This window comes from Sarcophilus harrisii, chromosome 3, assembly GCF_902635505.1.
Source record: "Sarcophilus harrisii chromosome 3, mSarHar1.11, whole genome shotgun sequence".
Taxonomy (NCBI): Eukaryota; Metazoa; Chordata; class Mammalia; order Dasyuromorphia; family Dasyuridae; genus Sarcophilus; species Sarcophilus harrisii.
Window position 1 is genome coordinate 606,519,112 of NC_045428.1, and position 134,626 is coordinate 606,653,737.

Below are 134,626 nucleotides of genomic sequence, written 5' to 3' on the forward strand. Positions count from 1 at the left end.
AATGGAAAAAATGTAAAGGAGATTTAGCAATACCAGACCTTAAATTATATCATGTGGCAGTAACTATCAAAATTATCTGGTACTCCCTAAGAAACAGAAAGGTGGATCAGTAGAACAGAGAAATACAAAACATAGTAGTCTTGTGTCTGAGAAATATAATGATTTAAGCTTTGGAGAAAAGCATAACTTAAGTAAATATTGTTGGGAAAGCTAGAATGTACTCTGACAGAAACTGGGTGTAGTGAATACACATCATTTACTAAGATAAGGTAGAACTGGATACATGATTTAGATGTATAAATGAATGAAAACCTAAAACATAATATTGGTCAGACTTATGGATAAAATTCATGAATAAAAAAGAGAAAGCATTATGAGGTACTAAAATGGGTAATTTTGAGTACATTAAATTTAAAAGGTTTTGTACAAAGAAAATGAATGAAGCCAAGATTATGAGAAAAGCAGAAAATTGGCAAAAAAATACGAAATTTCTTAGATATACATGTCATATTATATATATATGGAACTGTCAAATTTTTAAGAATATGAGTCATTGCTTAGTAGATTAATGGCAAAAAGATACAAATAGGTAGTTTTTCATGAAAAAAAAAGTTGTAAATGATTAATGATTACAGAAACAACTTTGAGGTTTCTCACACCTATCACATTGGCAAAGGTAGACAGTAAAGGACAATGATAAATATTAGAGGGCATTTGGAAAAATTGAGGTGTTAATTTACTACTGGAGGAACTGTGAACTGAACCAACCATTCTGGAGAGCAATCTGGAACTATGACCCAAAAGTTCTAAAATTGTCCTTACCCTTTGACCCAACAATAATCGTATAAGGTCTCCTCCCAAGGCTATCAGGGGAAAAGAAAAAGAAACTAATAAAAAGTTCTAAAAGAAAAGTTTGTCTAAAAATATTGACAGCAGTTCTCTTTGTGGTGGCAAAGAACTGGGTTGGGGTCATGACAGAACAAGTTGTTTTATATAATGGTGATGGAAGACTACTGTACTGTAAGGGAGGGTGAGCTGTCTTAGTTTAGAAAAACCTGGAAAGACTTGCAGGAAATAATGAACAGTGAAGAAAGAACCCAGAGAACATTGTATGCAAAGAGCAGCTGTGAACAACCAAGTGACTCCGTTATCAAACACACTCAAATCAACTGCAAAGAACCCTTGAAGGAAGATGATCTCCAGAGATTCGAAAAACAGAATTATATACTGTATGGTTTTACAGATGTTTATAAATCTTGCCAACTATTGACCTCCCCTAGGGAGGGGGGTGGAAGGGAGGAAGGGAGACAATTCAAACTTAGAGTTAAATGAAATCAATGCAACAGCTTTTTCTTAATCATCTTCCTTTCTGAACTCTCTACAGGCACTGACATGCTCCATCATGCTCTTCTCCTAGATGAGTCTCCTCTAGCTTCTCTGAGACACCCCCCTCTTTAATTTGTTTCTACTATGTCTGAAGGACACTTCTAGTTTCTCTTGCCAAATCTTCATCCAGGTCAATGCCAGTAGGCATTATGCAACTTGATCCTAGGCCCTCTGCTAAGAGCCTCAGGGAAGCCAGGGTTGATGGATCGATGGAGAAATGATTACTAAATACCCAATTATTGGGGAGATTTTTCCTTCCCTGTTTCCTGCTTTGAATCCCAGTCTCTCAAGTGCATTGTGGATAGATGAGGTTGCCAGGGGTAGGGGTGGTCTGGATAGCAGAGTCTCCTCAATGTTGGACCATATCCAACTGAGAAATCTTACTTCCAATTTAAAAATAATCACATCTAAGTGATTTGGGGTCCATTGTGTGCCCCTCCCAGGCTGGGAGTGGAGGTGAACTGCCCTGGGTGGGCGGAGCAGAGAAAAGTCTCTGGATCCAAGAGTGAGGTGCCATTTTCAGCCCTTCCTTAGAATAAGCTTATTGTATAATAATAGTCATTCTCTCATTACTAGTTAATGAATTAGAATTCATTTGGGCCTGTTGGGACTGCCCGCACTCCCAGGGAATTTAGACTCTTCTCTGCTTTACCATTTTATTAATTAATTGGCAGCCATCGCTATTGAGATTGTCAATTACGGAGAAACCATGTCTCTTGAACTTTTTGTTTGTCCCACCGCCATGAAGATCCAGCCAAGAAGACCGATGAAGGTCCAGAGAGGAGGGGCCCCCAATACTGGTGGGAAGAGGCGGTGAGAGAGGTGAGCGCCAACAGCCCGAGGAACATCAGACCGCTGCTGGAGGAGAACTCCGGAGAGAACAGGAGGGTGGGAAGCACACCCTGCCTAAGGCCCTAGCCAGGTCACCCACAGAGGAGTGGACAGGGCAAGGGAACCTTGCCAGGCAGGGCAGTTCTCGGGGTGCTCTGCCGCAGAGAGCGTGGTACAAAGAACTGAGTTCAAATCCTGCCTCAGACATTCACTGGCTATGGGAGCCTGGCTACACCACTTCAGCCAGCAGGTCTGTTCCTTCCTCTATCAAATGAGCTGGAGAAGGAAATGACAGGCTCCTGCATGTGCCCAGAAACCCCCAAATGGGGTCACAGAGAGTCAGTCACAACTACAACTCGCCCCCACCCCACAAAGCTGTTTACTGGGAAGGGGCTCAGAGCCTGACAGACAAGATGGAGCATCAGCTGGAGAAGGAGGCGGACTTGGCAAGGGGGAGAGCCCCTCGCTGTGAGGCAGCCCACAGGGCCTGAGCAAAGCCATGGCCCATGTCATGGGAAGAGAGAACGGATGCGAGAGGGAGTGGCTCTGTGGAGGAGCAGAAGTTCCCCACTGAGATAACTGGGAAAGATGGCAGAGCAGGAATGGGCCCCGGAGGAGAGGCTGCTGGGGAATGGAGGCAGGAGGGGAGTCTGAGGTGCAAATGGGCCTCAAGCTGGTGCTGGGAGCCAGATCGGCCACACCCGCATCCCACCGCTGCCTCCTGACCAGGCCAGTGGCGGCCACTTCTCCCACTGGTGCCGTCTGAATGTCTGCGCTGGGGAAAGGCCCGGGCCAACAGCCCCTCACTGGCCACTTCCCCTTTGCCTCTTCAAGTGTTCTCTACCCCCAGCCCACCCGCACCTCGGGAGGTGGGCTACTTCAGGTTGGAGACTATTCCTTTGTGCTGGCAGCAGATGCATCCCTGGGGCTGAGCACTGTGACTGGCACACAGCAAGCACTTAATAAATGCTCAGAGACTGATGGTCTGAGTCACTGCCATCTGCCCTCCCCCAGGAGTCCGGTTCCCTTAGAAAGTGGCAGAAATGTACAGAGCTATATTTTTCTGGGCAAGTCCAGAGGACGTCATGCAGAGGCCTCCCTCCTGCTCCCATACTGCCCTGGGGTTCTGGGGCCCTCCTCCCCCACCAGCCTCTTCATCCAAATGGCCCAAGGTCTCCCCCAGCTGCCCAGGGCCCCCTCCCCGGGCTTCTCCCCAGGAGTGTCCCTGAGACAAAGGCAGCTCTGGGCTCCTCTAGGTGTGCACACGCCGGTCTGCCGGCACACGCGTGACATGTCTGGGAGCCGGCACACGTGTGATACGCGTCTGCACACACATGGTGCACGCATCTGCCGGCACACGGTGTCACATGTTCAGGAGCCAGCACGTGTTACACGTCTGGGAGCCGGCACACGTGTGATACGCGTCTGCACACACATGGTGCATGCATCTGCCGGCACACGGTGTCACATGTTCAGGAGCCAGTACGTGTTACACGTCTGGGAGCCGGCACACGTGTGATACGTGTCTGCACACACATGGTGCACGCATCTGCCGGCACACGGTGTCACATGTTCAGGAGCCAGCACGTGTGTTACACGTCTGGGAGCCGGCACACGTGTGATACGCGTCTGCACACATGCATGTCTGCCGGCACACGGTGTCACGGGTTTAGGAGCGCCCATCCCCACAGCGCCCGTGCATGTCCGCCGGCACACGTGTGCTACATGTCTGGAAGCCGGCCCAGTGCAGTGGGAAGCAGAGGCACTGCCCACAGAAGGCTGAGTCCGGGGCTGGGTCCCGCTGGCCCCACTTCTGGCCCCTGTCACTGGAGCCCAGGCTCCTTCCCTGGCCGGACCTCAGCGGGGGACAGAGGTGGGGATGGGGAGGAAGGTCCTCCAGGCCCCCCAGCGCTGGGCATTAAAGTCTCCTGCCCGCTTTGGGGGGTCAGCCTGGGGGCATGAACCCCATGAACCACTTGGCCTTCATCCAGGTCCCGGAAGGCTGGCGCGACCCTGGCCAAGCTCCTTTATCCCTGCTTGCCTCAGTTTCCCCATCTGTAAGGTGCGGCCCCACCTCCCAAGGCTGCGGGAGAAGCGGCTACTCAAAGGCCCCAAGAACGTGGGGACAGAAAGAAGTCAAGGAGAAGGGAGAGCAGCCCCTCCCCCTCCTGCCAGGGTCCCTTCTCACCTCCACCTAAATGGGGATTGGGGCAAAGTTGACATTAAGGGCTGCATTTAGCGAGTGCTTGCTGTTTACCCAGAGCTTAGCGCTTTACAGAAGTGACGTCATCGAGGGGGAGGGGAGGACTGCTCTCACCCCCTTTCTACACGAGAGAAAATTGAGGCAAATGGTCACGCTCCGGCGTCCTCGCCCCTCCCCCAAGTGTGCCCGGGATCCCCGGAGTCCCGTAGGAGGCCCAGGAACAACCGGGGGCTCCGTGGGGACAGAGCCCCTCCCCCATCGTCCGCAGGTGCACAAGCAGCGGCCCCGCCCCGTCCCGGGCACATCTCCCGCGCCCGCGCGCACGCGCACTCCCGCACCTCAAACGGGGTCTCTGCCCCGCGAACTGCGCCCAACTGGCGCGCCGCGCGTGGGGGAGGGGGAGAAGGCCCACGGAAGGAGGGTTCCCACGCGGCGTGGGGAGCGGGCCGCGGCTGCGCACTGGCGCCCTTCTCCCCTCCCCCACTCACCCGGCGCCCGACAACAAAGGGCAAAGCGCCCAAGGGTCCCCGGGAAGCTGCGCCTGCGCAGTGGGAGACTCCCACAGGCCGAGGCTTAGCCCCTACCACGGCAGGGCCGGGGCGGGGCGTGACGTCACTGCGAGGCGTTTGGGGGCGGGGCCGGGCCACCCGCTGGCGGAGTTTCCTTGGGGGAGGGGTCGGGATGTCATTCTTTCGGGTTAGGGCCTTCGTCCCCTCCCCCCACCCCCTTTTCGCTTCCGGCGCTGGGTGCCCTTTAGAGGGTCCGCTGTGGGAGGGCAGGGGCAGGGCCCGCCCGATGTTCGGGGTTCAGGGCCAGGCGCTCAGTAGCATCTAACGAGCGCCCACAGCGCCCCTGCTGCTCCGCGTCTCGCGCGGCTGTTCTCAGCCCGTTCCGCGCCCCACCGTCCTTTGAGGGCGCGGGGCGCCCCCCCTCAGGGAGGGAAACGTGTCCCCGGCCAGGGGCGCGGCGGGACCGGGGACGCAAGGCTGGGCCTGCAGCAGCAGGTTCCGAGCCCCGCGTGGTTCCCTGCCAGAACCGCCCCCTCCCCACCTGCCTCAGTTTCCCCATCTGGAGCGGCCCCGTCTCCCCAAACCCTCCGGAATCCGCCAGAAAGATCAACAAGCATTTCGCATTTTATCCACATGTATTAACACACACCCGTGGAAACGTGAACACTACCACACATAAAACCTCTGAAACTTTAGAGCCCAAGGGTCCGAGTGATAGATAGGCCCGGATTAGTCTCTGGCGGGACCCTGCGCTCCCTTACTCTGGGGTCCCCGGCAAGGACCCTGGCGATTCTCACAACGAGGTTAAAGGGGGTCCTATTTCCAGGGCTCCGGGCTCATGGCGGACGCCACAGAACCAGCGCCAAAGCTGGGCCAGTTTTCTCCCACCTTCTTCCCCTCCTCTTCCTGGACCAGGGACACTGGGCCCTGGCTGGGCCTTGACCAGTTCCCTCCATCCCATAATTGGCATGCAGGGCCTTCTCTCACAGAGTATCTCCCTCCTCCTCCTCCCTCACCTCCTGCCCTCCTCCTCATCTCAGCTAAAGTTTTATCTCCTGAAAACAAGCTTTTCCTGGCCCCCAAAATGCCTCCAGTCTACACAGCAGAGCTTGTTTGGACCCGGTTGTAGGGTGTCTCCCCCATTCGATGGAGAGCTCCTTAAGGGCAGGAGCCGGTTCCTTTTGCGAGCTGTTTCCTTTGTTCCTCAGGTGGACAGTTTGTGTCACAGGATGAGCCTGACCCGGGAGCCCCATTCTCAGTGCTCCTTCATGGGACCTGAGACCTGGCAAAGGAGAGAGACTGAGAGCCCAGGGAGCCGCCGTGTGGCCGGAGGGGGCAGGGAATGGGCAGTGCCAGGAGGACGATTCCTGCCCTGCTGCCAGCCCTGCCAGGGCCCCCTCCCTCTGACAGGAGGAAGCTTCCTGGGCTCTCTTGTGTTGTGTCAGTTTTCTTTTACTGCTCTGACTCAGTTTCCCTAATTGTCCTGACTCAGTTTCCCTAAATTGTCTTGCCTTGTTTTGTTTGTCTCAGTTGTAATTGTTCTGGTCAATACTGCAACATCACCCCTCCCTCCTAATCATAATGATCCAGATAAGGAGAAAGACCTTCTATCTTAGACATCATCAGAATGTTGGGTGCCTCCCCCCATTCTGTAATCTTCATTTATCAGATGTCCCCCATGCCTCCCCCACCCTGTCAGAACCAGATCCATAGTCCTCTTCCCGCTCTCAGCACCCTGACTCCGCCCCTGCCTCGGTCTACCCCTGTATCCAGGCCATGGATATATATGTCGTTGAGACCTCACATTGGCGGCTGGATTCTGGGAGACGAGAGTCTCATTCAGCCCTGGGACCAAACCCTGGATCCATTTGGTCCCAGGAAATGTGTCCCTTTCAAATAAAATATCAAATACTCTCTAAGCTCTATCTTGCCTTTGTTTCTCGGCCATTACACTTGGACTGGCCCTGGGCTGCTGCTGCTCAGCTCTGGGGAGGGATGCGCTCACCTGCCACGAGGGGCTCTGGCTGCCGGGGGCCATCTCTCTGGGTCCTAGAGCCTTTGGTCGGAGCTGGAGAGGGAGGAGAATGGAGGGAGACACTCTTCACTTTCCCTTTCTAGGCTGGATGGTGACTTGTCCAGAATGAGAGGGCTCTCAGAGCAGGTACCATGACCCTGCCCTCAGGGGAGGGGCTGCACCCCAGGAGGGCAGCAGGGAGGGGCAGGCCTGGAAGTGACCTGGATCTGAACAGGAAGAGGACTTGTCTCTTGTCCCTTGGTCTCATGTCCCCCCCACCCCCAGCCTCCTTCAGAGGCCAGGAGGCAGAAGGGGCTTTGGGATCCCAGGTGGGCTGAGAGCAGAGTCCTGACTCAGCTCTCCCTCCATCTGCTGTCATAGGTGAGGTGTGGAGTTTGGGCATCTGAAACCCCAAGGTAAAGGTGGGGATGGCACCCCAGGAACTCTGGCCCTCCAACTTTGTGATGAGGGCACAGGCAAAGTAACAGGGGCAGGAAGCAGCGCCGGGAGCCAGGCTCGGGTGGGAGTCTGCTCCTGGCACACCTGGGTCCCCTCTGGAAGAGGACAGATGGGGAATCTGAGGTCGGGGAAAAGGCGGTCCGGACGGATGGTCCCTGCTCAGACCTACCTCAGACCTGCCCGGGCAAAGCTGGTTCCCAAAAGGCAGAGAGATCTCAGCTCCAGGGGGAGAAGGCAGGGAAATCTCTGATGTAAGGGAAGAACGAAAAGCAATCTGACCGTAAATAGCCAGCCCTCTCCCGGAGGGTCCCCCTACTCATCCAAGCCCCCCTGCCCAGCCCCGGAGGCCTCCAGCAGGGCCCCTTTCCTCCAGTCACACTCAGGACCAGCACTTCAGGCCCCGCCCGCATCCCCAAGCCCTGCCTTCATTATGTGAACTATCTTGGTCACTTCAATGGTCCCCTTTCCCCTCTTCCTTTTCCAGACTGCACCCCAAGGCTCCAATTCCACCTGAGCCACACCCACTGGGGTGGGCATCCCTCCTCCCCCCCTTCTCTAGCAATCAGCCCCTCCCCAGCAGAACTCAGGCTCTTCCAACTCTCCCCTTCTATGTTCCCCTTTCCCCCCTTTTTCCCCCTCTCCCCCTTTTCCTCTTCTCCCCCCTCCTCCCCTTCCCCCTTCCATCCCTTCTCACCCTCAGGCTTGAGTTCCTGTCCCCCCTTTTAATCTAAACGTTATTAGATCACAAATGTACCCGTTAGACAATATTACTGTTACCTATTTAATATATTTTAGATTAGAAAATAAAAACAATGAGGTTTTGTGGATCAAAGAATAGCCACATCCTTTAAGAACATCTGGGCTGGGAGGTTTCTCTTCAGTCTGAGTCATATGATCTAATCACCCCTTTTGACAGTAACTTGGGAAATTCTAGAGTCCGAGTCCCGGGTCAGAGTTGAGAAATTTACAAGGGAAAGAAAGCAAGATCGTGTGGAAAATCATGATATTGTATCATTGGTCAGGAGGTAGCGAAGCGACATTTTTGCTACTTAGTAAGAGCTGAGAAATAACAGTAACGGCCCTAAACTATAATTAGTGAAATGTTGCTGTTTGAGGCAGTTTCTTGGGTCTTCCGTCGGCCTCTCTTGTAAGTTTTCAGTTCAGGTACGTGTCTGATCTCTTTCATAAGAGCTCACTAGTCCACTCCTCAAGGGAAATGCCGTGTGCTCCTGCTGTCCGAGGACTGTGATAAATGGATGAGACTCTGGGAAAGATGAGGAAACGGCCTTGCCAAAGGACAGGTATAAGGCTTGACTTAGTTTCCCCACTTAGCATTTTCCCCCACATATATATTATTGAGTTTGGCTGTGATATCTGGGGGTTCCTGGTAAGCTTTTCTCCGTGATTTTATATATATATATATATATATATATATATATATATATATATATATATATATAAAAATCAAACAGAACTAAAGAACAATCTTGAGGCTGCCATGTCCCTCTCTTTTTCCTCACACAGCAAATTCCATTGATAAGGGCAAGTGTATATAATACTGCCTCATTTCTTCAGTGCAATAAACATTAGGAGCCTCAGACATTTCCTGGTTGTGTGATCCTGGGCAAGTCACTTAACCCCAATCGCCTACAAAAACAAAATGAAGAAATAAATCTCACCGGTGACTTTTAAGTGAATAATATATGCTGGTATAGTACTAGTGTAGGGAAGAAGCATTTAAAATTGTTCGAATTCTATTGATTAGAGAAATACAAATTAAGACAACTCTAAGGTACCACTACATACCTCTCAGATTGGCTAAGATGACAGGAAAAGATAATGTTAAATGTTGAAGAGGATGTGGAAAATTAGGACACTGACACATTGTTGGTGGAGTTGTGAACTGATCCTACCATTCTGGAAAGCAATTTGGAGCTATGCCCAAAGGGCTATCAAAATGTGCATATCTTTTGATCCAGCCAACAGATCATATAAAAGGAGAAAGAACCCTCATGTGCAAAAGTGTTTGTGGCAGCTCTTTCTGTAGTGGCAAGGAACTGGATGCCCTTCAGATGGAGAATGAGTGAATAAATTATGGTATATAAATGTTATGGAATATGATTGTTCTATAAGAAACCATCAGCAGGATGATTTCAGAGAGGCCTGGAGAGACTTACATGAACTGATGCTGAGTGAAATGAGAAAGACCAGATTATTGTTCACAGTAATAGCAAGATTATGTAATGATCAACTCTGATGGACATGGCTCTTTTCAATAATGAGACAATCCCGACCAATTCCATAATAGAGATTGAGGCCTTACACTTGATAGGATGTTGAATTTATAGGTGATGAATATTAAACACCCTTTCATTTTTTTAATATGACCATAATATCCTTGAAAGATTGCAATCGGATTTAGTTGCGGTTACAGTGTTTTAGAGTCATGCCCTGCTCTTGATGACCCCACTTGGGTTTTCTTGGCAAAGATACTGGAGTCATTTGCCTTTTCCTTTGAGACAAACAGTTAAGTGACTTGTCTAGGTTCATGTAGCTAGAAAATATCTGTGGCAGGATTTGAATTCAGAAAGATGTCTTAATTAGAGGCCTGGCATTCTATCCACTGTGCCATCTACTTGCAGATTTAGATAAAGATAGAGAAAAATGAATGAAGATGAATGTAATTTTTTTGAGGTTAAAGGGAATACAATTTTGTTTGATGTTTTAGGAATTGGTGACATTCAAGGAAGCGGCTAATGCCATCATCTGGGAAGAGTAGAAGCTGCCGGACCTTGGCCAGAGGACCATGTATAGAAATGTGATTATGGAGAATTATAGAAACCTGCTCTCCATAAGTAAGGACAGCTCTTTCCTTTAAGGTCCATAGGTTTTTATCAATTTTTTTATTTTTAAAATTATTTTGATTTCCCTTTGCATCTTTTCTTTTCATTTTCCAGATCTATTCCTTTTAATAATTTTTTAAAAGAAAAAGAAAAAAATGGCAAAATTGATCAACGCCTTCAGAAAAATAGAATTTTTCTCTGAAGCATCCGCACCTATGGATCCCAGTCTCTACTAAAGGGGTCTTCTCATGCCTCTTCTTTGGGGTCAAGTTTGTTGTTTATATTGTATACTGTGTGTGCGTGTTCCTAATGTGGAATTTATTTTGTTTAACTATACATGATTTTTGTAACGGAGAATTGTTTCTCTTAACTTTTCAATGTGAGTGATGAAAGGGGTGGGGGAGGGAATGGAAAGGAATATAGGAAGAAGAGGAGGATCTGCTTTTGAAAAAATGAATTTAATTGAAAATTAAAGAAAGACGTCAGGTGGCATCTGAGGTGCTGTGTGTACAGCTCTGTGTTTAAAAGAGTTCAGCCAGGTGTCAAAGGCCTGAGCCGAGGACGCAAATCCTTTTCTTCTAAGTCTTGCACCTTCCCTCTGGTAATTATTTCCAACTTTTTCTGTCTGTATGAATCTCTTTGTGTCCATGTTGTGTCCTCCATCAGATGGATCTTTTGCCTTTCAGCACTCAGCAGAGTGCTAGCCCATAGCAGATGTCTAATAGTCGTCTATTGGCTGACTGATCCATACACCCAAATCAGTAACTTTCCTCATATCTCCTTCTGGTCTCATTGTTGTCTTTTGTTCTTGTTACTTTCCTACCAAGAAGGATCCCTAGACTGCCCTGTACTTTATTCCCCACTGAAACAAGATTGAGTTGGTTTTTTATTTTAAAGCTTTTTATTTTCAAAACACATGCCTAGATAATTTTCAACATTCACCCTTGCAAAACCTTGCATTCCAATTTTTTTCTCCCTCCCTTTTCCCCATTCCCTCTCTAGATGACAAATCAGCAAATATATGTTAAACATGTGCAATTCTTCTGTACATATTTCCACAAGTAGCATGCTACATAAGAAAAATCAGATCAAAAAGAAAAAAAATGATAAAGAAAACAAAATTCAAACAAACAACTAAAAGAGTGAAAATACTATATTGTGATCTACACTCGGTCCTCTTTCTGGGTGCAGATAGTTCTCTCCATCACAAGAACTGGCCTGCAGATTGATTTATTGTAAAAATATATGAATAGACTGCATCCACTGATAAGAGAATACAAAAAAACTTGGGATAAATCTGCTTCAGTCTGTTCCATAGAGGGCAAATCTTTGATTGGTGAGTGCTGGCTCCTGTGAAGACTGAGTTAGCACCGTGGCTACTTTAGAATCAGCTGGAGTTAGGATAAGCAAAAATCCCTGGTCTTCATTCTTGGTCAAAGTGAGAGGAATGGACGCAGGAATCTCCATGACCTCTTCTCTTTGTCTCCTGCCCAAGAATAACTGTGGCTTGTCTTATTCCACCCTCTCATCCCTCCTACAATTCCCTGTATACACCAACAGATAGAGCCAGCACAGAATAGTGGGAAGGGCCATTTTCCAAGCATATGCTAATAGAATATTGTCCAAAAGTAATTAGCCTTAAGTGCTCGGTTGTCCAAGTGCATCTGCTCAGAATTTCGGCCCTTTACAGACTCCCTCCTTTTTCAGCATGGAGGTGATGAGCACCCTCCCCCAGGGGCAGCCTGGACATTGAAGGACCACAGCCAGTAGCCTGCTGATGGGTTAAGAATCCCTCTAAGAATGCTCAGAGAGATGAATGGCAGGGGGAAGCAAAGTATTGTAGGAAATATCCAGTATGTTTATTTAACAGCAAATATAGCATCAAATGAAGCCAGACATGTTCTCCAAACATGCACTTTCTACACCTATTATGGCCCTACTACTGTGTCAAATTAGTCAGCGATGTAGCGCATGTTTTAACCTTCTGGGCCTGCAGTAATGGCAAGACATCAAGATGGCCAGAGAGCAGCAGCTGGGGGATCTGTCTTTGGTTGGGGGTAGAGAACTCTCTTTGGTCAGGAGAACAGAGCCTCTGGGTGGGAGCTAGAGAACTGGGTCTGAGTCAGGAGAAAGGCCATGGAGGTGGCTTTTAACTCTTAAAAGACCAGTTGTCTGCCTGTGTGACCATGAGCAAGTTACTTAACCGCAATTATCTCAGCAAAAAAATATAAAAATCAGTTTTCATCTAGCCTGTGTGCCAACCTGGCTCTGACCTACTTGGTACCTGCAAGCACGGTGATATGTTCCTAGGATACAATGATCTGAGGTAAATCCTTTCCAGGTGATAGGAGGATGAGTCCATGACTGAGCTTCTTAGAAAAGTTGGACACATAGGAAGTAGAAGAGGGACACCTCAATGGACCCAGCCTTTCCTGGAAGGCTCTGCCCAACTCTGGCCTCCCGCAACAGCAAATTTTATGAACAGGAAACACTACTGGATCTAAGAAAGGGAAGTGGTCAAGTGGGGGAAAAATCTTGTATAAGATTCCTCTGAAAAATGTTTGGTAACCAAGTTAAATGGGCAATATGCAAGCAGGGGGAATGAGATTTGCAGCAGAACAAGGGCCTCTGGTGTCAGGGCTTACTGAGCCCCTTCCAAGGGTGCTCATCCACATTTGGTTTGGTTCACCTGACTTTCCCCTATGGCTCTGAGAAGCTGTCGTGTGCACACTGGCCACACACAGGAAGGCTGTTGGTCTAAATCAGATTGATGGTGAATTATGGGGATGGCCATACCAAGCATGTGAAAACTGCTGCTGGAATGGGCAGATAACAATTTGTTCCTATGTCCCTGAAAGTGGCTAAAGGGGCACTGGGAAGTGCTTTGCGCTTGATGGGCACAAGATTCTAGGTCATCCACTGCATCCAGGGCCATCTCAGTCCTCCCTACTTTTGTCGTGCCACTGGGCTTCCATGACTTTGGAAGAGAGATTGAGAACTACTAAGCCTCAATTAAATCCAATTGACCCACAAGTTAAGCTATCACCTAGTGGTCCTCTTCAAAAATGGATAAACAACTACTATATGTATATATGTACATATTTATAAACATATATATACATACACACATATATATTTACTTTTTTCACTTCATTTTCATCCCCAAAGTTGCCCTCTCTCCAATCAAAATCTAATTCCCCTCTGCTCTAGTACCTGGATGAGTACCAATGTGTGTCCTAAGGCTCCACTGCCCAGTCAAATCCCCTTCCCTGCCCTTTGTGAGATAAGCTCCAGAAGGATGGATACGTCTTTACCAACATAGTGAAGGAGTTTCCTCAGTGTTAGGGGTGACATGTGTCTCAAGAATGGAGACAGGTCAAAACTAGAAGACAGTTAAGTTGGAGTGGACAAGTCTAGGGTTCAGGGTATAAGAGGTCAGAGACGAAATCCTGAGGGCATCAAGTGGCCATGGGGGAAGGGGATAATGCCTGGGAGAAACAGGAAGGATGTAGAGTGGGCATGTCCCTATGAGGGAAAAGGTGAGGGGGGCAGGGCCCAACTAGAAGAAGGCCAGACAATTTTTCTGACAATCTGAGACCGGAGCAGAGTAAGGGATTGAGGGATAAGGAAGGAGCCTGAAGAGACTTGTGGATGTGGCCCAGCTGGAATTCTATTCCTGAATGGAATATGGAAGTTTGGCAGGAGGCCCATGGGGGAGAAAAGGGTTCAGTCCAATGGTCAAAGCTTTCCCCTAAGTGGAGGAGAATCAGGGAGGAACGTGGCCCTAAGGATGGTTGGTAGAAATGCCCCAATCTGGGGCTCTCTAGAGCTAAACTAGATGAAGCTGCTTGAAAACAGGAATTAGGAGCTGGGATTGTATTGGCTTCTCTCGGCCTTCTTTCTTTGGGGTGAAGCTCTGTCTTCCGGAAGGCAGCTGTGCACCTGTAGATTCCAGGTAGGTCTGAGGGAGAGACCGATCCATCCTGCAGCCCTTTCCACTACCCTGCCCTTATCTTACCAGTCTGACCTCCTGATGTCTGTTAGACATGTCAAGAGCAGGCCTCTCTCCTAGTCCTGACTCTGGGGCTGCTCCCTGCCCCTGTGATTAACTTGTCCAGGCTCCCCAGCACATAGAAAGTTCTTTACCTTTGAGTCACCATTACCTGATTCACACATCTCATAGTATCAAATGAGGGAGAGCTCCACGTCAGGGGTTATTAGGCTCAGCCTGCTCTCATCCCATCTGGGATTTCAAGCCCCTTCTGGCGCGAGGCCATAGAGGGGTTAGAGGGGGTTCAAATCCTCTTTTCAGACCCCCTTTTCCCAGACTGTTATCCTCTCTGGTAGTGGAATCTCTCCCCAAGGGAGGATCAAGGAAAGGCTTTAAGACGTCACCCTCTAATTCTGGATGGGCCAGAATCCAACTGAGGAAGAGAAGGCAAAGACAAAGTCTCCTCCTCCTCTGCCAATTTGACATCCTTATCCTCCCCCACCCCCAAGTCAGCCTGTACAGTAGAAAGACCTACAGCTAGGTTGCTTGGAGGCAGAGGGATGGCTCTTGGTAGTCAGAGAACCTCGTTCCAGGTGCGTGCAGTCCATCCACAAAGCTGAGCAGCATCGGCCCAGGGGGAGTCCAAGAGAGCTCAGGAAGGTCATGTGTGTGCAGCACAGGGGTGTGTGCATGTGTCTATTATTTCCCCTTGAACTCCCTGACCCAGAAAGAACATAGAGGAATTTTGGGTAACAGGAAGCAGGGCCCTTGGGTAAGAAAAGGAAGTGACAATTTTTCTTTTTCTCTTTGAAAGAGAATGCACCCCCTGTTTAAATACCTTTTGCAGGTATACTGGTTGGAGCAAGCTCTGGATTCAAGATCTGAGTTCAAATTCAGCCTCCGACACTTAATATCTTTGTGACCCAGGAAGGTCAGTTAAATTTTTTTTTGTGCCTCAGCTATAGAAACCATTCCCATAGTTTTTTTTTTTTTTTTTTCCCCCCCAGGAAAACCCCGAATGGCATCAGGAAGGGTCAGTCAGGACTGAAAAGACTGAACAACAAGCAGAGCAGCCCTTGATCAGGGAGGTCATTGATTAGCCTAAATGGCCCAGGAAGGGAAGGGGTGGGGCAGGAGCTCCCAGGCTTTTCTTGGAAGGTGGGATTGGGGGCACCACAAATTGGGGTCATTGGGTCTCCCCAGCTCACAAGGCACCATCTTCACAGCCTTAGATGAGGAGTATCTATTCCTAATCTTGGAGTGCTGGGGAGGAAACTGAGGCAAAGGGGGGGAATGGGGAGAGACCGATCTAGTGTCACACATTATCCAGGTGGGGAAACAGGCATGGGGGAGAAGGGGACTGTTCCAGGGTCACACATCTCCCCGGGGTCTGAGGTCAGGTCTGCATTTAGAGCTGCAGGGTCATTCTGCCCGTCACCCACGGTTCTAACTCCTGGAGGGGGCCCTCCTGTGTCCCTAAAGCTAAGAGACATCTGAGCACTTCCAGGAGGACTCTGAGCACAAGTTGGAAGTCAGCCTCTGCAGTCTGAAAAATGGGCTGAGGGCCCTCTCATGGGGCCTGCACACTCATTAGCCGCCTGCTGTGTGCTTGGCACAGGCCTGAACACTGTGGAGGGTCGGAAAGGGGTGGACCCTGCCCCTGCCCCTGCCCCTGCCCCTGCCCCTGCCCCTCAGCTTACACTCTAAAGGGAGGTGGAAGTGGGAAAGGGGATGGGGGCAAAGAATGACATCCCAACCGCTCCCTCCGCCTATTCCCCAGCCAGGGAGCCCTGAGCAGGTGGCCATCACGTGTCCCTCCGAGTGCCTCGCTGTGACGTCCAGCCTCCTGCGGCTTCTGAAGCCCGGGGCACGTTGGGAGTCTGGCGGGGGACGGGCACAGTTTCCTCTGGGACCCGGGCGGAGGAGGTGGGGCCTGGGCTCTCCAGAGCCTGGGGAGGGTCGCCAGGCGCGGCCGTCTCCCCGCAGCTGGGGGGGGGCTGTGTGTTCGCTGGTGCCCGCCGCCCGCGCGGGCCGGTGCGAGGGTGCTGGGGGCCCAGGGGTGTGGGGGGAGCTGGTGAGTGCCCACGTGCGGGGCGTGTGGTCGTGGCGGGCAGCAGGGAGGGGCTGCCTGTGAGTCGGCAGGCCCCGGAGCCCAGCCCAGCCCGGAGTGGTGACCCCGGGCCGTCCTTTCCAGTCCCCCCCCTCCCGAACACATCTGCCCCCGTAGTTCCCGGTTCCGCTTTTCTCTTTCTGGACCAACCCTGAGGCTGCCCGTCGGCTCCTGAGGCTGCCCGTCGGCTCCAATGGCTGCCTGCCCCCAGGAGGAGATGCACTGGCCCCTGAATCCAGTTCTCCCGCTCAGACCAGTTCAGTCCCTGATTCCCACGAGGTTGCCACTGACTCCGCATCTCCTGCTGGCCCCATCCTGCTCCCTCGGGGCTCCCGGCTCTCGGGTTCCGGGCTCCCGAGCATCTTCCCGGCCGGACTCTGCTTTCCTCTCCGGACGCATCCGCAGCCGAACTTCCCTTCAGCTCCTGCCCGGCTGCTTTAGCCTCTCTGGAGTCCCTGTCCTCGCCCCCTGCCCTTCCCCAGTTGCATGCTGGGTACCTTCTGGCCCTAGATCCTCTGTTAGCATTCTGATGCTGTCCTTGGATTTTCTTGGCAGACATTGGAGTACTTTGCCATTTTCTTCCTAGTGGATGCCCTTTTGGGGAACTCTCTGTCCATCCTGGGTAACCCTGCAGGGTCTCGGTCCTCGTCTCCTTGAGCTACACAAGCCCCATCAAAGCAATAATCCAGGAGGGGATCCTTAGTAGGCACTTAATCCATGTTTGTGTGCTTGTTTCCTAGAAACCAAACATCTCCGAGGCGAACTCCAGAAACTCAGAGAAGGGGACCATCAAAGGCTTCTTTTTTCTTTTCTTTCTTTCTTTCTTTTTTTTTTTTTTCTTATTATAGTCATTTTTTTATTGCCAGAACCCATGCCAGGGTAATTTTTTTTTACAACATTATCCCTTGCACTCACTTCTGTTCCGTTTTTTTCCCGCCCACCCTCCACCCCCTCCCCTAGATGGCAAGCAAATCAAAGGTTTCTGATAGAAGGTGGAACCCAGTGAAACCGGGAGGCAGAGACAAGGGGGACGGGGCAAAGAGCCGGGAAGGAGGAGGGGCAGGAACCAGGGAAAAGGCAGAGTCACCTGTGAGGTACAGTAGGAGGTCAGTGTCACAGATCCTGACAACTTGGAGGGGAATGAGCAGGGAAGGAGGAACTAGAAGTGGGGGAGGGATGGGGGAGGGGAGCTTCCAGGGAAGACCAGGCTGGGGCAGTATCCCGGGTGGATTGGAATTTGGAAGGCTGGGAGGAGTCTGGGACAGAAGAGGGGTGGGAGATGATGGAGATCAGGGCTGCTCTCTCCCCAAGTTCTTCCTGCTGCCTGGCTTTCCTATGAAAGGATGTGATAGGAAGCTGGCTCTTTCCCTTGCTGCTCCCGAGGTCACCTCTTTCCTAGTTTAGATAGCTTCAGGTCAAAAGTCGATCCAGAATTAGAGAACTTCAGATTCAGAGTCTTATATTTTATATTTAATCCAATTTCTACCTGGGGCTGAATTTTGTCTGAAAAATCTCTGAAAACTGCTCATACAGCTTTTCTTTGAAAATGGCCAGTGAAGAGAATTCTAGCTTCCAAAGTAGCCCCTTCTTTGGGACAGATCTAGAATTTAGAAAGGTCTTCTTGTTAATAAGTGTAAATTGGTGCCTCCTTGTTCTGCCTACTGTTGTCTGTGAACTGAGGTACTTCTCTGAGCAAGATAACATTTATTAACAGGGGCATGCTGCCTACTAGTAAAGGGGGCCATGGCCCTGCCTCTGGCCAGAGATCCAGAGCAGAGAGATAGCTTCTCATTTACATGTTTTGGTAATGTTTTGTGCCATTTTACAACTGAGAAAACAATCAGGCAGAGGTTGTAACTTGCCCAGGCTGCTAGCAAGTATCTGAGCTGGAATTTAAACTCAATTCTTTCTGTTAAGTCCAATTTTCCATTCGATGTGCCATTAGTTATCTTTTTAGTTTTGATTGAAGACAATGAAAATATTCCCTTATACATAGAAGAGGTAGAAAACAGGGGAGAATTTTACAAGCTTTCTTACAGAGAGATGGAAATTAATATTTTTTCAATAGTATTTTATTTTTCCAATTACATGTAAAGATAATTTTCAATATTCACTTTTGTATGATTTTGAGTTCCAAATTTTTTTTTCTCCCTCTCCTACCTTCTCCTTCCCCAAAACAGCAATCTGCTACAGACATTGCATGTACAATCAACAAAATGAATGACCTGTTACTATATAAAAAATGAATTTTTTTCTGTTGACTAATGGTAAATAGTATATTAAAGTGATAAAACAACTTTTGTAAGAAAAGACCTCTTCACACTTAACTATTCTTTCTACCACTGGCACAGTCTCTCAGAATCTGTGGAATGACTGGCCCGTGCTATCTAACAGCTTCCTTAAAACTCCAAGAGATAGAAAAATATCAATATGAACAGAAAATAAGTTCAAATCAAAAAGTGACCTTAACATTGCAATGAGAAGCAATGTAATGTCTGTTTTTGTGGAATATGTGTGATGCTTTATGATGGTTCCAAGATATTTTCAAGGAACCTGCCATCTACACTGGAAGAACACAAACATTTATAACATCTTGATGTAGTAACTATAGTGCTCAGGAGATAAATTACAAGGTAACCTTGGAATAAGGAAAGTACTCCGGTATAGTATACAGAAACCAAATGAAGACCTGTGTATTTTTCTATGATCATTCACGGACAATTGATTTGCACTTGTATGTCAAACCTTTCTATTAGTTTGGAAACAATTTGATGTCAGGTTGAGAAACTGAAAGAATTTTTTGTACTTTTATCAGAAGGGTAACAGTGTGATATAACTATTGCATGAATGCCCAAACCATTGTAGGCCTCATCATAACATTTTGGAATCAATGAAGATAAATTTTAGAAAATACAATGGATAATGACCATCCTAAAGAAATGAAGTGCCAAAATAGATTGTGTTTTAATTCAGGAGAATTAAAACTTCTTTTTAAAATGGTTCATAGTCTTGTGGTACCATAAAAGGAAACAGAAACAATTACTTTACAGGGTTCACTAGGTAAATCATGCTTAATAATTTAATAAATAACAAAATATTATGGATGTTTATTATATGTGCAGCAAATAGAAAAATAACTATTGTTCTTTTTTTTCTTTATTAAAGTTTGTTATTTTTCAAAACATAAGTGTGGACAATTCTTCAACATTAGCCCTTGGGAAACCTTGTATTCCAATTTTCCCTCTCTTCCCCCAATACCCTCTCCTAGATGGCAAGTAGTCCAATATATGTTAAACATTGTAGAAATATATGTTCCAATATATGCATACATATTTATAAAATTATTGTGCTGCACAAGAAAAACAAAATCAAACTAGTAAAAAAAAAAAAAAAAGAGAAAAGCAAAATAAAGTGCAAGCAAACAACAACCAAAAGAGTGAAAATGCTATGCTGTGAACTACATTCGGTTCCCACAGTCCCTTCTCTCGTGTAGATGGCTCTTCATCACTAAACAATTGGAAGTGGTTTGAATCATCTCATTGTTGAAGAAAACCACATCCATCAGAATTGATCGTCATATAATGTTGTTGCTGTATATAATAATCTCCTTGTTCTGATAGCTATTATTCTTAATGGAATGTAAGAAAAGTTAGATGTAACATCAAATATTATTACATGAGAATTAAAAAGAAGAAACTTATTTCTCAACAGTGTATGAAATTTATAAAAAATGATCATGTAAAATATATTAAGACTGAGCAGTACAAAAAACCAAGACAACTATCTGAAATTGAATAAATAATAAATAAAAGAGAAGGTATTTAAAGATGCAATGAAGAAAAGCCATCTAGTGCTGTGGAAGGAATAGAAATAATCACAGAATTTTGACTTCTATTCTCAGGTGCAGGGATATGAGTCACATCACTCAACCATTGGCTTGAGATGTTAAGTCAGGACATGTAGGTCATGATGACCTCAGAAACTTTTGAAGGGATCTGGTGATGGCTGTAGGGAAGATAAGGGATTTCCTCCTACTATCTTCAAATGATTTCATTCAATCATCCAAAGCTCATAGTCTGAGTTGTGAAATGTAATGAGAATCCTACTCTGCCTGTGTCCTAGGTCTGTTGTGAAGCTCTTTGTAAATTAAATCATATGATGATTTAGCATTTTCAAAGATTGATTCTGCCTCATTAAGTTTGAAAATTCTTTTTGACTGGGGAAATAGAATTATTGACTGGGGAACCTGATTTATAAATCAGGGTTTTTCCTGCCATTGGAAAGAAGATGATATATTTATTAGTATGTGTGTTTATATAATATGTTTATTTGTTTCTTCAGATGCAATCTGAAGTTTGAAGTCAAGGGGACTACATAAACCTGAGCAATCCAACCCGTTATGATCTATGAATAAAGTCCCTATGACTTTAATTTGAAAAACATGTGATTCTGATATCAGGTTAATTAAAGATCTAAAGAATCCCTGTAAATTTAATGAAATTGGAAAGAGCTTCACACAATATTTAATCTGAAATCACTGTAAGAAAATGACCCCAAGCAATGATTTTTCAGAAAAGTAAATATAGGAAATGATCTATTGATGAAGTGGAGTTTATTCGTATGCATGAGAAGCCTTCTGAAAGACAAATGAATCAAGATAATCAAAATAATAAAATGGCCTTCAGCTTGAATTCAGACACAATAGCTGTCATAAAAATTATATTGGTAAAAAGCTTTGCATGTGTAATGATAGAAGAAAGACCAGAGAAGATCATAAAATCTTGGTATATTTGCTCTTCTTTGTGGTTTCTTTAATTTATTTGAAGTGATCTTCCACATTTAAGTCATGAATCATTAAAAGTTAATCTTGGTCTATAATGTAAGATCTTGGTATATTTGCTGAGGCAATTGGGGTTAAGTGACTCGATAAAGCACATTCATATGTTTCTACAGCATTTTCCAATATTCTAGGAAGGAGGTCTTGCAGCATTAAATCTGAAAGTATACTAGCAGTAGTCCAGTCATCCAAACTTTTTCATCCTACTTAAAAATAACAATCTAGAAAAATGGCAGAGATCAGGTGTGTAACATACAAAAGAAAATGAGTATAGTAGCCACTTGTTCAATCAATCCAAAGATCTCCACTACGGAGCCAAGACTTATCACTACAAAGCTGAAAACACTCGAAAGTCAGCTGGCAGAAAATATAGTCCAAAGGGCAGCTAGGTGGTGCAGTGGCTAGAGCACCAGCCCTGAAGTCAGGAGGACCTAAATTCAAATCTAATCTCAGACACTTAACTCTTCCTAGCTGTGTGACCTTTATCAAGTCACTTAACCCCAATTGCCTCAGCAAATATACCAAGATCTTACATCGTAGACCAAGATTAACTTTTAATGATTCATGACTTAAATATGGAAGATCACTTCAAATAAATTAAAGAAACCACAAAGAAGAGACATTTCTGAGTAATAGAAGAGTTCATCACCAAACAGGGGACAGAGAGAATCACAAAAAAGAAAATGTCATTTTTTTGTCACAAAACACCCCAAAGTATCTAAAACTTAAAAGGGAAGTGGTTAACTGGGGAAAGACTTGTAGCAAGTTTCTCTAATAAAGGCCTCATGTCCATTGTGTGTCCATTTCAAAATTTAAAAAAAAATTGATGATTCCTTTTTTACCAGTTCTGAAAGTATACCAAGAAAAGACAACATTATCTTTTTTTTTTTTTTAAATAGCTTTTTATTTAGAAGTCCTATGCATGGGTAATTTTATAGCATTGACAATTGCCAAACCTTTTGTTCCAATTTTTTCCCTCCTTCCCCCCACCCCATCCCCCAGATGGCAGGTTGACCAATACATGTTAAATATGTTAAAGTATAAATTAAATTCAAAATAAGTATGCATGTCCAAACCGTTATTTTGCTGTACAAAAAGAATCAGACTCTGAAATATTGTACCATTAGCCTGTGAAGGAAATCAAAAAATGCAGATGGACAAAAATAGAGGAACTGGGAATTCTATGTAATGGTTCTTAGTCATCTCTCAAGTTCTTTCGTTGGGTGTAGCTGGTTCAATTCATTCCTGCTCCATTGGAACTGATTTAGTTCATCTCATTGCTGAGGATGGCCAGGTCCATCAGAATTGATCATCATATAGTCTTGTTGTTGAAGTATATAATGATCTCCTGGTCCTGCTCATTTCACTCAGCATCAGTTCATGTAAGTCTCTCCAGGCCTTTCTGAAATCATCCCACTGGTCATTTCTTACCAAACAATAATATTCCATAATATTCATATACCACAATTTATTCAGCCATTTTCCAATTGATGGGCATACACTCAGTGTCCAGTTTCTAGCCACTACAAAGAGGGCTCCCACAAACATTTGTGCACATACAGATCCCTTTCCCTCCTTTAAAATCTCTTTGGGATAGAAGCCCAGTAGTAACACAAGGCAATATTATCTTAATATGACTATCTTTTCAACATTTGGAACATGTTTCCATGTGTCAGGACCTTGGAAAACTTTCTATCCTTTTAGCTTGCATCCTTTGGTGAAGGCTCCTGATACACAAATAACTTTTCTTTATCATTTTCCAGATAATATTCTTCACTCTACTATTTCTCTTCTAATTTGATCTTTGTTTCACTTCAGATTTTGCTGTTGTTAACTCTCTGACCCACTTGGGATGTTCTTGGCAGAGATCCTGGAGTGGCTTGTCATTTTCTTCTCCAGCTCATTTGACAAATGAGAAAACTGAGGCCAGTTGGTCAAAGTGCCTTGGTCAGGGTCATTCAGCTGAGTCTTTGAGGTTGGGGTCAGTTCCTTCAGCTCTGTCCTTTATAAAAGCACTTTAGTGCTTCAGCAGAGCCTGGAGGAGCCCACTTTACCACCCATGCCAGCCATCCCCACCACTGCTCACATGGCCACACTACATGTCGAAGTGACTGGGACCTTTAAGTTGGAAGGATTTGGGCCTCCCTCTTATTTGGCCATGGCTGCAGCCCACCTATCCAGCCCAATAGCCTGCATCTTTCCTGTCCCCTCAACCTGCAGGCGGCCCCTGGGCAGGCTCTCCCCACGACTCACTCACTGGCACTATGTCACAGCCTCCTCCCTCCTGCTTTTGAATCTGGATGGAATATATGTATGCTCCAATTCATGACACCTCCTTGCTTTTCTTAAAAAGAATTAGGGGACTGGATTGTGCAGGAAACAGGCCAGGAGTGGTGAGTAACTGCTGAAAAAAAAAAAATCGATGTGCCACCCACCATGCAGAAATCATAGATGTGAAAATCTTATGAAATCATCGGTGTTAAAATCTGATCTAAATCTTATGAATGTGCTGAAACATAGCTTCAGGCCTCAGAGAAGACTATGACAAAGCTTTTTAGTGACACAACTCCATGAGATTGGTAGAGAAATCCTTCATTTAAATATTTCAATCTTGTACATTCCCCGTAGGCCATAAAATTTCAAGAAAACATAGATCAGTAATCCCATCCTTCCTTCAATTTCATAAAAGATGAACAAATTTAATTAAACAGATTCATAATCTCCTAAATTCCTTAAGGAAACAAATTAGCTCAAACTCTATAGGTAAAATGAATCCATTTGCAAATTATGTTGCAGTTAGTTAATAAGCTGATTGAGAAGGAGGATTTCCAAGGAGTCAAGGACAACTGAGACTCTTCCACTGATTTCTTTTCTAAGAAATGCTTAAGGCTCTCAGTAAATGTTCCCATTTAATGGGGCAGATTTGGTCAGGTGAGGTTAATATTAACCAAAAGTTGCAAGGAGAATAAAAGATTATTTTTAAATTCCCAAAATGTTAATAATAACCAACATTTAAAGAGTACCTATGATCCAGGCACAGTGCTAAGGGCTTTACAATTATCATTTCATTTGCTCCTCAAAATAACCTTGGAAGGTGGGTGATATTATCCCCATTTTACAGCTAAGGAAATTGAGGCAAACAGGTGAAGTGACTTGCCCAGAGTCACTGAAGTCAGATTAGAATGTAGGTCTTGCTGACTCCATGCCCAGCACTCTCTCCACTCTTCCACCTAGATATCTCTAAATAGCTGAAAAGGCAGATGATGTGGGAATCCTTCCAGAACTTAGACTACATTGTAAACACTAGTCATCAGAAGTATCTGGAAATCGTCAAAAACACAGAAGTAAATGGAAAAGAATAATCCAAAGAGATTCATTCGATAAGAAAGGAGATTTCCTAAAGGAAAACTCCAGATGTGATTAAAATCTGCTGGGAAAACGGGTCTATTCCCAAGTAGGCTTAGACCAGCACCTTTTACCACACTCCACAATGCCTTTAAAATGGATCTGCAACCTTAATATGAAAAGTCATGCTATAAAAAAGTAGATGAGAAACAGATCCCAAACCTCTGCCAGCTCTGGGAAAGATTCGTGATCTTAACCAAACCAGAGATGGGCAATTATGGAGGATAAAAGGATCCGCAGGATTACCTAAAATTAAAGGCTTCTGAACAGAGCATTGGGGATGCTAAGAAAAAGGGACGTGGTCAAATGGGGAAATGCTCTGTAGCCAAATCTCTCAGAAAAAAGTTTGGAATCCAAGATGTGGAGACCATTTAGGTGCATTATGTTTATGTACATGTATATGTGAATATTTGCACATACATACATATGCATATACACACGTCTACTCAGTCTTTTGCTTGTATTTGTATCTCCAAACATTCCCTCTCCTCTCCAACTCAGCTAACCAGAACCGAGAGGAAATCCTGCTCTGCTCTTGTACCTCTCTGGCTGTGCCAGTCTATGCCCTTAGGTTGCCCTCCCCAGCCCTGTAATCTGCAAGTCCCTGTCAACCACTGTTTTTTTCGGATAAGGTGAAAAGGAAAAGTGAAAAGAAAGAAAAGGGGAGCAGCTAGGCAGACAGTGGATAGAGCATCAGCTCTGAAGTCAGAAGGACCTGAGTTCAAGTTTGGTCTCAGACACAACACTTCCTAGCGGTGTGATCCTGAGCAAGTCACTTCAACCCCAATTGCCTCAGCAAAAAAAAAAAAAAAAAAAAAAAAAAAAGGAAGAAAGAGAGAGAAAGAGAGAGAGGAAGAGAGAGAGGAAGAGAGGAAGAGAGAGAGGAAGGAAGGAAGGAAGGAAGGAAGGAAGGAAGGTTGGTTCTTTAAGGCTCTCCATGGGGTTTGAGCTCCCTGCACTCTCAACAGCAATTGTCCCTGACCTCCATCCAGGCTCCAGGACAGGACACCCAGCTTTCGGCATCTCTCCCCTTCCCATTAGTTTGGGGTTTGGAGGGGTCGAGCGGGAGCTAGCGACACGGACACGGACCGCCCTTGGAGGAGGACGTGAAGATTTGTGTAAATGAAAAGGCGAGAAGCTTTATAACCCGCGGTGTCCTGTGCCTGGGGCCCAGGTGTCCCGACTTCCTGGCCTTAGTGGCCCTGGAGGATCCAGCTGTGCTCCAGCGGAGGAAGGAGATAAAGAAGCCTCTTACTGAGGGGTTGGGCGGTGGCGGGGCGGGAATGGCCACAGGCAGGGGCTGGGAAAGTGAAGTTGGGAGGCCCAAGGCTGAGTTCCAGGGGGGGCAGCGGAGGCAGGGAGGCCTGAGGGCGGGCGGGGAATGGGAGGAGAGGGGAATGGCTAGAGGAGTGGAAGGGGAAACGTCCTGGCGAGGAAGGGGAGGAGAGTGGGGGAGGAGAAAGTAGGGGAGGAGAGCTGGAAGAGTCGGAGCTTCTGCTGGGGAGGGGCTGAGTCCCAGAGCAAGGGGACGGAGGGAGAGCTGGAACTAGGAAGCGGGAGGGATGGGGGAGGGGAGCGCTCAGAGATGACCGGCCCGGTGGGTGGGGCCCAGGTGGAATCGGAGCCTTGGGGTGGAGTCTGGAGGCCTGGGAGGAGGAGGGGGGAGGAGGGGCCATCGCAGTGGCCGAGGCGTGCCACGTGACGGAGGCGGGGCTTGGGGAGGAGAAGCGGGCGGGGGCCTGAGGACCCGGTCCTGGGTGTGATTGGAGGAAAGGGGCCGTGCTGGGGGCCTCCGGGGCGGGGCGGGTGGGGCGGGTGGGGCTTCGGGGACCAGAAGGACCCTCCCAGCAGGGGCTGGCTGAAAACAGGAACTTGAAACTGAGCTCTCTCGGTCTCTTCCCCTTGGAGCCGAAATCTTTCGGTTTTCTTCCTCAGAACTGGGATCCCTGTGCCGTCCCCGGACTTGGGGTCTCTCCGTCTCCTCCCATCAGCTGAGATCTCTCCGCTTGTTCCCCTCGGAGCTGAGATCTCTCTCCCATCTTCTCTCGCAGCAGAGATCTCTCTTCATTAGGAGCTGAGACCCCTCTGCTTCTTAAGCTCCGCTCTGCCCGGGCAGGTGGCAGGTAGGTGTGAGGGGAGACTCCTCCTCTGCGGGCGCCCCCTCCGTTCTCGGGAGGGGGACAGCTCCGCCAGGGCAGGACTTCTCTCCCAGGGCTGACTCCGGGAGCTGCTGCCGCCCCCGCTTCCAGTCGAGGCTCCTTCCTCTCTCTCTCCGAGGTCCCGGGGGCCAGCCCCAGTTTTACCGTCGGGCAGCTGCCCCAGCATCACATCTCACCCTTACCATATGGTGGAGGGAGAATTCTGGGTCTCGGGTCTCATCCCATCTGGGATCTCAAAGCCCCTTCTGCCTCCTGGATCTCTGGGGAAGGGCGGGGGAGGAGTTGGGGAGGGAGGCAAGTCCTGTTCCTGCTCAGACCAAGCTCCCTTCCAAGCCTGGCCCTCCCGCTGCCCCCTCCCGCGGTGAAGCCTCGCTCCTGCCTGGAGGGCCACCAACTCCTCCGACACCTCTCCTTCTATTCCAGGGGGGCCCGCGGCCAGCCTCGGAAGAGAAGGCAACGACAAAGTCACCGCCCTCCGCCTTCCTTGCCCCTCCCCAGCTTGGTCTGCCGAGGGCCAAAGCCGGGAATCAGGGGGAATGGCCCCTGGGAGCCAGAGACCTTCGTCCCAGGTGAGTGCGGTCCCTCCGCGGAGCTGAGCAGCATCAGCCCAGGGGGAGTCCGAGGGAGCCCAAGAAGCTTCCTCCTGTCAGAGGGAGGGGGGCGCTGGCAGAGCAGGCAGCAGGGCAGGAGTCACCCTCCTGCCCATTTCCTTCTGCCCCCAGTCATGCATTGCTCCCAGGGCTCTCTGAACCCCTCGCCTTTGCTGGTTCTTAAGTCAAAAAGCGTTTCGAAAATGGTTACACAGTGTCAGGTGGTGTTCTTCCGTGGGTACAAAGTATCCAGTCGAGAAATCAAAGAAACTCAACTTTCCCCAAAGGAAAGAAAACTCAGTTCCTGCCCTCAAAGAACTCCCAGTCTAAACACCTACGTTACGTCCACACAAGCGCCTGACACTCTCAGAGGGAGACTCTGGAAGTTCTGGGGACCAGGAAAAGCTGGTTTTCAGGAGGTGAGATTTTAGCTGAGATGTGACAGCAGCCACGAGGGGTGGCAGAAAGAAGGAGGCCATTCTGATTGTGAGAGAAGCCATCGGGATGGAGGATCTTGGTCAAGGATCAGCCAGGAGCCCCGTGTCCCTGGGTCAGAGAGAGCAGGTGGAGGGGAGGAAGGGGTGAGAAGATGAGAAAGGGGCTTGGTTATATAGTGTCCGCTACATGTCAGGATCCTTAGAATGATTAAATCATTTGAGTCTGTTGGGAAAATTAAAACAGCCAGGAAATGACAGTACCTGATGCAGTTACATGTACATGACAGCTTTGTGATCCATTCAAGAGTGAGAGACATTTTGATTAAATATTATGGATCTATGGATGAATCTATGTGTTCATATATATCTGTATCTCTATCCTTCTTCCTCAGCTCCTTGATCTAGGGCACTTAGGCAAGGAAAGGAATAGGAAAAGGGAAAGGAAGGAAGGAAAGAAGGGAAGAAGGAAGGAAGGAAAGGAGAGAGAGGCTGCTTCTATTGTTCAAAGGCCTTTAGCAGTGAGGTGGTCCAGTAGATACACTGCCCAGCCTGAAGTCAGGAATATCTCACTTTAAATTCAGCCTGTGTGATCCTGGGCAAGTTACTTAACCCTGTTTGCCTCAATTTCCTGAGTCAGAAAATATGCTGGAGGAGGAAGTGCCAAACTACTCCAGTATCTTTGCCAAGAACATCCCAAATGGGATGGATAAGATTCAAAATTGTGAACCTCAACAACAAAGGAAACAGTAGCTTCTTTAATAATCATCTGGTCCAATTGTCGTTGTTAAGATGCTGTTCCTTTGCTAGCTAAAGGGAAGGAGGAGGGTGGTTCTGGAACTCTTCCTATCTTGAGAGATTTCTTTTGGAATGTGGGGCTGGGGAAGGTTCTGAAGGAGACCTTCAGTAAATTTTCAAGAGGTATCAGGTTTTAAGGTCAAGAATTATCACGTCACAAAATAGAGTCAGTTTGTTTTCCCCACAATCCACTATGGACACTCTTCCCAACAAAACTGGGAGGTGGATGTGCTTATTATCTTTTTTTTTTTTAAGTATTTTATTTTTTTTTCAGTTCCTTGTAAAAAATGTTAAACATTAGTTTTAAAAATTTTTAAGTTTTAAATTTTCTTCCTTTCTTTCTACTCATCATCCCTTAGTGAGAAGGCATTCAATATGATCCATTATAGGTGTATAGTTATGTACAACATATTTCCATATTAGTTACATTGTAAAAGAAAGCATAGACCAAAAAACTCAAGAAAAAGAGAGTTAAGATATGCTTTACACTGTAGTGAGACACAATTAGTTCTTTCTTTGGGGATAGATAGCATTTTTCATACTAAGTCCTTTAGAGTTCTCTTGTATCTCTGTTTCTGATAAGAGCTAAGTCATTCATAGTTGTCCATCTTATGTTATTGCCATTACTTTGTGCACAGGACACGTTACTCAGCTCCTCGAATTCTTTACAGTTTTTTCTGAGAACACTCTGCCCATCATTTCTCATAGCATAATAATATTCCATTACAATCATATACCACAATTTCTTTAGCCATCTCCTAATTAACAAGTATCCCATTAATTTCCAATTCTTTGCCAGCAGAAAATAGCTTCTAGAAGTATTTTTGTTCATTTAAATCCTTTTTCTTTTTGTTTTTTATCTCTTTTGGGAAACAGACTTAGTAGTGATCTTGCTAGGTCAAAGAGTATGCATTTTATAACCCTTTGGGTATAGTTTCAAATTGCTGTAGAATTAGTTCAGTCACTTCACAATTCAACTTATAGTGCATTCATGCTTCATTTTCTCCACACCTCCTCCAACTTTTGTCATCCTTCTTTTTGTCCTGTTAGATAATCTAATAGGTATGAAGTAATACCTTAGAGTGGTTTTAAATTGCATTTCTCCCATCAAGAATGAGTTAGAGCATTTTTTTCATATGTATATATTTCAAAAATCTATGATAGATTTGATTACTTCATCTGGAAACTTCATATATTTTGATCATTTATCAATTGGGGAATGGCTCTTATTTTTTTATAACTTTGACTCAGTTCTCTATATGTTTGAGAAATGAAGCTTTTATTAGAGAACTTGCTTCAAAAATTTTTTTCACAGTTATGATTCCTGACTGTATTTCCCTTTATTTTATTTCTCCCTCTGTTTATTCTGTTCTCTCTCTCCCTTCACTCTGTCTTTCCTTAAAAGTATTTTACTTCTGACTACTGCCTTTCCTAAAGTACCCTCCCTTCTATTATCCCGAATCTTTTTTCTTGTAAGATAGATTTCTATATCTAATTGACTTTGTCCCTTTCCTTTTCTCCCAGTTAATTCCTCTTTTACTCCTTAATTTTTTTTTTAGATGTTATCTCTTCATATTCAACTGATACCTTTGCCTTCTGTCTTTGTATGCTCCTTCTAATTGCTCTAATAATGAGAAAGTTCTTATAAGTTACATGTATCTTCTTTGCAGGTAGGAATGTAAATAGCTTAACTTTATAAAGTCCTTCATTATTTCTCTTTCCTGTTTTACCATTTTATACTTCTCTTCAGTCTTGTGTTTGAAAGTCAGATTTTCTAGTTAGCTCTGGTCTTTTCAACAAAAAAGTATGAAAATCCTTTATTTCATTTAATATCCATTTTTTCCCCTGAAGGATTATACTCTATTTTGCTGAATAGGTGAGTCTTGGTTGTAATTCTAATTCCCTTGCTCTCTAGAATATCATACGTTAACCCATCTGATCCTTTAATGTAGAAGCTGCTTAATCTTGTGTTATTGTTACTATGGATAGAGTGGGATAGTAAAATGGTAGGTCTGGTAGTTTGGCTCTTTACTGTATCCCCTAAATGGAGGATCCCTTGGAGTGAAGAACAGCTTGAAGCAGAATGACCCACTAGCAAGCTGTTATAGAGTCCAAGGGTGTGGTGATAAGGACCTACACCAAGCTGACTGTGGAGAAGGGGATGAATTGGGGAGGTAGTGTAAAAGTGACTTGGACAGTGTTGGCAGTAGATTGGGGGGGGGGGATCGGAATCAAGGCTGACACCTGGGCTAAGAGTTTGAAGGACCTGGAGGATGGTATTGTCCTTTACAGTAAATGAGGGAGTTTTAGGGGAGGCTTTAAAGGGAAAGATAATGAGTTCTGTTTGGATACCTTGAATTTGAGATATCAATTAGACATCCATTCTAGATGTCTGAAAGGGAGTTGGCAGGAGAGGTAGCTCAGTTTAAATACTCAATTTTCAAAGCAAAAGAAGAGACAAGATGCTTAGATGAGAGTGTTTGGGTAGTCAATGATTAATCCACACTTATTAAGCAGCAACTGTGTACCAGGTACTGTCCTGAATACTGGGGAGTCAAATAGAGAAGAAAAACAATCCTTGCCCCCAGTAGTTTACACTCCAAGGGAGGGACACAACACAGAGAAGGAAGCTGGAAAGGAGGTAAAAAGAATTCCCTGGGAATCAAGAAGTGAAGAATTCCATCACAAATCCCCATTTAATGCTCTGATCCCAGGCAGAGGAGGGACCGGGCAGGGACATGGCCATTTCCCAGAATACCTGTGGTATGACCTCATGTGCTCTCTTGGCCATACCCCAGGATTATTTCTAGAAGATCTTTTAGGTTTTTTTTTTTTTTTTTTTTTTTTTTTTTTTTTTTTTAACTGATCAGTTGTAGCTTCTTCTACATCAGTGGCTGGAACATAGTTTTGCTCCATTCCTCCTAAGAGATGCATGTTCACGGTAGTGGATGGGTGATCACCTGAATCCACTTCTCCCATTCTTGTCCATTTCAGTTCACTGACTTCCAAGAGATTGACATTGACTCTGCATCTCCTGTTTGCCCACATGCAGCTTACGTGGGTTCATAAATCTCAAGTTCTGGGCTCTTGTGTCCCATGGATCTTTACAGCATCAGACTCTGCTTTCCTCTCCAGACACATCCACAGTTGAGTTTCTGTTCAGCTTTGGCCCCACTGTTTCATGCTTTCTGGAACTACCCTGTACTTGTCCTTTGCTCTTCCCCAAGGACATGTTGGGCACTTTCTGACCTGGGAAGCTCATCTTCCAATGTCCTCTCTTTTAGCATTTTAATACCGTCTTTGGGTTTCCTTGGCTGTCACTGGAGTGCTTTGCCTTTTCCTTCCCTAGTGGATTATAACTCTGTCCATCTTGAGTAGCCCTGCATGGCTTAGGTCCTAGTTTCATTGATCTACACAAAGCCCTGTGTTACAGCAAGGCAGTAATCCAGAAGGGGAACTCATAGTAGGCACTTAATCCATGTTTGTTTCCTTGTTTCCCATATACAAAATGTATCCAAGGTGATATTTTAGAAGATGAAATTTTATACAAGATGTGAAGGAACCCACTGGAAACCAGGATGCAGAGACAAGGGGAGACAGTAGGCAAAGCATGGGGAAAGAGGGGAAGGTGTCAGTGAAAATACAGTCATGGGATGTACAGTCACCTGTGAGGAACAACATGAACCCAGTATCATGGATCCTGAGAACATTGACGGGGAGAAGGAGGGAAGGAATAACTAGAAGTGAAGAAGAGATGGGGGAGGGGAGCTATCAGGGATGATCAGCCTTGTTGGCAGTGTCCCAGGTGGAATTAAAGCCCTGGATGTAATTTGGCATTTCACTGGGGCAGAAGGATCATTCCAGGGATGATGATATTCCCGATGATGGAGGTCAGATCTTGCTGGAGAAAGGTGGGCAGGGTCCTGAAATTATGCCATTGAAAGAAAGTTCTCATTTGGGGGCCTTACAGGCAGTGTAGGGCTCTTATAACTAGGAGGCCCTACTCAAAACCAAGGCTCTTGGCACTGAGATCCCTTTGCCTTCTTTCCTCAGGAGATTACTTTACCTCCTTTTTTTGGAGCTGAGAATTCTTTATTTTCTTCCCTCTGATCTCTCTCTGCCTCCTTCTCTGAGCTGTGGTCTCTCTCCCTCTTTCTCTAAGCTGAGATCTCTCTGCCTTTTTTCCCCAGAATTGAGCCTTCTTGCCTTGAAGCTGAGATGTACCTAGATATTTGGATGTGATGGATTCTGATGGGAATGCACTGAGCTGAAGTTGATTGTAGAGATCTGGCAGTGACCTGCTGGGATGATAATTAATTCATTCCAAGAGGGAGAAGAGCAGGGGGCCCAGGACAGAATCTTGGGGAATATTCACAGTACTGGTTGTGATGTGATTTTTGGGCTATCAAAGGAGACTGAAAAATCATGGTCAGACCTATAGGAGATGAGGCAGGAGAGAAACCTCCTAAGGAATGAGTGTGAAAGAAAGGGTGGTCAACAGAGTTGTCTGAAGAAGAAAGGTTGATGACTGGGAAAATATCATTAGATTTGTCAAATAAGCATTCAATCCAGTTTTGGAGAAAACACTTTTAGGAGAAGAAGGAAGAAAACCAGCTTGTAAGGGAGTAAGGAGTTAGTGAGAGGAAAATAGAGAGTTCAGACTGATTTTTCTTTTTAAAAAATCTGTAACTGCAAATTTAAAATTTTTTTTTCTTTTTAAAAGTCTTAGTAGCTTTTTATTTTCCCAAATATATGCAAGGATAGTTTCAGACAGATTTTTTAAAGGAGATTGGCCAAGAAAAAGAAGTGAGATGGAATGGTAGCTCATGGGGTGGAGAAGGTTTAGTGAAGGAAATTTTCCTTATGAATGGTGGAGATGGATATGATTAAAGTCAGTAGGAAAGGAAGCAGCTGATAGAGACAAGTTGAAAATTTGAGAGAAGGCTTGGAGTGAAGGGTGCAGACCACTGGAGAAGACGGCAGGGGGTGGGGGCATCCGATGTCCTCGTAGATGGTTGACCTTTGCAAAGACAAGGGCTTCCACTTTCTTTTTATTATTACTATTAATATTATTATAGCTTTTTATTGACAAAACAGATTCATGGGTAATTTTTCAACACTGACCCTTGCAAAAACTTCTGTCCTTCTTTAATATCTCTTTGGGATATAGGGCTTCCACTCTCTTAGAGAATGAATGATAGAAGCCAGCGAAGAGGTTTTGCAATGGAGTGAATGCAAGCAGTGATTCAGTAGCCATTTATTAATTTTTTACTGTCTGCCAGACACTGAGTTTATCAGTAAATAACAGTGTGTGCCCTCAAAAAACTCACAGTGTCACAGGGAGACAATGCACTCACAAATATGTACCCACAAGCTATAGCCTGGGAAATGGGACATAATTAAAAGAACAAAGGTACCAGAAGGAAAATATGCTGGGAAAGACTTCCTGTAGAAGATGGGATTTTGCTTGAAACTTGAAGGAAGTAGAGGCAGAGAATTCCAGCCAATTTGGAAAGCCAGAGAAAATGCCCAGAGCTCAGAGATGGAGAATCTTCTTCCTGGCATATTAAGAATCCCAATGTTACTGGATGAAAGAGTAAATGGAAGTAAGGTGTAAGAAAACTCCAAAAGTAGGTGATGAGGTGATTGTGGGCTTGTGGATAGTCAATAAACATTTATTAATCATCTTTTACATGCCAAGTATGGTACTAAGGCTTGGGGATTCAAATACAAAAGAAAAAAAGATGATTCCTGTCCTCAAAGATTTTATTCTTTTATGGGGGGAAAAGAAAACATAAACATGAAGAAACCTAAAGAAAAGGAAAAGTTTGTAAATTCTCGAGAATCTCAAAAAGTAAGGGAAAAGCCAATAACGTCTTTGATTTTTCAGAAATTTAGTGATAGTAAAGAAAGGAAGTTAAAGGTAAAATAAGGATTGTAATTACAGTACAGTCAGATTAAAAAATGTATTTATTTAAAACTTAAATAGAAAATAGAAAAAAAGAAAAAAAGACAGAAAGAAAAAAAACATTATCATGTGCATAGCAGAAGATGAGAGGATTCAAAATGTGCAACAATAAATTTGCATTTTAAGAAAGTATATATCATAATGGAAGACATTGTATTCAGAACTGTCCATCTTTTTTTTTTTTTGCTTCTTTGTAGATTTTCTTTTCTTTTCTTTTTTAATAGCTTTTTATTTACAAGATATATGCATGGGTAATTTTTCAGCATTGACCCTTGCAAAACCTTCTGTTTCAACTTTTCCCCTCCTTCCCCCCAGCCCCTCCTGTAGATGGCAGGTAGACCAATACATGTTAAATATATGTAAAAGTATATGTTAAATGCAATATATGTATACATATCCATACAGTTATTTTGCTGTACAAGAAAAATTGGACTTAGAAATGAGGTAAAACAAACCTGAGAAAGAAATCAAAAATGCAAGTGGACAAAAACAGAGGGATGGAAATGCTATGTTGTGGTTCACACTCATTTCCCAGAGTTCTTTCACTGGGTGTAGCTGGTTCTCTTCATTACTGAACAAATGGAACTGATTTGGTTCATCTCACTGTTGAAGAGAGCCACGTCCATCAGAATTGATCATCATATAGTATTGTTGTTGAAGTATATAATGATCTCCTGGTCCTGCTCATTTCACTTAGCATCAGTTCATGTAAGTCTCTCCAGGCCTTTCTGAAATCATCCTACTGGTCATTTCTTACAGAACAATGATATTCCATAACATTCAAATACCACAATTTATTTAGCCATTCTCCAATTGATGGGCATCCTTTCAATTTCCAGTTTTTAGTCATTATAAAAAGGGCTGCCACAAACATTTTTGCACATCATTGTAGATTTTCTTTTGTTCTTTGCTGTGCACTTTTTATTTCACTCTTTTTCCCTCCCAGTCCCCTTACATCTCCCAAGAAGACTACAATTAAGCATGGAGATATTTAAGTACACACACAAATACATACATACACACACCTCTAAAATACACATACATCTAAAAATATTAAGATAACTGACATGATGTAGATTTTTCTCTTTTTATGAAAATTTTTTAACTTTGACTTTATCTGAGACCACTAATTACTACTCCTACTTTTACTTTTCTTTCCCTAATAAAGTCTACTCCTAATCATTGTTATTATGTCTATACATATCTCTTGCTTCCTGTCTGTGCTATCTCTCCTATTTTACTTTTTCCAGGTAGCTTGCTTTGCTATTACCCACCCCATGGATCCTTCCAGTATCCTCTCTCCCATCCTTTCCCTCTCTCTTAATCCCATTCCTGTTAATCTACATATATTCCCTCTTATTTCTTTTTTTTTAAATTATAACTTTTTATTGACATAACATATGCATGGGTAATTTTTTATAACATTATCCCTTGCACTCACTTCTGTTCCAACTTTTCCCTTTCCTCCCTCTACCCCCTCCCCTATAGATAGCAGGCAATCTTATACATGTTAAATATGTTATAGTCTATCCTAGATACAATATATGTATGCAGGACCATACAGTTCTCTTGTTGCACAAGAAGAATTGGATTCAGAAGGTAAAAATAACCTGGGAAGAAAAACAAAAATGTAAACAGTTCACACTCATTTCCCAGTGTTCCTCAAATCCCAGTAACTGATTCTGTCCATCATTGATCAATTGGAATTGAATTAGATCTCTTTGTTGAAGAAATCCATTTTCATCAGAATACATCTTCATACAGTATTGGTTGTTGAAGTGTATAATGATCTCCTGGTTCTGCTCACTTAGCTTCAGTTCATGTAAGTCTCTCCAAGCCTCTCTGTATTCATCCTGCTGGTCATTTCTTATAGAACAATAATACTTCATAACGTTCATATACTACAATTTGCCCAACCATTCTCCAGTTGATGGGCATCTATTTATTTTCCAGTTTCTAGCTACTACAAAAAGGGCTGCCACAAATATTTTGGCACATACAAGTCCCTTTTCCTTCTTTAGTATATCTTTGGGATATAAGCCCAGTAGTAGCACTGTTGGATCAAAGGGTATGCACAGTTTGATAACTTTTTGGGCATAATTCCAGAATATTCTCCAGAATGGTTGGATTCGTTCACAACTCCACCAACAATGCACCAGTGTCCCAATTTTCCTGTATCCCCTTCAACATTCATCATTATTTTTTCCTGTCATCTTAGCCAATCTGACAGGTGTGTAATGATATCTCAGAGTTGTCTTAATTTGCGTTTCTCTGATCAATAGTGATTTGGAACACTCTTTCATATGAGTAGAAATAGTTTCAATTTCATCATCTGAAAATTGTCTGTTCATATCCTTTGACCATTTACCAATTGGAGAATGGCTTGATTTCTTATAAATTAGAGTCAATTCTCTATATATTTTGGAAATGAGGCCTTCATCAGAACCTTTAACTGTGAAAATGTTTTCCTAGTTTGTTGCTTCCCTTCTAATCTTGTTTGCATTAGTTTTGTTTGTACAAAGGCTTTTTAATTTGATATAATCAAAATTTTCTATTTCTTTATCACAAAATAGATCTCTAGTTCTTCTTTGGTCACAAATTCCTTCCTTCTCCACAAGTCTGAGAGGTAGATTATCCTATGTTCCTCTAATTTATTTATAATCTCGGTCTTTATGCCTAAATCATGGACCCATTTTGATCTTATCTTGGTATACGGTGTTAAGTGTGGGTCCATGCCTAATTTCTGCCATACTAATTTCCAGTTTTCCCAGCAGTTTTTGTCAAATAATGAATTCTTATCCCAAAAGTTGGGATCTTTGTGTTTATCAAACACTAGATTGCTCTAGTTATTGACTATTTTGTCCTATGAACCTAGCCAATTCCACTGATCAACTAATCTATTTCTTAGCCAATGCCAAATGGTTTTGGTGACTGCTGCTTTATAATATAGTTTTAGATCAGGTATAGCTAGGCCACCTTCATTTGATTTTTTTTCCCCATTAATTCCCTTGAAATTCTTGACTTTGGTTCTTCCATATGAATTTTGTTGTTATTTTTTCTAGGTCATTAAAATAGTTTCTTGGGAGTCTGATTGGTATAGCACTAAATAAATAGATTAGTTTAGCAAGTATTGTAATCTTTATTATATTCGCTCGGCCTATTCAAGAGCACTTAATATTTTTCACATTATTTAAATCTGATTTTATTTGTGTGGAAAGTGTTTTGTAATTTTGCTCATATAATTCCTGACTTTCCTTTGGTAGATGGATTCCCAAATATTTTATGCTATCGACAGTTATTTTGAATGGAATTTCTCTTTGTGACTCTTGCTGTTGGATTTTGTTGGTGTAAAAAATGCTGATGATTTATGTGGATTTATTTTGTATCCTGCAACTTTGCCAAGGTTATGAATTATTTCTAATAGCCTTTTAGTAGAATCTCGGGGGTTCTCTAAGTATGCCATCATATCATCTGCAATGAGTGATAATTTGGTTTCCTCATTACCTATTCTAATTCCTTTCATCTCTTTCTCAATTCTTATTGCCAAGGCTAGTATTTCTAATACAATATTGAATAATAATGATGATAGTGGGCAACCTTGTTTCATTCCTGATATTATTGGGAATGGTTCCAGTTTACCCCCATTACATATGATGCTTACTGACAGTTTTAAATATATGCTCCTGACTATTTTAAGGAAAAGTCAATTAATTCCTATACTCTCAAGTGTTGTTATTAGGAATGGATGTTGGATTTTATCAAATGCTTTTTCTGCATCTATTGAGGTGATCATATGTTTTTGTTAATTTGGTTATTGATATAGTCAATTATGCTAATAGTTTTCCTAATGTTGACCCAGCCCTGCATTCCTGGTATAAATCCTACTTGGTCATAGTGTATTATCTTGGGGATGATTTTCTGTAATCTTTTTCCTAATATTTTATTTAAGATTTTAGCATCAATATTCATTAGGGAGATTGGTCTATAATTTTCTTTCTCTGTTTTCAGGTTTTACCTCTGTTTAGGTATCAGTACCATGTCTGTGTCATAAAAGGAATTTGGTAGGACTTCTTCCATCTCTATTTTTTCAAATAATTTATGTAGCATTGGAGTTAATTGTTCTTTACATGTTTGATAGAATTCACATGTAAATCCATCTGGTCCTGGGGATTTTTTCTTAGGGAGTTGATTAACAGCTTGTTCTATTTCTTTTTCTAAAATGGGACTGTTTAACCAATTTACTTCTTCCTCTGTTAATCTGGGCAAGCTATAATTTTGAAGGTATTCTTCCATTTCATTTAAATTATCAAATGTATTAGTATAAAGTTGGGCAAAGTAACTCCTAATTATTGCTCTAATTTCCTCTTCATTAGTGGCAAGTTCTCTCTTTTCATTTTTAAAACTAACAATTTGATTTTCCTCTTTCCTTTTTAAAATCAGATTTACTAAGGTTTTATCTATTTTGGTGGTTTTTTCATAGAACCAACTCTTAGTTTTATTAATTAATTCAATAGTATTTTTACTTTCCATTTTATTAATCTCTCCTTTTATTTTTAGAATTTCAAGTTTATGACTTGGGGTTTGACTGGGGTTTTTTAATTTGTTCCTTTTCTAGCATTTTTTAGTTGCAAGCCCAATTCATTGACCTTCTCTTTCTCTATTTTATGCAAGTAGGCCTCTAGAGATATAAAATTTCCCCTTATTACCATTTTAGTTGCATCCCACACATTTTGGTATGATGTCTCATTATTGTCATTTTCTTGGGTGAAGTTATTAATTGTGTCTATGATTTGCTGTTTCACCCAATCATTCTTTAGTATGAGATTATTTAGTTTCCAATTATTTTTTTGGTCTATTTTCCCCTGGCCTTTTATTGAGTGTAATTTTCATTGCATCGTGATCTGAAAAGGATGCATTTACTATTTCTGCCTTACTGCATTTGAATTTGAGGTTTTTATGTTCTAACATATGGTCAGTTTTTGTATAGGTTCCATGAACTGCTGAGAAGAAAGTGTATTCCTTTCTGTCTCCATTTAGTCTTCTCCAAAGATCTATCATATCTAACTTTTCCAGTATTCTATTTACCTCTTTGACTTCTTTCTTATTTATTTTGTGGTTTGATATATCTAATTCTGAGAGTAGTGCAAGGTTGAGATTTCCCACTATTATAGTTTTGCTGTCTATTTCTTCTTGCAGCCCTCTTAATTTCTCTTTTAAGAATTTAGATGCTATACCACTTGATACATATATGTTTAATATTGATATTGCTTCATTATCTATGCTACCCTTTAGCAAGATATAGTGTCCTTCCTTATGTCTTTTAATTAGATCAATTTTTGCTTTTGCTTGATCTCAGATGAGGATGGCTATCCCTGAAGCATATTAGATTCTGCTTCAATTTTTTACCTTTATTCTGTATGTATCGCCCTGCTTCAGGTGTAAACAACATATTGTAGGATTCTGGCTTTTAATCCAGTCTGCTAACCACTTCTTCTTTAAGGGGGTGCTTACCCCATTCACATTTATGCTTAAAATTACTAATTCTGTATTACTTGCCATCTTATTAACCCTAGATTATGCTTTTCTCTTTCCTCTCTCCCTATAGCCTCCTCCCAAGTATTAAATTTGTGAGCACCACTTGCTTCTCACAGCCCTCCCCTTTTAGTATCCCTCCCCCCCATCTTAGAGTTCCTCCCCCTATCTTGCTCCTTTTCCTCACAATTTTTGTATTCCGTTCTGCTTAGCTTACTCTTTCCCTTTTTTTTCCTTGTAGGATCTCTTTCAGGTGGTGATTGGCAGATTTTTTCTATTTCTTTTTTCCCCTCTTTTTCTAACATTTCAGGACAATTTTCTTATTTATTTCTTGTATTATTGTATTCACATTTTTAAAATTATAACTATTTTTAAAATTATAACTTTTAGGTAGCCCAATTATTCTTGTGTTTTCTTTTCTTGATCTGTTTTCTTTCTTTCTTTCTTTTTTTTAAATAGCTTTTTATTTACAAGTTATATGCATGGATAATTTTACAGCACTGACAATTGCCAAACCTTTTGTTCCAATTTCCCACCCCTTTCCTCCCACCCCCTCCCCTAGATGGCAGGTTGACCAATACATGTTAAATATGTTAAAGTATAAATTAAATACAAAATAGGTATACATGTCCAAACCGTTATTTTGCTGTACAAAAAGAATCGGACTCTGAAATAGTGTACAATTAGCCTGTGAAGGAAATCCAAAATGCAGGCGGACAAAAATATAGGGATTGGGAATTCTCTTTATCTGTTTTCCAAGTCTATTATTATTCTTATGAGATGTTTCACATTCTCTTCTATTTTTTCATTCTTTCTTTTTTGTTTTATTATTTCTTAGTCTATTATAAATTAACTGACTTCCCCTTGCCCCATTTTGAATTTCAAAGAGTTATTTTCTTCCTTAAGACTCTTGACAGATTTTCTTTTCATAATCTTGTTTTTCTTGGATTGTTCTGAAATTTTTTTTAGGTTTTCTTCAGTCGCTCTCCTTTGATTTTTAAAGTCTCTTCTGAATTCTTTTTGTGCAGGTAATCATTTGATTACTCATTGGAGTAGGAGATAACCTCCTCTGAAGATGAATCCTGTATTCCCTATTTCCGTAGTAACTTTCTATGGTTGGGTTCTTTCTCCTTTTCCTGTTTATTTTTATTGAGATGAGAGCTTGTTAGTGTAATCACCTGTTGCCCTGTAGTGGTGGTGGAGAAGAGGTTGCCTCTGGCCTCAAATCCTTCTTCATTTCTCCCCTCTGGCCTGGACACTAAAATTGAGAACTCTACCCTCCTGCAAGTACCCCAGTCAATAGCATCCCTGCCCCACTGTTCTACACTTACTGGGCATGTGGTGGCTCCTTTTCATCCAGGGTAGTATTTCAGCAGCAGAGCTGGACCTGCTGCTTCTTATCAGCAGATTCCCTCAATCTTCCGAGACTCAGACTCCCAATTGTCAAGGGCTGAGATTACCTCCCAATCCAATTTGTCCCAAGGTTTGCCACTTGCTGGAACTAGTTTGGACGTGTTTACACTTCAGAGGGGCCTAACATCTTCCTGATATCTTTTTAAGGATCTTCTCAGCTTGTTTTGAGGGATCACTGTTCTGTTTCAACTCATTTGTTTTTAGCCACTCGATGTTTGCCCTGAGGTGCAGTTTTGTCCGTTTGTGGGAGAAATCTGAAAAACTTGGAATTTTCTGGCCCACTGTGTCATCTTGACAGAATCCTTTTAATCAAATGTCTTAAAGAAGAAAACCAAGAAATGAAAAGATGAAAATACAATTTTATCCATGTGATAGAGAATATTACTAACAGAACTAAATAACAAAATTATTAGATAAGGGGGATGAGATATAGGAAAGGAGTCAAGAATGATACCCTAGTTGTAAGTTTGAGATACTCCAAAATAATAGAACATTTGAAAAAAGTGAATCATATCATTCTACTAGAAATGGATGAAAAGGAAATGGAAGAGCATCAAAGACCATGTACAATGGCTAATCACAAGGTCTCCAAGTAGCATACTGAAAAATTGATGACCCCTCACAAATAACAAAGAATTTGTAGATGTGATGACCTTGTGGCCATAAATCTACCTTTTAACTCATTTCATTTACTCTTGATTTCCTATGTTCTGGAGTTCTTGGTGTCTATTGAAATAATTTATTCCTCATAAGTATTCTGTCATTGTCTTTCTTGGGCTAACTACAGTGAGCTAATTCCTATCATGGTTGCTCATTTTTGTGTAACTAATAATGAAGAGTAAGTCATGGGTGCCATCAACAAGAGAAGGGAATCTTAAAACAAAGATAGAAGCTTTTTTGGCTTCGACACATCATACCAGATGTTCCTTTAAGCCCTCAATAAAACAATAGATAGCTCTTCTTTACTTGACTGGAAACATTCCCACATCACTCAGTTCAGAGTGTAAGTACTGTCTCTTAAGAATCCTCTTTAGCTTTCAACTTATTGAGACTTTATTTAGGAAATTAACTAGATAATATCCTTTCTTTGCTCTCTCTTCATGATCACAAGTAACACATTCTCCAAAATATATGGTATTTGTCAGTTTCTACCAAACTCTTTATAGAATTTTCTTAATCTGTCACTTATAACACTTCTGATGAGGAGGAATTTCATGTCACCTTTCTTTCTCCTCTACAGATTCTCTTTCCTCACTGGGAGAACACATACCTTCTCCCTCATTCCATAGGGAGAAGCAGTTCATATTAAGACATCTGTCCAACTTTTATTTTTCTGTCATGATTTTTACTTCAAATAGAAAATGCTTTTCTCAACATTCCATTGTGCTTTCAATAACTATGGTTTTAAGTGTTGGCTCTGGTTCACTTAAAGGTTATGAATTTTGGGCGAATCCCTTTTCTGTTTTAATTTCCTCCTTGAAATTGATGAGAATTGAGTCAGATGAATTTTGAATTGTCTTTCTGTTCTAAACTGTGTGATTTTTGGTGACTTAGGAATCAGTGACATTCAAAGATGTGGCTGTGGACTTCACCCAGGAGGAGTGGTGCCTCTTGGACCATTCTCAGAAAGAGCTGTACAAGGAAGTCATGCTGGAGAATGTCCAGAATCTTCTCAGCCTGGGTAAGGACTCTTTCCTCTGATAACTCTGAATCTGCCATCAAAGCAATGTCTTCATTTTCTACTTAGTGGGTAGGGTTTGAGCCTTTATCAATTATTTGAACAATAAAGTGCTGCTCTCTCCATAGGTCCCACTGGCTGCCTGACTTTCCTAGGATAGATCTTTGAATTGTGTGATGAGAAGCTGGCAATTTCCCTTGTTGCTCCTGAAGTTGCCTCTGCTATCTAAAATAGAAGAGGATATCTATTTTAGATAGCTTCAGGTCAGAAGTCAATCCAGGATTAGAGATTCAGAGCTAAGTTTAAAGATTGTGTCTAGTGTAACTTCTAATTGGAGCAGAATTTTGTCTGCAAAATCTCTGAAAATTGTTCATACAGTTTTCCTTGAAGATGGCCAGTAAAGGAATCACTATCTGTCAAAGCAATCTCTTCCTCTTTGGGATGGGTCTAGACTTTAGAAAGGTCTTCTTGTTAAGAAGTTTCAATTTTATAATTTATTTTCATTTTTCCTAATACTGCCTAATGTTGTATTTGAAATTAAACAGTAAGGCAATTTGAGGTAATTCTCTGAGCAAGATTACCTTTATTAACAGGGGCATCCTACCTATCAATAAAAAGATCCATGGCATGGCAATACCTTTGACCAAAGATCCCAAGTAGTTAGAAAGTTCCTCTTTTATAGGTTTTAGAGAATGAAGACTCAAGACCAGAACAGGGAGATGGCATCATGGGATTGAGAACAACATAACTGGTTACAGAATGGAGGCACAGGAAACAATGTGATTGTTTGGAAGTTTGCTAATGAGGGGCTACCGACAAAACCTTCTTCCTTGTGACTAAGAATTGGTTAGTGTTTTAGAACACCTTTGATGTCTTAGAGATAACAGACCAAACTTTTTTGGACAACAGACCAGCTCTCTTTTGAAGGATAGCTCGGTGTTCTGAAGATATTAAACCCAACTGTTCACACACATCCTTCAAAGACAGCTAAATTCCTTGAATCGAATGGATTAGTGATTAGTAGGAGAGCTGGATTTTAAAAATTAAATCATTACATACCAGCTGAATTCTGAATTAAGTTCAAAGAAAGAACCATGACAATTAATTAAAGGACAAAATTAATTATTTGTAGATGGGATCAATATAATGATACTCAATCAGTTTAATCATCTCGGTAATATAACAAGTTTATTTTTATTCTCTTTTATTGTTCCCCCTAAATCTTGCACATGTGATGGAAAAAGAAGGAAAGGCAGTAAGCATGTGTATATACCAACTAAATGTCAGGCACTGTACAAAGTAATTTATCAATATTTCTTATTTGAGCCTTACAACATTTCTGTAAGCTTGGTATAATCATTGTCCTTGGCTTATAGTTGGGAAATGGAGGTAAACATAAGTGAAGTAATTTGCACAGAAGCATCCAGCTACTAAGTGTCTGAGGCTGAATTTGGAATCAAACCTTCTTGCCTCCAGATCCAGGTCTCTTAACACTATGCTTCCAGCTGTTTCTAATTTCTAAGAGTGGAATATTTCCATCTTTCTATCAAAGAATTGAACAAAGATGACATTTTCCGATTTTCTACCTGATCCCATGATCTTCCCTCCAAAGAGTCTAACTATCAATACCATGGAAACCATTCTTGAAGAGTCTTGGAATCATCTCATTGTTTTTGCTTACGTATCCTTTTGCTTCAAGAGGACCAAATTATGAATTTCTCTTCATTCTCATCCTCTCTGTATTCCCCATGCCTAGGATTTCCAATTGGCAAAGAAGATTTGATCTCCTATTTTCAGAAAGCAGGAACACCATGGATTCTGAGGGGGAAATGCCCAAGGAACTTTTGTCCAGGTGAGTGAGATGAAAGCAAGTATTTGAGGGAGGTTTACAAAGGATTTGTGTTTTGTAATGAAGGGAGTGTTAGTCTTGGAGACTGGAAGTCTGACTTGGAGTCCCCCACCCCTTTTTCTTTTTTGATACTTTTAAAGAAAGTGATCCTGGTAAGTCATTGAACTGCTGAACCTCAGTTTCCTCAAGTGTAAAATGAGATAGTTAGACTCTATGGGTTTTATTCCCTTCTAATGATAAACATGCAATCTTATAAAGTCATTGTTTGGAATTTTGAACATAGACTCTCTTGAAAGGCTCCAAAGAGGGTGGCTGTACACTATAAGCACTTTCCTATATTGTCTTTTTAAAAAAAATTGTTTTGATTTTTAATTTTTATTGAAATTCTTAATTTGCTTATCTAGCTTAACGCCTTTTAAGTATAAGTAAGGTCCCTCTCATCTGCACAAGGGGATTAAATACTAGTTTGAGATTTACTCTTCAAGTTGATAGGCTAAATATAAATATAAGAAAAATAGGAAGGCATCCTTTTTCAGATGAATTTTTATTTGTACATTCTGTGTTACTGTGGAGAAATACTAACACAAATTGTAGAAATATATAAATAAAATCACTCAGTGGATGCCATCACTTCTTATTTGACACAATTAGGAAAGAAGCAGATTCAAATAATTTCTTTTAGTCCTTTTCTTCTTTTACACACTAAAATATTTTCATGTTGTTGGAGAAGGAAGGCCCACAGTACTAAGTAGTGCTCCATGTTAGTAACTTTCAGCCAATTGTGTTGGTCATTTTCCTTATCCCAAATGTAAAATGCCAAATGAACCAAAATGTAGTATGGATGCTTGGCCTTAGAGAGGAACTGGGATGGGTTGTAGCATCAGTCTTAAGGCCAGTGCCATCTTGGTCTACTTTAGATTTTCTTTAAATCAACAAACATTTATTAAACACCTATTACATCCCAGTCCCTTTGTTAAGCACCAGAAATGTGCTTAATGTGTAGAGAAAGGCAGGGGTTAAGTTCTGTTCTTAAGGACTTCACACTCTAGGGAGGAAGACAACATGTATATCACTATTTAAAAACCTACCACATCAAGGATAAATTGCAGTTAACCAAGAGAGGGGAGGCAGTAAGGCTATTGGAGAAGACTTATTGTAGAATGAGAACTTTTGAGTGGGACTTCAGGGAAGACAGTGTGAATGAGGGGCAGGAGGGGCAGCCAGAGCAAACATGGAATTGGAAGATGGAGTGTACCAGTCAAGGAGCAAAGAGAAAGTCTTTACCACTGGTTACTACACATATGGAGGGGGAGGTAGGAGAAGGGGAGATGACTTTATGCTTTAACAGCCAAGTACTTGATTGTACTTGATTCTAGTGATACAAAGCAAGATGAGTTAGTGATAGGAAGAGAAGTTCATTTTAGGAAGATGAATTTGACAGCTCAGTGGAGGATTGAGTGGATGGAGAAGAAAACTGATACAATGAAGCCAATCAAAAGACTCTTGCAATAATATTTCAGGTGAGAGGTGATTGGGTGAGATGATTGAAACCAAGAAAGCTGGAAGACAAGGGTATGCATGTGAGAGATGTTACAAAGGCAACATCAATAGGACTTTCAATAAGGTTTACTTGAGGGTGTGAAGTGTGAGAATGTGAGAGATGATGAGAAGTAGATGATACCTAGGTTATGAAGCCAGACAATTAGGAGGATGGTACTTGGGATAGTAATAGGAAAATAAAAAAAGATGAAGATTAGGAGAAATATAATAAATTTAGTCTTGGATATCCTAGGAGAATCAGGAGAAAGTATTGTCACCAAAATCTAGAGAGGAGAGAGTATCAAGGAAAAGAGGGTGATCAGCTGTGTCATAGGCAGTAGAGAAGTAAAAAAGGATGAAGATTAAGGAAAAAAATTAGATGTAGCAATTAGGAGATTGTTGAAAGCAGGTCGAGATGAACAATGAAGTGGAAACTTGAAGTGCAGAGTTTGGAAGACAGGAAAAGGAAAGGAATTGGAAACATCATTTGTAGATGACCCTTTCTAGGCATCTAGCAATGAATGGAAGGAAAGACAGAAGGCTATAGCTAGTAGGAAGGAGTGGATCACATGAGGCTTTTTTTCATGACTGAGGAGACATTTTTTTTAATGCAGTAGGGAAGGAACCAGTAAACAAGAAGAGATTGAAAAATAGAGAAAAATGAGGATGACACAAGAGAAAAAACCTGGGAGGAGATGAGATGGGCTGGGATCAGTTATGCATGTAAGGGGTTTCCATTGGCAACCTCTATGTAAGACAAGAGAAAGGAAGAAAAGAAAGCATCAGTTTTTTTGTGAGCTGAGGAGATGAGAAAGCTCTTGATAAGTGTCCAGTCTTCTTTTAGAAAAAGATTAGGTCAAATGTTCAGACGTGTGACTGGGGGGAAGCAAATTAAATGAGCGTTAGAGAGAAATGAAAAAAAATCTTGAAAAACTGCTGTGGTAAATGGGATAGAAAATCAGTCAGGAAGATATCAAATTCTTTCCTTCTCAAATCATTCTTAAATTGAGGCCCCAACTGAGTTCATATTCCCTAAATTAGTAGTGGGCTCACTTAGCTCATTTTCATGATTTTCTCTATCCCCATAGAGCACCATGTGGATAGCAGTGGAAGCCACTGTCTTCCTGGAAGTAGTAATCCAAAGCTGAGACCTGTACAAGGCATTAGCCTAAGGCCCTGCTCCTCATCTTTCTGACTTGTTTTTTAAAAAAATTGTTGACCATATTCTTGAAGATGATCTCCCTGGGTGGTTGAGAGCTAGAAACTCCCAGGCCTCCCATAGATCGAGACTCTTTGGAAGCCTAGAAGCCTTTGTGATCATCAAGTTTGGTCTGGTCAGATGTCATTGGAGTTGGAATTAGATAAAGGTAACTCCTTGTCATTGATAAGGTATAAGAAGAGACAGAAGTGGGTCTGACATCCAAACTTGCATTTGAACAGGAGAGAGACCAGCATCCAGGGAGTGAGTTAGTGGTTTAGACCTGATCTCAGCCCTGAGCTCAGGGTCAGTCAATAACCATTGATAAATGCTTACTGTACTCTAGGTTTTCTATAAGCCTGGGGAATCAAAGGAAGGTAAAAGATAGTACATCTGTTTATCCAGGCTATAAATGTTGAGATGGTCTGGGAAGACACAACAGATCATGAGCCTCACTCTTAGCTGAGTCACATAAAAAAGAGGGTTTTGCCCAGAAAATTCATCAAATTCAAGGGGAAACAAATGAATAGAAGCAGTTTAAGAAGAATAAAGTTGGTGAAGAAATAGCCAAATCACAATTACAGTAACTAACATTCAAATATTGCCTTCCATGTTCCAAGCAAATTACAAATATATAAATGATCCTCCCAACACCTGGGAGGTGGATGCTCCTCAATTTCCAATTCTTTGCTACCACAAAAAAACCTACTATAAATATTTTTGTACAAATAGGTTCTTTCCCCTTTTTATTTTTTTAATCTCTTTGAGATACAGATATAGTGGTGGTATTGTTGAATCAAAGGGTATGCACTATTTTATAGTCCTTTGGGCATAGTTACATTGGTTGCTAGAATGAATGGATCAGTTCACAACTCCACCCCCAGTGCAATAGTGTCTCAATTTTCCCTATCCTCCCCAACAATTATCATTCCCCTTTTCCTGTCATATTAGCCAATAGGTGTGAAGTAATAGCTCAGAGTTGTTTTAATTTGCATTTCTCTGATGGAATAGATTTAGAGCATTTTTTTATATGACCATACATAGTTTTTATTTCTTCTGAAAATTGCTTGTTCATATCTTTTGATCTTTTTCAATTAGGGAAATGAATTCGTATAAATTTGACTCAGTTATCTACATATTTGAGATACTTGTAAAAAAGCTTTCTGCTTTCCTTCTAATTTTGGTTGCATTTAATCTAATTTTTAAGTTTAATCTACTCAATATCATCAGTTTTACATCTCATACTTCTCTTTATCTCATTTGGTTATAAATTCTTCTCCATAGATCTGACAAGTGAACTCTTAATTGCTCTTTTAATTTGCTTATGGTATTTCCTTTTATGTTCAGATCATGTACCCGTTTTGACCTTATCTTTGTATACAAGATTTTGGTTTGTATCTAGTTTCTGCTATACTGTTTTTCAGTTTTTCCAGTAGATTTTTTTTTTCAAATTGTGAGTTTTTAATCCCCCAAATCTTTAATCTTTGTGTTTATTAAACACTAATTTACTATTATTAAAGGGTTCAATGAAGTTATAATTTTTATATCCCTCCATGGGAAGATGATTTTTTATAACTCTTAAGAACTCTATGACTATTAGGGCAGTTAGAGGGAACATGCATAAACAGAGAGTGTTTGTATTAGTTGACTGATGGGTTGATATTAAAAGAAACAAAACAAAATTAAGGGGTGACAAAGAATAATGCATTGAAAAAAGAAAGAAGAGGGAGAGGAAACAATAAATTTTCTCACATAAAGAGGTGGGAAAAATGGGGAATGGAGATCTCTTAACACTTATGTTATTCCCTCTTTGAGCCAGTTTCAATGCAAGGAAGGTTTCAGTTGGGTATAGAAATCTATCTTATCATTTAGGAAAATAGAAGGAATAATGGACTGATAGAAAGGAGGGAAAATTAAGGAATGTGGTGGTCAGAAAAAATACTGCTGAGAAAGAACAGGGCAAAAAGAGAAAGAGAAAAACAAACAGAGGAAAACACAGATAGTAATTATAATTGTGATGTGAATGGGATAAACTCATCCATTAAATGGAAGAGATGGCAGAATGGATTAAAGACCAGGATCCAATCATATGTTATTTACAAGAAACACATCTAAAACAGAGAGATGTATACAGAGTAAAAGCAAAAACTGGAACAGAATCTGTTATGCTTCAACTGCAGTTAAAAACAAAAAAATGGGTAGCAACAAAGTAAAAGCAAAAATAAATCTCATTAAAAGAGATAAGGAAGGAAGCTTCATCTTGTTAAGAAGTACCCCAGAAGATGAAGTAATTTCAGTACTAAATATATGTGTAACAAATGGCATAGCATCTAGAGTTTTAAAGGAGATGTTAGAGTTACAGGAGGAAAGAGACAGCAAAATGATACTAGTGGGGAACTTCAACTTTCCCCTCTCAGGACTAAATAAATATATTCATAAAATAAATAAGAAAGAATTTAAGGAACTTGCATGTTAGAAACATTGGATATAATAGACTTCTGAAGACTATTAAATGGGAATAGAAAGGAATATACCTTTTTCCTCAGATCTATACAGAAGCTACAGGAAAACTGATTTTGTATTAGGTATAAATACCTCATAACCAAATGCAGAATCATTTTCAGATCATGATGTAAAAAAATTTAATTTACTAAAGAGTCATGGGAAGAGATTTAAAATTAACTGAAGACTAATACTAAAGAATAAGTAGATCAAAGAACAAATCATAGAAACAATTTTGTTGTAGAGAATGACAATTAAATTTATAAAAAAGAAACAAGAGCAGTTCCCCAAATTATAATGATCAAAAGATATGATCTATGCCCAAAGGGTTATAAAATCATGTATATCCTTTGACCCAACAGTGCCACTACTAGACATGAATCCCAAAAAAGATTTATACACACACACACACACACACACACACACACCACACACACACACACACACACACACACACACACACACACATATATCAGCTCTTTTCTCAAGGCAAATAATTGGAAATTGAGAGGATGCTCATCAACTGGGGAATGGCTGAATAAATTGTGGTATGTGATTATATGAAGGAATATTATTGTTCTATAAGAAATAATGAACAGGTTCCTAACCCCAAAATTTGGAAATCCTCCATGAGTTCAAACAAAGTGAAATGTACTGTATACATAGTAATAGCAAAGTTGTGGGATGATTAGCTGTGAATGACTTTGCTGTTCTCAGCTTTTGCTGAGCGTGATCCAAGATTACTCTGAAAAAGTTATGATGAAAAATGCTATCCATACCAGAGAAAGAACTGAATGTATCTGGATACATACTGAAGTACACTTTTAAAACTTTCTTTTTTTTTTTTTCTTGAAGTTTTTTTTTGTTGTTGTTGTTGGGGATGGAGTCTATATTTGTTTGTTTGTTTTTTTGCAACATGACTTTTATGGGAATGATTTGCCCAGCTTCACATGGACCTTTGCAATGGGAGATTGTGTGTGGAGTGAAAAGGGAAAAATCTGGAAATCAAAAATTTAAAAATAAATGTAAAAAAAGTGTTTACATGTAACTTGGGAAAATAAAAATATTAAATATTAAGGAGAATGATAATAATAAGACAACACATCAAAATTTTAGGGGCACAAGCAAAGCAAATTTATATCTCTGTAAGGACATTTTCCTCTATGAGGAAAATTTATATCTCTAAACACTAATATCAATAAAGTAGAAAAAGAACAGATAAAAGAATTGGGCATGCAACTAAAAATATAAGAAAAAGACCAAATTAAAGTCACCAATTAAACACCAAATTGGAAATTCTGAAAATCAAAGAAAAGAGTAATCAAATTGAAAGTAAGAAAACCACAAACCGATAAAAAAAAACCCTAAATGCTGGTTTTATGAAGAAACCAAAATGATAAACCACAGATTAATTTAGTTAAAAAAAACCCAAAACCAAATTATTTGAGACTACAGAATATGAGCAAATGGTATATCAGATCATTGATTCTGCCCATTTAGGTTTGAAAATTAATTTTTTTGTCTGGGGAAATGGAATAATTTTTAGTTTCTTTTCTGTCAGTAGAGGGAAAATCATATTTGCATATATTTATATACACATTTACATAAATTTACATTTTTATTTATTTGTTTCTTCAGATACAGTGATGAAGATTAAAATGAATGAGACCACTACAAATCTGAGGATTTCTTTGGATGAATCTGGCCAGCTAAGATTCATCAGTGATGGTCCTTGTGACTTCAATGGGAGAGAAATCTGTGACTCTCATATCAAGGTAGATAAAAATCTGCAGAATCCTTGTGAATCTGATGAAGCTAGAAAGAGCTTTGCACAATATTCAGACCTAAATCACTGTAAGACACTTACTCCAAGGAATGATTACTTTCAATACAGAAAATATAGGGAATGCTTTACTGAACAGGGAGATCTCATTCAGTCCCTTGAGAAGCCTCCTGAAATGCAGATATATCAAGGTAATCAACAGAAAATGCCCTTCAGCTTGAGTTCAAATCTCACTGAACATCAGAAAAATTACACTGGCAAAAAGCTTTATATATGCAAGGAAGGAAAAAAGGCCTTCAGCCAGAACTCTAAGGGAGTTACTCATCAGAAAATTCATATCAGAAAGGAGCCTTATAAATATAATGAATGTGAAACCACCTTATCACATCATCCATCTCTTCCTCATCCTGGATTTCATACTGGAATGAAAATCCATGCATGTAAACATTGTGGGAAGGCCTTTCATTTGAACTCAGATCTTGTTAGGCATGAGAAGATTCATACTGGAGAGAAACCTTATAAATGTAGTGAATGTGGGAAGGCCTTTGGTTATAAATCACGCCTTATTGGCCATCAAAGAATTCACACTGGAGAGAAACCTTATGAATGTAATGAATGTGGGAAGGCCTTCTGCTACAAATCAGTCCTTATTGGTCATCAAAGAATTCATACAGGAGAGAAACCTTATGAATGTAAACAGTGTGGAAATTCTTTCCGATGGAGCATCAGTCTTGCTATACATGAGAGAATTCACACAGGAGAGAAACCTTATGAATGTGATCAGTGTGGAAAAACTTTCCATCAGAACTGTAATCTAGCTGTGCACCAGAGAATCCACACTGGCAAGAAACCTTATGAATGTAACCAATGTGGAAAGGCCTTCTGCTCCAGATCAAGCTTTTTGCACCACCAGAGAATTCACACTGGTGAGAAGCCTTATGAATGTAGTCAGTGTGGAAAGACTTTCCAACAGAACTGCAGTCTTACTGCCCACCAGAGAATCCATACTGGGGAGAAACCTTACAAATGTAATCAATGTGAGAAGGCTTTCTGCTCCAGATCAAGCTTTTTGCACCATCAGAAAATTCACACTGGTGAGAAACCTTTCGAATGTAATAAATGTGGGAAGGCTTTTCAGCGTAATTCTGATCTTGCTGCACATCAGAGAATTCACACTGGAGAGAAACCTTATGAATGTAATCAGTGTGGAAAGGCTTTCAGATATCTCTCCAGTCTTGCTAAACATAAAAGAATCCATACTGGAGAGAAACTTTATGAATGCAATCAATGTGAAATGGCTTTCACAAACCACTCCAGTCTTTCTACACATCAGAGAACTCATACTGCAGAGAAACCTTATGAATGTAATCAATGTGGAAAGACGTTCCGACAGAGCTCTAACCTTATTGCACATCAGAGAACTCACACTGGAAAGAAACCTTATAAATGTATTCAGTGTGGAAAGACTTTCCGAAAGAACTCCCATCTTGCTGCCCACCAGACAATTCACACCGGGGAGAAACCTTTTGAATGTAATCAATGTGGAAAGGCTTTCACAAGGAGGTCCAGTCTCATTACACATCAGAGGACACATACTGGAGAGAAACCTTATGAATGTAATCAATGTGGAAAAGCTTTCACTCAGCGCTCCAATCTTTCTGTACATCAGAGAATCCACAAAAAAGAGAATTCTTATGAACATGATCAATGTCAAAAAGCTTCCCAATGGGACGTCAATATTTCTGGTTATCAGAGAGTTCATAATGAAAAGAAACCTTATGAATGTAATCAATGTGGAAAGGCTTTTACAAGGAAGTCGAGTCTTGCTTCACATCAGAGAATCCACACTGGAGAGAAACCTTATGAATGTAACCATTGTGGAAAAGCTTTCACTCAAAGCTCCAATCTTTCTGTACATCAGAGAATCCACATAAAAGAGAATTCTTATGAACATAGTCAATGTGAAAAGCTTTCCTGTGGAACTCCAATCTTACTGCATGTCAATCAGAGAATCCACACTGGAGAGAACCCACATGAACCTAATCAATGTTGAAAGTTTTGTGATTTAATTATAATCATGCCAAACATCAGAGAATTCACACTGCTGAGAAATCTTCCAAATGTAAGCAGTGTGGAAAGGCTTCAGTCTTTCTGGATGTGTGAGAATTGACATTACAGAGACACTTCAGGAATATCATGAATGTGATAGAGCCTTTAGTTAACCACTCTAAATTTATTGAACATGATAGAATCCACACCGGAAAGAAACCTGAGGGATATAAGCAATGTGGTAAAGCTTTTAGGAAACATTCATTTCCCCCTTCCACTCTTCTTTTTTCTTCCACCAGAGAGTTCATACTCAATAGAAATCTTATCATTGTAATATATGAGGAAAGGCACTAAAATGAAGTACAGAGTTTGTTTAATATCAGAAAAATCATTCTGAAGAGAAGCTCTATATAGATTCAGTGTTAAAAGGCCTTCAGCCAGAGATTATCTCTTACTTTACATCAGAGGACTCACTATGGAGAGAAGACATGAATGTTCTCAAAAAAAACCCAAAACATTTTTGAGAAAGAGGGAGGTCAGTAGACAACAATATTCCTATGGAAACGAAGGCTTTTAGAAGCATTATGTGTGGGAAGAGCATCCTTCACCTAGAATACCTGACTGTCCATGGAGAATTCAAAATAGAGATAGAATTTTGGGGTTTGATTAACAGGAGGTCTTTTGTTACAGGACAGATTTCATTAGCTCTCCCAATATGGAGACCTTGGTAGAGATCCTAAATTTTATACTGTGCAGAAGCTCTTTTAAATGTAATGATTTTTTCTCTGAAACCATAATGTTTGTCATTACTCTTTATGACTTCATGGCATTCATGTATTGTACTTTCTTCAGGCGTTTCCCAATTAGTTGCTACTCACTTTGCATCCTGTTGCTTTCTGGCACAAAAAATTCTCATATACATATTTGGGCATCTGTTGGACATCTATTTCTATCATGCTTTCTTAGCTCAATAGATAGAATGTTGTGCTTGGAACCATGAAACCTGAGTTCTAATTGGGCTCTGAAACTTACTAGCTATAGTACCTTGGGCAATCATTTAATCTAGATTCTCTCAGGAGAACAAGAGTACCTACCTTCCAGAATTAACATGAGCATCAAAAGACACAGTATCTCTAAAACACTCTCCTAGACTCAAATCATTATGGAAATGCTAGCTTTTTAAAAGATTATTATTCCTTGGGTCATAATTGTCCCAGTGAAGTTAGTAGGGTTCAAGATCTGGACACTTCACTCACTTTTCTTTTAATTCAAATTGCTATTCAGAACAGTGTAGAGGAAGGCATTAGTTATAAAAGATAGAAATTTGGATTTGGAATCAGGAAATATTGGCTTTGAATCCTGACTCATGTTCTTTCTAGCTCTTTAACTCTGGCCCAGGAACAACCTCTCTGTGCCTTACTTTACTCATCTCTAAAATGAGATTGACCTTAAGATTCTATATTCCCTTCCAATTCTTAACATGTGTATTCATCCGAAGTACATTCATGTTTCTACAGCCTCTTCTGATTTTCTAGGAAGGAGGCCCCACAGGACTAAATCTGAAACCATACTAGAAAGCAGTAGTCATCCAAACTATTTCATCCTATTTAAAATTAAAGATCTGGAGAAACTGAGATTAGTGTTTAATATACAGAGGAAAATTAGTATAGTAACTACTTGTTCAGTCCATCCAAAGACCTCCACTATGGAGTCAAGACTGACTAACCATTACAAACACCTGGAAATACTGGAAAGTTGTCTGGCAGAAAATAGATACAGACCAACATCTTATACTGTAGATTAGCATCTAATGAATTCTTGGCTTAGATGTGAAAGGTCACTTCAAAAAATTAAAGGAATCACAAGTAAGAGACATTTCTGAATAATGGAAAAGTTCATCACCAAAAAAGGGACACATAGGATCACAAAAAGATAATGGCCAGTTTTTGTGACACAAAAACTCCTCAAAGCATCTAAAATTTAAAGGGAGGTAATTAACTGGGAAAAGATTTGCTGCAAGTTTCTCTCATAAAGGCCTGTCCAAAGTATATAAAGAGGAAATCCTAATTATATGTAGCTATGCAGAGAATGGCTGAGTAAATTTTGGCTATAGTACCTTGGGCAATCATTGAGGAGGAACATAAAGTCATGGGAAAATAAAACACATACATCTTTCGGTAAATACCTTGGTAAAATATTGTAATCTGTAGACTACAGGGAGTATTGATGATAATCACAACATTGTGAAGGTCAACAGCTTTGAGAGATATCACACTCTTGATTATTGTGATAATCAACCACTATAGCAGGGGAGTTACAAAGATCTGTGCAGTCTACCTCCTCTTCCAGAGGTGATGGATATGAGATGTACATTAAAAACTACATTTTGAGAAATGGACTATGTGGGAATTGATTGGGCTTGCTTGTGCTTTCATTACCATTCTCTCACACCCCCCCTCCCCAATTTGGGGCATGAGAAAATGGTAGTGTGAGGGGGACTATTAATAGTCTTCTCACAGTCTCGATCCAACAAAAAATAATAAAGGAAATTGATGGCCTTTAGTCATACATGAATTCAGAAGGAATGAAAATAGCTTTGAAGAGGACATATGGAATTTTTTAATCACTGGAAAGAAAAATGAAGCTATGCATTTTACAACTTGTTTCATGTGCAATCTTCTTTGTTTTATGATATATATGAAATATTCATTTTATTTTATGTTTATGAATTTCAAAATAAAAAATTTAAATATTGATGGTTTCCTCTTTCGCCAATTTTGGAGGCATGAGAAGAAATGGCAAAATTTTATTTTAATATGACTTTGTCTTTTGATCAGTGCTTTGAAATATGTTTTCATTTGTCACGACAGTGGAAAACTTCCTGTCCTTTTAGCTCCCATCTCTTGGTAATGGTTCCCGGGTACGCAAATGTTGGTTTTCTCCATATCTTGGATGTAAATGACTTTTCTTGATAATTTTTCAGGTAATATTTGATAGATTGTCCATTCTACAATTTCTCTTCCAATTTAATCTTCATTTATTTTTTGTTTTTGTCACTATTTGGTCATTTCAGTTGTAACACACTTTTTTTGGTTATTTGGCATTTTTTTGGTGAGGAGGGATACTAGAGTAGTTTGCCAATTCCTTTTCAAGCTCGTTTTTAAAATAAGTAACTGAGGCAAACAGGGTTAAACCCAGGATCATATGCCCATTAAATGCATAAGGCTGGATTTGAACTCATGGAGACGAGTTTTCATGATTCCAAGCCCAGTGCTCTATCCAATGCACCATCTAGCTGCCTCTATTGTTTGTTCTTAATAAACACAAATTCCCCAAACTCATCCTACCTACCTGAAATAGAGAAAGGAAAATAAAATCCATGTTACAAACATGGACAATCAAGAACAGCAGTCCTGTGTTGTCCATGTTCAAATAAATATGTCTTATTCTGCACTCTGAGTTCTTCATCTTTTAGGAGGAGGTGGGAGTCTAGTTCATCGTATAGTCTCTGAAGTGGTGATTTAACATTGCATTAATCAGAGTTGTTTAAGATATTTTAACAATACTTTTCCTATATGAATTGTTCTGCTGGTTCTGCTCACTGTATTTTGTATTAGTTCACACTAATGGCATGCCCACATCCAAGAAGGCACTGCTTTATAAGCAAAGCAGATCCATTGTACCTTGACTCCAACATAATGGTGTCATTTTGATTCTCTTCAAGAATGAAGGACAAGAGCCAATCAAGTATGTAGCATAAAGCCATCTACTAAGAAGGAGCCACTAGATAGGATGAGACTGAAGATTTAGTGACAAGGGAATAAAAGATGGGGAAATTTACTGGAGAAAACAGAATAGAGTAGGATTATTTGTGCATGTAAATATGTTTGCCTCAGCAAGGGGAAAAGTTACTTCTTCCTGTGAAGGAGATCACCTAATGTGGGAGAAAGTATGAGCCTCTGTGTCCATACAAGCTCTCTGAAGTATGTATGGGAGGCACTCTGAGGGGGAAGGCTCCAGCAGTTTCAGAGATTAGGAAAGGCTTGTTTTTAGGAGATGAAATTTAAGGAAGCCAGGGGGCCAAGGTGAGAAAGACATTCCAAACATGAAAAAAGCCATGGGAAAGGCAGAATTATGGAATGGAAGGTTTTGGTCAGGGATTATCCAGGAGGCCCAGGTGAGGAGGAAGGACATTCCAAACATAAGAGAAGTCATTGGAAAGGCAAGAGTTTTGGGCTGGAGGGTCTTAGTCAAGATTCAGCCTGAAGGCTAGTCCCCCCTGGTCAGAGAGTAGAAGAAGAGGACTAAGGTGTGAGAAGACTGCAAAGGGTTAGAGGTTGGTTATGTGGTATCTGCCATGTTACAGGAGTGATATAAATATGTTCTCATTTGATCTTGTGAAAACTGTCAGGTCCTTATTAGGAACAGCCAGAGCAAGGGACTGCAGAGTACAGATAGACAGATACAGAGTGTTTTTATCCACTCAAGAGTGTGACCAACATCATCAGGGGATGGACACTTGGATCTTTCATTTCAAAGATCATGTAAGTATGGGTGTGTGTGTGTGTGTGTGTGTGTGTGTTCATGTATTTATGCAGGTTTATGTCTTTCTTCTGAGCCCCTTGACCCAAAGAGGATACAGAAGAGTTTAGGGTAACATCAGTTAGGGCCCTTACACAAGAAAACCAATAGGAAAAGGATATCTTTAGAAAGGAGAAAAAAAGGAAGAGACCAAAGGAGATGATTCCATTGTTTTATTGTTTTTATTTAGTCATTCAGCTGTGTCCATCTCTTCCTGACCCCATAGACCACAGCATTGCAGGCCCTTTTATCCTTCGCTATCTCTCAAAAGTCTGTCCCACTATGTGGGAATTGATTGGGCTTGCTTGTGCTTTCATTACCATTTTCTCACACCCCCCCTCCCCAATTTGGGGCATGAGAAAATGGTAGTGTGAGGGGGACTATTAATAGTCTTCCCACAGTCTCGATCCAACAAAAAATAATAAAGGAAATTGATGGCCTTTAGTCATACATGAAGTCATGTTCATTGTTTGCATGACATACTCTGTCCATCTCATCCCCTTTTCTTTTTGCTTTTACTCTTTCCCAAAATCAGGGTCTTTTCCAATAAGTCCTGTCTCCTCATTATATGGCCAAAGTATTTAGACTTCAGCTTCAGCATTTGACTTTCAGTGAATTTCCAGAATCAATTTCTTTAAATATTGTCTAATTTGATCTCCTTGCTATTCAAAAGACTTTCAAAATTCTTCTCCAGGATCATAATTCAAAAGCATCAATTCTGCAGCACTCACCTTTTCTCAGAGTCCAAAACTCACAGACTTCCATTGTTTCTTGAAAAACCATAGCTTTAAATATATGGATTTTTTTAGTCATAAAAAATATATTTATATATATATATATATATATATATATATATATATTTTTTTTTTTTTTTTTTGCTAAGGCATTTCGGGTTAAGTGACTTGCCCAAGGTCACACAGCCAGGAAGTTAAGTGTCTGAAATCAAATTTGAACTCAGGTCCTCCTGACTTTAGGGTTGGTGCTCTATCCACCGAGCCACCTAGTTGCCCCTTTGGTCATAAAATATTAACCAAACTTTTATTTATATCACTTAGAAGTGGCATATTTTATTTAATAACATATAATAACTTTGTATTTAATAAATAAATAAATGGATCTTTGTTGACAACATGATATCTTTGCTTTTTAGTGTGCTGTCCAGATTTATTAGAGCTTTCCTTCTAAGGAGCAGCTTCTTTTTGTTTTTTGACTGTAGTCACTTCAGGCAGTGATCTTTGAGTCCAAGTATATAAAATATGACACTGTTCCTATTTTTTCTCCTATTTGCCAGGAATTGTTGAAACCAGTTGCCATGATCTTAGTTTTTTTTTTTTTCTTTACATTAAGCTTCAAACCAGTTGTTTTACCCTCATCAATAGGCTTCTTAATTCCTTCTTAAGTCATGACAAATCATTCTATCCACCCAAATAGGCATTCTAGTGATGATATGAGGAGGGGTAACCACTGTTATGCTAGATGGTCAGAGGATGATTGTTGGTATCCTAGTGTCAACTCAACTTGAACAAGGTGAAAATACTATGCTTCAATCTACATTTAGTCTCCATAGTTCTCTCTCTGGATGCAGATGGCATTTTCTGTCCCAAGTTAAGTACTTCATCTTTAATTCAGTTTTATTTTATTTTCAGTCTTGAATTCTCTATATCTCCCCCTTTCTTTTGATTTAAAGATCTGTCCCATCTTAGCTGAAATTCCACTTTAACTCTTTTAACAAAATTTCTTTGTTGTACTGTTGTCAACTGATGATAATCCTATTTGCCATAAGAAGTTTTATATATGACATTTAAAACATAATTTGGGTTTTCAATCACCAGAGGAAATGCAGGGAGCAAGATCATTTGTAGGATAGTATGGCTAGGGACCCTATCCATGGCTTGATAATGGAGAAGCCCAAAGTTTAGTCCTGGGACAGACCTCAGAAAACAACAAATATAACAAAAAAAAAATAATAATTAGAAAAATAACAACATAAGGCTTGGGGCATCTTTCCCCATACCTTGGGAATAGAACTTAATCACATCAATTGCTGCTTAAAAACAAAATCAAAATGAGTAAGCAAAGAAGAAAGAGCCCAACCATAGACGGTTACTTTGGAGATAAGAAAATCTGGATTCATAGTCAGAGGAAGACGATGGCCCCAGAAAAGTCACTCCTTTTTCAATGAAAAACATCAAATGGTCCCAAGCACAAAAAGAGTTTTTGGAAGAACTTAAAAAAGACTCGAAATCAACAAGAAAGCCCAAGGAAAAAAGTTGAAAAAAAAAATAAGAACATTCCAAGAAAATAAAGAAAATTGTAAAGAGAAAGTCAACCAACTTGAAATAGCAAATCAAAAATTTAAGGAAGATTTTTTCCATTTTTCCTTTTACATTGTCTCCCCTAAGTCCCAAGAAACCCTTGATGAAGTGTTTGTCTTTGATTTAAAAGAGATGGCCAAATGACCATTCTTCTTCTTCTTCTTTTTTTTAAATTAATAGCCTTTTATTTACAGGTTATATGCATGGGTAACTTTACAGCATTAACAATTGCCAAACCTCTTGTTCCAATTTTTCACCTCTTACCCCCCCACCCCCTCCCCCAGATGGCAGGATGACCAGTAGATGTTAAATACATTAAAATATAAATTAGATACACAATAACTATACATGACCAAAATGTTATTTTGCTGTACAAAAAGAATCAGACTTTGAAATATTGTACAATTAGCTTGTGAAGGAAATCAAAAATGCAGGTGGGCATAGATATAGGGATTGGGAATTCAATGTAATGGTTTTTAGTCATCTCCCAGAGTTCTTTCTCTGGGCGTAGCTGATGACCATTCTTCTTAATAACCTTTTGGCTATATTAACAAAATGATCAAATTGTCCCCCCCCCAAAATTCTCTTCCCTTATGTCTTGTATGGATCAAGGTTCTGGGCAGGAATAAACTTGTATTCACTCCTTTTGTGCCTTTTAAATGAGAATTCTGAACTTAGATTAACCATACATAAGTATAATTAAACCAATAAACAAAATAATGATTGAGAGAATTGTTTCTTCATGTACATATGAACATCAAGGTGAAAACACACATTTTAAAAAGATATAATGGAAGAAATACACTAATCTTATCTTCCAGAAAAATCTAGGTTTTTTTGTGGAACTAAATTATAGAATGTGAGGAGGCATACACAGGAAGAAAAGAAAGTCATGGAGAGAAAATATGTGAGGTACCTTAATCAAGTCAAAGGCTAACAAGGAAAGAAAATGCAATCTTGTAGACTTCTGGAATAAGAGAACTTATAGGCAAATGGATAAAAAGAAAATGGGAAAGATAGAAAATAGGAGAAAGAAAAGTGGGAGCTCTTGTTACAGTGTTTGGAAGAAGTACCACTGATTAATTCAACTCTTGAATGAGGAATATATTGTGTCTTTCTTTTAAATAGTATTTCATTTTTCCAAATAGTAACTGGGGAATCATGAAAGGCCTCTTTCTAGAAGATACATCTAAGCAGAGCATAGAAGAGAATTAGTGATACTGAGAGACATAAAGATTTACTGTTACTAAAAGGGAAGAATAAGTAGGAGGATAGAGTGGTTGGGGCAGAAGTCTAGAAACAAAAACTGATGAAGGCTGCTGGGATCCAACAGGGAGATTATGATTTTTTTCTCATGGCTTCCAGGAGCTGAGGCACAAGGGGATGGGTTGGGTCTAGAAGGAGAAAAGACAGACAGAACCAATGGTCATGATAGAGATTGAAGAAGCATCAAGAATGAGGAATTCAACCAGTCTTTGGGACAATTCTCCCCAAATGGCATTAGGCTCTTTTTTGAGCAAAATCTTCACATGACTAGATCTTTGGAGGAAAATTCTGGTGCTGCTGAAGAAGGAAACTGGGAGAACAAGGATCAGAAAATAGAATTTCTTCCATGATGATACTACTGGCCAGCCCCACCTCCTTCCCTTTGGGATCTTTCTTACTTCACACATTTCTTTGACTTCAGTTACTTTTTTCTCCCAGAGGCAATTGGAGTTAAGTGACTTGCCTAGGGTCACACAGCCAGGAAGCATTAAGTGTCTGAGATCATATTTGAACTCAGGTCCTCCTGGTGCTCTATCCACTGCTCCATCTAGCTGCTCCAGACCTCCATTACTTTTGACTTCTTGTTTCTCTGGTCCTATTTGGCTTCCCGTCTCTCTGGTTCTATTTGGCTGGATCATCAACAATCTCCAGTTTCCTGATTAGATCCCCAAATCTTTTGGAGGACTTCCGTTCTTCTCCTTCTACATGTTCTCAATTATCTCATCTGATTTTATGGATTCAATAATGCCTTTGATGTAGATGACTTCCAAGCTAAATGGAAAGCTCCTGATTCCTTCCTAAGTTTCAGCTCCATATCACCAACTGTCCACTGGAAAGCATGAAGTGGATGACCCTTAAGGAGCACAGAGGCAACATATACAAAATAGAATGCAATATCTTATTTCACAGGTCTGCTCCCTTGTCTAATCTTCCTTTTTCTATTAAGATCACCTTCTAGTTACTTAGCTACCTATCTTTTGAAAGATCATTCAATTATAGAGCAATCATTTTTTTTTGCACATTACAATGGTTTTGTCTAGTTCTATTTTCTATTTCATTTATTCCTATTTTTAACTTAATTTTAAATATTTTTTTAAAAAAATCATCTATTTTTAATAATACTCTTTAACTATATATGTGTGTGGATATAGAGACAGAGACAGGAAGAGAGAGACACAGAGAGACAGACAGACAAAGAGAGATAGAGAGAGAAAGACACAGAGAGACAGAGAGAGAAAAACAAGTTTAGTTGTTTAGTTCTTATAAATCCTGTTAGGTGAAGAAGTTTGTATGAGATTCTGTGCAGGCTAACAGGAAGTTGGCTCCAGGCAATCTGGCCCGTAGTTGACTTCATTTTGTACACAGTTCCACTGAAGTCTAGCTAACAGGCTAAGTTCCTCATTTCTTTTCTTTCCTTTTTTTTTTTAATTCAATAGTATTTTATTTTTCCTACTACATGCAAAGATAGCTTTCAACATTTATCCCTGTAAGATTTTTGAATTCCAAATTCTTTTCTCTCCCTCCATTACCTCCTTCCCCAAAACAACAAGCAATCCATCAGTCTATACAATAATTTTAAGCATTTTTTTTGACATTAGTCAAGTTGTGAAAGAAAAAATCAGAACAAAAAGGAAAAATCATAAGAAAAAGCAAACAAAAAAGGTGAAATGATATACTTCTGAACATTTAGTCTCCATATTTCTCTCTCTGAATGCAGATGGCATTTTATATACCAAATCTATTGGAATTGTCTTGAATCAACATATAGTTGAGAAGAACTAAGTCTATCATAACGGATTATCATATAATCTCACTGTTACTATGCACAATGTTATTTATATCCACACTGTGGACATTTATGTGGATCAAGAAACCAATAGATGATGCTGAAAAGACATGAAATTTCCTGAAGTCCTGACAACAATACCTCACATCTGAAAAATGTTACCAAATCCTGATAATAAAAGAAAATCATGAAAATAATTTTGTCATTTCTTGTCATGCTTTCAGGATTGCTGAAAATGGCAAACAGGAGTCTTATGAAATTCCTCCTATGCCACAGATATGGTGGTAAAACCTTAAACTAAGAAGGTCCAAAACAGGGAAAGAAAATGACCAATTTCCCTAATGAATTCTGATGCAAAAATCTTAAATAAAAATATTAGCAAGAAGATTACAGCAACTAATTACTAGGCCAATACACTATGGCCAATCAGGATTTATGCCAGCAAAGAAGGGCTTGTTCAATATCAGGAAAATGATTAGTATAAGCCATCATATCAATTACCAAACTAACAAATCATATGCTTATATCAATAAATGCAAAAATAGCATTAACAAAATACAAGGCCCATTGCTTATAAAAACACAAGATCATAGAAATAAATGGGGTTTTCCTTAGATAAGTAGCATCTATCTAAAATCATCAGCAAGTATTATATGTAACAGGGATAAGTTAGAAGCATTTCCAATAAGATCAAGAGTGAAACAAGGTTGCCCATTATCACAACTATTATTTGACATTGTACTAGAAATGTTAGCTTTAGCAATAAGAAAAGAAAAAGAAATTAAAGGAATTATAGTAGGTAATGAGAAAGCAAATAATATATGGTATATTTAGAGAATCCTAAACAATGAATTAAAAATTCTTAGAAACAATTAACAACTTTAGCAGAGCTGCAGGATATAAAAATAAACTCACATAAATCAGAACTTCTATATGTTACCAACAAAGCTCAGCAGCAAGAGATAGAAAGAAAAATTCCATTTAAAATAACTGTAGACAATATAAAATATTTGGAAATCTATCTGCCAAGAGAAAGCCAGGAAATATATGAACATAATTACAAAACACTTTTTGCACAGAGTTACATCTAAACAATTGGGAAACTATCAATTGCTCATGGGTAAATTGAGCTAATATAATAAAAATGACAAATTTTCCTAAACTAATCTACTTATTCAGTACCATACCAATGAAGTTGCCAAAAAATTAATTAATAGAAAAAATAATAACAAAATTAATCTGGAAAAACAAAGAGTCAAAGAATATCAAGAGAATTAATGAAAAAAATTCAAAAGCAGAGGTCAACAAAACCATTTTGGTACTAGAGTAATTGAGCAGTGGAATAGGTCAGGTATACAAGAAACAACAGTCAAAAACTATAGTAATCTAGTATTTGATAAACACTAAGACTCCAGCTTCTGGGATAAGAACTGAGTATTTTGACAAAAATTGCTGGGAAAATTGCAAAATAGTATGGCAGAAACTAAGCATTGACCCATATGTAACACCCTATGCCAATATAAGGTCTAAATGGGTTAGTGATTTAGACATAAAAGGTGATAATATGAGCAAGTTAGAGTACTAGGGATAGTCAAACTCTAGTGGAGAAGGGAGGAATTTATGGCCAAAGAATTAGAGAACATTATGAAATGCAAATTGGATAATTTTGATTGCATTAAATTAAAAAGAGTTTGCACAAACAAGTTAATGCAGCCAAGATTAGGAGGGAATCAGAAAGGTGGGGAAAATTTTTTACAGCCAGTTCCTGATAAAGGACAAGCTATTTCTCAATTGATGAATGGTGAAAAGATATGAAGAGACAATTCTGAAATGAAGAAATTAAAGCCATTTCTGATCATATGAAAAAATGCTTTAGATGACTATTGACTAAAGAAATGCAAATTAAAGCAATCCTGAGGTACCACCTCATACCTATCATATTGACTAAGATGACAGGAAAAGAGAATGATAAATGTGGAAGGGGATGTGGGAAAACTGGGACACTAATGCATTGTTGGTTGAGTTGTGAACTGATCTAGTTGTTCTGGAGAATAATTTTGAACCATACCTAAATGGCTACAAAACTGGGCATACCCTTTGATCCAGAAGTCTTACTACTGGGTCTGTATACCAAAGAGATCATACAAAAGGACCTACGAGTACAAAAATGTTTGTAGCAGCACTTTTTAAATTGGCAAAGAATTGGAACTTGAATGTATGCTCATCATTTGGAGAATGGATTAAAAAACTATGCTATATGAAGGTAATGGAATGTTGTTGTTCTACAAAATTGATGACCAGGCTGATTTCAGAAAAGCCTGGAAAGATGTACATGAATTTATGATGAGAGAAGTGAGCAGAGCCAAGAGAACATTGTACACAGTAACAACAAGATGATGTGGTGATCAATTGTAATGGTGTAGGCTCTTCTCAAGACTGCAATGATTCAAGGCCATTTTAATAGATTTGGGATGGAAAATGTCAGTCATATCCAGAGAGAGAAAAATGAAGATTGAATGTAAATCAAAGCATAGAGTTTTCACCTTTTTGTTTGTTTGTTTCTCATGTTTTTTTCCCCTTTTGGTATGATTTTCCTTGTGCAACATGACAAATATGGAAATATGTTTAAAATGATCACAAATATTAAACTATATCAGATTGTTTTCCAACTTGAAGAGAGTGAAGATAAGGAAAAAAATTTAGAACAAAAAGTTTTACAAAAATGAATGTTAAAAACTCTCTTTACATGTATTTGGAAAAATAAAATTATGTTAAAAAAGAAAATGAAAAACAGGAACTATCAATGTTTGATTTTTAAAAATTTTTGAAATTTACAAAAGCTAAATAAAATGAACATTGTATATGTAGCATAAAACAGAAAAAGAGAATTTTACATGAAACCAATGTATATGGATTGGCTTTATTTTTAAGTAATATTGAATTTAAAATCACATTTTCAAAGCTTTCCCAGCTCTTCTGGACTTCCTTCTGTTGTACCTTATGTATAATTTCAATATCCCAATTTCCTTCTTTATTATTTTGGTGTGTGAAGTTCAGGATCAGGACAATATTATTGTTAGAACCTCTCCTATTGCTGTCCTTTCTTATCCAAAACTGAAAAAAAAAATTAACCAGCAAAACATTTGTAATGAAAATAAATTGTCAAGGAGACCCAAATCCTCTACTTTCCATTTCCCAAAATTACTTTTCCTTCTACATCTTGTACCATTATTTCTTGGTAAGAAGGCAGTTAATACAGATCCTCATCAATCCACGGGATTCTGGTTAATGATGACAACAAAAGGTGGGATGTTTTGCCAAGTTGTTGACCCTTCCAATGTTGTTATTATCAATTGCTACCTGTAATCTATATCAGTCCATACAACTGTACAAGGTTTCACAGAAATTGCCTGTATTTCATCCCATATTATTGTTCCATCACATTCACATATCAAAATTTGTTCAGTTGTGGTCTTATTTATAGTAGGATATCACATATTTCTTTCTAGTTCTTTGACATAATAAAAGGAGCTGATTTCAATATTTTTTATACTTGGCTCTTTTTCCTTTCTTGAAAGATAGATGACTTCTCATGGTATCACTGAATTTAAGGTTTTGTGACTTGGGGGGAACTTTATGATTCCACCAACAGTTTTCCCAGAACCCTTCCAACCTTTTATTGACTTGGACCATTTTTCATTACATTTGTTTTGTTTCATTCTATATATTTTCTCTTTCATTGATTTTCCCTCTGCAAGATGCAAAAGAAAAGAGAACTCAAAATTCTCTCATCAAGTACACATTTAAGGAAATAATTCTCTACAATGTTTGTGATGCTCATTTTGTTACCATCTTTTGAATTATTAGTTATTTGAATTAGTGATTATCAATATATTTGCTTTTCCCCTTTATAATCACTGATAATTGGCATTTCTTCTTTGATAATAGTTTTGGCTCTTTCTTCTATATATTGTATAAAACCAGTATCTGTTTTTTATAGACTTTGGACATGAAGGAAACCTGCTGCAAATGTATTTTCCAATCAATTGCTTCCTTTTAAATTTTAGATTCATTATAGGGTTTTTGTTCGATGAAAATTGCCCATTTAAGTTTTTGAGATCTTTTCTATCCCCTGTTTAGAGATGAGTTCTACTAATCGTAAATATATTTCCTCAAATTACTTTGAGATGTCCTTTCTAAGTCATGTGTTTACAACAGGAGTTAATCTGGGTCTATATTGTAATCCATATCTTGAGTGGCCCATATCTATTTTCTGCCAGACTGCTTTGCAGTGTTTCCAACAATCTGTAGCGCTTGGCACAAGTATAGACATTGTTATGGAGATCTTTGAATTAAGTACAAGGTTACTGGATTCCTCTTTTTTTTTAAATCACATACCTGACCTCTTCAGTTTTTAAGATCTTTATTTCTAAGAAGTCTGGTATTACTGCAGGTTTAGCACTGCTTGACCTCCTTCCTGGAACATAGGAAGAGGCTATGGGAAAAAAGACATAATGAATGTAGTTTAGAAGAGAACATATATTTATGTCATGGGAAGTCACTGAGTCCCATCTTCCCATTTTACAGATGAGTAAAGTGAGGAACGGAGAGATTGTTCCTTGCCCAGACATACAGAACTAGGGAGCACCTGAGGCAGAATTTGAACTCAAATTTTGCTTAATTCTAAACCCAGTGGAGTTTTACCCTATCTAGTCAAGTAAGTCCTCTGTTCTGGATATAATTGGAATGAAAAGAATAGTGACTCAAATGTCCATATATTTTAGCCAACTGACTTTATGTGAGACCAATGATCCAAGGAATATTAATCATAAACAGTCACTATGTCCATATTGATTTAATGTTTGTAATTTTACAAATATCGTTACATTGAATCCTCACCTTATAGTGCTTTTATTATTCCTATTCCACAGAGGGGGAAACTCAGCTAGGATTAGGTCATGATTTTCCCAGGGAAATATAGCTAGGGAGTACCTGAAACTGAATTGGAATTCAGACCCTGTAGTTTCAAGAAAGCACTTCGTCCACAGCTCCACCAAGCCGCTTAAAGGAAGCATTACAGAAATGAATGATCAAAACATTATCATATCATTTATCAAAACATTTACAATGAGGGTTTTTTGGTTTTTTTTTTGGTTCCAGCAAACAACAGGAAATGAAGTGAGCATCATAATCGGGGAATGGCTGAAATAATGGCAGTCTATGAATGTCAAGAATTACTGAGAAGTGATGACAAACATTAGGATTGCAGAAAAAATGCATCACATTTATTGGATTTTATACCCAGAATGGAATTTGGGATGTTTCAAGAAGTTGTTTTTGTTAGGAAATTTAATGAAATGTGTGCTGCAGCAGGAGGCCTTCCCTTGTTAATTAGACCCCTAAATGTTGTCTCTGGTGTGAACTTTCCAGTGTACCGTCAGTTTTGAGCGCTGGATGAATTCCTTCTCACAACCATTGCTTTTTTAAAAAGAATATTAAAAAAAATAATTTATCAAATAAAACAAGCATTTTAATGACAATAAAAGATGATTTCACATGAAACCACAAATCTATTATATAAAACTTACTATTCAGTTTAAATATATAACAAAGTTATTGTGTATGTTTTTTCCTTTTTTCTTTCTTCCCTTCAACCTTGCCCTGGAGATGACTACCATTAGACAGAATGTATACATACATATATATATGTAAAATCATCTAAACATACTTCTACTTGTCAATTCTTTGTTTGGATGCACAAAACATCTTCTTTCCTGAGTACTTTGCAGTTCACTTAGCTATTTATAATAGTCAAAATGACTTATTCACTCAAAGTTGTTTTTAAAACAATATTCTGTTACAGAATACAATGTTCTCTTGGTTCTGCTCCTTTTACTTGTCATTATTTCATGCAAGTTAATCCAATTTTTTCTTTTCTTTTCTTTTTTAATATGGTCAGACTTAACAGCCCCAATTGTTAAACACTTGGATCATGTCATAACCAGTTTTATTGCCAAAGGACCCTGTACATATTTATACATACATATACATATATTCTTTTAAAAAAATTAATCCATTTAAAAAAGATAATCAGGTTCATCATTTTTTATAGCAGAGTAGTATTCCATCCCAATTATACATCACAACTTGTTTAGCCATTCCTCAATTGATGGGCATCCTTGTAATTTCCAATCTTTTGCCAGCACAAAGAGCGCTGCTATTTATTTAGCAAGAATTTAGAAAATTCTTTTTCTTTTTCCTAATCATCTTGGGAAATAGATCAAATAACAGAATTGTTTGATCAAAGGGCATAGACAATTTAGTAACTCTTTGAGCATTCTTCCAGATTGCTCTCCAAAATGGTTGAAACAATTCACAATTCTACCAAAAATGAATTAGTGACCCAATTTTTCCATATCCCCTCCAACAACTGTCACTTTCTTCTTCAATTGTTTTAGCCGATCTGATGGGTATAAAATGGTATCTCAAGGTTGCTTTAATTTGCATTTCTCATATTGGTTTAAAGTAGTGCTGGGGAATATCTGGGCTGAGGAATGGGTAGTATAAGACCCATGAAATCATTTCCGAAGGAATCCATACATGAGGTAAGCTGAAAACTAGGTACAATAACCTCCCACTGCTTGAATTCTTTCAGCTGATAATTTTGTATAGCTCACTAATTTTATTATACATATCTAAATGGCTCTTGGCAAAAAAATAAATGTTCCCCACTCCTGATTTAGAGCATTTCTTCAGATGACTATAATTTGGATTTTTTTTCCATTAGAAAGCTGCCCATGGATATCCTTTAACCATTCATCAATTGAGGAATGACTAGTATTGTAACAGATTTTGCAAGGGTTTTTATATATTTAAGACATGAAATCTGTATTGGAGGAAACTGCCTATATGAGTTTTTCCTCCTGTTTTCTGAGATCCTTCTGATTTTGCCTAAATTTCTTTATTTGCACAAACTCTTTAATTTAATGTAAGTTATATTGTCCATTTTATATCTCACACTCTTGTTTATTCATAAATTCTTCACCTATCACAAACCTGAGAATTTTCTATGTTCACCAATTTTTTTTCTATAATGTCTCTCTTTAGATCTAGATGATGTATTTGTTTTGACCTTATCTTGGTGAATGGTCTAAGATACTGACCTTTGCCAATTCTGCCAGACTGTTTTCTAGTTTTCCCAACAATATTCATCAATAACGATTTCTTATTCCCCAAACTCTGGCCTTTACACTTATAAAATATCAGATTACTATGGTAATTTGCTGCTACAAATTGTTTCTCTCCTGTTCCAATGATTTACCTTTCCATTTCTTATCTAGTATCACATAATTCTGACAATTACTGCTTTATAATAAATTTTAAGGTCTGATACTGCCAAACCCCCTTCATGGTTTTTTTTTTAATGTTATTCTTGGCTTTTTGAACTTCTAAATGAATAGTTATTGTTTTTCCCCCTAATTCATCAAAACAAACTTTTGGTCATTAGAGAAGACATTGAATATAGAAATTAGTTTAGGCAAAATTGTCATTTTTGTTATATTAGCCCTACTGTGCAATCGTTGATGTTTAGCAAGATGGCACTTTTTTGTGAAAGCCTTTCCACACTGATTACAATCAAAATGTTTCTCCCCCATGTGGATTATCTGATGTCTAGCAAGATGGCACCTTCGTGTGAAAGTCTTTCCACATTGATTACAATCAAAATGTTGCTCTCCAGTATGGATTTTCTGATGTACAGCTAGACTAGAGCTCTTTGTGAATGTCTTTCCACATTGATTACATTTATAAGGTTTCTCTCCAGAGTGAATTCTCTGATGTTTAGCAAGACTAGATCTTTGTGTAAAGGCCTTTCCACACTGATTACATCCATAAGGCTTTTCTCCAGTGTGAATTCTCTGATGCTGAGCAAGATAGGAGCTCTTTGTGAAAACCTTTCCACAATGTTTACAATCAAAAGGCTTCTCTCCAGTATGGATTCTCTGATGGGTAGCAAGACTTGACCTCATTGTGAAAGCTTTTCCACAGTGATTGCAATCAAAAGGTTTTTCACCAGTGTGGATTCTCAGATGTTCGGCAAGACGGCACCTTTTGGTGAAAGTCTTTCCACACTGATTACAATCAAAAGGTTTCTCTCCAGTATGGATTCTTTGATGTTCAGCAAGACTGTCTTTCTGTGTGAAAGCTTTTCCACACTGATTACAATCAAAAGGTTTCTCTCCAGTGTGGATTCTCTGATGTTTAACAAGACAGGATCTCGTTGTAAAGGCTTTTCCACACTGATTACAATCAAAAGGTTTCTCTCCAGTGTGCATTCTTTGATGTTCAGCAAGATGGGAGCTATATCTGAAAGCCTTTCCACATTGATTACATTTAAAAGGTTTCTCTCCAGTGTGGATTCTCTGATGTTCAGTAAGACTGCCCCTCTGTGTGAAAGCTTTTCCACACTGATTACAAACAAAAGGTTTCTCTCCAGTGTGGATTCTCTGATGTGTAGCTAGAAGGGACCTCTTGGTGAAAGCCTTTCCACATTCTTTACAATCAAAAGGTTTATCTCCATTGTGGATTGTCTGATGCTGAACAGGATTGGAGCTCTTGGTCACAGCCTTCCCAGGTTGATTAAAATCTAACTGTTTCTCTCCAGTGTGGATTCTCTGATGTTCAGCAAGACTAAACCTCTTTGTGTAAGTCTTTCCACACTGATTATATTCAAATGGTTTCTGTTTGGTGTGGATTCTTTGATGGCAAAAAAGGAGTGATTTGTAATAGAAACTCTTCCCACATTCATTACATTTATAAAACTCTCCAGTATGCATCTTCTGAAGTCTATCAACATCTGAGTTCAAACCAAAGGCTTTCTCACACTCACCAAATTCAAGATCAAATTTAGGAGGGTCAACCACAGATGAATAATGAGATGAGATTGCTTCAAATTCATTGTATTTATCAGGTTGCTTTCTAGTGTGAATTTGCTGATGAGTAGTGAGCTTAGAGTTCTTATTCAAGGCCTTCCCAGCTTCTTTACCTACACAAAATATTTCTCCAGTATCACTTTTCTGATATCTAATGAGGTCTGAACTCTTGCTGAAGGCCATTTCTGATTGATTATCTGGATATAGTTGCATTTCAGGAGGGTTCTCCAGGGACTGAAAATCCTTTATCAGTTCAGTAAAATATTTCCTATAGTCACAATCAAGAAGACAGTGATTTAGGAATGAAGGTTGTCTGAATCTCTTTCCAGTTTCATCCAATTCAAAGTCACTCTTTGGATTTTTAACTTTGATTAAACTTTGATCAACTTTGATATTAGATTCATGGATTTCACTCAAAGTGAAGTCAGAGAAAGGATCACTCAAGAATCTTTGTACGTTACTTTCTTCCATCAAAATCCGCAGCTTTCTACTCATCTCATTTACTTCAATCCTGGTCTCTACAACTGAAGAAAATAAACAATTAAACATAAATACACTAAAAGATATACACGCTTAAATAAAAAGAGCATCAGTGGTTATTTAAGATTTACGAGACTCATGACCTTCTCATTACTCACCTGATACAATAGAATCTCACCACTCACCTAAATGTAATAAAACTTCATGGATGTATTGTTGCAGCAAAAATTGACCTTTAGTCATCTATGTCATTGTAAGGAGAAGAGACAGACAGAATATGAAAGTGACTAATGAAATGTGCACTACAGAGTGTTGATGTCACCACACACTTATTCACTCCAAGCTAAATATTTACATTAAACAAAAACAGTCAAAAGGCAAGAAAACTACCAGATGTGATGTCAACGATTTCTGCCATATTGCTTTCAAGTTTTCCCAGCAATTTTTACCAAATAATAAATTCTTTTCCTAAAATCTTGTCTTTATGTTTGTTAAATAAAATATTATTCTGTTTATTTGCTGCTGTAAATTGTGTGCTTACTCTCTTCCATTGATCTATCTTTTTATTTCTTAGTATCAGATATGTTTTGATAATGACTGCTTTATAATTCAATTTAAGAAGTGGTTTTGCTAAACCGCTTTCCTATGCATTTGTTCCTTTCATATCCTTCACCTTTGGCTCTTCCAAATAAATGCAATTATTTTTCTAATTCAGCAAAATGAGTTTTTGGTAATTGGATTGGGATAATCAAATTGGGAAGACAAACTAGTTTAGATAAAATTGTCATTCTTATTATATGGGCCTGGCTTATGCATGAACACTTATTATTTCTCCAGTAACTTAAACCTGATTTTATTTGCAAAAAGGCTTTTTTATTTATTTATGTTCATGTAATACTTGGGCTTGTTAGGTCAGGTATAATTACAGATATTTTATACTGCCTAAAGTTATTTTAAATGGAGCATTTCTTACTCTCTCTTGGAGGGTTTTGTTTTTGATAAAACAGGGATGCAGTTAATTTATGGGGGGAGCTCAAGCTCTCAGAACCAAGATCAGACTGAAAGGCTCTCCAGAAAGCTGCCCAGCCCCAGGAAGGAACAATAAAGGATTTGGACTTTAACACCTGGCTGCATTTGGGGTGATTACTGAACTGAAATGAAGGCTGCCTTCAGAGACCCCAAGAAAACCCCAACAAGAGAATAATACATTTTAGAGAAGAGTATTACAATTTCTCCTTTGATTTCTTCAAAGGCTTTATAAATTTTTCCAAGAATTCTTTTTGGACTAGAGGCCATTTGAAATTTTTATTAGAACTAGGTTTGGCTTTTTAAACTTTATATGTTTTTCCTTTGATAATGAACCCAGATCATCAATTTCCAGTTATCTGACTGATGATAAATTATTCAACTTGACAAGGCTACAAGCTAAGACCAAAGTAAAGGGAAAATTGGTATACACAGTTGACTGTGCACTCTACACAGCTCCAAGGTTGAGATCCACCAGAGAATGGATCCATTCTTTGTCATTTATGCTAATGTTGGCCTGACAATTAATACCAAGAAAAGACAGGAAATGGTCCTTACCCAGAGACAGCAAATTCTGGACATTATCCAACATAACCTCCTTGTAGAGCTCCTTCTGAGAATGGTTCAAGAGCCCCCATTCCTCTTCAGTGAAGTCTACCACTATATCCTTGAATGTCACCAACACCTAAATCATTAAATGTCATATGAGTTAAAGCTGAAAGAGACTCTGGGATTCATCTAATACAACCTTCATGAACACAAAAAAGGAAACTAAAACAGAGGTGGGATTTGTCTTAAAATTATATAACCTTTATGAATGTCAGAATCAACACTTGAAACCAGTCATTAGGAGCTCAATGGAATATTGAGAAAGTTTTTTCTATTTGAAGTGACAATCACTTTGGAAAACTAAGTTTGTAGAAATATCTTACTATATACAATGCTTCTCCCAACAGAATTAGAGAAAAGATCTATGCTCCATCAGTGCAGTATGAGAATGTGCAGAGGAGAGAGAAAGCGATATGAAATTCATTTCCATCAGAAGTGTCATGAGTGACATATTAAGAAAATTCTATGAAGTATTTGGGAGAAGTTGACAAGTACTTTGTATTGTGGGGTGGGGAGACTGAAAATTGAACACTGAGGAAAAAACAAAGAAAAAGGGATGATTTGGTAAATTTCCTTAAAATCTGAAATAATCTAAACTCGATGAAACTAAGACAATAATCCTAGAGAAATTACTCCTAATACGGCCACAACTGAGTAGTGTGGGGCTCCTTTCTGCCAAGAGAAGCAGCATTCTCTATTCTTATACTGAAGGGCTGAGATGACACTAGGTTTGATGGGTCATGGTCAAAACCATTTGCTGTCTTTGCTTAATGATTGCTTTCACTTGTTCATGGAATGTATCCATTCATTTTAATACTGAATTATTGAAAAAGAAGAGTAACTCTGTGGAGAAAGGAGGGTTTCTTTCCTTCATTAAAAAGGTAATATTTAATCAGCAGAGGTTGGATCTTGTGCTAATGCATAAGAAAAAACATTGATCAGTTTATTTCTGAAAAAGAAATTGCTTCAACAATCATGTCAGAACTCTAGAAGATTGGGGATCAGGGATAAAAAGAATGAGTCAAGAGACAGACTCATGGCTCTGATAGAAGAGAGTGTCCATATCTGCAAATCCTTTGATAAACAGGAAGATATCATTATTTTCCAACTTGTGACATGTAGAATCCTTGTATGACAAACATACTTGCCAGTTGTTGCTCTTCCATTTCATTTTCTTCCAATTTCCAACAGAATGATAAGATTCTCTTTTTCAAAAGCTCTTTTTTTGGGGGGGGGGAGGGGAGAAGTAATTCTCTTTCTTGAAAATAAAAATCTCTTCTTTTTTGTCATTTTGATTTTCTTTGAAACATCTGACTTATTTTCTATTTCCAATATAGATTTCATTTTTACCTTCCATTCTATCTATTGTTGAATTTGTGAGTAATCAAAGAGGCATTCTCTTATTTTCTGCATTCCAAAATCTGTAATATCGACTGTGTTCAGTGGAAGGTTCCCATTTTAAATAAAGCCTGAGCTGATTAAGAGTACATGAACTCAAATGTGTAATTAGTACAGATGATCTACCAAGTGGAATTTGAGAATTTTCCTGAACCATTCATTATATTCTTTAGGCAATGACTCAAGGCTGTTAAGATTTTTAAGACCTGATCTTGTCCCAGACCTAGAAAAAAAGTCACCTTTGTTCATTTTCTAACAGAAAGTTGTTATTATTACTATTATTTTTTAAAGCAAAATATACCTAATTTCATACATAAATTTGTAAACATTGTAAGAAATATTCTAATAGTTTCATTCATTTCATAATATCTAGATTAAAAGAAAAGAAAAGAGGATTTACTTTCCAAAAGGTACGAATGGATCAGCCTCAAGGAATTATGTTTCAAATAATTATACAGCAGAATAAAAGAATCATTAGAATCATAATAATATAAATTCCATAAACATTTTGGCAATCAAATAAAATTAATTCAGTTAAAAGAAGTCGATTCATCTCACAAAGAAAAAAAATCCATTTATCAATATGACATTTAAGAATATCTCATTCAGATACCAAGACAAAGTCATTCTGATCCAATGATATTTTGAATTATCTTCATATTGTCTAAACATATTGTCTTAATGCCCAATTTTCAGAGTATTTTTCATTAAAGGATGGTTTACCTATAGAAGGTCAAATATCACAGTATTCTAAGAGAGCAAATGGGACTTTCAATGAGACCACAGAATTTAGTTTAGGACAAACTCAGTTCCATACTGAGGGAGGGTAACTCTTCCAGAATCTCAATTTTCCCAAGAGTCATTTCGACTAGTAGACAAAAGTCTACTGACAAAAGTTTTATTGGGGCCATGAGTGTGAGTGGAGAAAGAGGAGGATCCTGGCCTCAGGATTGTGGCAAAAAGGACTTCTTGGGCCCTTTCAGAAAGGTCTTTGTTCACAGGGGTCAACAGAGCCTCTTCCACATGGTCCACTTTCTAAGCAACCTCTGACTTGGACATCTCTTCCTGGCAGATCACTGGGTGGAAGAAGCAGCCCTTTTCCTTGTTTCCTAGAAATGCAGGACTGTGCTTGCATTCCTCAGGTAGGTCTGAGCCTGGAGGTCAGAGAGGTCAGGTGGCAGATCTGTGCTCTGACTCCCCGTCATAGAATCAGAATTGGTCTTTGGGGCCACCCTCACGCTATAACTCCTGCTTCACTCAGTTCTCAGCCCACCCAGAGGCCCTGCTCTTTTCACTGGGGAGATTTCCCAACTGGAGGAACTCTTATCTTCCTCTCTACCCCCACTACTGTTCTCTGTCCATCTTTATACATATCGTTGTATGTATAATATATATGTCCATGTTCATCACCTGTGAGAAATTTCAAGCCATTGGGCTTGGAAGGGGTGAAATTAAAAGTCTTTAATTATGCCAACTAGCAAAGTGGATGACTATAGAAGAAGCTTAGATACGCTAGAAGTAAGATCAAACCCTTTTATTTTTGTCCCAGCTGCCAAAACCCTGCTCTGTTTCCCCACTGGCAAAGTACTATAGAGTGCACAACCTCCTGGTCTGGCTATTACATATTTGATCCTTGCTATGTCACCCTCTCCCACCACATGTGTTGCGTGTCCATTAAAATGAGCCTTAGCTCTTTCCAAGGCAGAGAAAAGAATATTCATAAACTATTAAGTTTGCTCGGTTAATACAAGCCTTAACCTTTGTCCATTTACGCATTTCCTAAGGTAGGCATAGTTCTTGGGCTTGGAGGAGACACCCACATCCTATTAAGTATGATGCTAATTAAGTATAATATTAAGTATAATAACAATTAAGTATAATGCTGTAATTTCCCCTTTTCAGGGGAACAAAAGGTCTTAATTCTTTCACTCACCTTTCCAATTTCTTTCCTCTTTGAACTTTGGGAAATATAATCATATTATTTGCATTCATAACCTCTAACATTTAACCCTGAGGCTTTCATCTAGCAAGTGGAGGGTTTAAATGGGAATTTTTGAGAAAAAATAACTGACTTCACTTGATTTCTCACTGGTTGCTCTTATATGAATGTACTGTGTCCTCTTCAATACCTCCCTTCCATCAATCCTTTTAAGAAAACTTCTGGATCACTTCCTGTCCTGTTATTGAGTCTAATAAGGGACAAAGGGTTTAGCAAATGTTTATTAACTTCCTGGACTAATCAAGCAGCCACAGTTTTCCTTGGACTGATGTATGAAACTAGGCTAAAACCCTCTGTAACAGACCTTTCCAACTCTAAACCCACAGACACGCATCTTTTTTTCTTTTCTGAATAATTTCTTTCCCTGGGCCCTAACTGGATCTCACCCAAATTTCTTGTTAAATCTGGCTTCTGACCACCACCTCCCTCAAACAGCCTCTCCTCCTTTTCTTTCCCCTGTCCTTTCCTACTTCTCTAAAAGGTTAGAAAAGTTTCTCTAAGAAACTAAATGTCTGATATTCTCTCTTGGAAACAAATCTGATGAGATTAAGGTTCACACAATCAAGATCCAATCTAGCAAAGCTAACGTAGAGGAGCTAAAGTGTATCTCAGGAGGAGGGACTGTGTCTCTGTCACCTGTGGAAGTTATGTCCCTCAGCCACTCATGGAACATGTCACCCTCCTGAGTGGATGAATAAAGCCCAGTTTAGTCTCTGGCTATTCCTAGCAAAGACCCTGATGATTCTCGCAACAGGATCAAATAAGATCAGATTTACATGGCCACTGGTACGTGGCAGACACCACCGAACCAATCCCCAAAGTCTTACCGATTTTCTCCCTTCTTCTTCCCCTCCTCCTCCTGGAGCCAGGGACGCTGGGCTCTCATAACATTGGGATCCAGGGGCTTCTCTCATCCTGGGAATTTCCTCCCTCCTCCTCTGGGACTCCTGGCTTCCTTTGAATCTCAGCTAAAGTCTCACCTTCTGAAAACAAGCTTTCCCTGGTCCTCAAAACTGGTAGAGCCTCCGAGTACCTCCCATCCACATTATAGAGACATTGTTTTGAGATTTTTTTTTTAGTTATTTTAAACTTTTCTTTGCATCCCCAGTAGGTTGGCACAATGCTTGGCACAGAGGTGCCACATTCTCAGTGCTTATTGACTTGATCTAAGAAATGGCAAAGGAGAGGGACACAAAGAGCCCTGGGAGCAGCCATGTGGCCTGAGGGGGCAGGAAATGGGCAGTGCAGGAGGGCGATTCCTGCCCTGCTGCCAGCCCTGCCAGGGCCCCCCTCCCTCTTACAGGAGGAAGCAGCCTGGGCTCCCTTGGACGCCCTCTGGGCCGAGGCTGCTCAGCTCTAAGGAGGGACGCACTCACCTGGGACGAGGGGCTCCGGCTGCCGGGGGCCATGTCTCTGGTTCCGGGCTTGGATCCTCTGCCAGCTGGCCTGAGGAGGGAGAAGGACCTCAGAGAGGGAGGATGGAGTCTCAGCCTTCTGTGCCCAGGCTGGATGCTGACCTGCCCAGAATGAGAGAGAGAGCTCTCAGGGCAGAGACAGTGGGAGAGGCGGCTCCCCAGGAGGGCAGCAGGGAGGGTCAGGCCTGGAAGCGACCAGGGTCTGAGCAGGAAGAGGATTTGTCTCTCTCCCAGTTCCTTTCCTTGGCCATCATGCTCTAGCCCAACCTCCTCCAGAGACCAGGAGGCAGAAGGGGCTTTGGGACTGAGGTGAGATGAGACGGGGCAAAGCCTCAGCTATCCCTGAGCCAGAGCTCTCTTTCATCTCACGTTCTGGGTGCCAAATGAAGATTCCGAGGTTGTGACTTAATGGCAAAGTGGGGGACGGCTCCGCGGGGCCTTTGGCATGGGACAGGGGGGCAGAGCAGGGAGCAGCGGGAGGGGGCTGCCCCAGGAGCCCGGAGGGAGGGAGTCTTCCCCGGGAGAGCCGCCGGACACTGTCCAAGAGCTCAGAGGGGGAGGCGGGGTCTCGATGGAGGCGGGGGCCGGGAGGGTCCTGGCTCAGACCTACCTGGGACTGTCCGTGCAGAGCAGCTGTTCAGAAGGCAGAGAGATCTCGGCTCAGAGAGACAGAGACAGAGAGATCTCGGCTCAGAGACGGAGGCAGAGAGATCTCGGCTCAGAGAGATCTCGGCTCAGAGAGACGGAGGCAGAGAGATCTCAGCTCAGAGAAGGAGGCAGGGAGATCTCGGCTCAGAGAGATCTCGGCTCAGAGACGGAGGCAGAGAGATCTCGGCTCACAGAGATCTCGGCTCAGAGAGACGGAGGCAGAGAGATCTCAGCTCAGAGAAGGAGGCAGGGAGATCTCGGCTCAGAGAGACGGAGGCAGAGAGATCTCAGCTCAGAGAAGGAGGCAGGGAGATCTCGGCTCAGAGAGACGGAGGCAGAGAGATCTCAGCTCAGAGAAGGAGGCAGGGAGATCTCGGCTCAAAAAGGAAGAAAGAGATTGACTGGCAAGGGAAGAAGGTGGCGCGATGGCTGGTTTCAGTTCCTGTTTTCAGCCAGCCCTCTCTAGGAGGGGCCTCCTAGTGGCCCCGAAGAAGGGGCCCCGAAGCTCCACCTGCCCACCCCGGAGGCCCCCAGCACGGCCCCTTTTCTCCAATCACACCCCGGACTAGGACCTCAGGCCCCGCCCACCTCTCCTCCCCAAGCCCTGCCTCCGTCACATAGAACGCCTTGGTCACTGCTATGGCCCCTCCTCCCCCCTCCTCCTCCCAGGCCTCCAGCCTCCACTCCGAGGTTCCGATTCCACCCGGGCCCCACCCACCGGGCCGGTCATCTCTGAGGGCTCTGCTCCCATTCCTCCCCCCTCTGCTTTAGGCCTCAGTTCCTCCCCAGCAGAAGCAGGTTTTCTTCCCACTCCGCCTAACTCCACTTCTTCCTCCCAAGGACGTGCCCCTCCTCCAGCCCCCGCCCCCTCAGGCCGCCCTGTGTCCCTGCCCCCGGAGCCCAGCCTTGCGCATCCCCCCCTCACTCTCCGGGCCCCGCCAGCATTTGCCCCCTCCCCCCCCCCACTGTCTCGCTCCTGCCCTCCCCAAGGAGCTTCCCCTTCACCTCCCTCTTCCCCAGCTGGAGCCCAGAGGGATCCCCCAGGGCAGCCGAGGCCAGGAAGTGGGGACGCCTGGGGCCCAGGGCACCCGCTCCAGCTCCCGTTATAAGCCTCCCTTGTCATTCCCCCGAGCCTTGACATGCCCCTCCGAGAGCAGGGCTCGGCTGCTGCTGATGCGGCAACCGCAGGGCATCTCCTGGGAGGTCCCACTTCTTCCCTCTCCACCCCCCCCCAAACCCGGCTCCCAATGGGGAGGGCAGAGGGGCGGAAAGCTGGGCATCCTGGTCCCGGCGCGCGGGGAGGGCAGGAAGCCGGGGTGGCGGCCAGAGGGGAAGGTTGCCAGAGGGGGTGCAGGGAGCTCAAACCGCGCGGGGAGATCCCTAGTGAACCTTCGTTTGCTTTTTTTCTTTTAACTTTATGTTGCAAAGAACAGTGTCGGGCAGGGACCTGCGGGTGCCAGGGCTGGGGAGGGCAACCTTAGGGCACAGACTGGCCCAGCCCGGAGCGGTACCGGACAGAGCAGGGTTTCCTCTCCCTTCTGCTTAGCCGAGTTGGAGAGAGAGGGAATGTTTGGGATGCAAATAAAGCCCAAAGAACCTCTCCTGTGTATACTCCTGTGTGTCTGTATATGCAGCTTTTACATGTACATATGCAGACACACACTCAGCTCAATGGTCTCCACATCTTGGATTTCCCACTTTTCAGAGAGATTTGGCTACAGAGCGTGTCCCCATTTGACCACTTCCCTTTCTCTTAGGGTCCCCAATACTCTGTTTCAGAAGCCTTTAATTTTAGGGAATCCAGCAGATCCTTTTATCTTTGTAATTGTCTCTGTCTCCAGTTTGGTTGAGATCACATCCTCCCAGAGCTGGCAGAGGCTTGAGATTTGTTTTTCTTCTTCTTTTTTTATGCCATGACCTTTCATACTAAGGTTGTAGATCCATTTTTGGCCAGATAGGCTCTTTTCCCTTTTCTTTGTTCATTCCTGATCTCTTTCAGTACAATCCAAGTGCAGGGTCTGGATTTCCTCCAGCCACTATCCCCATACAAGTCTCCCTGGACTGTTCTCTTTAATATTAGAATAATTGCTATGTATAGTATATATAATGTACAGCATATATAACATATACATAATATATCCTACATGTTCTATATCTATATATGTATTGTACATTTTTCTGTTATATCTGTATATGTGTGTATATGATTTTCAAAGTGTTTTACATGTATCATCCCACTGTGAGTGAGGCCAGTTATTACAGTTTGTGACTAGCTAACAGAGGATTGATGGGGAGAATAAGACCCCAGCAAAAGGGCACATCCCTGCAATCCACCCAGTGTCCAGCTGGGCCCAGGCAGGGCACTGACAGGATCATCTTGACCCTACAATTGCTCTATTCAATCAAGAGACCAAGCTATGGCTGTCAGCCCCTCAGGTTATTTTGTATGACTTTCTGAGGCAAGTCACTAGTATAGTTAACATTCTTTGCTTTGATTCCTTTATAAAAGATCCCCCCTTTCCCCTTGTTAATGGTGAATTCTATTAGGGAACTTTGCCTTATGGAATTATAATAAAGCTATTCCACTGGAATGGAATGGGTTTGTCTGGGTATTTTTGACTTCTTGACCACTTCAGGACTACTTCTGTGCAGGAAAGGCATAGGAAACTGCATATAATTTCAGACACCGGAGTTGCTAATGTGCTTTGAAATTTCTTTGACTTTCTTCCTCTTATTTTATTCTAAATGATAAGGAATGGTTTCCTTGGGGTGATAAGGTGGGAAATGCAGGTGATATCAATATCAAAATATATCAAAATGATTTTTTTAAGAGTAGAGGGAACAAAGGGTCTGTTTGACCCTTTGGGGAGGGGGTGACACTCTTGGGAGCCCAGTTAGGTCCCTTCCTTCAGCCTGGTGCAGCAGGGTTGCTCAGGCTGCACTGAGGATTGGAGTTGGGGTGGCTCTGCCCTTCAAATAGTGAGCAGGGGCAGCACACTCTTCCTGGAGAGCCTGCCTTTCCAGAAGTTCCAGCCTTGGCTCTCTGAATTGGTGTTGGAGAGGAATCCCACCCCCCAGTTGAACCCTATTTGCTCTCCCCATTATCTCTGTAGCACTGAGCCATTCCCATCAGAAAGCGCTGCCACTCGACTCTTTTTTGGCCAAGCCCAGACTGCCATTTTATTGATGTCAAACTCCAAGAACCCTCGCTGGAGCTTCACTTGGAGTCTTGGAGATTTGCCTTGGGCACTAAGACACTGTGACTTTGTTGTGCTCAAAAAGCAATATGTGAGTGGTGGCTCTTGTACCAGGGCTTCCTAGCTGTGAGGCTGGCTGGGTCTCCACAAGGCCCATATGGCATCCTAACTCTCTGGCGCTCTTGAAACCTCTGGGACACAGGGTCGATTGGGCTCCCTGGTGTTCGGGGCCACAACTCTTTTCTCTCATTTCATAAGGCAGCCCACCTATTCTTCAGCCCTGTTTTTGTGCTCTGCTCATAGAAATCAGCTCAACTTCTCTGGGAAGCATTCCACCCTGGGGAGCTTGGAAGCTTCAGGCCAATCTTGTCTTTCCCATGGCTTTTCTTCCTCCTACAGCTCTGCCTTCTCAGAACTCTCCCCTTCCCCAACAAAGGACCCTAAAGGAGGAAGAGGCTGAGGAGGAAGAAATGGCTTCTGGAGTCTTGACCAGTCACAGTGGGAGGCCAAAGGTATGTTGACTTTGACTTTCTCCAGGGGATACAAGTCTTTTATCTCACTAGACTTTCCAGTGGCCACCACAGCAATGAAGTCTCTGAGTGTCATAGGGTCTTTGGAGTTCTTGCCCTAACTGCCCTCCATGCCCTCATCTACTATACAGGGAGTGTGCATCTAAGCTCAGTATCTTCCTGAGGGTCTTTAAGAGGCAGCTAAATGGAGCACTGGGTAGAGCTTTGGGTCAGGAAGCCCTGGGGTCCAATCCAGCTGAAGAGACTTACATGCAGTCTTGGGCAGGTCACTTTATCACTGTCTGTCTCAATTTCTTCATCTACAAGAGGAGGATAATGATAGCCCTACCTCCCAGGGTGGGAGGATTCAAGGAGACATTTGCAAGTGATTTTTTTAGCTTTAAAACTCTTCATTGCTTGCTATTTTTCTCAGTGTTCTTCCTGCCATGAGCCCTGATGGTGTGGTAGGAAGTATTGTCTCCTATTGTCTTTGACTACTTGATTAAAAACCAAGTTTTCTCCTGGCTGTGAGAAGATGTATCACCTCTGCTTTTGCTTGCTGCCTTTCTCTTGGGCCTCTGCTTTCATTTATGGCAAAAAAAATCCAAGTTGATGTAATCGAGTTACAGTCTATCTTTGACTTGCTTCCACTTTTAATGGTTCTTTTCCCTCCAATTTGCTGTCATCAATAAATTTTAAGCAGATATTCCTTTTCAAGGTTAGGAGTCATTTCTCTTTATACAATGACTCCAGCAATGTAACGAAGCAGAGCACAAAATCAATTGAAACTAAACAAAGTAATTAAATATTATAATTAAATAAAACAAGCTCGACAGGGAGGAAGCACTAGGAAATGCACTTCAATCCCTTCCCTATCCTTGTTACAATGGGTTACAGAACACACACACATCATGTCAGATGGGCTTGGCAGATGTATTGCTTAGTTTTGCTGAACTGGCTTTCTTCATTCCTGGTTTTAAGTTAAGTTCTCTGAGTGAGAGATGTTTTTGAAAGGAAAAAAAAAAAACAATCTTTTTAGTCCTGTTCTTTTCAGAACATTTTCCTTCAAGGCTGTCAAATTTTATTGATTTTTTTTCACAATTTGTGAAATATGGCCAAGAGTGGGAAATAGCATTTTATATGTAGCATCCCACATTTATGGATCCCAACTCCTGCAAAGATCTGGGAAGAAGAGGCACTTTCTCATGTCTCTTATTTAGGACCTGCTTGTTATATTTTTAACAACATTTTATTTCATATGTTTTGTCTTGGTCTATCTCTCTAGTTACATTGTTATAGTCATTATGTAGTTATTTCTTGGCTCTGCATCAATTCATTGAAACATTTCCATGCTTTCTTTGTATTCATTGTGATTGTTTCTCTAGGAATGGTGATTTTATGTTACATTCACTTATCACAGTTGGTTTAACCATTCCCTGGACAGCTTCATTGTCTATCTCTTATTATTTTATTGCTTCCTGTGAGGTGTCCGAAGCACATAGACCTCCTGTGGGATGATGAGCAAGAATCAGATATTTATGATGCTTCAAGAATGAGAGACAGGTAGACACTTAACACCTCCTAGCTGAGTGACCCTGGGCAAGTCACTTAACCCCAATTGAATCAGAAAAAAAAAGAAAAAGAAAAAAGAATGAGAGATAGGAAATAAAAAGCTCTTATTTACCTGTACAGAAATCTTGGGACAATCTCCTCTGTGCCCTAGGAGAAGATCTCAATCTTTTAAAATTATCAAAAAATCAAAAAGACCAACCATAGAGAGCTACTATGGAGACAGGCAATAACCAGAACACTTCAAGCCCAGAAGACAACACTAAAGATAAAACACCTCCAAGTGAAACCTCAAAATGGGGACACGAACTGGTCTCAAGCTTAAAAGGTTCTCTTGGGAGAGTTCAAAAAGGATCTTAAAAGAAAATTAGAAGAAAAATGGGGAAGGAAATGAGAGCTTTGTAGAAGTTTGGAAAACAGGACACAGAAATTGACTAAAGAAAACAACTCCTTAAAATACATTTGTTGAAATACAAAATAAATCCACAGAAATCATCAGCCTTTTAATATATTACCAACAATGTCCAGCAGCAAGAGAAATAAAGAGAAATTCCATTTAAAAAAACTGATGATAATGTAAAATATTTGGGAGTCTACTTGTCAAGGCAAAGTCAGGAACTATATGAACACAACTACAAAACACTTTCAGATTTAATCAATTGGAGAAATGTCAAATGCTCATGGGTAGATTGAGTTAATATAATAAAAATGACAATATTACCTAAATTAATCTACTTATTCAGTGCCGTGCCAATTAAACAACCAAGAAATTATTTTACAGATCTAGAAAAAATAATAACAAAGTTCATTTGAAAGAACAAAAGGTCAAGAATCTCAAGGGAATTAATGAAAAAAAAAAGTAAATGAAGGTGACTTGGCTTTATCTGAACTAAAACTATATTATAAAGCCATGGACATCAAAACCATTTGGCACTGGGTAAGTAATAGAGTGGAATAGATCAGTGGAATAGATTAGGTTCCCAGGACAAAATAGTCAATGATTATAGTAATCTAGGGTTTGACAAATGCAAAGACCCCAGCTTTTGGAATAAGAACTCACTATTTGACAAAAACTGCTGGGAAAATTGCAAATCAATGTGGCAAAAAGTAGGTATTGTTCCACACCTAACACTGTATACCAAGATAAGGTCAAAATGGGTTCATGATCTATGTATAAGGAGTGATATTATAAGCAAATTAGAAGAAAAAAGGATAGTTTACCTCTCAGATCTGTGGAGAAGGAAGAAATTTGTGGCCAAAGAAGAACTGGAGTTCATTATTGAACACAATTTTTTTGTTTTGATTATATTAAGTTTATATATATGTATATAATAGTTTATATATTGAATTTTGATTATATAAAGTTAAATTTTTTTTTTGTACAAACAAAACCAATGCAGACAGGATTGGAAGGGAAGCAATAACCTGGGAAAATTTTTTTACGTTCAAGGGTTCTGATAAAGGCCTAATTTCTAAAATATAGAGAATTGATTCAAATTTATAAGAATTCAAGCCATTCTCCTGGTCAAAGGATATGAACACACAGTTTTGAGATGACGAAATTGAAACTATTTTTAGCCATATGAAAAGGTGCTATAAATCACTATTGATCAGAGAAATGCAAATTAAGACAACTCTGATATACCAATACACACCTCTCAGATTGACTAAGGTGACAGGAAAAGATAATGATGAATTTTGGAGGTAAGGAGGGAAAATTGGGACACTAATACACTGCAGAGTTGTGAACTGAGAGCATTCTGGAGAGCAATTTTACTATGCCCAAAGGACTATCAAACTGTGCATACCCTTTGATCTAGCAGTGTTTCTACTAGGTTTATATCCCAAAGAGACCATAAAGGAGGAGAAAAGACCCATTTGTGGCAGCCTTTTTTGTAGTGGCAAGAAACTGGAAACTGAGTGAATGCCCATCAGCTGGAGAATGGCTGAACAAGTTATGGTATATAAATGTTATGGAATATTATTGTTCTATAAGAAACGATCAGCAAGATGATTTCACAGAGGCCTGGAGAGACTTATATGAACTCATGCTAAATGAAAGGAGCAGAAGCAGAATATCATTGTACCAGCAACAACAAGATTATATGATGTTCAATTCCATGGGCATGGCTCTTTTCAACAATGAGATGACTGAGGCCAGTTCCAATGATCTTGTGATGAATAGAGCCATCTACACACAGAGAGAGGACTGTGGGAACTGAATGTGGACCACAACATAGCATTTTCACTCTTTTTGTTGTTTGCATTTTGTTTTCTCTCTCATTTTCCCCCCTTATGATCTGATTTTTCTTGTGTAGCAAGATAATTGTATAAATATATTGGCTTTAACATATTTTAACATGTTTTACATATATTGGATTGCTTGCCATCTAGTGGAGGGGGTGGGCAGGAAGGGAGAAATTTTGAAATACAGTTTTGTAAGAGTTCATGTTGAAAAATTATTTGTAATATTCTTCTCTAAAGTATAATGTTCTCTGGGAGCAGGTTTCTTGAGGGGCTTCTGGAGGCAGCCAGTAATCACCACAAGTGCAGCGAGGTATTAAAAGTCCAAATCCTTTATTGTCTCCTTCCTTGGGCCTGGTTAGCTTTCTTTGAGGCCTATCTCTCTCCTTGGTTCCGAGAGCTTAAGTTGCCTTCTCTGGCTTGTGAATCTCCTCGACTGAATCTTGGCTGAGGCTCAGAGCTTCTAGTGGGCTTGTCTTTTAGTGCATTTGTCCTTTAGTGAGCTTGTCCTTTTAGCACTGAAAGCTTCTTGCTTATATGCTGTACACTGAGTAAATACCAATCATTATATCACTAGGAAACCAGTATTTGTTGTAGAACTAAATCAATGCTAAACTAGATTTAACTACTGTCTCCTCAATTCCACTTACTTAGCACTTGTAAGTATCCTAACAATTATCCAGGCATATATTTTGAAAATAAAAAGCTTTAATAAAAATATATTTGGTAAGATGGAAAAAATATACTGAAAAATAATTTCTTAAAAATAAATAGATTTGGTAAAATGGAAAAGAAAACAACTCCTTGAAAAATAGAATTGACAAAACGGAAAAGAGAACAACTCCTTTTTTTTCCCCCAGTGGGTGACCTTGACCTTTCTTTTCTTTTCTTTTCTTTTTAGAATAACTCCTTAAAAATAGAATTGGTGAAATGGGGAAAAAAATCCAATGAACAAAACCACTCCTTTAAAAGTTAAATTGGTCAAATGCAAAAGGAGATTAAAAAAAAAAGCTAACTGAAGAAAATAATTCATTAAAAATTAAAATTGGACAAATAGAATAACTCAATGAGACATCAAAAATCAATCAAACAAAACCAAATAAATGAAAATAATAAAAGAAAATGTAAAATACCTCATCAGAAAAACAACTGATTTGGAAAATAGATCCAGGAGAGACAATCTAAGAATTACTGGGCTATATGAAAGCCATCATGAAAAAAAGAATTTGGATGACATCTTTCAAGAAATCATCAAAGAAAACTGTCCTGATGTCTTAGAACCAGAGGAGAAAGAGACCACAAAATAAAAACTACAAAGCATATTGTAGCCAATTTCCAGAATTTTCAGATCAGAGAAAATACTGCAAACAATCAGAAAGAAACAATTCAAATATTGAGGAGCTACAATCAGGATTACCAAGGACCTAGCAGTTTCCACATTAAAGGATAGAAGGATCAGGAATATGATATTCTGGAAGTCAAAGGAGTTTGGATTACAATGAAGAATCAAGTACCCAAGCAAAACTGAGCACCATCATTCAGCATTTAACAGCATTTGTCTAAAAATCATCAGAAAGAACTATATTTAATGGGAGAAACTAGGAGCATGTCCAGTAAGATCAGTGATGAAACAAGGATGCCCAATATCACCATTACCCTTCAATATTGCACTAGAAATGTTAGCTTTAGCAATAAGAGAAGAAAAATAAAATGAAGGAATTAGAGTAGATGATGAGGAAACAAAATTATCACTCTTTGCAGATGATATGATGATCTACTTAGAGAATCCTAGAGAATCAATGAAAAAAAACTATTATAAACAAGCAATAACTTTAGCATTATTCTATAAGAAAGGATCAGAATGATATAAAATAAACCCACATACATCATCAGCCTTTCTATGTTACCAAGAAACTCCAGCAGCAAGAGCTAAAAAGAGAAATCCCACTTAAAATAATTGTAAATGGGGCAGCGAGGTGATGCAGTGGATTGAGCACCAGCCCTGAAGTCAGGAGGACCTGAATTCAAATCTGGTCTCAGACACTTAACACTTCCTAACTGTATGACCCTGGGCAAGTCACTTAACCCCAATTGCCTCAGCAAAAAATAAAATAAAATAAATTAGCTGTAGATAATATAAAATCTTTGGGAGTCTTCCTGCCAAGACAAAGTCAGAACCTAAATGAACACAACTATAAAATACTTTTCACACAAAAAAAATAAAATTAAACAATTGAAAGAATATTAAGTGCTCATGGGTAGGCTGAGCTAATATAATAAAAATAACAGTTCCATCTGCATTAATCTACTTATTCAGTGCCATACCAATGAAACTGCCAAGAAATCCTTTATAGAGCTAGAAAATATAACCAAATTTATCCAGAAGAATTTTAAGGGAATTCATGGAAAAAATACTAAGGAAGATGACCTCACTGTACCAGTACTAAAACTATATTATAAAGCAGCAGTCATCAAAACCATTTGGTAATGGCTATGAAATAGAGTAGTCAATCAGTGGAATAGGTTAGGTACAGAAAACACAATAGTTAAGGATGATAGTAATATCCTATATTTGTTTGATAGCCTAAAGACTCCATAAGAACTCACTATTTTACAAAATTGCTGAGAAAACTGGAAAATAGTATGGCAGAAAGTAAGAATTGACCAACACCTAACATACAAGATAAAGTGAAAATGAGTTCATGATTTAGGCATAAAGGGTGATATTGCAAGCAAATTAGGAGAACAAGGGATAGTCTACCTCTCAAATTTGTGGGAAAAGGAGGAATTTATGACCAAAGAAGAAATAGAAAACTTTATGAAATGTAAGTGGATAATTTTGATTATATTAAATTGAAAAGTTTTTGAATAAACAAAACCAATGCAGCCAATATTAGAAGGAAAGCAGAAAACTGGGAGGGAAATTTTTATATTCAGTGTCTTTGATAAAGGCCTCATTTCTAAAATATGTGTAGAATTGACCCAAAATTTTAAGAATACAAGTCATCCCACAATTGATAAAAGGTCAAAGGATATGAACAGACAATTTTGAGTTGATTAAAGCCATTTCTAGTCTTATAAAAAAAGTTCTATTTCACTATTGATTAGATAAATGCAAATTAAGACCACTCTGAGGTACCACTTCCCACCTCTGAAATTGGCTCAGATGACAGGAAAAGAGAATAGTAAATATTGGAGGGATGTGGGAAAATTGGGTTATTAAAACATTGTTGGTGGAATTGTGAACTGATCCAACCATTCTGGAGAGTAATTTGGAATCCAGCCCAAAGGGCTATAAAATTGTGCATACCCTTTGATCCAATAGTATCTGTATCCCAAAGGGATCATAAAAGATGGAAAATGTGCAAAAATGTTTGTAGCGGCTCTTTTGTGGTAGCAAAGAACTGGAAATTGAGTGAATGCCCCTCAGTTGGGGAATGGCTGAATAAGTTATGGTATATGAATGTAATAGAATATTATTATTCTATAAGAAAGGATCAGCAGGATATTTCAGAAAGTCTGGGAAAGACTTACATGAATGGATGCTAAGTGACTAGAACCAAGAAAACATTGTACATGATTACAAGATTATGTGATGACCAACTATGATGAACTTGTCTGTTTTTAACAATAAGATGATTCAAGGCAGTTTCAATAGACTTCTGATGGAAAGAGGCATCTGCAAGCAGAGAAAACTATAGAGACTGAATGTGGATCAAAACATAGTATCTTCACCTTTTTTTTGTTTGTTTGTTTTTCTTTTTCACTTTTCTCTTTTGATCTGATTTTTCTTGGGCAGCATAACATATATGGAAATATGTTTACAAGAACTGCACATGTTGAACCTATATTGGATTACTTGCTGTCTAGGGGAGAGGAAAGAGGGAGAGGGAAGGAGAAAAATTTGGAATATAAGATTTTGTATGGGTAAATGTTATAAACTATCTTTGCATATATTTTGAAAAAGAAAAAGCTATATTAATAGTATATTAATAATACTCAGAGGAAACAAAAGAATGAGAGACAGGCCATATTGTCCATTGTTTAAAGATGAAAAGTCTTAATTAACATTGTACAATTAGAATTTATCATAAGGTGGCCCTTGTGGGACCATCATGAGACCTTATTATTCCCCATGCCATTCATGCTCCCTCAGCATCACAGTGAGGCTTCCAATCAGTCTTTCAGATGTTATTAAGAATACTATACTAGACAAAGTGGGGAGATACCACATTAAGGTAAGCATGGGCTCTGTCTTTGGATTCACAGTATACCTGAGGGATAACTGGAGGAATATTGCAATTTGTCATTTTGATTCTTCTAAGATGATGAATGTTTTTGAATTGATGGGATATTATACAATAAACATGCCTTGGAGTAGTGCAGTGTTTTTTGTGGTCTGAGGGATGGAAGGTTTTGCAGATCAAGAGGAAAGGCTTTTATTATGCTGTTCATGGCAGGCTAAATTCATGTGGGGTTTTAGCAAAGAAAAAGGGATTTAGCAACCAACAAGAGAGAAGACACCATAAGGCAGAAGACACTATTAAAGCAATGAAAGTTTCTAATGAACCCTGAGGGATACAATACAGGTAAAAACATCTGTGTAAAGTGATTGGGTTGGATCTGGGGCAGGAGGTAATAACTGGGGAATCAAGACAGGCCTCTTTCCAGAGCTTTTTTTGCTTATGAGCAAAGCATAAAAGGGAGCCAGAGATTGAGAGACAGAAGGCAGGCAGCAGCTGGGGCACAGTGACAGACTATGTTGTTGTACCAAGCACAAAGATAATGCAGGGGAAGAGTGAGTATACCAGTGTGGCTAGAGCAAAAGCCTAGAAAGAAGAGCTGATAGAGGCTGATGGGGGCCTAATGGGGAGATTATAATTTTTTCCCATGACTTCTAGGAGTTGAAGGCAGAATGGGATGGATTGTATATGGGGGAAGAAGAAACAGAAGAAATTAATGGGCCTTGAAAGATTGGAGAAGCATCAAGATTGAGGAGCTTAAACCTTTTTTGGGACAATTGTCTCAAATGGCACTAGGCTCTTGCTGAGAAAACACTTCATGTAGTTCTAGGTGCTTGGAAGAAAAATTTGGTGATCTATAATTAGATAATCTTTCACAAGATTATAACCTAAGCAATTGGAACAATGAAGGTCCCCTTGATAGAAACATGGAGATTCAGAGAAGGGCAAAGACTTGGGGTAATGATTTCCATTGTATACATGCTGCCTTCAAGCTCCCTAAGGGTCATCCAATTCAGGCTCTCCAGTGGGCAGTTGGTGATGAGGGATTGGAAGACAGGAAGGAGCCAAAAGCTTTATATTTAGCTTGAAGGTCATCTGCATTAAAAAGATCATTGAATCCATAAGATCTGATAAGACCATTGAGAGTGTTTAGAAAGAGAAGAATGGAAGTCTCCAAAATTCTTTAGGAAATTTTTCAATTAGGAAATTGGAAGTGGATGATGATCCAACCAAATAGGACCAGAAAGACAGGAAGCCTGTCAAGAGTAAATAAGCTCAGAGAACCATGGAAAGTAAGAGATTTCAAAATGAAAGAGTTGGGACTGGCTAGTGGTCTCAAAGATGGAAGACATTGTGTTTTCTGATTTATGTTCTCACAGTTTCCTCTATAGGAGACACCAAATTTTTCTTCCAAGCACCTAGAACCTGATCCCTCAGCATAGCCCTTACAAGTCATCTTGAAACCATCATAGAACATGACCCACACTCTAGAAAAACTGACCATCCTGAAAGGAGTTCTAAGAACAAAGGATTTCAGCAGTACTCTGGTAGCATTGCTTTTCATTACGTTCATTACATATTATGCTGTGTTGCTACAGCATAATCTCTTCTGGTTTTCTCTTTTCCTTATATCAGCATAGAAAATTCTTCCCAGGTTTCTCTGAAATTGTACTTTTCATCATTTCTTATGACTCCATCATCTTCCATTACATTTTCAAATCATCATTCATTAAGTCATTTCCCAATATGTGGGTAACATCTTGGTTTACAGATTTTTACAACAAAAAAGCAGGGGATATGATTTTGTGTTGTTTAAATAGATCTTTTTCCTCTTTTCTGTGATTCTTTTATTTCTAAACATGTTGTTGGGTCCTGTTTTCTAAAGCATTTGGCCACCCTCCTCTTTCAATAGGTAGATTCATCCCTATGAAAATATTGTCACCACAAAATATGATATGTGTGAAAGAATTTACACATTGATTACAATCCAAAAGTTTCTTTTCAGTGTGGATTTTCTGATGTTGAGTAAGATTAGAGTTCTGTGTGAAAGCCTTTGCACACTGATTATATTCAAAAGGTTTCTCTCTATTATGTATTCTCTGATGTTCAACTAGTCAGTATCTGTGTGAAAGTCTTTCCACTTTGATTATATTCAAAAGGTTTCTGTTCAGTGTGGATTCCCTGATGGCTAAAAAGGAGGAACTTTCCCAAAATCATTACATTTATAAAATTCTCTAGTATGGATCTTCTGAGATCTTTCAAGATCTGAGTTCCAATCATAGATCTTCCATAATAATGAAATGCAAATCTTTTCAATCCAGAGCAAAATCTAGGATGATAAGGAAGAGAGCTGTAATGGAATGAAATTGCTTTATCTTTATTGTATTCATCAGGCTCCTTTCTAATGTGAACTAGCTGATGAGTAATGACTCATCATTTGAGTTCTGATTCAAGGTCTTCCCACCTGGAGTAATTACACAAAGCATTTCTCCAGTATCACTTTTCTCATATCTAATAAGGTGACTCAAGGGGAACTTTGCAGTTTTACCAACTGTAAATTAATGTGTCTGTATTCCCCAAACCCATCCAATACATTTATTGATTTTGATCATTTTTCCTTAAGGTTTTTAAAAAATTACATATATTTCCTTCCTCATTGATTTCTCCTCTGCAAGATGAAAAAGGGGGAAAAAACTCTCATATCATATACATATTTAAGGAGACAATTCCTACAATGTTTCTGATGCTCATTTTCTTACCATCTTTCCAGATCTGAACACTTTCAAAGCATTAGTGATTTAGATTACTAATTATTTATGTACTTTTTTTTAATATAATCATTGTTAATTAGCATTTCTTCTTTGAAAATGAACTGTGCATAGCTTGGGACCAAGACTATTTTAGCTTTTCTTCATAAACTTGTATAGAACCAGTATGTTTTTTATATACTTTGTACCTGAGACCTTTATGAAGGAAATCTGCTAAAAATGTGCTTTTCAGGTAATTGCTTACCTTTAAATTTTAGATACTTTGTAGGTTTTTTATGTGATGAGAATTGTTCCACAAAAGTTTCTTGGGATCTTCTCTATCCTGCATGTGAAATGTATTCTTCTAATACCCATAAATGTATTTTCCTCAAATTTCTCTGAGGTAACCTTTCTATTTAACTCATGTATTTATCAGGAGTTAATTTTAGTCTACAATATGACCCATATCTATAGTGATTCATATTTATTTTCTGTGAAACTGCTTTGTAGTATTTCCAATATTTTGTAGTGCTTAGTCAATTAATTAATTTTCTATTCCTTATCAAATACCTGACCTCTTCATTTTCTCAAGATCTTTACTCCTAAGTAAACTGTTATAATTGCAGATTTGGTCCTGCTGGGCTTCCTTCCTGGAACATTGGAAGAGGCTGTGGGAAAGACATATATGAATGAACTTTGGATGAGAATACATATTTAGCAGAAATTTAATTGGGGAATGACTGAAGAAATGATAGTTTATAAATACCAAAAACTATTGAGAAATGATGGCAAACATTAGGATAGCAGAGAAAAATATGTTACATTTATCAGATGTTATACACAAAATGGAATTTCAAGAGATATATTTTTTGTTGGGAGGTCTAATGAAGTCTGTGCTGCAGCAGGAGGCCTTCCCTTGTTAATTAAATCTCTAAGCTTTCTCTCTCAGTGTACAGTCAAATATGAGCCCTAGGTAAATTCTTTCCCACAACTATTGCTTTTCTTTTTAAATTTTTATTTGTTTATAATTTATGAGATAAAACAAGCATTTCCATAACTTAATACAATAAAATTTATTTTACATGAAATTGCAAATCTATTCCGTAAAATTTGCTATTGTTTAAATATATGGCAAAGTTATTGTGTATTTTTTTTCTTCCCTCCAACCCTACCCTACAGATGACTATTATTAAATCCAAAAATATATACTTATTCATACATACATACGTACATATATGTAAAATCATTCTAAATATATTTCCATTTATCAATTCTTGTCTGGATGCACAAAGCATTTTCTTTCCTAGATATTTTGTAATTCACTTAGGTATTTGTAGTAGTCAAAATGATTAATTACTCAAAGTAGTTTTTTCTTTGTATTTTTTTATTGAACTAAATCCAAAATAGAAAAAGAAAGACAAAGTTCTTTATGTATTTAAGATATGAGATCTATATCTGAAAAACTGTCTATAAAATTTTCTCCCCTGTTTTCTGCTATCCCTCTGATCCTGGTTAAATTTCTTTATTTGTAGAAAATCTTTTTAATTTAATACAAGTGAAATTACCCATTTTATATCCCACACTCTTGTTTATTCACAAATTCTTCACTTATCCATAAGTCTGATAGATAATGGTCCATGTTAAAAATTTTTTTTGGTAATATTTCTCTTTAGATATCGATGACATATCTATTTTGACCTTATATTGGAGAATGGTCTAAAATACTGGCCTTTGATCAATTTTTGCCAGATAGTTTTCCAGTTTTCCCAACAACATTTTTTAACTAAATAATGAATTCTTATCTGACAAACTCAGGTCTTTACACTTGTAAGACATCAGATTACTCGAGTGATTTGGTGCTGTTACCTGGATTTCTACTCTGTTCTAATTATTTACCTTTTTGTTTCTTATCCAATACCACATAGTTTTAAGTAATTACTGCTTTATAGTAGAATTTAAGATCTGATACTGCCAAATTTCCTTCATATTATCATTTTTAATTAGTTTCTTTGATATTCTTGGCTTTTTGTTTTTTCAAATTAATTGTTATTTTTTTTTAATTCATTAAAATAAACTTTTGGTCATTTGAGAAGACATTGAATATAGAAATCAGTTAGGCAAAAATTGTCATTTTTATTATATTAGCTCTAATGTAGATTCTCTAATGAGGAGCAAGATGGCACCTCCTTGTGAAAGCCTTTCCAGACTGATTACAATCAAAATGTTGCTCTCCATTGTGGATTCTCTGATGTAGAGCTAAACTAGAGCTCTTTGTGAAAGTTTTTCCACATTGATTACATTTATAAGGTTTCTCTTCAGTATGGATTATTTGATGTTTAACAAGATGACACCTCTGTGTGAAAGTCTTTCCACACTGATTGCATTCAAAAGGTTTTTCTCCAGTGTGAATTCTCTGATGTTGAGCAAGATTGGAGCTTCTTGTGAAAACCTTTCCACATTGATTACAACCAAAAGGCTTCTCTCCAGTGTGAATTCTCTTATGTGCAGCAAGACTTGACCTCATTGTGAAAGCTTTTCCACATTTATTACAAGCAAAAGGTTTCTCTCCAGTGTGGATTCTCAGATGTTCAGTAAGATAGGAGTTTCTTGTGAAAACCTTTCCACAGTGATTGCAATCAAAAGGTTTCTCTCCAGTGTGGATTCTCTGATGTTCAGCAAGATTGGAGCTATATCTGAAAGCCTTTCCACATTGATTACAACCAAAAGGTTTTTCTCCAGTGTGGATTCTCTGATGTGCAGCAAAACTTGATCTCTTTGTGAAAGTCTTTTCACATTGATAACATTCAAAAGGTTTCTCTCCAGTGTGGATTCTCTGATGTTCAGTAAGACTGGCCCTGTGTGTGAAAGCCTTTCCACATTGCTTACAATCAAAACATTTCTCTCCACTGTGGATTCTCTGATGTTGAGCAAGATTGGAGTTCTTTGTGAAAACTTTTCCACCTTGATTACAGTCAACAGGTATCTCTCCAGTGTGGATTCTCTGATGTTCAGTAAGACTGGCCCTATATGTGAAAGCCTTTCCACATGCATTACAAGCAAAAGGTTTCTCTCCAGTGTGGATTCGCCGATGTCTAGTTAGATTGGAGCTCTTTGTAAAAGCCTTTCCACATTGATTACATTCAAAAAGTTTCTTCCCAGTGTGGATTCTCTGGTGGCCAAAAAGGAGTGATCTATAAGAGAAATCCTTTCCACATTCATGACATTTATAACATCCTCCAGTATCAATCTTCTGATGTATATCAAGATCTGAATTTTGATCGGTGGCCTTCTCATACTCATGAAATGCATACTTCTTCATTCTAGGGTCAAATCTATGATGGTAAGGAAGAAATGAATGATTCATTGAGGTTGCTTCATATTCATTATATTTATCAACTTGCTTTCTAATGTGAATTTCCTGATGAGTAATGAGCTTAGAGTTCTTATTCAAGGCCTTCCAAACTTGCTTACCGACACAAAACATTTCTTCAGTATCACTTTTCTGATCTGTAATGAGTTCTGAATTACACTTCAAAGCCATTTCACATTGATTATCTGGATAAATATGCATTTCAGGAGGCTTCTCTAGGGACTGAAAATCCTTTATCAGTTTAGTAAAACATTTCCTATAGTCACAATCCAGAAGACAGTTATTTCCTGAGGTCATTTGGTTGCATTGATACAGGAATGAAAGCTGTCTGAATCTCTTTCCAACTTCATCAAATTCATAATTACTCTTTGGATTTTTATCTTCTCTGACTTGAAAGTCATGGATTTCACTCAAAGTGAAGTTACAGAGAGCATCACTCAAGAATCTTTGCAGGTCAGTTTCTTCCATCAAAATCCCCAGTTTTCTAATCATCTCATTTACTTCAAACCTGGTCTCTAAAACTGAAGAAAATAAACAGTCAAACACAAATATACAAAAAGATATACACATTGAAATAAAAGGAACAGCAATGGCTACACAAGATTTATGTGGCTCATAATCTCATCATCAACCTAAATTCAATAAAACTTCATGGATATATTCTTAGAGCAAAAATTGGCATTTAATCAGTTAGGTCATTGTGAAGAGAAGAGACAGACAGAATATGAAAGTGACTAATGTGATGTACAGCAGAGAGTGCCGGTCCTATCATATACTCATTCACTCTAAGCTAAACATTGACATTCAACAAAAACAGTCAAAAGACAATTTAACTACCAGGCTTACTGTTAACAATTTCTGCCATACTTCTTTCCAGTTTTCCCAACAATTTTTATCAGATGAATCCTTATCCTAAAACTTTAAGTCTTTACATTTGTCAAATGAAAGATTACTTTATTTATTTGCTGCTGTGAATTGTATGTCTACTTTTATTTTTGTGCATTGGTCTACTTTATTATTTCTTAGCCATTACCAGATAGTTTTGATAATTAGACAATTTAAAGATCTGGTTCTACTAAATCTCTTTCCTTTGCATAATTTCCCTTAGTTTCTTTCATATTTTTGACCTTTTGCTCTTCCAAGTAAATGATTTTTTTTTTCCTAATTCAGTAAAACAAGTTTTTGGTAATTTGATTGGGACAATCAAATTGGGAAGACAAATTAAGTAAAATTGTCATTCTTATTATATTGGCTCTGCCTATGCATGAGCAATTATTATCTCTCCATTTACTTAAATCTGATTTTATTTATATAAAAGGTTTTTTATGTTTATATTGATGTAGTTCCTGGGCTTGTTTTAGCAGATATATTCATGGACATTTTATACTATCTAGAGTTATTTAAAACGGGTCTCTCTTATTATCTCTTCTTTTAGAGTTTTATTCCTGATATATAGAGATGTTCTGTTTAGTTACATGGGTTTACTTTATATCTGGATACTTTGCTAAAATTATTAATTGCTTTAACTATTTTTTAATCGAGTCTTTGGGATTTTCAATGTATATCTTCATGTCATCAATTAAAAGAGACTTTTAATACCTCATTCCCTATTCTGATAACATCTATTTCTTTTTCTATTCTTATTGCTATTCCAGGACTTTCTGGAGTGGGTTTGCCATTTCCAGGACTAAGAGTTTCAAGATGGAGTTGAATTCTTGAAGATGAGTCTTCCTAACTTCCTAACTCTCCTAACCCAATTTTATTTTTTAGAATCAATCCATCATCTTCAACTCAGTTCAAGTTCTTCTTTCAAACTACCCAAGTAAAGATTTTAAAAAGTACTCACAATGTTTTCACATCTAAAAAATAAATAGCTTGATCTTAGTGAGTCCCTCATAACTCTTGGGCAATCCAACAATTCTTATATTCTCTCTCCTCAATCTATTCTCCATATCATTTCCCCTTAATCATATGCTTCAGATCTTGTCTACTTTTTCAGGCTTTGGGCTTATAGTATTTTTTGGCCAAATCCTTTCCCCCTCTTCTAATAGTATTTTATTTTTCCCAAAACATGTAAAGAGTTTTCAATGTTCATTTTTGTAAGACTTTGTGTTCCAAATTTTACTCTCTCCCTCCCTTACTGACCCTTTTCCCAAGACAGCAAACTATCTGATATAGGTTAAACATGTGCAACCCTTTTAAATATATTTTCATATTTGTCATATTATTCAAGAAAAATCATACCAAAAGGGAAAAAAAAGAACCACAAGAAAAACAAAGAAACAAACAAAAAGTGAAAATATTGTTCCGATTCATATTCAGTCTCCATAGTTCTCTCTGGATATGATTGGCATTTTCCATCCCAAGTCTATTGGAATTGCCTTGAACCACTGCATTGTTGAGAAGAGCCAAATCTAAAACATTCAATCACCACATAATCTTCTTGTTACTATGTACAAGGTTCTTTTGGTTTGCTCACTTCACTCAGCATCAGTTCATGTATGTCTTTCCAGGCTTTTCTAAAATCATTCCTGCTCATCAGTTTTTTTTAAATACAACAACAATATTCCATTATTTTCATATTTCATACCTTATTCAGTTATTTCCCAATAGATGGGCATCCACTCAATTTCCAGGTCCTTGACACTTCAAAAAGGGCTGCTGCAAACATTTTTCACATGTGGGTCCTTTCCCCTCTATTATGATCTCTTTGGCTTACTTGATGCAATTATATGCAGAGTTTTACAGCCCTTTGGGCATAGTTCCAAATTGCTCTCCAGAATGGTTGAATCATTTAATAATTCCACCAACAATACAGTAATGTCCCAGTTTTCCTACATCCTTTCCAACATTTATCATTATCTTTTCCTGTCATCTTAGCCAATCTAACAGATGTGAGATGGTACCTCAGAATTGTTTTAATTTGCATTTCTCTAATAAATAGTGCTAGTTCTTTTTTAAGAAGTTATTTTCTTAAGTTTTTGCATCTATTCTTATTCATTGAATATCTTTTCATGATTTTCTTGAATTCTTTGGATTTTTTTGGAATTCTTTTTGTTCCTAATTTTTCCTTGGTTTCCCCTTTAGTTTTCTGAAAGGCTTTATAAATTCTCCCAAGAACTCTTTTTGGGCTTATGACCAATGAACATTTCTCTTTGAAGTAGATGGGGCTTTTTAAACTCTATGTTCTACCTCTGACAATAAACTCAGATCATTACTCTCTCCAGCTATTTGACTGATGGTAAATTATTCAACTTCAGCAGGTTACAAGCCTTTTCAGGCCAGATAGAGAATTGCACACAGATGATGTGCACTCCATATAGCTCCTAAAGCTGACATCCACTAGAGTACAGATCTATTCTCTGCCACTTGTGCTAATTTTGGCCTGATTATGAAGACCAAGAAAAGACAAGAAGTGGTCCTTACCCAGGGACAGCAGATTCTTGACATTCTCCAACATGACTTCCTTGTACAGCTTCTTCTGAGAAGGATTCAGGAGCCCCCACTCCTCCTCAGTGAAGTCGACCACCACATCCTTGAAGGTCACCTAAATGATCAAAAGTCATATGATTTAGAGCTGCAAGACTCCAGAATGGATCTAATACAATCTTATCAACACTGAGGAGGAAACTGAAGCAGAGATGGGATTTACCTAAAACTCATATAACCTTATGAGTGTCAGAGTCAACACTTGAAACCAGGCATTAGGAGCCCAAAGGAATATTGAGAAAGACCCTTTCCATTTGAAGTGAAAATCATGTTGTAAGTCTAAAAGCTTGTAAAAACGTCATACCACGCAATGCGTCTCCTAGTTAAATTAGGGAAAAGAGCTGTTCTTTATCAGTGAAGTTTGAGAATGTGTAGAGGAGAAGGAGAAGATGATGTGAAATTCCTCCCCATCAGAAGTCTCATAAATGACATGATAAGAAAATTCTATGAAGATTTTGGGAGAAGTTGACTCAAGTACTTTGTATTCTGGGTGGGTGGGTGGGAACTGAAAACTGACCATTGAGGAAAGAACTACAACAAAAAAAGGAATGATTTGGTAAATTCCCTAAAATTGTCTTAACTAGATGAAAGTAAGACAAGAATCCTAGAGAGATATTATTCCAAGTACAGCCACAGTTGAGGGATTACGAGACTGCTTCCAGCCAAGTGAAGGAGCATTCTCTATTCTTACACTCAAGGGCTGAGATGACACCAGGTAGGATGGGTCACAATTAAAAACCATTTGCTGTCTTCACTTAATCATTCATTTTAATGCATTTATTCATTTTAATAGTTAATCATAGTAAAAGAAGAGTAACTCTGTGAGGAAAGGAGGGTTTCCTTTCTTCATTAAAAATGTAATATTTTATCAGTTGGGGTTGGAGATTGAGCTACTGCATAAGAAAGACACGGGCAGTTTATTTCTGAAAAAGAAATTGTTTCAACATCATGCAAGAACTTTAGAACATTGGGGATCAGGAATCAAGAGAATGAGTCAAGGGGCAGACTCGTGGCTCTCATAAAAAAGAATGCTCACATTTGCAAATCCTTTGATATGCTGGAAGATGTCATCTATTTTTCCAGCTTGCTACCCCTAGAACCCCTGCTTGACAAATATACTTGGCAACTGATATTCTTCCATTTCATTTTCTTCCAGTCTCCATCAGAACGATAGGATGTGATTTTTCAAAACTTCTTTTTTGGGGAGCAATTCTTTCTTGCAGAGAAAAATCTCTTCACTTTTTGATTTTCTTTAAAAGATCTCATCTTCTATTTGTAATACAGATTTCTCTTTTGCTTTCCATTCTCTCTTGTTATTGAATTTGTGAGCAAAGAGATATTCTCTTATTTTCTACGTTTCAAGTTCTGTAATATCGGTTGTATGAAGGGAAGGGTTCCATTTTGAATAAAGCCTGGGTTGAATAGAGACTTAATTGGCTCAAACAAGTACATGTCATAGATGATCTACTAGGTGGAATTGGAGAATTTTCCCAAACCACTATATTCATTTCATTCTTTAAGCAATGACTCAAGGCTGTTAAGATTTGTAATATGGCCTTGTCCCAAGATACCCATCTGCTAAAGGCCAAAGAACGTCCTAGGGAAAAAAAAAACAATTTATAGTCACCTTTGTTCATTTCCTAAGAGAAAGCTGTGGGTGATCAAAGTCAGGGTTATCTCCCTTGAAAAGAATGGAAGAATGCTGGCTTCTTAGGGGCAGGAACTGGGTATTTGGAGGGAAGATGATGGCCTGAGATTTGAAAAGAATCTTTTGTTCTTTACCCTCCAGCTTTCCATTGTGGAAGCTCCCCCCAGTGCATTCACATTCTTGGACCACATTTCCTCTTGTGACTTGGGATGGGGGAAGGGGGAGACACCAGTCTCTCTCCCTGTGGAGCAAACATCCTGGAATCATGCTTTGGTCTCTGGGGAAAGTTCCCGCCTAAGCCAGAGGGTCTAGGTGAGCTCGTGGAGAACTGCTCACCTTTGCTCTCCCTGCTGGCCCAGTTTGGTTCCTCACGGAGTGTCTCCTTTCTCATGAGAAAGCATGAGATTCCTTTTTGCCTTTCCTAAGACAAGTCTCGGACTGATTAATTGGAAGTAGTGTGTGTGTGTGTGTGTGTGTGTGTGTGGGGGGGGGTGATAGCTTAAGGAGGGCAGGGACTATGATTTGTTAAACCTTTCTTGTATCCAGAGTAAATTAGCCCAGTGCTTGGGACAGAGGAGCCATATTGGAAATGCTTATGGACTGAGACCTGGCAAAGGAGAGGGATTCAGAGAGAGGGGGGAACATGTGTGTGGCCTGAAGGAGCACAAAATGGGTCCAGAAAGACAATTCCTGTGAGGAACCCCCTCCCTCTGATAGGAGGAAGCTTCCTGGGCTCTCTTGGATGCTCCCTGGGCTGGGGCTGCTCGGCTCTGGGGAGGGACTGCACTCACCTGGGACGAGAGTCTCTGGCTGCCAGGGGCCATGTCTCTGGTTCCGGGCTTTGATCATCTGCAAGCTGACCTGGGGAGGGAGAAGGATCTCAGAGGGAGAAACATGAACTGTACCTTCCCTCCCTAGGCTGGATGCCGACTGGTCCAGAATTAGAGAGAGCTCTTAGAGCAGGTACAATGACCCTGCCCTCAGGGGAGGGGCTGCACCCCAGGAGGACATCAGGGAGCATCAGGCCTGGAAGTGACCTGCGTCTGAGCAGGAAGACCCTCTCCCCCTAATTCTTTCCCTTTGGTCTCATGGCCCTGGCCCAGCCTCCTAGAGACCAGGAGGGGCTTTGGGATCCCAGATGGGAAGAGACCGAGCAGGGCCTCAGTGACCCCAGTCCCAGAGCTCTCCCTCCATCTGCTACTAAGGATGAGATGTTCCAGGTGACTTGTGAAGATTGAGAGACTGTGACCCAATGGAAAAATGGGGATCGGCGGCCCGGGACATTTGGGATGTGACAGGGGCCTGAGCGTGAGGTCGTCCTCTGCGGGAGTGAGTAGTCCCCAGGACAGGCTCGGGAGGGAGCGCTTCCCTGGCAGAGCTGCCGCACTCTCCAAGAGGTCCGATGGGAAGGTTGAGTCTCAAGGGAAAGGGGCAGCCTGCACAAGCGGGGCCGGGAGAGGTCCTGGCTCAGACCTACCTGGGACCTGCACGTGCAGAGGAGCTTTTCAGAAGGCAGAGAGATCTCGGCTCTAAGAAAAGGAAGAGAGATCTCGGCCTCAAAGGGCAAAGGCAGAGAGATCTCTGGGGGAAGAAGACAGAGTTCTCAGTTCTGGGGAAAGAGGCAGAGAGGTTTCAGCTCAGAGGAGGAGAGAGATCTCGGCTGCGGGGGAAGCCGGCAAGAGAGATCTCAGCTCCGAAGGAAGGAGGCAGAGAGAGATCTCAGCTCTGCAGGAAGGAGGCAGAGAAAGCTCAGCTCTGCAGGAAGGAGGCAGAGAGATCTCAGCTCCCGGGAAGAAAGAGACCTTTCCCTGGAAAGCGAGGAAGGCGGAGCAAAGCCAGCACCGAGCCCCAGCTTCGGCCAGCCTCCTCCGGGCGGGGCCTCCCAGTCCCCAAAGCCCCACCTGCCCGGCCCCGCAGAGCCCCCGCCCCCCAGCATTCCCTTTCCTCCAATGACATCAGGACCAGGCCCTCAGGCCCCGCCCACTTCCCAAGCCCCGCCTCCGTCACGTGGAACGCCTTGGCCACTACAATGGCCCTTTCTTCTCTCCCCCTCCTCCCAGGCCTCCTCTCTGCACGCCAAGGTTCCGATTGCACCTGGGCCACACCCAGCGGGCGGGGCCTCTCTGAGCGCTCCCCTCCCCCATCCTTGTGTTCCCCGCCTCCCCTCAGCTGAAGCTCAGCCTCTTCCAGCTCTGCCCCGCTGAGTTCCTCTTCTTCCTCACGTGGTTGCGGGCCTTCGTTCTCAGAGGGGACCCACGTGACGTCATAGCGGGTCCGGCTGTGGCCGCGCAGACCCGCGGGAGCCGGAGTTCTGTCCGCGCTCGGGCCCAGGCAGGCCCTCTGACGATCTGGGTGGATTCTCCGACTGCGTCTGTCGCATCTCTCCCGAGCCTGGCTCCCGGAGCGCGGCTCCGTCTCCCATGAAGCACTTTCTCCACAGTTCTTCGGAGAGACCTTGACCTTGTGCTTGAATCTCTCCTGGCCGCCGGGCAGCACTTCCCTGGGCCAGTTCTCCCTAAAATATTCTTTAAGCAAGCGGCCCTTTGCGGTTCCCCCCTGGCCAGCCCAGCGAGCTGCAGCGGAGCAGGGACAGGGCCCAGGGGCTGGTACCTGCCAGGGGAGCTGCAGAATCTGCCTGAGCCAATTCAGACGGAGGTGATCCGGGCACGGCATGGGGCTGTCCAGGTTTCGGCACACAACACAGACCCCCCAGGGCTCTGCACGGCTTCCCTTTGGTAGTCTCTCTAATTCGTCTCCTCTCCCACGCTTTCCTTTGGAGCCTCCCCCCCAGCGCTAGCTCTGGTTAACAACCTCGGGTCCTCCCTTCTGCTTCTTCCAGCTGTTCCCCTCTCCCAAGACCCTTACCCCCTTAGGCCTCCCTGCCTCCCTAGCCAGACTTCCACATCCCAACTGAACTTTCCTAGACTCCAGCTCCTCACCAAGGGGCCCTTTCTCTCCATCTCCTTCTTCCCCAGCTGGAACACAGCTGGATCCTCCAGGATTGCCAAGGCCGGGAAGTCAGGACACCTGGGGCCATGGAACAGTATTCATCCAATGTCCTAAACCACCTCTCTTCTCACCTGCTCAAACCTTCAAATTTCCCTCCAAGAGCAGGGGCATATAACATATATGTGTGCATGCACATTTATATGTGTACATTCATATAGCATATATACATATAATTTCAGACTTTGGAGGGGCTGATGAGCTTTGAGATTTGTTTGACTTTCTTCCTCGCGCTTTATTCTTAATTATAATGGATGTTTCCCTAGGGGTGATTAGATGGGAAATGCAGGGAATATCAATATCAAAGATAAATATTAAAAAAAAAAAAAAGAAACGAGGGGACAAAGGGTAATTTTCCCCCTAGGGTGGATAGTCTACCTCTTAGATATATGGAGAAGGAAAGAAATCATGACCAAAGGGGAGCTAGAGAACTTTATGAAATGCAAAGTGGATCATTTTGATTTTATTAAATTAAAAAGTTTTTGTATGAACAAAACCAACATAGCCAAATTTAGAAGGGAAGTAGAAAACTGGGGGGTGGGAATCTTTACATTCACAGGTTCTGATAAAGGCTTCATTTCTAAAATATATAGGGAATTTACTTAAATTTATAAGAATGCAAGCTATAATACGATTGATAAAAGGTCAAGGGATATGAACAGACAATTTTGAGTTGAAGAAATTAAAACCATTTCTAGTCATTTGAAAAAATTTTGATTAGAGAAATGCAAATTAAGACAACTCTGAGGTACCACTACATATCTCTCATATTGGCAAAGATGACATGAAAAGGTAATAAATGTTGGAAGAGCTGTGGGAAAACTGGGACACTAATGCATTGTTGATGAAGTTGTGAACTGATCCAACTATTCTGGAGAGCAATTTAGAACTATACCCAAAGGGCTATCAAACTGTGCATGGTTGATCCAGCAGTGTCTCTACTGAGTTTGTATCCCAAAGAGATTGAAAAAAGATAAAAGGACCTACGTGTGCAAAAATGTTTGTAGCAGCCCTTTTTGTAGTGGCAAGGACCTAGAAACTGAATGGATGCCTATAAGTTGGGAAATGACTGAATAAGTCATGGTATATGAATGTTATGGACTATTATTGTTCTTTAAGAAACGACTAGCAGGATGATTTCAGAGAGGCCTGGAGAGATGCTGAATAAAGTGAGGAGAACCAAGAGAACATTGTACACAGCAACAAGATTATGTGATAATCAGCTCTGATGGTCCTGGCTCTTTTCAACAATGAGGTGATTCAGGCCAATTCCAATAGACTTGTGATGGATAGAGCCATCTGCATCCAGAAAGAGGATTGTGGGGACAGAATGTGGAGTACAATATAATATTATTACTTTTGTTATTGTTTGCTTGGTTTTTCTTCTTTCTCATTTTTTCTCCTTTTTGATCTATTTTTTCTTGTGTAGCACGATAAATGTGGAAAATATAGGGGAAATTATTATCATTAAAAAAAAAAAAGAAATTCATAGGTCAGGCAGAATCAAGATGGTGGAGTCAAGGTAGGATCTTGTTTGGGCTTTCCCCCAAACTCCTCTAAATACCTTTAAATAATGACCTTCTGAGGATCATATTTGTAAAGAACATAGATCTCTATCCTCTGCCTGCCCGCCCACCACAACCTCCTCACCACTCTGGCCCATCATCCACACTATTGTCAGAGTCCTTTCCTTTAGCACAGACACGATCATTTATCTCTGCTGCTCATTTATTCTAAAGGCCTCTGGAACCAACATTAGTCTTCACTTCAGCTTTTAAGGTTACATACAACTTGCTCCCTAGCACTCAGCCCCACCTACCCTATATGGCCAACTTCATTGACCGTCTTTGTTTCTAGGCATACTGGTGCCCTGTTTCTTTCCACCTTGCATTCTCTCTCCCCACTTTTTTCCAGTTAATTTTAAAAAATAGTATTTTATTTTTTTCCAATCAAATGACACAATCAATGATGTGTCAAATCAATTTTTATCATTCATCTTTACATGATTTTAAGTTCCAAATTTTTGCCCCCATCTCTCTCTTCCCCATAACTAAAATAGTAGCCAATTTGAGATATCTTATACATGTGCTACCATATAAAACATATTTCCATATATGTATATCTAGATATATATATATATATATATATGTGTGTGTGTGTGAATCTATGGATAGGTATAAATGTATATGTATATATCTCTGTGCATGTATATGGATGTATGTGTGTGTATACATGTATATATGTGTATATCTGTTAAATATATCTATACTTGAAGGAGATGGGGGAAATGAAAGGGGGAAAAAGAATAAAATTTTTTTTAAAGTGCATAACAGGGAACAAAAGAACAACCTACAAGGAAGCAAAGATGGACAATAATTAATATAATTTTTATTACAATTATATATATCCTTCTTTGAATTGGAATTTATTGTTATATGTCTTAAATCCTCCCTTATGTTCTACTGGACAGACAATGTTCTGTTTTGTTTTCTTTTTCTTTACTGTCTTCCTTTTTTCTGTTCTTTTTTCTTTTAGTAAACAGAAACAACAAAAAAAGAGAAATGATTTAAAAATATTTTTAAGCTCTTCAAGAAATTCTTTATGATCCTGAGATTAACTGAAATTGTTCCTTGAAGCTTCACATGTAAGTATTTTGACATTGTTGCCCTCTTCTAAGTTTGTGTTTTGATATTCCTTGTCATCACAGTAACTTTCTGTGGTGATCTTTTTTGTTGTAGTTCATTTTTGCAGCCTATTTTGCGCCTTCTAAGGTTGAGCTCTGCTTCTGCGGTTGAGGGAGCACTATCTCAATCAGGTTTGGTCCCTACCTTGCTGTTTCAGGGTCACAGAGCCTGGCCAGTTGCCTGCTGCACTGATAAGCTGAGGACTCTCAGGTGGCCTCTGGTTTGCTGTATCAAGATATGGGTATCAGTTGCTGATCTATGCTAGGCCTCAAGATATTCCATTGACTTGCTAGCATGTACGGCTGCTGCTGGCTTTCCTGGATATTTCCTGTACTGCACTATGTTCCCCTTTTAACCAAGTAAGACAGACTTTACCTGTTAATCTTTTAAATTGTCTTGGGTTGGAAAATGGTTTTAGTCTATCTTTTTGTTGGTTCTCTCCTTCTCCAGTTTGTTTTTGAGGTGATACTGCATAGCTGTTTAAAGCTGAATGTGGGAAAGTTCAGTTGAGTTCCTGCCACATTGTCTCAAGCCCTACAGCTCCCCCAAAAGCTACATTTCTAGTAGAAGAAAAATGATATTTAAACTGTTTCCAAGACTTTTTAGCAGAGTTCTATCTACCAGTCCAAAGAAAGTGACTTTATCAGTCATGTAGTTTAATCACATTTGTTCATCTCCTCATTCTGCTTTCTTAAACAGAATAAAGAACAATAAGTGAGAACTTAGAACTTTCCAAATCAATGAGTTTTATTTTGTAACTTTTAAGTGATTGGAAGAAGGAAGGAACTGAAAGAGATATTCAGCACATTTATATGATAAAAGTAAATATCACATAAAATGGAGTCAGGTTTTTTTTCTTAAAGTTATACTTATAATAATTATTACCTTCTTGCTTTGTGATAGCCCCAGTGATAAGTGTAGGGGGACATCAGTACAAAAGATATGATTATACTTCCAGAATTAAAGAAGGAAAGAACTCAAGGAAAATATGACATAAAAATGGCCAGAGATCAGCAGTTGAAGAGTCTGAGTTGGGTTAGTCATGGGAAACTTTCTGCAATCAGGAGAGTAGAGCCTCTGGGTAGGATCTAGAAAGCCGAATCTGAGGCAGGACATTAAGTATGAAGATGACTCCAGAGACCACTTCTTGCTTTCAGTGAGATTGCAGGGAATGTCATCTATTGCTCAGCCCTACTGGGCCCTGCAAGCTCAGGACTGGGTTTCTAGGAGACATAAATCTTTTTTAGTCAAGGGATGAGTTTGTGGCACAACTACTTAGGAAAAATGGGTCATACGGGAAGCAGAAGAGGTGGAACGGACCTCAGTGGACTCAGATTTCTTTGGGAGAGTCTTCCCAGCGCCAAGAAGCGCCTTCTGTCTGACTTCTGAGGCCCTAGAATTATCATTATTCTCTAATCAAATCCAGGCCAGACCTCAGGCTCCTCTCCTCTAGGAATCAGACCCTCCTTCTTCTGAGCAGAATGACTGCCATGATAAAACTTGGGCAGTAGACTAAAACCAACTAGTGGGTCCTATAATTTGAAGTTCTAGAAATAAATGGTCCTTGGGAAAATTGGGGATCTGCATGATACCACTTTTAATTGCAAATTCATATTTGATTTCTTATAAACTTCAAATGTGGTCTCACATCTTATGTGGTCTCAGGATAATCATGATATTTGTTTTTCTATAGGCAGATCATGTTTTAATGTTCAATTTACCTAAAATTTTCCTTAAGACAGTATGTCTTTGAGTAACTTCACTAAATCTTATCAGCCTTAGGAAAGGAGATACTGAAAGAAACTTGCCCAATTCTAAAGTGACAAAGTGCTTTACTGAGTAATTAAGACCTCTAACAGCCCAAGTAGGGGTTAGAGGTAAGGTTTTACAAGTTTGTCTATAATATACAAGTTTTTGTGAGAATTTGTCTGGTCATTATTATTGAAAATCATCAAATTCCGGATAAATATGAACGACAGTTATATGTCTGAGCCAGCTTGATTTCAAAGGAGTCCAGACTTGTTTTAAAATGGGATCCCTATTAATGAAAAAAGAAATGCAAATGAAGATGGCTTACCTGTACCAGACCTAAAACTATAAAGCAGCAGTCATCAAAACCATTTGGTACTGACTAAGAAATAGAGCAGTTGATCAATGGAATAAGTTAGATTCATAAGTCTATGACCGTAGCAATCTAGTATTTGATAAGCCCAAATACCCCAGCTACTGGGATAAGAACTCACTATTTGACAAAAATTGCTGGGATAATTGGAAATTAGTATGACAGAAACCAAGCATCGACTCATACCTAACACCCTATACCAACTTAAGGTCAAAATGGGTTCATAATTTAGATATAAAGAATAATAGTATAAGCAAATTAGTAGAGCAAAGGATAGTCTACCTGTCATATCTGTAAAGGAAGGAATTTGTGGCCAAAGAAGAACTAGGGTACATTATGGAATGCAAAATGGATTATTTTGATTATATTAAGTTAAAAAGGTTTTGTATAAACAAAAGCAATGCAGAAAAGATTAGAAGGGAAACAGTAAACTGGAAAAAAAATTTTACATCCAAGGGTTCTGATAAAAGCCTCATTTAAAAATATATTGACTCAAACTCAAAAAGAATACAAGCTCCAATTGATAAATGGTCAAAGGATATGAACAGATAATTTTTAGATGAAGAAATTAAAACCATGTCTAGTTATATGAAAATTTCATAAGAAAGAAAGAAAAAAAGAAAGATAAAGGAAGGAAGGAAAGAAGAAAGAAAGAAAGAATAGAAAGAAAAAGTTTTATAGTTTTTGGACAGAAAATGCCATCTGCATCCAGAAAAAGATCTAAGGAGACTGAATGCAAATCAAAACATGAAGTGAACGTACATTTCTGTTTTCTGGGTTTTTAAAATCTCTCCCATGATTTTTCCCTTTTGCTCTGATTACTCTCTCCCAACATGATTCATGAAACAATATATATTAAAAATAAATAAACTTACTACAAAAAAGAAAAAAAAAATTACATGTAAAATAAATAAATAAATAGAATGGTACCCCTTCCTTGAATATGGTTGATATTGACAGATCTTGTAATGCATAAAATAAAAGAATGGCTCAGAGATCCTCATGATCTGGAGATTCAATCAGGTTCAACTAGCATTTTAAGGAAAATAATTATTTTCTTTTTACATTAACAATCAATTTTATATGTGGAACCCAAAGATCCTCTTTGTGCTTTTTTATTTAAAACACAATCTATTAAGGACATCTGTGGTCTTGCCCCAGAATTTACCCACCTCAGACCTTATTTAAGAAGAATTCCCTTTAAATTTTAGCTACATTATTTTTTGTGTAACAAAAACTGGCCCTTTTCCTTTCTGTGATCCTCTCTGTCCCTTGTTTGATGATGAATTCTTCCACTATTCAGAAATGTCCCTTCTTTTTGGTTCCTTTAATTTATCGGAGGTGACCTTTCACATCTAAGTCAAGAATACATTAAAAGCTAATCTTGGTAGTGTGACATGTTGGACTATATCTATTTTCTATCAGGTTACTTTCCAATGTTTCCAGAAAATTGTACCGGTTTGAATTGATTAAACACATGGTTACTATACTCATTTCCTTTTGCATATTAATGAATCAATTCCGTTTCTCAAAATCTTTATTCTTAAATAGGGTAAAATAATTTGGACAACAACTACATTCTGGAATAGTTTCAGATTTGGTATTGTGAGGTTACCTTTTTAGACTATTGGAAGAGACTATGAAACAGAGATATATGAATGCACTTGTGATGAAAACACATCTTAATGGCTAGAAGAAACGATAGTAATTTTATAGAGATGAGAAAAATAAGGAACAGAGAGGTTCTTCCTTGTTCAGAGTTAACAGAGCTAGAGAGTACTTTAGTAAGGATTTAAAGCCAAAAGTTCTTGATTGGAAACCCAGAATTCTACTCTTCACAAGTAATGCTTTCCTCAACACTGTTCTAGATATCAATTTGAATTTAAAGAAAAGTTAGTGAACTTCTCAGATTTTAAGTCTACTGACTTCACTAGGACACTTATGAAATACTAATTATTTTAAAAAGTGATCATTTCCATAGCCAACATAATTGGCCATGTTAATAACCAAATTAACAAAAACCATATGATCATCTCAATAGATGCAGAAAAAGCATTTGATAAAATCCAACATCCATTCCTATTAAAAAACACTTGAGAGTATAGGAATAAATGGACTTTTCCTTAAAATAATCAGCAGCATCTATTTAAAACCATCAGTAAGCATCATATGTAATGGAGACAAACTGCAACCATTCCCAATAAGATCCGGAGTGAAACAAGGTTGCCCACTATCACCGTTACTATTTAATATTGTATTAGAAACGCTAGCTATAGCAATAAGAGCTGAGAAAGAGATTAAAGGAATAAGAATAGGCAATGAGGAAACCAAATTATCACTCTTTGCCGATGACATGATGGTATACTTAGAGAACCCCAGAGATTCTGCTAAAAAGTTATTAGAAATAATCCACAACTTTAGCAAAGTTGCTGGTTATAAAATAAACCCACATAAGTCATCAGCATTCTTATATATCACTAACAAAATCCAACCGTCAGAGTTACAAAGAGAAATTCCATTTAAAGTAACTACTGATAATATAAAATATTTAGGAATCTATCTGCCAAGGGAAAATCAGAAACTTTATGAGCAAAATTACAGACCACTTTTCACACAAATTAAGTCTGATCTAACCAATTGGAAAAATATTAAATGCTCTTGGATAGGGCGAGCAAATATAATAAAGATGACAATATTACCTAAACTAATCTATTTATTTAGCGCTATACCAATCAGACTCCCAAAAAACTATTTTAATGACCTAGAAAAAATAACAACAAAGTTCATATGGAAAAACAAAAGGTCAAGAATTTCAAGGGAATTAATGAAAAAAAAATCAAATGATGGTGGCTTAGCTGTACCAGATCTAAAATTATATTATAGAGCAGCAGTTACCAAAACTATTTGGTATTGGCTAAGGAATAGATTAGTTGATCAGTGGAATAGATTAGGTTCAAGGGATAAAACAGTCAACAAATATAGCAACCTAGTCTTTGACAAACCCAAAGATCCCAGCTTTTGGGATAAGAACTTACTGTTTGATAAAAATTGCTGGGAAAATTGGAAACTAATATGGCAGAAACTAGGCATTGATCCATACTTAACGCCGTACACCAAGATAAGGTCAAAATGGGTTCATGACCTAGGCATAAAGAATGAAATTATTAATAAATTAGAGGAACATAGGATAGTTTACCTCTCAGACCTGTGGAAGGGGAAGGTCTTTATGACCAAAGCAGAACTAGAGATCATTACTGATCACAAAATAGAAAATTTCGATTATACCAAACTGAAAAGTTTTTGTACAAACAAAACTAATGCAGACAAGATTAGAAGGGAAGCAATAAACTGGGAAAATATTTTTACAGTCAAAGGTTCTGATAAAGGCCTCATTTCCAAAATATATAGAGAATTAACTCTAATTTATAAAAAATCAAGCCATTCTCCAATTGAAAAATGGTCAAAGGATATGAACAGACAATTCTCAGATGAAGAAATTGAAACTATTTCTAGTCATATGAAAAGATGCTCCAAGTCATTATTAATCAGAGAAATGCAAATTAAGACAACTCTAAGATACCACTACACACCTGTCAGATTGGCTAAGATGACAGGAAAAAATAATGATGATTGTTGGAGGGGATGCGGGAAAACTGGGACATTGATGCATTGTTGGTGGAGTTGTGAACGAATCCAACCATTTTGGAGAGTAGTTTGGAACTATGCTCAAAAAGTTATCAAACTGTGCATACCCTTTGATCCAGCAGTGTTACTACTGGGATTATATCCCAAAGAGATTATAAAGAAGGGAAAGGGACCTGTATGTGCACGAATGTTTGTGGCAGCCCTTTTTGTAGTGGCTAAAAACTGGAAACTGAATGGATGTCCATCAGTTGGAGAATGGCTGAATAAATTGTGGTATATGAATATTATGGAATATTACTGTTCTGTAAGAAATGACCAACAGGATGATTTCAGAAAGGCCTGGAGAGACTTACACGAACTGATGCTGAGTGAAATGAGCAGGACCAGGAGATCATTATATACTTCAACAACAATACTATATGATGACCAGTTCTGATGGACCAGGCCATCCTTCAGCAACGAGATCAACCAAATCATTTCCAATGGAGCAGTAATGAACTGAACCAGCTATGCCCAGAAAAAGAACTCTGGGAGATGACTAAAAACCATTACATTGAATTCCCAATCCCTATATTTATGCCCACCTGCATTTTTGATTTCCTTCACAAGCTAATTGTACAATATTTCAGAGTCTGATTCTTTTTGTACAGCAAAATAACGTTTTTGTCAGGTATACTTATTGTGTATCTAATTTATATTTTAATATATTTAACATCTACTGGTCATCCTGCCATCTAGGGGAGGGGGTGGGGGAGTAAGAGGTGAAAAATTGGAACAAGAGGTTTGGCAATTGTTAATGCTGTAAAGTTACCCAGGTATATATCCTGTAAATAAAAGGCTATTAAATAAAAAAAAAATAAAAAAAAATAAATCTTGGAGAGGATTTTAAAACATCATCTCATTCGATGCTCACATGAACCCTAGCAGGTGGGTGCTCTTATTATTCCCATTTTGTACATGGAGAAACTCAGGCAGGAATATTTTAAGTGATTTTCTCAAAATAATAATCGGTTTCTGAGACCAAATTTTTTGGACATGAAAAAATTCAAGTTTTGTGGCTCTTAGGATAGCATTCAATCCATTGGACTACTTAGCTGCTGAAGAAAGCATGGCAGAAATACATCTTGAAACAGATACCAAAATATTTATATGAGGACTTTTTGTGTCAGCAAACAATAGGAAACAAACTGAGTACTAATTAATCGTGGAAAGGCTGAAAAAAAGTATAGGATATGAATACTGTGAAGTAATGGAAAGTAAAGACAAATAGCAAAGAAAAGTTCATTATATTTATAGGACTTTATACACAATATGAAATTTGAGATTTCCATCGAGGTGTCTCAGCCTCGGAAGACAAATGAAGCATCAGTGATAAAACTTTTCCTTGTTAATTAGATCTAAGACTCTTATCTCCAGCATGATTTTTTCAATGTACAGTCAAATATAAGCCGTAGGTAAAGGAAGCTCTTCCCATAAATCTTGCTTTTTTAAGCCTTCATCCCAATATGAATATTCTTATCTACTGATCTCCCTCTTCCAGAGCAAAGCACATCCCCTTTGAGAACATTCTTAAGTCTTTTCTCCACATTGAACCCTCTGATATAAAGTAAAAGATAATTTCTGGCTGAAGCATTTCTGACATTAAATCAATTTAGAGTTCCTTCTCAGAATGATTTTTCTGATATAAACAAGTTTTGTATTTCATTTAATATTCTTTCTCATTCATTACAGTGATGATTTCTATTTAGTCTAAATACTCCAATGGGAATGAAGGGATGATTGTTGACTGTCTGCTTCACAACACTGATTATATTCCTAAAGTTTCTTAGTAGTGTGGATTTGCTGGTGTTTAGCAAGACTGTGCTTGATTCAGAAAGCTGTTCCCCATTGATTACATTCATAAGATTTCTCTCTAGTGTGAATTCTCTGGTGTGCAGCAAGGTCACAGTTACGTTTGAAAGCTTTCCCACACTGATTACATTCATAAGGTTTCTCTCCAGTGTGAATTCTCTGATGTTGCAAAAAGGTTGATCTAGAACAGAAGTCCTTCACACACTGATTACATTTATAAGGCTTCTCTCCAGTGTGAATTCTCTGGTGTTCAGCAAGGCTATACTTCTGTTGGAAAGACTTTCCACACTGATTACATTCATAAGGTTTCTCTCCAGTGTGGGTTCTCTGATGTTTAGCAATACTAGAGTGATATCTGAAAGCTTTTCCACATTGATTACATTCATAAGGTTTCTCCCCAGTGTGAACTCTCTGGTGTGCAGTAAGGTCGGAGTTATGGTGGAAAGATTTACCACATTGATTGCATTCATAAGGTTTCTCTCCAGTGTGGGTAATCCGATGTTTAATCAAACTAGAGAGGTAACTGAAAGCCTTTCCACATTGATTACATTCATAAGGGTTCTGTCCAGTGTGAATTATCTGATGTGCCACAAGGTTGGCATTACGTTGGAAAGCTTTCCCACAGTGGTTACATTCATAAGGTTTCTCTCCGGTGTGAATTCGCTGATGTACAGCAAGATCAGAGTTACGTAGGAAAGCTTTCCCACATTGATGACATTTATAAGGTTTCTCTCCAGTGTGAATTCTCTGATGTGCAGCAAGTCTATACTTCTTCTGGAAAGCCTTTCCACACTGATTACATTCATAAGGTTTTTCTCCTGTGTGATTTCTCTGATGTGTAGCAAGACTATAACTCTGTCTGAAATTTTTCCCACATTGATTACATTCATAAGGTTTCTCTCCACTGTGAATTCTCTGATGAGCAGCAAGCTTGCACTTCCTTGGAAAAGACTTTCCACACTGATTACATTCATAAGGTTTCTCTCCAGTGTGAATTCTCTGGTGTGTAGCAAGGTCGTGGTTACGTAAGAAAGCTTTTCCACATTGCTTACATTTGTAAGGTTTCTCTCCAGTGTGAATTCTCTGATGTTCCAGAAAGCTCGATTTATAGGAGAAGGCTTTTACACAGAGATTACACTTGTAAGGTTGCTCTCCAGTGTGGATTCTCTGATGTTCAATAAACTTAAACTTCTTCTGAAAAGCCTTTCCACATTGATTACATTTATAACGTTTCTCTGCAGTATGGATTCTTTGATGTGCAGCGAGTCTGCATTTCTGCTGGAAAGAGTTTCCACATTGATTACATTCATATGATTTCTCTGCAGTGTAAATTCTCTGATGTGCAGCAAGTCCGTACTTGTGCTGAAAAGACTTTCCACATTGATTACATTTATAAGGCTTCTCTCCAGTGTGGATTCTCTGATGTGTAACAAGGTTAGAGTTCCGCAGGAAAGCTTTCCCACATTGATTACATTTGTAAGGTTTCTCTCCGGTATGAATTCTCTGATGTGTTGCAAGGTTATAGTTCCTTAGAAAAGCTTTCCCACATTGATTACATTTATAAGGTTTCTCTCCACTGTGAATTTTCTGATGTTCCAAAAAGCTCGATCTGTAGGCAAATGTTTTCATACATTGATTACATTTGTAAGGTTGCTCTCCACTGTGAATTTTCTGGTGTTCCAAAAAGCTTGATCTGTAGGCAAAGGCTTTCATACACTGATTACATTTGTAAGGCTGCTCTCCAGTGTGGATTCTCTGATGTGAAGTGAGCCTGTACTTATGCTGAAAAGTCTTGCCACAATGAATACATTCATGAGGCTTCTCTCCAGTGTGGTTTCGTTGATGTTTGACCAAACTGGAATTCTGTTTGAATGTTTTTCCACACTGGTTACATTCATAAGGTTTCTCTCCGGTGTGAATTACATGATGCTTAATAAGGTATGATCTATAGATGAAAGCCTTCCCACATTCATTACATTTATAAAGCTTCTCTCCAGTATGAATCTTCTGATGTGTGAGTAGATTTGATTTTGAACGAAAAGTCTTTCCACATTGATTACATGCATGTGTTTTCATTCCAGTGTGAAATCCAGAATGGTAAGAAAGAGATGAGTGATGGGTTAAGGTTGCTATAGCTTCATTACATTCATACGGCTTCATGCCGGTGCACATTTTTCGATGGGTGATGACCTTAGAATTCCAACCAAAGGCTTTTTTTCCTTGATTGCACGTATAAACCTTTTTGCCAGTGTAACTTTTCAGATGTCGAGTGAGGTCTGAACTCAAGTTGAAGGCCATGTTTTGTTGATTATCTTGATATGTTTGCATTTCAGGAGACTTCTTATGGGACTGAATAAGCTCTACCTGTTCAGTAAAGCAGTCCCTGTGTTTTCTGTACTGAAAACAGTCATTCCTTGGAGTCATTATCTTACAGTGATTTAGGTCTGAATATTGTGTGAAGCTCTTTCCAGTTTCATCAGATTCACAAGGATTCTGCAGATTTTTATCTACCTTGATATGAGAATCACAGATTTCTCTCCCGTTGAAGTCACAAGGATCATCACTGACGAATCTTAGCTGGCCAGATTCTTTCACAGAAATGCCCAGATCTGTAGTGGTCTCATTGACTTTAAATCTTGTCACTGCATCTGAAGAAATAAACAAACGCATATACAGAGAGACATAGAGAGACACATACCCCACATACAACACTATAAATATATCATCTTTGCTTGAATGGTAGATAAGAAACCAATTTCTTTTATGTTTTCCAAGCTAAAAAGAATGAAAAAACCTAAATAGACAGACTCCATCATTTCAAAATGATATTGGCTCATATCCAGTATGATTTAATATTCAAAGAGCGTCTTCATAACACTACTTCATATGACATCTAGAAAACAAGTAGAGTGGGATTCTCACTATATGTCACCACTGATGGCATGACCTCAGAATGACTGATTGATCTGACCCATATTCTTGTAGCTAAGATGAGAACTAAAATCCTGTACTGAGTGAGCTCCTTTCACAGTACTAGATGGCTTTTCTCCATTGCACTTTCAAATGTCTTTTTTTTTTTTTTTTTTTGCTGAGGCAATTGGGATTAAGTGACTTGCCCAGGGTCACACAGCCAGGAAGTGTTAAGTGTCTGAGACCAGATTTGAACTCAGGTCCTTCTGACTTCAGGCCTGGTGCTCTATTCACTGTATCACCTAGCTGCTCCCTCAAATGCTTTTTTTTAAAATTATTTTTCATTTTGTCAATCTCAGGTAATCTTCCCGATTGCTTCTTCCTTAATCATCTCAATGTATCCTAAATAGACAGCTACACTATCTTTTACCTTCCTTTGAATCCCCAGACTTATAGAGAGCTTAGAATGCAGTAAACATTTACTAGTGGTTATTGACTGACTGGGCTCAGGGCTGAGATCAGGTCCACACCACTACCTACCTCCCTGATGGTCTCTGTGCTGTTCAAATGCAGGTTCAGGTCTCAAACTCGCTCTGTCTCTTCTTATACCTTATTAAGGACAAGAAGTTACCTTTGTCGAATTCCCACTCCAGTGAGATCTGACTAAACTAAATCCTGGTGATCACAAAGGCATCTAGAAGATCTGGATCTATGAGATCCCTGGGAGTCTCTAACTGTACTTCCAATCACCCAACTGCAGGGTAATCACTGGCCAGCAATTTTCTGAGAATGGAGAACCAAGACTGAGTCAGAAAGCTAGGGAACAAGGCTTTGGGCTGATCCCTTGTACAAGTCTCAGCTTTGGATTACTATTTCCAGGAAGACAGTGGCCTCCATTGCTACCAACATAGTGTTCCATGGGGACAGAGAAAATCATGAAAATGGGTTGAGTCCACTACTAATTTAGGGATTATGACCTCAGTTGGGACCTCATTTTAAGAAAAAAATCCTTTGCCGTGTTTTTGACTGATTCCCTATCCCATTCCCTAAAACAGCTTTGCCAGATTGTTTCATTCCTCCCCAACTCTCTCATTTGGATTGCTTTCTCTCTAACTGCTAGCTGAGCACTTAAGTCTCCTATTTTACTAAAAATAAATCACATATTTACCAAGAGTTTTCTCATCTCCTCCTCATCCCACATAAATCAGGAGCCTTCATTTCTTTTTAGTCCTGGTCACACATAATGAGGTGCCCTTTTGGGTTGCCAAAGCAATCCCCTTTATATATAAAAATGAACCCAGTCCACCCAAACTTCTCCCACAGCAAATTCCCTCTTGTATCATCCATATTTTTCCCTCTAATTTTCAATCTCTCCTTCTTTGCTGATCTTTGCTGCTACTGTAAGTAAATCTATGTCTCCCAATCATGAAAAAAAGATTTACGGTCCATTTCTCTCTATTAGAAATTGTCTTTTATCATTCCTTCCATTCATGGCCAAATGCCTTAAGAGTATCATTCACAAGTGGTGTTTCCAACTCCTTTCCTCTTCTTTCTTACAAATTCTACACTCCAGGTTCTAAGTCCTTCATTCAGCTCCAAGTGCTTGCTGCAAAGTTACCAATAATCTCGTGACCATTAAGTTCAATGGTTTTTTCTTCACTCTTCACCTTTCTTGGAATTTGTGCAGCCTTTGACCCAGTCAATCACTCTCTTTTCTTTGATATTCTCTTCCTCCAGGTTTTGGTGATAATACTTTCTCCTGGTTCCCTTCCCAGGATGACCAAAATTAAACTCATTGTCTTTTCCCTGATCTTCTCGTCTTCTTATTTTCCTATCACTATTCAGGCTACCGGCCTCCCCATTGTCCCCTCCTAGAAGTTACCTATTCCTCTTTATCCCTCACATTCATGTCCCACATGCCCAATTCCACCTTTTCATTCTGCCTTTGTAACATTTCTTGCCTACATACCCTTGTCTCCCATCTGCTCCTTTCTTGGATCAGACCCTGTCTGCTCACACCTGGCTACTGGTGGCTGTCCTCATTCTCCCCTCCCCTCATCCTTCACCCAGCTGTCAAATTCATCTTAGTAAAATGCACTTCTCTTCATGTCATTGATTATTCAATAAATATCCTCTATCACTGGGATCAAATATAATATCCTCTGCTTGGCTGCTTATTTTCAGCTCCTTTCCCACCTCCCAGTGTTCTTTCACCTTAGTAATAACCAGTGGTACAAGTCTGTTCTTCCCTTTTTCACCAGGACACTCCATCTCCTGACGCTTTCTCTGTTTTTCTCTGTTTTCTCTGACTGTCCTTCATTCTCAGGCTTGCCTGAAATCCCTCTCATTCTACAATAAGTCTTCCCCAGTTCTCCTTAGCCTACGTGCCTTCCCTTTCTTGAGGGATTTATCCCAGATGTGGTGGGTTTCTACACTGTCATCTGCATGTTGTCTTCCCCACTAGACTGTGACGTCCTTGAGAGCGGGCCTTGTCCCCTACCTTTCTTTTTATCCCTGGGTCTGGCACATAGAAATTGCTTAAAAAATATTTATCCCCACCTGCCGACTAGGGGAAGGGAGGGAAAAATTACTACACAGGATTATGTAGGGGTGAATGTCAAAAATCATCTATGTATATATTTTGAAAATAAAAAACTAATAATTTAAAAAATAAAAAAAAATTATCCACTGGAATAAAGCCTAGAAAAGAATTCCCATTGCATACCTTCAACCCCCTTTGGATGCTTTCAAAAGATTTCTATTCCCCAAAGTTCCAAATAATAATTTCTTATAGGTAACTGAAGGCAATAAACTCCAGCCACCTCATTTTTACAGAGGGGGAAACTGAGGTTTAGAGGTTCAGTGACTTGCCCTGGATCACATTCCTAAAAAGCATGAAAAAAGCAATTCCAAGTCGGGTCTTCCTCTCCCCCAAGTTAGCACCTCCTTCCCTGAACTTGTGATATAAGACTTCCAACATGTGCTTCTGTCTCACTCACCTGGACAGAAGTTCCTTCGGCCTTTTGGCTCCAGAATCCATAGTGGTTCTTCCTGCAAATAGGAAATCAAATCTCCTCTGGAAACTGGAAGCCCTAGACATGGGGAATACAGAGAGAATGAGGATGGAGACAAATTTTAAAATTTGGTCCACTTTAGGGACAAGGAGACATATGAGCAAGTACAACAGAATGGATCCCAGGATCCTTCACGAATGGTTTCCATGGTGTTGATTGTTGGGATCTTTGGAAAGGGAACAATGGGACCATGCAATTAATTGGGAATTAGAAAATGTCATCTTTGTTTACTTCTTTCATAAAAGGATGGGCACCTTCATTATTAGAAATTAGAGACAGCTGGTAGTTCAGTGGTAAAAGTCCTGGCTCTGGAAGCAGGAAGACCCAATTCCAAATTTAGCCTCAGACACTTAGCAGCTGGTTGATTATGGACAAATCACTTCACTTATGTGTGCCTCGGTTTTCTCATCTAAAAACTAGGGACAATGAGAATACCAAGTTTGCAGAGAGATTGTGAGGCTCAAATGAGAACATATTGATAAATTACTCAAGAACAGTGCTCGGCACATAGTAGGTATATAAATAAATACCTACTGCCTTTTTTTCTTTTCCTACCATGGGTCTGGTCTGTTATCTCTAAGACCTTTCAGGTGCTCTAAAACAATGATCAATTCTTAGGCACAGGGAAGTAGGAAGGGTTTGTAGCTCCTCACTGCCAAACTTCCAACCAATGATATTGTTCCTTGCAACTCAACATTGTCATCAATGATATTGTTCCTTCAATCCCACGATGTGATGTATCTTGTATTATTTTCTATACTCCACAAGACATGTAAAAGGGGAGCTGCCTCTCTGCTCTGCTCTGGCCAGAGGCAAAGTCAATGGCTTTTTTATTGGTAGGGAACATACCCCTGCTAATAAATGTCATCTTGCTCAAAGAATTGCTTCAGTTTACCTTGCTGTTCAATTTCATACACAAAATTAGGGAGGATTAGGAGCAATGAGCTACCTATTTACACTTGTTAACAAGGCGGCCTTTCAAATTCTATACCTATTCCAAAGAGGAAGGAGTTATCTTGGCAGGTACAGGTTCCTTCATTACCCATCTACAGGAGAAAGCTGCAGGAGCATTTTCAGAGATTCTGCAGTAACAATTCTAATCCAGTTAAAGGTTAGACAAAATAGAACCCCTAAAATGGCGTCAACTCTGAGATTCTCTAATATTGGGTTGATTTTAGAACTGAATCTCCCTAATTTTTTTTAAAGAGACAACTTCAGGAGGCACAAGGGAAAGTCCCGGCATCCCATCATATAATTCAAAGACCTTCAAGAGGAAAGATCTTCTAAAGGAAAGTCTTCTCCAACAGGAGGACCCCATGGAGAGATCACTTTTGCCTTTCAAATAGTAGCAAAAAATGTTCCTGATTTGCACAATACGTAGGGAAAGAAAACACTCCTCTCATGGTAGAATCAAAGGTATCAGAGCAAATGGTCCTTACCCAGGAAAAGCAGGTTCTGGGAGATTTCCAGCATGACCTCCTTGTACAGCTCTTTCTGAGAATGGTCCAAGAGGCGCCACTCCTCCTGGGTGAAGTCCACGGCCACATCCTTAAATGTCACTGACTCCTAAACCATCAAAGATACAAGATATAGAGCTGAAAGGGACTGCAGAATTCAACTGGCTCAATTCTCATTAACTTCAAGGAACTAACTGAAGAAGAGGAGGGATTTGCCCAAATTCAGGACCTTTGAGACTATCATAGCCAACACTTAAAACCACAGACATTAAAAGCCCAATGAAATGTTGAGAAAAGCATTTTATATTTGTTTTCCTTCCTTCCTTCCATTCTCCTTCCTTCCTTCCTTCCTTCCTTCCTTCCTTCCTTCCTTCCTTCCTTCCTTCCTTTCTTTCTTTCTTTCTTTCTTTCTTTCTTTCTTTCTTTTTCTTTCTTTCTTTCTTTCTTTCTTTCTTTCTTTCTTTCTTTCTTTCTTTCTTCTTTCTTTCTTCCTCCTTCCCCCCTCTCCCTCCCTCCCCCTCTCTCTCTTTATCTTCTATCTAGATATTCTTTCTCTCTCTCTGGCAATTGGGGTTAAGTGACTTGCCCAGGATCACACAGAAAAGAAGTGTTAAGTGTCTGAGACCAGATTTGAACTCAGGTTCTCCTGACTCCAGGGCTGGTGCTCTATTCACTGTACCACCTAGCTGCCCCAAGCATTTTATATCTGAAGAGCAAATCATGTTGGATTAATAAAAGCTGGAGAAATGTTTTACTATGAAATGTTTCTCCCTGGTAGGTGTTCTACCAGTGAGGTATGAGTATCTGTGGAGGAGAAAAAAAAGTAATGTGAAATTATTCCCCATCAAGTGTCATATGTAATAGATTAAGAAAACTGTATGGTGAGTTTGTAAGAAGTTGCCAAGTACTGTATGTTCTGGGGAGATGGGAAATGTTAGCTATAATCACTGGAGAGAGAGCAAAAAAAGGGCAATTAGCTAATTATTTTTTGGAAGAATGAAATAAAGTCTTATTTAGAAAAAAAAAAAGCACAAAGAGGATTCTTAAAAGCTAGAAATCCCACTCTGTGCTGAATGAAGTGCTATGGGATTATTACCAACCAAAAGAAGAAAAGTTAGCTATTGTTTGATCAAGGACTTGAGGTGACACTAGATATGATGTGTCATAGCCAAAACAGGTTGTCTTTGCTTTATGATTACTTTCACTTGTTAATAGCAATTATTCCTTAATTTTCCAATTAGTCAAATAGAAATGAGGAATTATGAAAGGGAGATATAATATTTTATTAACTAGAGCTGGAGATTCAGCTAATTCACAACAAAATCTGACAGAATACTTATGAGGAATAGAATTTTTGTCATCCATCCTGAGAACTCTAGTCTCTTGGATTCAATGGCTTTGGCCTCCTGGTTACACCCACAACGATACCTCCCTCCTCTGGGCTCCAGAGCTATTCTGGGGATTTCTAAATGGCTGGAACTCTCTCCCTCCTCATTTCTGCTTCCTGGATGTCACACCTTCCCTAGGAAGCCTTCCTAATCCTTCTTAATTCCCTTCTTTTCTTTCAGTTATTTATTTATCCTGCATATTCATTACTTTGTATTTATTTGTTTACATCTATCTTGTCAGCTCCATTAGAGTGTAAGCTCCTCCAGCACAGGTCTGTCTTCAGCTTTCCTTCATCCCTTTATCCCTCCTCCCTTCCCCCCACCCCCCCAAATCTCCAGGACTTCCTACAGTGCTTAGGATACAGGAGACCCTTAATACTTTTTCTTGATTGAGCCTCAAAACAGCTTTGAAAGGTGGTATTATTATCATCCTCATTCTTACAGAAAAGGAAACTGAGGCAGAGGGTACCAGTTGACCTTTTAATTACAAATGACAATTGCACATATATGATATTCCTTTCTAAGCTCTTTCCGGTCTATGCTTCTTTCTGAAAGTTCTCCTGTTCCCTTCCAGTTTTTTGGAAAAACTGCCCCCCCTTCTTTCCTTTGGGGGGGGGAGAGCAAGGGCACTCCCTGGAGAAGAGGGCATCCTTTCAGAACTTAGGGTATAGGATCCTGGGCTTGCAATCAGGAAGAGAAGAAGACTTCCGATGTGACCTCAGACACTTATTAGTAGGTGATCCTGAGCAAGACACTGTATCCCTGCCTCAACTGTGAAATAATACAGGGTGGTTGGGAAGACAGTCCATAGTGGAGGGTGGTGAAAAGAAACTGATTCCATTTTGATTCATGATAATTTTTTGCCTGAAAGCCTGAGGTCTCTTGAACAAGGACTGAAAAGTCTTCAGAATCTTCCCAAGTCCCACCTTGCAAATGCTATTTCCTGGGACCAGGAAGAGTTCCAAGAGCTCCCCCTTCCCTTTAACTCCCAAATCAGGCAAGAAGCAGTAGCTTAACAAAGGACCAGCTGATACTTAAAGAAGAGATAGTTTCCTCAATTGTTGAGTTTCACACAGTTCAGTTCAATCCAAATCTTTCTTCTCCAGCTCATTTTCCATTTTAGGAAACTAAGGCAAACAGAATTAAGTGACTTCTTCAGGGTCATCCAGTATGTGAGCTGATAACTGAATTTGAATTCAGGTCCAGGCTAGCTCACTTTCCACTGGGCCACCACCTAGCTGCTAAAGGCCTTTGAACAATGGAAGCTTTCTGTCTTTCTATTTTAATATCATTATTTTATATTTTCCCTTGCCTAAGGATCCTGGGTCAAGGAGCTAAGAACATATATGCATGTTGTGATATATCTGTGAACTTGTCTATCTTATTACCTATGTGTATACAAATACACACATATACACAATGGGTAGACCAGCACACGCGCATGTGCACAAACACACACACACACACACACACACACAAATAGGACAGTTCCATATGTAATCTCTGGAACAGAAGTTCCCAAGTGTCATCAACTACAGATGACTGGGTCACACTCTGGAGTGAATTATAAAAAGCAATTACCATGTGCGGTTTGCAGGACCCTGTGCTCCCTTTCTCAGGGTGTCCCCAGCAAGGACCCAGACAATTCTCACAATAGGATCAAACGAGATCCTATTTCCATGGCTCCTGGCCCATGGTTGATGCCACAGAACCAGCGCCCAAAGTCGGGCCAGTCTTTCTTCCCCTCCTCCTCCTGAACCCAGGGACACTGGGCTGTGGCTGAGCCTTAGCCAGGACCCTCCATCCCATAACTCTGGGATCCAGGGGCTTCTCTCACCCTGGGAATGTCCTCCCTCCTCCCTGGGCCTTCCCACCTCCTTCCCATCTCAGCAAAAATCTCACCTTCTGAAAAAAGAGCCTTTCCTGGTGCGCAAATGGTGGAACCTTCCCTCAGTGCTTCCTGTCTACAGAGCTTATGTGGACAGAGGTGCTGAAAGTCTCACCCCTTAATACAGTAAGCTCCTTAAGGGCAGGAACTGATTCCCCCCCCCCCTTTTCCATCCCCAGTAGCTTAGCATAGTGCTCGGCACAGAGGAGCCACATTCTAAAACCTTATTGATTTGACCTGGCAAAGGAGGGAAGTTCAGAGAGACCCGGGAGCAGCGCTGTGACATAAGCCAGAAAGATATAGGCAGCATCAGGAGGGTGACTCCTGTCCTGCTGCCAGTCCTGCGGGGCCCCCTCCCTCTGACAGGAGGAAGCTTCCTGGCCTCCCTTGGACGCCCCCTGGGCTGCTGCTGCTCAGCTCTGGGCAGGGACCGCACTCACCTGGGACGAGGGGCTCCGGCTGCCGGCGGCCATGTCTCTGGTTCCGGGCTTGGGTCCTCTGCCAGCCGGGCTGGGGAGGGAGAAGGTCCTCAGAGAGGGAGAGAGAGAGACGGTGCTTTCTCCGCCCAGGCTGGATGCTGACCTGTCCAGAATGACAGAGCGAGCTCTCAGGGCAGGGGGAGAGGCTGCTCCCCAGGAGGAGGCTGAGAGACCTCAGCTCAGAGAAGGCAGAGAGATCCCCGGACAGGGACAGTGGGGAGAGGCTGCACCGCAGAAGGAGGGTAATAAGGAAGGCCAGGCTTGGAAGTGACCAGAGTCTGAGCAGGAAAAGAAGTTGTGTCTGTCTGTCTGTCTCTCTTTCTCCCTCCTTCCCTCCCTCTTTCTCTCCCTCCCTCCCTCCACGGATCTATGCCATCATACCCACCCCAGCCTCCTGCACAGACCAGGAGGCAGAAGGAGCTTTGGGGATGAGACCAGGCAGAGCCTCAGTGGTCCCTGACCAGAGCTGCCCTTCCACCTAATGCTCTGGTGGCATGAAGATTGGACAGCTGCCCAATGGTAAAGTGGGGGACGGCACTGCTGGGGATGAGACAGGGGGCAGAGGATGGAGCAGCGGGAGGGGGCTGCCCCAGGAGCCCGGCGGGAGGGAGTCTTCCCCGGGAGAGCCGCCGGACACTGTCCAAGAGCTCAGAGGGGGAGGCGGGGTCTCGATGGAGGCGGGGGCCGGGAGGGTCCTGGCTCAGACCTACCTGGGACTGTCCGTGCAGAGCAGCTGTTCAGGAGGCAGAGAGATCTCGGCTCAGAGACGGAGGCAGAGAGATCTCCGCTCCGGGGAGGGCAGAGAAATCTGCTTCAGGATCCAGCTTTCCGGCAGCCCTTTCTGGGAGGGTCCCCCGAGTGCTTGAAGCCCTGCTTGCCCAGCCCCGGAGGCCCCCAGCATGGTCCCTTTCCTCCAATCACGACCAGGGCCTCAGGCCCCGCCCACCTCTCCTCCCCTGCCTCCGTCACGTGGCACGCCTTGGCCACTGCAATGGCTTTCTCCCCCCTCCTCCTCCCAGGCCTCCAGCCTCCACCCCAAAACTCCGATTGCACCTGGGCCCCCCCACCGGCTGGTCCCCCCCCCCCCCCCCCCTTCTTCTTCCTCTCCTCCTCCCCTCCCCCAGCTCTGGGCTCAGCCCCTCCCCATGAAGCTCAGGCTCTTCCAGCTCTCCCCGCTACTTGCCCTTCCTCCAGCCCCCGCCCCCTCAGGCCGCCCTGTGCCCCCTGCCCCGGAGCCCAGCCTTGCGCATCCCACCCTCACTCTCCGGCCCCCAGCATTTGCCGCCCCCCCAGCATTTGCCCCCACTGCACATTTCCCCCGCTGTCTCGCTCCTGCCCTCCCCAAGGAGCTTCCCCTCCATCTCCCTCTTCCCCAGCTGGAGCCCAGCGGGATCCCCCAGGGCAGCCGAGGCCAGGAAGTGGGGACGCCTGGGGCCCAGGGCACCCGCTCCAGCTCCCGTTATAAGCCTCCCTTCTCATTCCCCCGAGCCTTGACATCCCCCTCCGAGAGCAGGGCTCGGCTGCTGCTGATGCGGCAACCGCAGGGCATCTCCTGGGAGGTCTCACTTCTTCCCTCTCCCCCAAACCCGGCTCCCAATGGGGAGGGGAGGGGGCGGAAAGCTGGGCATCCTGGTCCCGGCGCGCGGGGAGGGCAGGAAGCCGGGGTGGCGGCCGGAGGCCAGAGGGGAAGGTTGCCAGAGGGGGTGCAGGGAGCTCAAACCGCGCGGGGAGATCCCTAGTGAACCTTCTTTTGCTTTTTTCTCTTAACTTTATGTTGCAAAGAACAGTGTCGGGCAGGGACCTGCGGGTGCCAGGGCTGGGGAGGGCAACCTTAGGGCACAGACTGGCCCAGCCCGGAGCGGTACCGGACAGAGCAGGGTTTCCTCTCCCTTCTGCTTAGCCGAGTTGGAGAGAGAGGGAATGTTTGGGATGCAAATAAAGCCCAAAGAACCTCTCCTGTGTATACTCCTGTGTGTCTGTATATGCACCTTTTACATGTACATATGCAGACACACACACAGCTCAATGGTCTCCACATCTTGGAGTCCCCACTTTTCAGAGAGATTTGGCTACAGAGCGTGTCCCCATTTGACCACTTCCCTTTCTCTTAGCGTCCCCAATGCTCTGTTCAGAAGCCTTTAATTTTAGGGAATCCAGTGCATCCTTTTATCCTCTGTAACTGTCTCTGTCTCCAATTTGGTTAAGATCACATCCTCCCAGAGCTGGCAGAGGTTCAGGATCCATTTCTCTTCTAATTTTGTTTAGTATTGATGGAAACTTAACTGCTGCCCCAGCCCCAGTAATCCTGTTTCTCTCCTATCTCAGGGCTCAGGTCTCTCTATCTCTCTGTGTTTGTCTGTCTGTCTTTCTCATGGCAACAAAAGGGTCTTTTACCTTTCTCCATGCATATTTATCTGAAATAAATCCAATTAGGGGGCATTTCTAGTGCATTTCCTTACTGAAAATTGCCCAAACTATGCAAAATCCCATCGGAGCTTATCCAAATTTCAGTGCTCTGCCCAGTCCTCCTGTTTTTGCTAATTTTCCTTCTCTATATAACCTGCAGCCTCACTCTGATGGAGTGCCTGTCTTCCTTGAGGAGGAAGTCCATAGGGTAAGTCAACTTTACCCTAGGAGGTCAGTGTTGGATTCCTTCAATTTCTATTTTACCCTCCGGTTCTAGACCATCCGGACAGTTTTCCTTGAGAAGTTCTTGAAGGATGATATTCAGGCTTTTTTTTTTTTTTTTTTTCTAATCATGGCTTTTAGATAGTCTAATAATTCTTAAATTATCTCTCCTGGATCTTTTTCTAGGTTAGTTGTTTTTCCAAAGGACATTTTCTTCTATTTTTTTCATTCTTTTGATCTCTGCGATTGATTCTTGATAAAGTCCTTACATTTGTCCAGTTCTAATTTTTAAGGAGTTGTTTTCTTCGGTTATTTTTGGTACCTCTCTTCCCATTTGACTAGTATTCTTTTACATTGTTTTCTTCAGTGAATTCTTGTACATCTTTTTTCCCCACTCTTTGGGCTAAGCTTACCAAGCTGTTGACTCTTTTTTTCATGGTTCTCTTGTATTACTCATTTCTTTTCCCTATTTTTCTCCTGCCTCTTCTAATTGATTTTAAAAATACTTTTTGAGCTCTTCAAGGAGTTCTTTTAGGGCTTGAGACAAATACACATTTTTCTCTGATATATATGTATGTATGTATGTATGTATGTATATATGGATTTTTGTAATGTTCTTGGTGGTCTTCTGGAGACTGTTTCCAGCCAACTGAAGAAGAGTTATCTGTTGTTTTATTGAGGACATGATGTGTCTTAGCCAAAACAGGTTAAGTCCTTGCTTTATGGTTGCTTTCACTTGTTAATGGTACCTATTCCTTAATTTTCATATTTAGTCATGGAGAAATGAGGAACTTTGAGAGGAATAAGTAATATTTTATTAATTGGGGCTAGAGATGGAGCTAATTCATAAGAAAGTCATTGACAGAATATTTATGAGGAACAAAATATGTAAAAAGACCCTTAAAACTATTGAGAGTCAAGAGAACAAGTTAAGAGGCAGATTTGTGGCCATAGATGATAGTTGGCCATTATTATCTTTATTGTTCAAGTTCAGTCTGAATCTTCCTGCTCTATTTGGGGTGTTCCTGGCAATGGTACTGGAGTAGTTTGCCACTTTCTTCTCCAGCTCATTTTCCATCTTAGGAAATTGAGGCAAACACAGTTAAATGACTTGCCCAGTGTCACACAGCTAGTGTCTGAGATTGTAATTTGAATTCAGGTCTTCCTGACTCCACGATACTCCATCCATTCTGCCACTTGGTTCCTAAAGGACTTTGAACAGTAGAAGCATTCTCTCTTTTTTTTTTTTCTTAAAAAATCCTTTTTCTATTTTTTTTTCCTTGCCTAAAGGCTCTGGGTCAAGGAACTAAGGAAGAAAAAATGTGTGTAGTTTGTGTGTATAGTTATATTATTACATATTGTGAAGCTGAGGCAGTTAATGATTTTACTCTTATTTGCATGAGTTCCCTTCCTATCCAGAGAAGGCTGAATCAGAATCAGCCAATCAGGAGGCAATTTTGAGCACTCCTTGGTCTTGATATAATAGAGATCCTTTATAGCGTTCATTTGCTAAACCTAGAACTTCTAGCTGCCACCGAACTGGCTCAGACTGGCTCATTTTAACTCCCCAACAACTAAAGGGACTTCTAGTCCCATGGGGACTTTCCAGTCCAACCCACTCCTCTGTACCCAGAGGGTGTCTTGTAATCTCTGAGAACAGCCCAGCCCTGTGATCGAACCTGTTTAGATTCCAGTTCGGAGAAACAGTCTAGCCTAGGGGACCAATGGCCCCAGTGATTAGGACACGGTGCGATGGCCTCCCTCCCCCGTTGTGTACAATCCCTGCTATCTAGCCCATCACACGCTTAGCCTGAGCTGCAGCTCTACATGATGCTGACTGCCTTAAACTGTGCACACAGCTAATATGTCTGTCTTAGAATGAACTCTGAAGTTGACTTTTTAATGTATATATGAAGGCATAAAGAGAAATACACTCATACATACACAATACATATATCAACATATACATGTATGCATATGATGTGTGTACACGCTACATTAACACATGCTTACACATACGATGTCTGGAATTGGAGGACCCAAGTGGCATCATCTACTGATGATTGGATTAAAAAAACACCTGCCACTTAGTTGTCTGCCTACAACCTGTGCGTGCTCCCTTACCCTGGCTGTCCCTAGCAAGGAAGTAGATGATTCTCCCAATGGGTTTAAGGGAGACACTGTTCCTCATGCTCCTGGGCCACAGATGACTAGTCTCCAAGTGCTTTCCATTCTTTTGACCCCTAATTCCCCTCCATCTCCTCAGCCTCCCAACAGAGCTTGACCAAGGTCCTCCATCCCCTAACTCTGCCTTTCGAATGGCTTCTGAGATGCTTCCAAACTCCTTCCTCCTCACTTGAGCCTGTGTGGTCTGAGGAGGAAAGAAATGACCAGAATCAGGGCTTTCCTTTCTTGATGCTCTGGGTAACATGGGAAGATTGGAAGACTGTGACCCAATGGTAAGGTGAGGGATGTCCCCCAAGGATCTATGGGATATGACAGAGGGCCTGCACATGAAGCAGCAGAAGGGCAGTCCCAGGAGCCAGGCCCAGGCAGGAGCTCTTCCCCGGGAGAGCCGCCGACACTGTCCAAGGTCAGATGGGGAGGCTGGGTCTCAATGGAAGCGGGGGGCCGGGACGGGTCCTGGCTCAAACCTACCTGCGACCTGTATGTGCAGACATGGTTTTCGTAAAACAGAGAGATCTCAGTTTTAGCAAAAGAAAGAGAAATCTCAGCTCCAAAGGAAGAAGGCAGAGAGATCTCAGCTCCAAGAGAAGAAGGCATATCTCTGCTCCAAGTGAATAAAACAGAGACCTGTCCACTCAGGGAGAAAGATCTCAGCTCCAGGGACAGCAGCAAGATCCCAGCTCCGAGGGGAAAATACAGAAACATTTCAGTCCAAAGGGTAAGGCAGAAGGATCTGTTTCAAGTTCCTGTTTTTAGCCAGTCTCCTCCAGGAGGGGCCACCTAGTCCCCAAGCCCCACCTGCCCAGCCCCAGAGGCCCCCAGTATGGCCCCTTTCCTTCAATCATACCCAGGACCAGGACCTCAGGGCCCGCCCACCTCTCCTTTCCAAGTCCTGTCTCCATCACATGGAACGCCTTGGTCACTGCAAAGGCCCCTTCTCCCCGCTCCTCTCAGGCCTCCAGCCTCCACCCCGAGGCTTCGATTCCACTGGTCCTCTCTGGGCACTACCTGTCCCCATCCCCTCCATCTTGGTTATTTCCCTCTCTCTCTCTCCCCTTGCTCTGGGACTAAATCCTTCCTCTGCTTAAGCTCAGACTCTTCCAACTCCCCCCCCTTTACTCATCTTCCTCCCAAGAACGTCCTCCCCCTCCAGCCCTCCAGCCTTCATCCCCTCAAACCTCCCCGTCTCCCCTGCAGCTTGGAGCATCCATCCTAACTTTCCTAGACCCTGCCCACATTTACTCCCCTGACCTTTCAATCCATTCCTGCCCTGCCATAACCGAAACCCCCAAGAAGGGGCTTTTCCTCTATGTCCATCTTCCCTGAGACATTCCGTCCCTGGAACACAGTTGGATCTTCCAGGGCAACTGAGGCACCTGGAACCCAAGGCACAGAATACAGCGTGTGCTATAAAATCCTGTTCTCATTTACACGAGCCGGCACATGCTCCTCCAAGAGCAGGTGTTTAGCGACCCCTGTTGAAGCAACTGAAGTCCATGCCCTGGAAGGTCCCACTGGTTCCCTCTCCACCTCCCAAAACCCCATGTCCTAATGGGAAGGGGAAGGTGCAGAAAGTCTTGGTTCTTGGGCACAGGGATGGCAGGAAGATGGAGGCTGGAGGCCAGATGGGAGAATTGCTACTGGGGTGGAGGGAGCTCAAATCCCACAAAGGAGATCCTTAATGAACTTTCTTGCTTTCTTTTCTTTTCATTTCTTTTTTTCTTTTCACCTAATTTTCTAAAGGGCAATGATTGACT

At 40.3% G+C, this 134,626-nt stretch overlaps 4 protein-coding genes and 1 long non-coding RNA gene across 6 annotated transcripts; 2 read left to right on the top strand and 3 right to left on the bottom strand.

Annotated features, from left to right (window-relative positions):
* Positions 1–26,423: 26,423 nt before the first annotated feature.
* On the top strand, positions 26,424–55,221 carry LOC100916289 (zinc finger protein 2 homolog). Its single transcript, XM_012547044.3, has 5 exons — positions 26,424–26,711; positions 27,171–27,316; positions 43,037–43,163; positions 44,917–45,012; positions 51,887–55,221. The coding sequence occupies exons 2-5, from the start codon at positions 27,284–27,286 to the stop codon at positions 54,082–54,084; spliced, it is 2,454 nt and encodes an 817-aa protein (XP_012402498.2). The 5' UTR covers positions 26,424–26,711; positions 27,171–27,283; the 3' UTR covers positions 54,085–55,221.
* A 14,797-nt stretch (positions 55,222–70,018) lies between these two features.
* LOC100916555 (zinc finger protein 883) lies at positions 70,019–81,124 on the bottom strand. Of its 2 annotated transcripts, none has more exons than XM_031964032.1 (4): positions 80,496–81,124; positions 79,847–79,916; positions 75,023–75,149; positions 70,019–73,482 (listed from the first exon to the last, which is right to left on the bottom strand). In XM_031964032.1, exons 2-4 carry the CDS (start codon positions 79,877–79,879, stop codon positions 71,504–71,506), a joined length of 2,139 nt encoding a protein of 712 aa, XP_031819892.1. In that variant the 5' UTR covers positions 79,880–79,916; positions 80,496–81,124; the 3' UTR covers positions 70,019–71,503. The 2 variants fall into 2 exon arrangements, with proteins under 2 accessions (XP_031819892.1, XP_031819891.1); XM_031964031.1 differs by having other exon boundaries at positions 79,847–79,987.
* A 15,023-nt stretch (positions 81,125–96,147) lies between these two features.
* Positions 96,148–105,431, bottom strand: LOC100926486 (zinc finger protein 883-like). The gene is made up of 4 exons (XM_031964042.1): positions 105,028–105,431; positions 104,342–104,411; positions 101,840–101,960; positions 96,148–98,934 (listed from the first exon to the last, which is right to left on the bottom strand). Exons 2-4 carry the CDS (start codon positions 104,372–104,374, stop codon positions 97,205–97,207), a joined length of 1,884 nt encoding a protein of 627 aa, XP_031819902.1. The 5' UTR covers positions 104,375–104,411; positions 105,028–105,431; the 3' UTR covers positions 96,148–97,204.
* Positions 105,432–109,092: 3,661 nt separating this feature from the next.
* Positions 109,093–110,367, top strand: LOC116423062. The gene is made up of 3 exons (XR_004233548.1): positions 109,093–109,200; positions 109,398–109,599; positions 109,691–110,367. It is a non-coding gene; the product is annotated as an uncharacterized LOC116423062 (long non-coding RNA).
* A 5,909-nt stretch (positions 110,368–116,276) lies between these two features.
* Positions 116,277–129,042, bottom strand: LOC105750117 (zinc finger protein 665-like). Its single transcript, XM_031963960.1, has 5 exons — positions 128,765–129,042; positions 128,016–128,157; positions 124,282–124,408; positions 122,768–122,860; positions 116,277–119,506 (listed from the first exon to the last, which is right to left on the bottom strand). Exons 2-5 carry the CDS (start codon positions 128,046–128,048, stop codon positions 116,877–116,879), a joined length of 2,883 nt encoding a protein of 960 aa, XP_031819820.1. The 5' UTR covers positions 128,049–128,157; positions 128,765–129,042; the 3' UTR covers positions 116,277–116,876.
* Between the last annotated feature and the right edge of the window lie 5,584 nt (positions 129,043–134,626).

Coding starts and splice junctions, on each gene's coding strand:
- LOC100916555 (XM_031964032.1), bottom strand. CDS start 79,879: ATGGCCCCCGGCAGCCGGAGCCCCTCGTCCCAG. Junction 75,150..79,846: donor GCCGGAGCCCCTCGTCCCAG/GTGAGTGCGTCC, acceptor TTAATGATTTAG/GTGTTGGTGACATTCAAGGA. Junction 73,483..75,022: donor CCAGAATTTGCTGTCTCTGG/GTAAGGACCATT, acceptor TATTTTCTTCAG/TTGTAGAGACCAGGATTGAA.
- LOC100926486 (XM_031964042.1), bottom strand. CDS start 104,374: ATGGCCCCTGGCAGCCAGAGACTCTCGTCCCAG. Junction 101,961..104,341: donor GCCAGAGACTCTCGTCCCAG/GTGAGTGCAGTC, acceptor TTGATCATTTAG/GTGACCTTCAAGGATGTGGT. Junction 98,935..101,839: donor CAAGAATCTGCTGTCCCTGG/GTAAGGACCACT, acceptor TATTTTCTTCAG/TTTTAGAGACCAGGTTTGAA.
- LOC105750117 (XM_031963960.1), bottom strand. CDS start 128,048: ATGGCCGCCGGCAGCCGGAGCCCCTCGTCCCAG. Junction 122,861..124,281: donor CCAGAACCTGCTTTTCCTGG/GTAAGGACCATT, acceptor CCCCATGTCTAG/GGCTTCCAGTTTCCAGAGGA. Junction 119,507..122,767: donor CCGAAGGAACTTCTGTCCAG/GTGAGTGAGACA, acceptor TTATTTCTTCAG/ATGCAGTGACAAGATTTAAA.
- LOC100916289 (XM_012547044.3), top strand. CDS start 27,284: ATGGCCCCTGGGAGCCAGAGACCTTCGTCCCAG. Junction 27,317..43,036: donor GCCAGAGACCTTCGTCCCAG/GTGAGTGCGGTC, acceptor TTGGTGACTTAG/GAATCAGTGACATTCAAAGA. Junction 45,013..51,886: donor CCCAAGGAACTTTTGTCCAG/GTGAGTGAGATG, acceptor TTGTTTCTTCAG/ATACAGTGATGAAGATTAAA.